At 39.9% G+C, this 144,179-nt stretch overlaps 4 protein-coding genes across 10 annotated transcripts; 1 reads left to right on the top strand and 3 right to left on the bottom strand.

Annotated features, from left to right (window-relative positions):
• Positions 1-59,925: 59,925 nt before the first annotated feature.
• On the bottom strand, positions 59,926-75,904 carry C1D (C1D nuclear receptor corepressor). 7 transcript variants are annotated; one of them, XM_082302574.1, is made up of 7 exons: positions 75,851-75,902; positions 67,528-67,593; positions 67,160-67,244; positions 65,145-65,291; positions 63,776-63,842; positions 63,258-63,313; positions 59,926-60,458 (listed from the first exon to the last, which is right to left on the bottom strand). In XM_082302574.1, the coding sequence occupies exons 4-7, from the start codon at positions 65,289-65,291 to the stop codon at positions 60,282-60,284; spliced, it is 447 nt and encodes a 148-aa protein (XP_082158700.1). In that variant the 5' UTR covers positions 67,160-67,244; positions 67,528-67,593; positions 75,851-75,902; the 3' UTR covers positions 59,926-60,281. The 7 variants fall into 7 exon arrangements, with proteins under 7 accessions (XP_082158700.1, XP_082158702.1, XP_082158697.1 ...); XM_082302576.1 differs by having other exon boundaries at positions 65,145-65,310; positions 67,168-67,244; XM_082302571.1 differs by having other exon boundaries at positions 67,168-67,244.
• Positions 75,905-85,530: 9,626 nt separating this feature from the next.
• On the bottom strand, positions 85,531-93,103 carry DNAAF10 (dynein axonemal assembly factor 10). Its single transcript, XM_082276875.1, has 8 exons — positions 92,811-93,103; positions 91,764-91,864; positions 90,578-90,708; positions 90,015-90,116; positions 88,473-88,588; positions 87,993-88,127; positions 87,154-87,251; positions 85,531-86,423 (listed from the first exon to the last, which is right to left on the bottom strand). The coding sequence occupies exons 1-8, from the start codon at positions 93,000-93,002 to the stop codon at positions 86,216-86,218; spliced, it is 1,083 nt and encodes a 360-aa protein (XP_082133001.1). The 5' UTR covers positions 93,003-93,103; the 3' UTR covers positions 85,531-86,215.
• PNO1 (partner of NOB1 homolog) lies at positions 93,054-98,950 on the top strand. Its single transcript, XM_082276876.1, has 7 exons — positions 93,054-93,265; positions 93,351-93,500; positions 95,076-95,159; positions 96,693-96,753; positions 97,233-97,350; positions 97,866-97,936; positions 98,389-98,950. The coding sequence occupies exons 1-7, from the start codon at positions 93,092-93,094 to the stop codon at positions 98,454-98,456; spliced, it is 726 nt and encodes a 241-aa protein (XP_082133002.1). The 5' UTR covers positions 93,054-93,091; the 3' UTR covers positions 98,457-98,950.
• Positions 98,951-100,111: 1,161 nt separating this feature from the next.
• Positions 100,112-139,232, bottom strand: PPP3R1 (protein phosphatase 3 regulatory subunit B, alpha). Its single transcript, XM_082300334.1, has 6 exons — positions 138,996-139,232; positions 115,002-115,041; positions 106,226-106,402; positions 104,579-104,638; positions 103,672-103,856; positions 100,112-102,287 (listed from the first exon to the last, which is right to left on the bottom strand). The coding sequence occupies exons 1-6, from the start codon at positions 138,996-138,998 to the stop codon at positions 102,240-102,242; spliced, it is 513 nt and encodes a 170-aa protein (XP_082156460.1). The 5' UTR covers positions 138,999-139,232; the 3' UTR covers positions 100,112-102,239.
• Positions 139,233-144,179: the final 4,947 nt, after the last annotated feature.

Raw genomic sequence — 144,179 nt, 5'->3', positions numbered from 1 at the left:
GGTGTTTTCTTCACGTGCCTTCACCTTTCCTCTTCCTCTCACTCGGGAGAATATTGATGTCTGCAGGCTTCATCTGTTCTGGAGGAATCTTATAGCACTAAAAGGGTTAATCTCACCCGGGCCTTGCAGCTGGAATTTGTCTTTTGCTGTTGGTCACCTAATTTCTGCTGGGTGGTGGCCAGAGCTCATTTCGGTGTAGAATTTTATTTCAGCAGCCGTACTGGGAAGGGCTGGCCAAGCCACGGGGCCACCTGCACAGAGCAGGGCCGTGGGTGGAACAGGGCTGTGCTGCTCCAGGGTGGCTGTCTCCTGGCTGGCCCGGCCTGCACTGAGGGGGCTGCGCCAGGTGTCCAGCAAGCAGAAGCGGCTGAGATCTTCAGCCAAGCTGCACTGCGGCCGACCCAGCAGGGCTGCACCGAGCAGGGCCCAGCCCGGCCCCAGTGGCCTGCGCCACAGGCCCCCAAGTTACCTGTCCAAAAGCTGGAAGCAAGAGAGCGTTCCCAGGGTTTGTTCATTCTTAAATGTGGACCACAGAGGTGTGTCAAGCTTCTTAAGTGGCTTTAAAAAGTTGCCAGTATTCAAACTAGCCAGTTGATTGGTTCTGTCAGGTCTAGAGGAATCTGTAAGCACGTCTTGGCAAAAGAATCACTTCCATGGCTGATGGAGCCCTCCTTAACTAAAAACCCAAACTATGCTAAACCATGACAGTATGTAAAAAAAATTCTGAACATGGAGGAAAAAAAGCAATTCGAAATGTGGGAGCAGCCTCTATCATTCCCCATGTGAATCTTCAAGTTTAGAAGAGGAATGTTTCCATCCTTCTGAAAAAGCCCTGGGCTCATAACTCTTTGGATTCCCTGGATCTTCATTAATCTTCAGTAAGCATATGAAGAATCCTTGCATCCCTACACCATTCCTTCTCATGCCCTCCTTTAACTTCCCACTGACAGCCCAGTATAACTCCATTCCTCAGGACTCACCTGACACCCAGGCCAAGTATTTGGTTTGCCCTGAAGAGATTCAACAGATACTCATAAGGATTGTGTGCCTTATCACCACAGTCCCATTCTTCTGGGGCTACAGAAAGAGTCCTTCTTAGGAAAAAAAGGAATGAAAGTATTGAAAGAAGAGAAAACCCCCTCACTTCCTCAAGGACTCCTCTTCATCTGCTCAGACTTCAGGCATACAATTCAGTCTCTTAACAAAACGAAAGATGGGGGAAAAAAAAAACCAAGAAGAAAGCAGAGGAGAACAGTGGATACCAGATACTTTACAGATTTTTCCCACTACGCTCCCATATTTATTCAAAATTGGTGTGCAACACCTGAATGTAATTCTTCAGCCTGAGGACGATATATGCAGCACATTTTCATGCCTGATCCTACCCAGATGGGCTGGCTCCCTGACAGCAGAAGCATTTCATCTTACAGCATAACCCTACTACATCTGCAAAGACAAAGGAGCTGCCATAAAGGGGTTCCCAACCATAGCAGAAGGGGAGTGGGGGGCGGGGGGTGAAGAAGAGGGGGAAAACAATAAAAGTAGATCTGCTGCTCTCATGCTTGATGTGAACACACATGCACACAAAAAAACATCCATCAAGAAGATGAAGTGCTTCTCAGATAGGGAATCTTGCTGCTAACATTACACAGCCTGAACTGCTACCTGACTGAAAGGGAGCCTGGCAAGGGAGCTCAGAGGGACTGAATCTGGACTGCCAGTGAAAGTATGGGTCTGGCAAGCCAGCTTGGGCTCTGTGTCATGAAGCCTATTTTCAAGATTAGTGGGACCAAAAATAGGCTTGAAATCACACTACATTTCATGAAAGAGTCTTACCCAACTGCAGAGCAAAAGGGGTCATAAAAGCAGGCAATAGATTTTGAGTCCTAAAATGAGTGGGGAAAAAGGGTTCTGATACTTTTTGCTTACTTTTTTTGTTGTCAGGAAGAGCAAAGTTTTTCACTCTGATGCTTGTTTTGCAGCACTGAAAGTAAAGGATATCCCATTTACAATGCCTGGGCACTTATCACAAAACCTGAGGCTTTGTTTTGGTAGTTTGTAAACTTCTGTCTTATTTTCAAAATTGATTTAGCATGTGGCAAATAATAATAGTCTCAATAATTTAATCATTGCTCACAGATAGATTTTCTTTACTTAAAAAAAAATTAAAATTAAAAATTGCTATTGTCCCATCTTGCTTATTTTAGGCTGAGACTCCAAGTCCCAGAGGTCATCTAGTGAGCTCCTAGGAACCTGCTGGGGCACAAATGAGTGACCTGAGATATTAGAAAAGGTAAATACCCCAATGTTTAGAAATGAACAGATGTTCTTGAACATCCAAGTTTCCCCCTGACTTTGGAGGGAAAAAAGACAGTAGATGAAAGGTTGCACTAGCACCGACTTTCTAAATCTTCATGTGTCTGGGTCTCTGGAGTTCACTGAAGTTAATGAGAGCACTGGGTGCACAGAAAAAAGGCAAGACACATCCCTCTGCAGCTGTGGGAGGCTGTGGCCCACTCACTAGAGTTTCCTGTGTTCATTTGTTTATAGAATAAAGCTTAGGTTAGTTCAGGAAAGAGTTCCTCATTTCCTCCTCCTCCTGCCCCTCTCCCTAACCATATGTGACAATGTTACAATATTATTATCCTGTCAGCACCGTAGGGAGAAATACAAGTAAAATTCAGGGTGAAAGGATAGCCAAAAACAGATCCAGTGCAGTACCTTTCAGATTCAATAGCGCGTCTCAGGAAAACAGAAACCTTTACAGCTGGATTGTGGTTTCATTTAAAATATTCATGGGCAAAGCATTACCAACAACTTTTTGAGGTCCTGTTGTACACTATGGGTAATTCCTACTGAAAGCCATAGGTGGGGTGTAACCTTTGGGGCTGACAGGGTAAATCAGATCCCAGACTGGAAGGACCAGGCTGGGTATGTTTCACTGTACCAGTGTCCTTCAGTTTTTCAGTGCCACTGGGAAAGACATACCCAGATTGAAGTTGCACTGTACAAACCACTGGCTTATAGATTTTCCCTGTCAAGCCTCCCAAAAAAGACAAGCCACCTGAGCGGTCATACAGACATGGAAACCAAGAAAGGATGCAGAAAACAGAATGAATCAGGCAACAGAATCAGAGGAAGGAGACTGCTTATATGAAACACCATTAAACATTCACAATACAGAGAAGATTCCTTTTCACTGAAAGGCTTTCGCCTCAGTTTACCACACTGGAGAAGTCAGAGATATAGCATTTTTGGAGCAAAATTCAGAAGCGGGACACCTCTCCCTTTCCTGAAGCCTACCGGAGAGTTATAGCTGCAAAATAAACCACCACTATCTCTGCTCACTCCATGCTACAGCCACAAACATGACACAGACATTATTAATCTCCTCCAATGCTACAAAGGCAGTCTGCAGATTTTCCTTCAACAGGTAAACTGACAGACACATAGTCATTGCAGGAAAGGCTATTATCCATCTGTAGACCATTTTCTTTGGGTTTTTTTCCCCTTCATCTAAGGACAGGTAAATAGGAAATTGTGCCTAAGTAAAGATTTGACCCCCAAGATACTGCATCTTGAAAATAAAGAACTCGGAAATAGCCATCCTGCTTTACCCTTTGTCTTTTCACTCTGAAAATTCCCCAGGGTCTGCTTCTGGCCTGCTGAAGAGAAGTTTCTTCTATCAGTCCATGGGGTACCAGGATCTGCCCTCAAGTCTCTAGAAAGTATGAGAAGAGCTTTCACAAATACCGTGTGACATACTGGTGAGAAGTACAGGTTTGTCATGTGGTAAACAACAATCTTTGAAGATTTCCAGCTGAACAGGCAGGATTTGGGGGACAGCTATCCTGCTTGTGGGGTCCCTGCAAGAGCAGCATTATGTTCTTGCTCAGCAATTGTTTCTCCTGCAAATGGATCTCTACTGGGGAAGTAATTGAATTCTGAGTTCATGTTCATTCAGCTCTCTGGGACTGAACTACAGAAATAGTTTCAAGCCTGAAGGTGGTTCACATAGCACTGTGGTCCTTTCATCTGTCAGCCCCTCTAAGCCGCCGATTATGGATCTTGACAGACCCATTAATCCTCAGCAAGTCTCATGCAGGAAATCATCCTGTTTCCTCTCTGTAAAATAAAGCATTCCCATTCTAAGAGAAAGAGCATCGTTGTGCACCTCTGCAGCTAAATATGATGTAATCAGCAGAAGAGCTGTATGTACTGACTGACAGAGAGTGGTTGGAAACAAGAAAGGGATCCAGGATGACCACCTGGGCTACTGGTTAGCAGGAGTAAAATGATAGGGTCAGCTGACCTCCTGAAAAGGAGAAATTTGGTTGGACAATGTGAGAAAGGCAAACCTAAGAGGTCTTTGAAGCAGTGTCTACTTGGGCTCAGAACCACACTGACATCAGTGTTCTACCCATGACAACTGGAACCAAGTTTAAGAAGCCTAAAATTGGCAAGACCTAACTCAAAAATGCAGTATCTATAGTGGTGACAAAATAATTGGAAAACATAACTCAGGTACATGCAGAAGGCTCAACTGTTTTTCATTGTAGACAACTGCATTATAGCTGCTTTGAACATAAGCCCCCCAAAGTTAGTACGAAGCTCTCAATTGCTCTCAACAAGCAAGAGGACTGATTCCAGGATAAGAGCTAGCACTTGGAGATTCTCTGCCCAAAAGCAAATTTCTGCCAGATGTGGCATTTCTTCTCTCTTTTGCCTTAAGAAATAGGCAGTGCAGATGTATGTCATCCTTTGTTTGGGACACAGGCAAGTTGTTGCACTTTACAGCAATGCCAAGCTGCAATTTGATCACATGTCTTCTGCATCCCCTTTAGCTGATCTGCTTTCCAGTATTGTCCTACAATCCATGAAGCAAGCCTATTGGTAAGGAGGCAGACAGAGGCACAGCTACCAACAAGGCTCACTGTATTTTTGTAAGCAGCTGTCACAACCCAATGATCTTGCACAAAGTAAAGTTTATGCTAGCAACAGAGGAGGAAGAAAAGTAATTTTATCCAGTAGAAACCAGCAAAAAATAATAGAAATTAGTTTATTCCCAGAAAAAAAAAGTGTATCGACTTCGCAAGGTCTAACAACCCTGTTGGAAAAGAGTTGGTCTCTGGAACACACCCTACACAGACTTCCCTGTTTCAATCAACACAGTTATTTGTCTGGTGTTAATACAGTGGCATGCTGCTTTGCTGAAATGTCCCTGGCTGTCTTACAAGCTCTTGAAAAGACAGCAAAGACTTTTGATTTAAAACTATTTTTCAGCACCTCCATGTTGGAGTGCCCTTATAAAAGTGCCCATGGAGTCTTTTGACAAGGCTGTGTGACACAGGCACTTAAAGGAAGGGACTAATATTAGATGCTGACACTCAAGTAGGGACTTCTAGCCCTTAAAAAAGCTACTTCTTTTTATCCCACTGAATTTTCCTGACACTTCCAACTTACTATTTTTTATTTTATAAGAAGTCTGTCTTAATCTCAAATTTCAATTAATATGTCACCAAGGAATCTAATACTATGGTAAAGCAATGCAAACATCACCACACAATATGGAACTAAAAGAAGTCAATAAATTATTGATAGTATGTGTTCATAAAATGGTCAAGCTTGCAAGATAAACCAGTACAATATCACTTTTTTTTAACAAAAAAAGCAAACTCTGTTCTCCAGGGCCCATCCTTTCAAGATTAAACAAATCCTTTCCTCCCATTTCCCTTCTATTTTAGAAGTTCTATTGAAATCAGGTATTGAAAATTTGCAGTTACATGCTAAAGATATGGAATCAATGTCCCATATGGCTGGTCAAAAGTATAACCATGAACAGTCCATCATTCTGAAAATTTACTGCTTTTGTTTCACCAACAAATGTCAGACACCTTCTTAGGATGATCCTATTCCTGCCAAATTTCACAAGGTTTCCACAAAACGTTATCACTGAGCTTCCAGCAAACTGTTCATATTAAATAACTCAAAGTTGACCTGATAACACAGAAAATATGGCCGGTGGTTGAAGTAAGCCAGATCTTTTGATGTCGCAATAAATCAAATCCACTGCAAAACAGTGTTGATAAAGGCAAAGACCTTGCATAGCAAAGGACACAGTAGAACTTTCAATGCTAAATGTGTTGGGAAAGGCAGGAATTGAAAAAAATGAAAGTTGAAAAACTCATAAGAAGGAACCACATGGTGGCAGTTCAAAAGTCTAACCATCTTCCTGTAGGTAAATAAGGAAATAACTGCAGGTAACTGTTACAGCGGGGATTACTGTAACAAGCATATTTCAAACCAGGAGTCCCGTGGAAACGAAGTATATATGGACAGATTTGTGGTAGATGTTTCAGGGATGTTTATTTCTCCAGCCGCATGGCCGGGGCTCAGCTCAGGAACTCCGCAGTCACGGGACCCGAGGGTCCTTGGCCACCCGGGGAACACAAACCAACCAATGGGAAATGGGACTGACCAGGGGCAGGGAAACCCCGTGTCTCCCCCCCCAGGCCCCTCTCCCAGGGCTCCATGGCAGGGGAGGGACCCCAACATCTCACCCATTTTATTTTAATAAAAGGAGAATGAAAATGACTGGACAACAAGAACAGTTTCAAGACAAAACAAGCCACCCTCCTGAGTCTTTAAATGTCCAAACAGATTCTGTGGAACATCTTAGGGCTGACAGAAGGGAGACAGAACTCTCTGGGCATGCTTTGTGGGGAAACTGAGGCAGGAGAGGGTTTAATTTCTTCCCTCCCTCTTTTCATCCCCCCCTCGGCATCGGAGAGGAATTGTAGGGAAATGGAATTGTATAGGGAAGCCATGGGGTGAAAAACGGATTAGGAATAAACTGGGGATTGGGTAAACTTAGGAAAGGGTTCATATTGGGTATAGGATAAAAGGGGAAAGTAGGCTGTGAGTAGGGAAATTGCTGGGATGGATAGTGTTTATAATTTTGTGCATAACGGCTGCCTTGACTGGAATACCTCCAGGCCCAGTAACATTCGCTGCTTGTAAACCCTTCTTTCCTTGCACTATATCAAACTGTACAACTTCCCCATCTCCTACACTTTGCAGGTAATTTTTAGGATTATTCCTTTTAATGGCAATTCTGTGGATGAACAGATCTTCCCCTGTATCATCTCGTGTTATAAACCCATAGTTGTTTTTGACATTGTACCATTTCACAGTTCCTGTAACTTTCGTGGGTACAACTCCTCCTATCACATGCTTGCGTGTTCGTCGTGGCTGCTGGTCCCGCGTGGCCGCCGCCTCGTCGACTCCGATGTCTTGGCCGGGCCCCCGCGTTGCAGCTGCTCCGCGCTCTCCGAGCGGCGCTGCTCCGGTGCCTGTCTGGGCTCTGCGCGGCCCCGCGTTGCCATCGCCGCTGGCTCCGTGCCCTGTGAGTGGTTCCGCTCCACAAACTCCATGCTGCTTTGGGTGCGGCCCCGTTTCTGCTCAGCGCTGCGCTGCGCGGCTTCTCGTGTCGCTGTGGAAACCGCCGCTTCTCCCTCTGCAGGGCTCTCCGAGCCGTGTGCTCAGAGCGGGCTGCCACGCTGATGCCCGGTTCCTGGCTGCTCGTGGCCCACGGCACCCGCGGCGCCTGCGGCATCGCTCCCTCACTTGCGGTCGCGTGGCCGGGGACCCCGAGACAGGGATGGGGTCCGCGATAAGGCGCACGCTCCCGAGGGGGCCGGGCGCATCCAGCACAGGCACCTCCGCTGGCACGGCTGCAGTCATGTGCTCCCGGGATGGTGGCCGCGCGGCCTCAGCCGCAGGAGAAGTATGATCCTCTGCTTTAGGGGTAATGGGACCGTTCAAATGCTCTTCAAGAGCTTCCCTGATTATAAGGTATGCACGGAAAGCTTCTCTTTGATCCCATACTTATCCCAGATCTCGTCCCAGAAACACCCCTCACAAGATACAGGAGGTTCGATATTAAAAAGTAAGTCTCGAGAAATATAGGAGAACCTTTTGAAAAGCCAGATGAAAAAATGTTCTAGATCTCACAGTTGCATTACTTTTTTGTTTTGTTGTTCAAGGATTCCTTTTACTTCTAGATACATTTTTTTCTGTGGCTCAGAGAGCCCCATTTCCCACAATTCTTCCATAGTCCAGAGAGAATATACAAACCAAGATGAGAAGAGAGAGGTCTAGAGTGGTTATTTTACTCACGAATCTTCTTCAGGGATCGGTATCTTGCCCGCATTCCTCCACCAGTTTGTCGCAGCGGGGATTACTGTAACAAGCATATTTCAAACCAGGAGTCCCGTGGAAACGAAGTATATATGGACAGATTTGTGGTAGATGTTTCAGGGATGTTTATTTCTCCAGCCGCATGGCCGGGGCTCAGCTCAGGAACTCCGCAGTCACGGGACCCCAGGGTCCTTGGCCACCCCGGGGAACACAAACCAACCAATGGGAAATGAGGCTGAGCAGGGGTAGGGAAACCCCGTGTCTCCCCCCCAGGGCCCCTCTCCCAGGGCTCCATGGCAGGGGAGGGACCCCAACAGGTAACTGTTGACTTTGCTAATGGCATTCACTGAGGGTTTTCTGAGGTTTGCTTTGCAGATGAGGAAACTGAGTCAGAGGGACTAAGGGCCCAAAGCCACAGGCGAACTTCACTGCCAGGGCCAAGTGTATCGAAAGTCCCCTGCAGACCTGACTTCCAGTCATACCATGAGGCCTCTGTAGGCTGTTAGATCTACAATGATTTCACCCGCTCTTATAAAGAAGGAGGATTAGATCTGTCTGTTTTTTCAAAGTATGTTTGTTTTGAAGCATTCACATGCTTGCAGTAAGAAAGGCTATGAAACCATCACAGGGAAATGTTTTTCATGCAGTCTAATATAATTTCTCCACTTTGAAAACAGATATCTTAAAATATGTATCTGTGTCATCTTTCAGCATCCAAACCCCTGCAAAACGGGACAGAGTCAGAGTTTTGGCAGAAGAATCATGTTTCACCTTGCAGCTTAACAACAGCTTAGAACTGCTGGTACCCTGCAGGGAGCTCAAAATCTTGTACAAGCAAAACACCACAGACAAGAGGGTCAAGAGATGTCACCTTACCTATCTTCTGGCTTCTCCCCAGAACCTAGCCCTTTTCTTCACCACTCCTTCCACCAAAATTCTTCTCCAGACTCCTGACACAAGAAGCAAATCAAATACCAGCTTCCCTTCCAAAATAGCTGTAATGCAGCCCTTGAAGACCTGTACTGAAAAGTTCACAGCTCAGCTGTAACAGAGGAAAGAGAGCTTACGGACTCCAAATGCTTAGGTAAATGTAGGCCAAATTCATAGATTTCTATTTACACAGAGTCTGAAATCTAGTCACTTTCTCCAGTTAGCTGAATAGCCTTTTTATGAAGAGAAGATAAAACTCTTTATCAAAATAGTGAGGACCAATGCAGTTCACTATATTTCAATGGTAGATTTCTGTTCCATGAAGAATGGGTCTGCCTCAGTTTATAATTTATCATTTTAACACTTCCTGCTAATTGCATCTGATTTTCTTGAGTTCTCCAGATGCAGTGAGGCCTTCCAAATGCAATATGCCACCTTTTTCCAAATGGAGCACAAAGGCGTTAACAGCATCAGTCACAGGATATTAATAAGGTTTTGTGGTGATAGAATAAAATGACACAAGTTCTTATGGAGGTTTCCAGTGGATACACTACAAAATCAAGGTTGAAGTTTTCAACACACTCTGTGCCATCATATAAAAGTAATGCAGTCAAGTATCCAGTTATCTTTACTGAATCAGGAAAAATAACCAGTCAAAAGAAAGATTACCCAGATAGGCACATTCATTTCCACCATGCGGAGCACAATCCAGCACATTTTCTATTTATGCAAGTACAAGTATTGTATTGCCTCAACTCTTCCATAATTGTTTGCCTAACCTAGACCAAATGGACTATGTAGCTCTTTCCGTGTATTACAATCATCTAAACCCAAATCTGGATAGACCTGCTTAACTAATAGTCTTCCTGCACATCCAATAAATCCAGTCTCAATGGCTGCTCCAGTTCTCCTCAACTCCTTGTTTTCTGCTCATAATGCTCATTTTCTTTACTGTAGGAGCAGTTTATTTTGTCATTTCTTAGCACAAGAATGATCACACCAAGTCAGAGCAAATAACCAATTCCCACCACCTTCAGCAGTGACCAACGGAGAAATCCTACTGGAGAATATGCATATGAGACCAGCACATAACTGGCTCCTTACCACATTCTCCCAGCTTCAAGAATTTCAGCTTACAGAGGACCCAGATCTTTCCTGCTTCCCACAGTTTGCCAGAGTAGTACTGATTAATGAAGCCAGCTGAGTAATCTTCTCCCCTGCATTGCAACTGAACATGACAGATGAACTTGAGTAGACTTTCAATGCCACCCAGCATAGCTGATAGCAGCATAGCCACATCAGTCATGCCCCATGCCAACTCTCTCCTCACTCCTCATGCTACCTCTCAGCCACATCAAGGAATGTCTCTTGGATAGACTGAGGCTAGGGAAACTTGCATTCAAACCTCTCTTCTGTAGCTGGTTTCCTGTGCAAATATCAGCAAGGCAATTTGGGATCCTTTTGTTGGCAACATAAAGATAGAGGCTCCTACACAGGTTGAATGAGAGCAGTTTGGTTCCTGCTGGAATCTCTCTAGAAGAGCATGTTTCTCTCCAATGAATTACAGCTGAAATCCCCTTCGAGTCCTCAGCCTGCAAAACAGCACAAGGCACTGTACTGACTCCCCAAAGCTGCTGAGGAGGAGAGATATTAAAGCCTTCTAAAGTTCAATTACGGTGGTGCAGGGGTGTGTAACTAGGTAGCCTTTGTCACCCTTACAAAGGCAGATGTGTAGAAAGCAAAGTGAGGTAGTGCGTGGCATCTTTGTCCTGTGAAAAAGCCAGTTCTTTTTCATGCTGTCTCTTTGTCACATGGTGAGCAAACGGGCTCTCCCCTTGTACTCTTGGGCCTATAAACATGCAACTGAACTACATCTGTACCTGACCATGGCTGGGCTGACTCATGCTGACTCCACACAACACAAAGCCCTGATTTTGTCACGCTTCCACCTGTGTGTTTGCTCGTTCCTAGCTATGTACAAAGTCACAGCAGATAAGCCATTTGCCATGCTGGGGTAGGAGTAGAACCAGAGGGTGCCAAGGGAACAGGGGAGAAGGACTTGCTTTAAGCTCATTTCTCCTCGTCCCTAGCCCCGATGGAATTGTATTCTGCACACACACTGAAACATTAGCATCGGCTGATTTGGAAGGAATATTGGAAATGAAGTGATAGCAGAGTAAATGTCAATGCATTCAGTGTGACACAGTGAGCACCAGATCTTAAACAGCTTCATCATTGTGGCATTTACTGTATCCTGAAATAATATTAATCCCACTGTTGTCCTTCTTGATGGAATCATCCATGAATATGGTTTATGGGACTGGCCAAAGTGCTAATAGGTTAAAAGAACAACCTATCCAGTGTTCCACTAAATTAAGGTCGCTTCATGGGATTTAATGAAACAAGTACTATGTGGGATTTCAAAGGACGTTCCTGTAATTCATGTCTATTTAGGGCTCCTGCTAACCAGAAACCTAATTTCTTTGAGTAAAATAGGTTTTTGTGAAGCCTGGCCATGTGAAAAAAGCTTAAAAGGGCAATAATCAGAAGACCTCATCTGTAACACTTTGTTATTTCAGATGAGCGTTTTGAAAGTTTGGGGGATGGAATTATTAAAAAAAGAAAAGGGAAAACGAAAAAAAAACCATTCTGCATATTAATGAGAGCAAATGTATTACTGCTATTTGTCTCTCAAAGATGCATGAACAGTTAAAGTGAGACCCAGACACCATTACATTGCAAATGGTGTAGACACTTAATAAGCCAGATACCCTGTCTCACAAAATAAATAGGTAAATTGGTTCCCATATGCCCAATGAGGAATTGATGCTCAAAAATTGTGGGCAAATGGCATCATCTAAGGCCACTGCCTCAGAAATAGACCTGTATTTCCTTCCCCAGTTCTGTATGCAAATGCTGAATTAAATGATGAATGATCAATGAAATGAAGAATAGATACACCAGTAGAGACAGCAAAGGGAATAAGAGATGGGTGAGCTTTGTTTACTGTAACTAGAATTTGGTCAAAACACCAGAGGTGTTACCTGCTCCTGTAAAGTTGGATTTCTAATGACCACCACAGACCAAAATTTTGATCAAAGACAAAAATTCACAATTGTCTCAAGGAAACATGAAGCATTTCCATACTTTGGACTGCTACAGTCAGCTCAATATTCCCCAGAAGTCCAAAACAAGCTAAGAATCAATAGTCAGACTAAATCATGGACTCTTAGATTCAGATCTTGTGTCATGATTTCAAGATTCTGGAAATAGACTGCCAATATCTGTACTCAAGCCAAGGACTAATCCTGAAAGGTACTTGACATTAATATGTGCTGTCAGAAAAAGAGAAGGAGGCAGACTGCTTGCGTTTCATACCTTGGTGACTCATTCCTAAGACTTGAAAACGTGTACTGCTAGTGCAGGTTCTTTGCAGAAGTAAAATCAGCAACTTCAACTACATCAGACTTCTGCAAGCTGCAAAATAGCCATAGCTCTGCAGCCCAGGAACTCAGGGGCCCATCTGGACCCCACTACAGAAGATGCTGCAGGGATAGCAGTTACTTATCAAAGAATCATAGAATGTTTTGGACTGGAAGGGACCTTAAAGGTCTTATTAATTTCAACCCTCCTGCCACAGGCAGGGACACCTTTTGCTAGACCAAGTTGCTATGGGGTCCATCCAACCTGGCCTTGAACACTCTCAGGGAAGGGAAATGCTACTGCTTTCCAACCTCCCACCTGCAGCAGGGAGGAGATGACTTCTCTTTGACACTCCAAATATTTTATTTCCTGTTTCACCCCATGCCAAACCTGGTCCTTCAGTCCTGATAAAACAAAATTCTCACACTGCCAAGAAATTCTGTCTCTGACTTGCCCATAGAATGTAAGAGAACACCTTCTGCAACTTCCTGAAATCTAACATACATAACTTTTAAATCAGCAGTTCAGTGTTACCAAAAGCAAAATGTACCTTTAATATCTTGGTAGCAGAAATCAGTGACCATATCTGAAAAAAGTCTCTAGATTAGCTACAGATACAGTGTGCTCTGCTTGCTAGCCACCACTGACTGTCCACACACCTGCCTTGGAGGTAAGCTCAGTCCTGACTTGTCAGGTTTACCCAGCATGGCACATGGAAATTTAAAGCAGCTGATTGTTTCCTGCCAAAAGGAAGTTTTTCCATGTGTGCCAAAGGGACAGCCTGCATGCATGTGCGTTATTCAGATTTCTCACCTTTGGAAGGAACATGGTTGCCCAGTCTGCTGCCTTCACATGGACTCAACTGTAACAATAGTCAGGCTTAAGGGTTAAGGGTTAAGGAAATTAAGTTCAGAGACAGAACAGATGGCAATGAAGGTTGTAACTTGAAAGAAGGTTACCAAAAAAAATGTCATTCCAAATTTTACTTTGCCATAGGTTATCTTCTTAGTAGCTCTAGTATCCACTTTGCAGAATCCTCAAGACACACTTTAACCTTTAGAGACATGACCTAGACCTTGGGTTCATATCCTATGAGGCAGAAACTGACTGGAAATGAGACCACCATACATCATGTCTGCCTGACAGAGTGAAACACACAGCCATCACAAGAAGAATAAAACCCTCTCTTGAATGTGTCTGCATTGTAGAAGAGAGAGGGAAAAGATTGATTTATTTAAACAGTACTTAACTAACAATAAACACTATGAAACGAAAACAAACTAATGCTCAGCCATTAAAGCATCCATTCAATAGCCCATCTGTCATATTGTTAAGACCTTTAGAAGTTGTTTAACAAAATGTTAAATAAGATGACATTCAGCAGCACAAAATGCTTGACTGGCTAATGCAACAAAAAGGGGTTGGCCTGCTGGTATTTGATATACTGCTCTGTGCTACAGGCTGAAAGCACTGGAGCACATGAGGGGGCTCCCAGGCTGTCACTTTTTGTCTCAGTGAGCAGTGCCAGAGAAGCCCAGAATCACCACAAGCCAGTCTCAGCAGCATCATGCTGGACAGAAGGAAGAGGAAGAAAATCCCAATGTAGATAGGAAAAAAAAAAAAAAAAAAAAAGAAAGAAAATAAAAGTACTATATAAGAAATAAAATAGGAAGCAGAAGCAACAAATTGGCTAATGACAGGGAAAAGGAAGAAAGCCCCGAATGATCATATTCTTGGTGACCCATGCCTGTTCCAAATGTAGTAGTTTGTGGGTTTTTTCTCAACCACCTCATAACTTCTACATTCAGCAGTAAGGTTTGATGGATGTGGTATGAAAATACTCCAGATTGGGCATGATAGACTATTTGGTAAATATCTAACAATTTCAAAGGTGGGTGCAGTCAATTCAAAGACACATGTAAGTTTGTTTGTTTCTTGTATTGGAACAGATTTTTCTCTTTTGAAAATACTGATTCTCATACAATATCACTTTTTAGGAACTGACTGCATTTAGAAACTGATGCCAGAGGCTTGGACAGCTCCAAATCTATCATTAGGCTTAAGACAATACAACTAGGCAAGGGAGGCAGTTAGTTGGCTTCGTGCAGTAGTTGAAGAATAGATATTATTTTGCCCTGATAAAAAAGCCTGTTTCCTAAGGAAAAAAAAAAAACTTTCTTTCCGATCTGCAGAAGGAAGAAAAGGGATAAAATATTCAAGTTTAGACATGTAACAGTTTTCACAAGGCACTACTGGACATCTGTACTGTCACAGATGATGCTCCCCAGCCCCAAATGTCACTAACAAAACCAGGAATCTGTGAAAAGAAATAGCAACATGCGAATGACCGATAAAAATAAGAGTGCAATTTTCTTTTATAATTTAAATCCTTCCCCTGGGATTACAAGTATGAAACTTTTATGCTGGTATCCACACAAGAACACCCCTACTAGTCACATCAGTACAGGAGCACTGTGTCGAACTATAGGGCAAAATGCCATAGCCTAGCGAGCTTACATATATTTTCAGTGACCTTCAGTGGTAGTCCAATCCATGTCAGGACGAATTATGATTAAAAGTAACCAATGTTCCCAGGTAGCTTATTGATTTAGAAAGTACTCCCTCTGAAAATATACTTTTAATCAACTGTTATTTAATACATCATAACTGAGATACAATAGAAAACAGGAATTCAGTACATGTTAGCAAGTCTAGATTAATGTTGGGGTCCCTCCCCTGCCATGTAGCCCTGGGAGAGGGGCCCTGGGGGGGGAAACACAGGGTTTCCCTGCCCCTGCTCAGATTCATTTCCCATTGGTTGGTTTGTGTTCCCTGATAACGCGAAGGACCCTCGGGTCCCGTGACTGCGGAGTTCCTGAGCTGAGCCCCGGCCATGCGGCTGGAGAAATAAAGACCTCTGAAACATCTACCACGAATCTGTCCATATATACTTCGGTTTCCACGGGACTCCTGGTTTGAAATATAATTGTTGCAGTAATCCCCGCTGCGACAGATTAACACTGACTGACAAATGCAGAGAGTGTACCATGGCTGATAACAGATATTAAAATTGCAAGCCCTGTTCCTGCTGTGATTGATAAACAGATTTCTTACCTGCTATGAATACATAACTAAGAATACATTTTAAAAAACCAAAAAACACTGTTTTCCCAGCCTTAAGTACATTCTTAGAAAGAGGGGAGAAAAAAGGAAGAAAAAACCCAACGTGCTGTGCAACACTGGCTCTAGAACCAAAGCACGTGCCATAAAGGCACATTAAGTACAAAGCAGATGCAAACACAGCTTCAGCTTAACAGCAAGAGTGACAAGGAAACCACACAACCCTTTTTCCTCTCAAATGTCCTCCCACAGCCTATTGCTTCAGCAAGACCTATTCCAGATGAACAAGGGAAAAACAAGCAAGACCACAGCAGTGTTCTGTTGATGACATGAGTGAAATAACAGGGTGTATGTGTATGTATATATATATGTGTGTATATATGTACGTGTATGTGTATATATATATATATACTTACTCCTTTCTCACTGCAATGATCTTGGCTGTCAGTAAAGAATATTTACAGTAACATCCCAGAATGATCATTTTCCAAACTAAGAGCTCTAAAGGTCAGCCTTCAGTTATACCAAATTCAACACAACTCTGTCACCACTTGGGAAAGGGGGAGGGGTTCTTCAGCAAAACATATGGCAACAGCAATTTATTTTATCACATTGCTGTATTGTTTTGAAGTGAAAGAAGGCTTGTAGAGTGAGACAGTATCTTTTATTAGACCATCTATTATCATTTTTTCCCTGCCCTTTTAAAAGTAGTTTATTTTATGGGTTTAGGGTGACTAGAGCAGAGAAAAGAGCTCTGCTGTCATACTCACAGACAGGAGCAGAGAAACAGAGATAAAAGGGGAAAATAAAAAAGAAATAAAGACAGGCTGATCTGTTCAAAAGCTAGCATATGAGGGTTTTACTAGAAACATACTGGCAGAGTTAGAGGAAAGAAAACAAGGGGGAAAATGACTTATCCTATACAATGAGTATCTGACTCTACGGGTTGAGTCTAAGAGCTAACCCAAAACTCCAGCCAGGTCAGCAGAAGAATTCTCACAGATGCCAGTCCAGCCTCTCCTGTATGCAGTTTTCGGTTACATGAACACGTCTGTGAACGTTCAAGTGAGAAAGAGGATATATGCCCTGTTTTAGACTTTATAGCCTTTCCAGTGCAAATTATGTAGAGGAAAGCCAGCTAGCTGCTTGGCAAATATGCCAGCTTTTGACACAAAGGAGAAAAGAGCATTGTATTCACCTTTTTGGTTTTTCCTCCATTTGGGGAACTATCTTTGCACTGCCCTGACCCCCAAGATATATACTAGCAATTAAAGCTTTCTAACTCCAAGCTCACTTGAATAACACCACGTAAGGTAATGGGAGAGTGCCAACACATGGAAGCTGTGCTGCTACAGCACCAGGGAGATCATGGCTCCCACTGCAGATTCCCTGCTTGTGTGATCATAAGTTAACTTCAAAGAAGCAGCTGACAACCTTCCACAGTGAGTAAAGAAAGCTGAAAAGATCAATTAGAAAAATGATTACTATGCAAACTACACCCAGGTTCTGTAAGGATATCAGAGACCAAACAAAAGGATAAATAAACAATCCTAGCCTCTGTTTTCAGCAGAAACAGCAGGCAAAAATAAATCTTTAGGGATAATAACTCTGTTGGAAACACACTCCTCTTTTTCTATCAAATATATTGCACTGAAACGTAAATGAAGCTCTAAAACCTGAAAATAAGAAAACCCATCCCATAAATGGACAAATTTGCTTCCTTGGCAAATTAGTCATCCGGCTAACCTATCTCTTTCTCTTTAAAGCATTCTTGCTCTCATCCAAAGTCATCATGAACTGTACCTGTGGTTTCTGTTTCAGGGATGAAGTAATACGTTGTGATAATGTGTATTCCTGCACAGCACTAGTATGATGGTTTTGCTGTTCTGGAAGTAGGTGGTATCAGCATCTTTACTGTAAATGCTGTTCTCAGAGCCCTACAACATGGATATTAAAAAAACCCACCAACTTCTTTATAATGGCCAGTTTCCTGAGCCCCTCTAAACATGCTCAGCAGTTTGTCAACAGGATTGTGCCCTTTGTAGCAATATGTGGGTTTTCACATTTAGATATTGCCTTGGGGTACAATGTAAGATGTAACCAAAAGTATGTGTTCTATTACCATCTACACAAGCTGCTAAGTGGGGCAGTGTTCTTTATCTTCTGCATGCCTCAGCCCTGATAACTCCCTCTAGGGAAGCAGCAGCCACCCTGAGGGGGTCATCAAGGTTTCCCAGCATGACTCACAAAATTACATCATCCCATTGTGAGATGCCCTGCCCTGGGGGGAGGAACCAAACATTCCTACCTGTATATAATCTGAGGCTTGGGACACCATGAGGGCACTACTACTGGATTCCCAGAGTACAAGAGCTCTCAACCACCTCCACTGGACCTCCACAGAAGGACCAGACCTTTTTCTGCAGGCTCACTGCTTTGACAAAACCACATCCATCACTCCAACAGGACTGCAGCCACCACTTAATCGGACTGCTACCATTACCCTGACCAACAGGGTATCAGGTTGTATTCTGGCGTTCTCAGTTTAAGCCAGTGTTTCTGTATTATTGCCTTTATTGTAATTTTCCTTAAATTTTATAATTGTAGTTCTGACTTGGAATCTCCCACTAGTTTACTTTCAAACTTAGAGAGATAGACTAAATGGTTCTCAGGCTTAGCTCTCCTCTAAAGACAGGAGGAAATCTGGTTTATAAATTTATCAGGCAACTATATTCCTTACTAATATGAACTAGTGCAGCTACACTAATAACCATGGAGCTGCACCTCTTAATAAAAGCAGAGGGTCTGGCTATAATACCATGCTGTTAGGGGCCAGTAGGTCTCATTAGTCCTTCCTTTAAAATAAAAAAGAAAAAAAAGACGAGAGATTGAAATGTAAAAATCTAAACCCCAACTACTATGAGTATATCATCAAGTTCATCTTTCAGGCAATTTATGTGTAGAGCTTTAACCTGAAGTGGGCTTGGATTAGTATGAGAGACATCTGCAAACCACACAACAGGGAAATTCATCTATGAGACTATTTGATTCACACCATTTCAGAGTTAGCAGGACACATGCTGACTTGGTATACACCCCCACCCTAAAGACTTTAAACCAGATGTACAGCAACTGATCAAGAGTGTCTTTTCCCAAGCATGTTTTTTCTTCCTGTTGAACTACTTGTTATAGAGATAGGTCTGCTGAAAGGCTACTGAACTACACAGCTAAGAAAATGCAGAGAGCAGAGCTGCATCTTTGACTGAAGGAGAATCCCTTGGATCCATGTCAGCCACAGAGAAGCTGTGCTGCTGTTAAACAGCTGATTAGTTTATTCTGCCAAACATCTGAGAGCATCATTAGTCACACAAATGGCTTGAATTATGATCAAATGAGCTAAGTAACCTGCTGCCATGAAACTCCATGAGTCCTGTTTTCTCAGGTCTCAACATGTGTTACTCAGTGCGAAGCCATGTCTCCTGGCCTCTATCTGATGGTTCATGCAGGCCAGGGTTTAAAAGTGCCCTCCTCATCCTGAGGACAGCCCTTCCTACTGAATTCTTTTACCTGAAGATTGCCACAGTATATATTTCCACTGGACAAGGAGAATTAATGCAACATTTTCAGGCATCTTTTGTCACTGCACTATCACACACTCTTTTTGATGGCAAGTATGGAGATGTGTTGCTGTCTATTTTTTGAAAACAAAATTAAAACCAGAAACCAAACCACATTTCCCTGATGATTTGACACTCAGTGGTGAGGAAAAGGAATTAATAAAACCAGTTTGTCATTTTGCTAAGATAGGACCAGGCTATCTCTACCACAGAAAGGGTACCAGCACACCAGCCATGAGATTTACCTCCCTCCTTTACATTTTGCTCAACACAACCATTTATAGCAAAGAGGCTCTGACATAGATCAAAATACATCAGCTCAACCTAATTCCAAGAGAAAAAATACTAAATGCCAATATTTTGAAGCATCGGTCCTCCAGTCCTCTCTCACTTTTTGTGAGAAATGAGACAACTCTTAAAAAGATTAATTTATTGAAAACAGAAAAATTGAAAAATTACAGAAATTTAAAAAAATATAAAAATTTGGGATCCTATGGCTCGGTAGATGGTATGCCCCAGGAGCGCAGGGATATGAGATCTTCTGGCTGAGACAGCACTAGACCTCAGGTAGAAAAAAAAACTTGCAGTGCTGGGTTGACTTAAAAAAATTACTAAAAGCCCCTTAAAAGGGGTAAGGCTTTTAATGCCCAGCACCGATGTCTCCCACAGCTAGTCTGGAGAGAGCAAGAGGGGAAAAGAAAAGAGAGCCCGCCTCTCGGCTTCGTCCTTTTTATAGTTTTTGCTCCGCCCCCAGTCCGCCCACAGCCCGCCCCTTCGGTCCAAGGTGATTGGTGCTTTCCCTTTGATGGATCATCTCCGTCCACCAATGGCTCATCGTTGTCAAGGGGGGTGGTATCAGTTTGCGATAAGGGGAATACAATACCTTCATTAAAATTCAGGTATTCAGGTTGCCATGGAACTTGCCTGCAGAGTAATGGCTCTGTAGCTAAAAATAGCTGCTGGCTATTAAGACTGGGTGGGGGGTTTGGCCTTGGAATCAAAATGCAAGTGAAACACCTACAAAAAGTATTAAAATACATCCAACACACCTCAAAACACTTGTAAAAGTATACAGTAAACACAGGAAAAGTAACTCTTATGGCGTACCAGTGGTTTGTAGCTTGAAAAGGGGCAAGTTTGTGATTTTTAACTGGGAAAATTTTAACTGGGAAGGGTGCAACTCTATTAATAAACTTTAAACAAATGGAAACACTGATAATGGAACTGGATTTTTGTACCTGGGCTGATGGGTTAATTGTAACATTCAATTTAAAAATAATTAACTCAAAATTAATTACTTAAAGCACTTAATATGCAAAGACCAAGCACAAATAGGGATTTCATGTATAACACTTTTGAAGGCTGACACTGGCTGTGCTAATTCCCAAGGGTGAATAAATCCCTGTAGTCCAGCAGATGAGAGATTCTTCTTCTTGGGGTTTAAAGAGTTCTCCTTCTGGTTTTTTTGTCTCTTAAAGAATTTTCCCCATACATGTTGCCAGGGGGACTAATTACTGGGTGCTTAAGAAAAACAAAAGACCTGGCCATAGGGGGAGGGGTCCATCTGGCTAGTCTGTTTCACCTGGGTTTGTGGGCTGTTCTTTCCGGGCTTTTTTGGACATAGAGGGAGGCTGGAAAGAATTAATCAGCATTGGAGACTTCTGCTTTTTTTCAGCTGCCTTCCTTCTGCTGGAGAAACCCTGCGATTCCCAAGCCGGCCTTTCCCTGCCCCACTGGGAGCTGGGCTGCGGCCGCCCTGCCCCTGCCATTGCTTTGAGCCTTCGCTACTCTGTAGCCCTGCACACCCTGCCCTGCCTGTCCAGACCTCCAGGAGTTTTCCACTGCAGCTCCGGAGTTCGATACATCTCCTCTGCCGCCCGGTATTTGTGCTCGTCCCTGCTGTTCCGAGGGTCTGGCCGGACACTGGGATCGGCTGCCCAGGGGTTTGTGAAGCCTTTGTTCCATCCCTTCCCGGGATCCCAGGCCGCCAGTGCCGCGTGCTCCCCGAGCTCGCTCCGGAGCGCCCCCTGCAGCCGCGGGGGAACCATCGCACCTGCCCTGCTCACCGGGAGCCGCCAGCGCCCCTGCCGGCTGCGAGCGGAACTGCACCCGAGGGGAAAGGGCCTGACAGCCGAGAAGGCTGGGACTGGGTTTGTGTGTGCTGTTACTGCCATAGTTATTGTTGTTTGTTTGACTGGTTATACACATATAGATATATAACAGTAAAGAACTGTTATTCCTATTTCCCACATCTTTGCCTAAAAGCCCCTTGATTTCAAAATTATAATAATTTGCAGGGAAAGAGGTTGCAATTTTTTTTTCTTCCATTTCAAAGGAGACTCCTGCCTTCCTTGGCAGACACCTGTCTTTCAAGACATTTGTATAAGCAAAAACATCAGTTTCCAATTATATTTCCTCTACTAGGTCTCTCAACTCTTTGGTCAGAAGCAAAAGTACCCAGGTAGATTCATGCAGAAATATGGGAATCTCCCATATGTATTTCCATTTGTCCTGTGAAATACTTTACTAAATAGGAGTTATTCTGTACACAATCAACACAGTGGAAAAAATTCCTGCTGTTCTCAATTTAGTGACACTGAAACATTTTATCCTGAAATACAGAAGAGTGTTTCTGTGCACAATCTTCCCCAGAATTATTGCATGGAAAGGTATCAAGAAATATACAGGCATACTAATGAAAGATTTGTAAGGATAGCCACAAATCAGTGTGTTCTTTCTTAGTTTCACAAGTTCTGAAATTAGGAGTTTTGTTCTCACCTCTAGGAATAAATTGGTCTCTAAAATCTGAAGGAGAGAAATTACAGAAATGCACTGCTGTGACCAGGAACAGTTACACTCATTTAGCCATGACTCATCCATCAGAAGCTCCACATGCAACTGCCAGACAAGAAACAAGCATCCAGGTTTATTTCAATTAGTGACCTGTGATTTTTTTTCATTCCTGTTTTCAAGCATTTCCTGCAGAGCACCTGAACTAGAGTATAGCTGATCTAGAACTACAGCAAGCACCTGGCAAAATGCTACAGATGTTATTTTGTGTCATCTGATAAAATCACAACAAACCCTACTGGCTTTAATAGCAGTGAGGCCAAGATTTAATAATATTTGCACTTATGGGTTGGAATTTTCTAAGTGAGGAAGGTCTTTGAGTGAAACAAGTAGTTTCAGGAAAAACATTGCCATTCAAAAAATTCTCATTTCTTCCTTTTAGGAGAATAAAAACAAAACTATCCAGTTTCAAGGGAGATATACTTATTTGAGTTCATATGAAGTACTGCAGTGCCTCATGACATTCCGGTTTTCAACTATGACACCACTGACAGATCACATGTGTACTGGCTTGGAAAATACATTAATTAGTATACTGATAATAATTAACATAATACAAAAATACCACTTTTCTTCTGCCAGGAATTCTTTTGTTCAAAAATATGTTTACAGATCATGTTTAATTATTACAGCCTGACATAATGTATGGGGGAAGAAGTATATCACAAATAAATAGTGTATTTATCACTTCCAACAACTCTTACTGTATGAAGACAAGACAGAATCTTGGTGGGGCTAACACCTGTAGGCTCCCAGCCCACAGCAGCAAACCTGCACCAGTCAGTGAAATCAGTTGACTCATTCTCTGCTATAATGCCTTTTCCTATTGTTGATGAGGAGACGCTTCACAAAAAATAAAACCACTGATCTTCATGTTCCAGATTACCATAGAAAAATAATGGTTTTCCCCACTGAGAGACAGGTAGCATTAGTCAGTAACTCTCTTTTGCACAAACTCACCCTCTCAGATTTCTAAGACTTTCATTACCCAGCTCATACAGTTCACTGCAATTGAGATACGATTGTTTTCATTAATTAGAAGAGATTAGCAATGCTAAAGTCCTCTCCTGACAGAAATAAAGGCATGATCAACAAAATTATGCCCACTTAAATGTGGTGTTAAAGAGCAACAACTGCCTTACAAATTTGCCACTAATGCATTTTCTGCTCTTGATGAGTGTTATCATATTCATGGATTTACTATGGCTTCCAAGTTGATAACTGCAACTCTTGTTTTTAGGAAAGGAAATCTGGATCAGGCACATATCCAGAATTAGTATTCTTCTTGCAGCAGAACTCCAGCATCTGTTCCATATGCTCTTGTATCTTGTATATTGACTAACTTCCAATAGAACTGGATTTTGCAGAGTTTACTACAGTGCTGTTAGAGTGCTCATCAATATGTTTCTCCACTTAGAATTCAAAACCCTACTCAGCATTAAGAAATACAAGCTTACAGCTTTTTTTCTCCCAAGAAACCTCGCACGATGCAGTTCTGTACACTGTCACAGGGTTTGCATTGCTGTGGTTATAGACAGCAGACGTCAGTTTTGTCTGCAATGGTCTTAAAGAAGGCTTTGTTCCAAAGTTTCTTAATGGAGTCCTAAAATATGGGGGCATTTTACCATCAATAATCTGTAATTCCTTAAGGGCTTATTTTCCCTGCATAACATTGTTCCGTTTTCCTTTTGATGTGTCTGAATGACCTGGAGCAAACAGCCAGTTCTAAGCAGACTGATAAATTAGCAGTGTCTAGATAGAGAATACAATGCTGGGGAGAGTTTGCCAACAGAACCTCAAACTAAATCATTTTTAGAACTTCCCTTAAGTTTTTTTCTGACCTTATAGGAAAGTATCATTACATTTCCCAAACTTCATATGTTCCTTTCCAAGTATCTCTTTTTAATCTGGCAAATAACCAGAGTATTCCTTGCTTTGTATCTTCCATTTTCTTCAGCCTTTCTGGCTTGCCAGCAGAATTTCTTTCACTCAAAAAGTTTCAAGGAGTAGAGTTGTAAGTTTTATATCAAGAACACCTTTCAATGTGCAATAGTTCTACACATTAAGATTCTCTGCAGACAGGTAAATGTACACATGCTCTCCTTTGTACCATCTTCTCTTTCACATTTTTCCTGTCTAGTAAAGTTACTCCTCAGTTTTGTTTTCTGCCTTGCATGTAAAAAAAAATTATTTTGGCTTTTGGGAACTTAGGGATGGTATCATGTTCTAAGAGTTAATGTTGTTTTTCTCACAACATCTATTATTCCACCACATATCTACGTTCATCCAACACTCACCAGTCTGTCCTAAATGTGGTCTGAAACACTTTGCTCTATGAACTGTTCATCAACAGTTCGTCAGACTTCTTATCTTGATCTCACACTCTGTTACACAAAACTTACAAGTAAGCACTTGTGGGTGTATTGAGGAATTCAAATTGATCACTGTCACTCCTACATCTTGTCTCTCCTGCTTGAAGGCAAGTGTAAGAAAAATATTTCATTTACTCCCCTTTTTTTTTTTCCCTCCTAGAAAGGCTCAACACTGAAGGAAATTTTTAAAGGTATTTTCAGCTCCACCGGGGATTTTGCTGAGCAGTGAATCATAAGACATTTACCTTCTCACCCACGTAGTGCAGTCGAAGTGCAGCTTGTCTTTTGTTCACCAATTTCAAACTGCTCCCAAAAGATTTCTGAACTAGCTTGTCCACCACTGCATCACTGTAAACCAGAGCTCCCACCACCCCTCTAACCATGCTGTGTTGTGACCGTACACAAGGAAAACCTTGTACTTCATTTGGGCTTTCCATCCAGTTTCTCCCACATGCCACTTTTATGTATTTTTCTTCTTACCAGATCTTTATCAAATTTATTTCCATTTGCCTCCCCCAAGTGTTTTATGCAGCCTGCCAAAGGCGTGCTTTATGACTTCCTCCCCTTTTCACTGTACACTTCTCTGCCCTCTTGACAGACAGTCTATGAGTGGAGCTTGTATCAAAACACAACCACTAATTTTTTGCTACTTTCTTTTGTCCACAGTAAAAGATACGCACTACACATCCCATACACTGATTCTTCTTACATCAAAACCTCCTAGTTATTGTGGGAGTATCATTACAACTCCACTTTGGGTTCTACACATAAATAGTCTATCAGCAGCCAAAAACCCAAAATCTGTTGAAAATGTGCGTTCATACTTACACACTATCATAGCATCTATGGAGACCAGCCAAAATTGCCAAACCAGCAATTAACTTCAACAGCAATTCCCACCAGCAGTGGTTGTGTTTCACTCTTACGTCGTCAGGCAAAACTGAGGGTGCATGATGTGTCTCTTCAGATTGCAGGACCACACCCAATGACCTTCTGCGTGCTGGTTTTGCTGAGGTTTGTGGCTGCATTTTTTTTAATGTCTTTTTCAAACAATTTGATCTTTTACTTGCTATTCTTTTTTTTTATATTTATTATAATTATCACTACAGGAGGAGTAACCCAGTTAATTGAAACCTAGTGTTCCTTCTTTCACTGCCTTCCAGTGCACATTCAAAAAGCCAATGTTTAAATATTGCTTGTCAAGGCATGGGATGGTTTTGTGGAGTTCACCACGCCTTTTTGACCTTTTTTTTTTTTTTTTTGCTCTGCACCTGCTGAGGTAAAAAGGCCTGCAATGGAAGTGTTTTCACCTCAATAGGGTGGGTGGAAGGATTATGTAAACAACTGTCTGGAAAGAGGGTCTTTGACAGGTTCCCTGCTGTCAAACAACAATTGTGACTTCTTGCATTTCGAAAGTCACGCTCAGATGGTTTCAGCTGAAACCCTCTGGGTAATAGTAGCCTTTTGAGGTTATGATATCTCTGGATGGAATTCAATAAAAGAAATTCACTTTCAATTGAAGCCCTGGAATACTGCCAGACAGCCCCAACAATGCAATACCTCTCCATAGAAAATTGGACTGATCCCCCATCCTCCTTTTTTCTCCTCCCCTTTCCATTTCTCTCTTCATCTTTATTTGTGCTTTTAACCTTGTTAGTGGGTTCCTTTTTTATATATATTTCCTCTCCCAATAAGTTTGGGATCCTGAAGCCCTAAAAAAAAAAAAATAAACACTTGGGACTGAAACAGTAGTAGCCAGTAATAGAGAGACATAGACTCTGAGAGTAGCAAAGACAAGTCACTCTCAATAGCTGACCTTTGCCACATACGTGAAAGGAAAGAGAATAGAACCTCTGCTCTGGGTGAAGGAGGGATATTATTACAACCACCAGCTTCCTAGACCTTGTTAAGAAGGCTCATTAATGTACTTATTTATTTGTTTAGTTTAAGGAAGGGGGAAAGCTCACAAAACCCGTCTCATTTCCAGAGGCAAAAGTGTTGGCTTTTTGCTTGCATTGCCATTCATGATGACTTGGAATTTTTATTTCTTTTTGCATTTCACCCCTTTTTCCCCTGAATTTAGCTGGAGTTGCAATAGTCTGTCTTCTCTTAGTTTTAATCATTTAAGTCAGTTAAAGAATGTGCATAGTTGGGAGGCAGAATGAGGATGGAGAAGATGCATAAATTTTGTGAAAGCAATAATTTTCTCCAATATTTTCTTCATCAGTGATCTACCTCTTGAGCTGTTACTACTACATGTGATTTTCATTTGATTTCCCATCAAGTCAAATGGACATAGGAACTGCATTTAAAAAAATAAATCTCCCATGCCTTGGAAACAGACTACAGAGCTCTTTGGCAGATTTTGTGCAGAAGTTCCTTGTGGTTTGCATTTGATTCACATTGAGCTGTAAATCCTTTCTTTTGCCTTGGTTCTACAATGATTTACTTGTCTTAAGTACATTAGATTAAGCTTTCAAAACCAGTAAAGTAACAGCAATATTAGAGTTAAAGAAAACTGACCTGCTTCCTCTCCCTACAGAATTATTTGTCCTTTTGTCTCTCCAAAGCTCACAATCTGCACAGGTTCAGGTCTGGTCAAGTGTCAGCTAAGAAAACAGGCATGGGGTTGTTGGGGGAAGAGGGTCATTTGTTCTGTACATGGTATTTTCTTCTGATCAGCCACATCAAAAAAATGGCAGGAGATGCTCAAACACCATCTTTTACAACAGAGTCCAAACCAAATTCCTGACTCACAGAGATCCTTGGGATCCACTTGCACTTTCAAGAGACCTGCCTGACTGTTGACATCAAAGCTAAATCTAGAACACAAGCTTCTGGGTTAATGAGTTTAAATCCCACTCTCATTTCAGATTACTATACTTTTAAATGTCTTCCCTAAACTGTTCTATACATACTATTAAATAGATGTGATAGGACTCATTTATTTCATAAGAGCAGTTCCAGCTAAAGTTCCTTGCAAAGACTTATACAAATTCAGAGTTGTCAGCATTAAACACACCCAAACCCAGTTTCCTGCAGAAAACTCTAGGTACTGAACAAGCAAGCAGATGACAGCTCTGGGTAAATTTGCATCCATATATATTAAGTAGGGATTACACGTCTCTAACATACAAGATTTTCCACTAAGTTTCTCACAAGTACAAGAAAATTAAACAACTGCTCTAAGTTCACCAAACAGCTCAGTGACAGAGTGAAGAACAGAAAGCAGGTCTTCTCACTTTCCCTCTCACACCCAGTCCTGAAAATATGCTCACTCCTTAGAGTGAAGGCTTGGTGTAAGAGACAGTCCCAGGGACTAAGGTATCAAGCAGGTACTGAAATATTTAGGTGCATCTCATGATGTTAGATTAAAAAAAGTCCTTCTAGCTAGCAGTCTATATATACTCTCCTTTTCTCACTATAAATAAATAAATAAATAAATAAATAAATAAATAAATCTATCTCACGCATGTTCATCTGAGTGCAGTGGAAGTTCATGGAAGTATATGTTGCTGCCCATATGTTTGTCCTCTGCCTTTATTCTCTTCAGTGCTAGTCTTGGCTATAGAATCTATTTGGACTAGATTTTCTTCTTGTCATTGTATTTAGGTCAGAGGAGAACATCAATTCTCTTCTCAAAAGACTTACAAAACCCACTCACTTGTTTATCTTTTATGGACCAACTGTTGCTCTCCAGAAGATTTTTTCCTCTTTTTCCTCTTTGCAGGAAATACTGTTTATTCACACCAAAAATATATTCTTACTACCTGTAAAATGCGTAGGAGTTTTCAAGGACCAACATTAGAAAATTATTAAAAACAAAAATACCAAGTTTAAAATCACTGCAGAGTTACTTTTTTAGCCTCTCCAGTATTTGAAAGCCCTTTACTTTGTTATGAAGCAACAAAGTAAATTCAAAGCTCTCCAGGCAGAGCACTTCATATTCCATTAGCATTCTTCCTATTATTTACCCGCCTTCATCTGAAATTTTTTTCCAAGAAAAAACAAAACCCAAACAGTTGTAAAAGACTTAAACATACAAGGCAACAAATGGATTTGTGCTTTTGAGGCAATTCACACATCTGTAGTCTAATAATATACTTTTTCCTGTAGCAATAATAGTAAAATATTCCTTGAAGAGTACAACAGAAGGTCTAATCTGCAAAAATTACAGAAATTCTTCATTTTATTCTTGAAAAAGCATTTTTGCTACAAAAACAACCAGAATTTTCCATTGCTTCTGTAGATAAACAGACCAGCTTCACAGCTAGTAAAATTTAGATAGTGCTTATGCATGTACATACACTGGTAATCTTTGGAAGTAGATATAGGATAAATCCTGAAGTTTGACATCACAAAATTAATAGGTGCGGTCCTACTTACCAAGATGAGCATACTCTCTTCTCTTGCCAGCATGGACTTTATTTGATTTGTTAATCATAGTTTGATATTAACAGCTCTAACATGGATACTGCTATGTGAGGATCAAGGTACTTTCCTCCTATATAATTTATTTTTTAATTTCAGCGTATCTTATTCTAATTGACAATCCAGCATACGCTATAAATCAAGATAAACACTTATTTACATGAAATAGCATCCGCAGTGCGACAATAAAAATCACAATAGCTTGTGAAGTCATAAACAAAGACCTCGAAGCCAGACCAAGAATTAAATTTTTACATCCTTCTTCCTTCCATAATCCGGGTTCTTAATGAACAAGTTCTTTTCATAGGTAGGAATAATATAAAGTCTTGCTTGGAATGTATAACCTTTACTTTATTCTCATGAACAAAGACAAATTCCTTAGGAAAGCAGAGAAAGTGAGTTCTAAGCTATTCAGAAGCAGAGGAGTCCAGAAACAAATAACTTTTCTCTAGCAAAGAAAGAGAGTCCACACTGACCCAGAATCCTGGATAGCAGTGAAATTTAGTTATACCATACAATACTAGTCCTAAAATTAAGGAATCTGAAAATTTTGCAGTGAATAGAACTTAATGGGATACTAATCTAGGTGTTTTACCTGTAGTCATGAGTCATTTAATGAGAAGAATTCCAATCCATCCCCCAAATGTCATGATTTTTTTTTTAGAGGATTTTGTTCTAATAGACTGGATTATCACTTTGTGTTCCACTAAGTTCTCTCATATTTTTTAAGACAGTCACTCCAGCATAGCACTAAGAAAGTAATTTATTATTTTAAGGTAGTGCAGAGAGTGCCCCAGGTGACCAATACTGACACCAGAATAGCAGGTCTGACTCTCATCAGCCTGAGGCGTGGGTGTTCTTGGGACTATTTCTAACCCAGACCTCCTTCTCACAGTGTGAGCATGAGAGCTGACACTGTTACAAAGTCTAACCTGAAAAGGAGTTTTTAAAACCCTATAATTATACTTGTTCAGCCTTGCAAAGTCATTGGGAAAAGTAACCAGGATAGGCAGAGTCATATGACATTCATGATAAAGAATAGTGTTAAAAAAAGGCTAGATGTGGAAAGAAAGATGTGTGTCCCTCCAAAAAAACCTCAAAACAACATCTAAAAGCCCAAACAAAACACCCATGTACCATAAGTATGTAAGACTTCTGTGAGAGAATGGTTGTTTTTCCTTCAGATTTTGACAAGAGTAGGATATGCCTTTAATGTCCACTTCTTGATCCATGTTTATCAGCCTCCCTTTCTTCACATGAAAACATTGTGCCTCAAAAATATTAAATTCAAGGATAAAGTGCATTTCAGTTGTCATTCCCACACTACAAAGCTTATCGTCTACTGGGAAGATATCACAAGACAGCAAAGAAACTTCCTGGAAAGAAACATCCAGGAAGTAAAACAAAGAACAATCAAAAAATCATGTTTTACAGGCAGAAAATACTCAAAACTCAGGAAATTTTCATTTTGTTCTAGAAAGACAATCTGAAAAGAAAGACTGCAAAAGAAAGTCTATCCTCTTTTATGAACTAATTCTACACGGAAGAGTTTTCTGTCTGGTACTTGTGGGCTTCCCCCCTCTTTTTAAATTAATTGGTCCTTCCCTATCAGGTCTCCAGTGCTGTAGGGCATAAGAGATTTCAGCTACACCTGCCCACATCGCCCCACTGTGCTTTTCAGCCACAGACAAACATTTGTTTCTTATCCAGCTGTTCTACAGGAGTCTGTCTCTAGACCCTAATTTTCCCCCTGAGCTTCCACTACCATCCCCCGTTCAGAGAACAAAGTGGCCACCAACCAGAAATTCCAGGAGGGCACATTATCGTCTCCAAGGCAAAGACTACTCAGCTAACAGCTCCCATGGATCACTCAAGGACTGGTGAAAGTACTCACTGCTTCTACCACCATCTTCTGCTTCTGGAAACAGATCTCATCACAGCCTGGAGTGCTCTGGGACCGGAAGACTGAAATTACAAGTTAAAACTTCTTATAATAAGATAGAAGTAGAGCAACTTTCATTGGAAATTGTGCTTCAAAATCCCATGGCACTTTTTAATTATAGCTCCCATATGATGATTCATCTCATATAAAAACTCCATCTTCATTTTTTAAATTTATTAATCAATCCTCCCACTTAAATATAGCAGAAAGTTTCCCATACAAAAAGTATTTTATATAATAATATTCTCTGCAAAGAAGGGTTTTCATTTTGTTGCAAAAGACAAGCATACAGGCAAAAGCAAACAAGTACAACCCACTGGGATTAAATCCCACTGAATCAGAAAACAAAACCAGCAAGCTAACAAGTAACAGTGGTTTCACATCCTGTAGCCACTCCACTGTTGAACTCAGTCCCAATCCTCTAGGATGATCAGTCTACAAGTGACCTTCAAAATTTCAGCTTGAAAACTAAAATTTCCCAACACAGGGGTTGCTAAAGACTTAAAAGGTGTTCTTATGTCACTAAATTTCCTATTGTGCCTCATACAGCAAACCTGCCTAGTGACCTATCAGACTTTCACCAAAAACCTAACAACCTCAACCATTCTTCCTACTTCACATATCTGTCACTACATCAAACATCTGTCTCTGATTCACTAAATCATTAAAAACAAGAGGTAAACAGAAATTGTCTCAGAACTGTGCAAGCAGCTACAATGAACTATACATCGATCCCATTCCCAGGATATTCACAAAGTCTGCTCTCTATCTGCTAGCTAAAGAGTTCCAGACTGGAGGAGATAAGGGTTGTCATTAACACCACTGACAAGAATTTACCTTAAGCAACAGCCCTTCATGGTCTCAGTTCTAGGTATCTCTGGCTTAAATACTTCTGCCAGAAATAGGTCTGCTGGTCACCTAGCTAACAGTGCAACTTTCACATCCTCTCTTCCATGCACTGGGGCAGGTAGTTCAATAAGTCAAGATTAATTAATTTATGCTTCCAAGAACACTTACTATTTCATTATTTTGCCTTCAGCACTTAGCATGGAGGTCCCAACATACCTTGTATGCAAAGGACAGCCTTCCCTTGTCTTGTTTATTGAGAGTGTGTTAGGCAATCACAAAGAAGCAAGCAGGAAAACTGCTGGTGGGTTTTGGTTTGTTTTCCTCTTTCTTCCACCACCACAAAATCTGAACCACAGGCATGGTGCATCTGGAAGGGCAACTGTGGGCTATAGTTCATATGGGTGTCTTCAAACCAGGGCTCACGTAGGTATATGGGGGGGAAGGAGGAGAGAAGTTTGAGGAAAGAAAATTTAAAAAAAAATAATAAAAACTGCATGGATTAGAAATGTAAGCTGAAGATTAAAGGTTATCCTTCCCTATGTATTTTATTTTATCCTTCCCTATTTGTTTTATTTTGTTCCTTCAAGGGACCCTGGTTTCAACTCTGGGTTTTGGCTGGAAAATCCTCCAAGCTTAATTTTAGTGAACTCATAGAACAGGACCCTAGGGATTATATTATATTCTGTGCATGAATGACTCTCTAAACAGCATGAATGACTAACACAAAATTACAAATGAAAGGAAATTCCACCTAAACTGTCTACTTGTGAACAAATATTCTGCCTTAGAGATTAAGTAATATCCCAAGTGGACCTGAACTCTGGGTAAACATTGTGACAAAGACCTTGTTTTCTTTCTGATTTTATTTGGGGTTTTTTATCTCTTTCCTTTAAAACAGAAGTTAGGTGAAGAAAGGGATCTGTATTTAATTTGACTGAGGTAGCTCAGTTATATGAATATGAACTGGGCTCAATTCAGATACAAACTGAAAAGTATCATTTGGATTCAAACTCATCATTTGCTTTACAATCAACCAAGTCTGAAAAAGAAACTGTCCAAGATACTCTTGTAATATCTCTACTTCAGGGAAAAAAAGTCCCCAAAATAACCTTTAAAGGCATAGCTCTTTTTACAAGCAAACCCAGCCATAAATACTACACTTGAACCAAGAACCAAAAGCAGAGATCTGTTGAAGTCTTGCCATGAATCATGACAGAGCAGAATGCAGGAAGAATCTGCTACATATCCCTGGGATATGCTGGGGCTGCTGTGAGAAAAACCAGGTTCAGAGAGTCCTAGGGTTAGTGCTCTGATTTCCCAGCTCAAAACACAAGAAGCCAGCAAAAGATTGTCTTCCTATCCTCTCCTCCATACCATATTAAAACCCATACCAAATTACTCCTGACCACAAACTTGGGATTGCCTGCACTTGTCTGTTTTTCCTCTATTTACAACAGGCCAATGGAAAAGAGAAAAAATCTGGAGAAGCAGCCCACACAGTTGAGAGCTCATCAAGAGTTAAATGATGCTGGAGATGGACAACTACAGATGTTCTCCTAAACTCTGGGGTGAGGAATGGGAAGGAAGGCTGGATATAGTTTTGCTATATCCACTGGTATATGATGTAGTCTGTGGAAAGTCTGCTCTCTGCCAGACCTACAGGGAAAGTGGGTGCATCAGGGTTCTCTATCCAAGGGCCTGTAGCACAGGCATCAGTTTCCTGCTTTTCCTTTCTGGGTGTTTGCAGGATGACAGCCAGCACAGAGAACTTCTATGCCACAGCATCATGCAGGGCATCTCTGTTAGACATTACTTCTGTGATTCTGGGGAAGCTGAAGCAGTGAGAGTCACTTTGCCACTTTGTTCCAAGCCACTGGGAAGGATTTAACTTTCTTTGACCTGCCATTTGTACAGAGCAGGTATAAGGATCCAGCTACACCTTCAACAGGAAAGGAAGGGCAGTATTTTCTGGAGGTTAGCTCCTATTTAAGTACCTCAGAAAAGGGGAAAAACCTCCACAACTTTCAGCATCCAGGCATTCTAGCTAGTACTGGCTTTTTGAGCATGGGAATCCTTGGCCTTTGCCTGCTTGAAAAACACTGCTTCAAATGACACACAGCAAACATATAGAGCCAACAATTCCTTGGAAACTGCTGCCTCTTGAACACTGATGAAAATCCAGCTGCCTGGATCCTGTATGGCACTGCCACCTACTTTTTCAATCCTGAACAAGCAGTTCTCATTTTGCTAGAGAATGCGAATGGTGTGAAGGATGCCCTTTCTTCCAAGCTTTTCTCTGTGTGCTTGGCCAAACCATAAACAGACTTATTAAAAAAGATCAAATAGAAGCGATGCATCATCTGCAGCTCGCACAGGCTAACAGCCAAATTACTCTGTTTACTGCAACTTCTATGCCCAGAGAAGTTTCTTTTGTTCTTAAAATAGCATCAGTCACTGCAGAGTGGAGACAAGGAAACTGAAGACTATATATATATATATATATATAAATACATTTTGTCACAAGTCCGTGACAAAATGCTTATATCTATATATATAGATATAAGCTTATATCTATAATATAATATTAATTATAGTTTTAATTGATTTGCATATTACAAAACTGCAGCTCCTGTAGATTGATAAATATACCAATATTGGGTTAAATAAGAATATTAAAAGGCTCCTCTAATGCATAATTTACTTCATGGCAAACAATCACTTCCTCTCAGATCATCAGTATTGCAAATTTGGAACCTTACCTGAAAGGCTTTTCCCTAATGTGTTTCCTAGGAATTAAACAATTAATAAAAATACTATTTACATTATGATGTTTTAATTCAAGTTGAGTAGCAGTGTGGGAATGTGCTATTTTCTTAATTGAATGAGTATTAAAACTTGGAGGGGAACATAGCAAGCTCTGAGTTAGAACGTATTTATTTTGGTTTTGTTACTTATATCTCAGTAACCATCTCAAATTCCCAGCCCAGGTCAAGAACTCACAGGCCAGAAACTCTGCGAAGTTATCATAAGGAAAATGTCCCCGGCATAAAACAGCTTGCAAAAAAACACATGATGGAAAACAGGAAGACAAAACTCTGAGTATCATTATCTACACCTTGAAAAGCAGGGATGGAGATGCAGACTGTTGGAAGTCACAGTGACTTAAGCCAGGGAGTCTGAACTATGGTAAGAAAATGGAACTGGATTCTATTAAATGTACCAGAAGATATGATCAATGCTTACAAGGGGAGTATTTCTGGTACTAAAGGTCTCATTAATCTAGTGGAAAAGGCATGACAAGATCTCATGGCCAGGAGCCAAAGCCAGGCAAGTTCAGAGACATGAAGGGTGACCATTTCTAAAAAGGGAAAGTAGGCCATTAGAGTTCCGACACTGGTACATAGAGACACAGTGACTTCTCCAGCTCCTGAAGGCACTGAAATAGACTGAAATGTCTGCCTAAAAAGGCAGAGATTCTGTATACCAAAAGTCATAGGCCACTTGCAAGAATCATGACTCATATTTCACAGTCTGGTCATACTCAATGTCAAACTCTTCCGATTTTGACTGAGTCAAGAGCAAACTCCCTAATGCCAACCTTTTATCTCAGCTACTTTATCTCAGAGATCACATAATGACTGAGAACACATCACAAGCTAGACAAGAGAAAGGTACCATCAACAGCTGCTGCTCTGAAACCACACAGTGGAAGAGAAAGCAGGGAACAGTGGAGAATGCAGGGGTCTATTTGTCAAAAATACCATGCTAGTAGAACTTGACGTTTCTAATATGGACAGCAGCTGACAAAAAACCCCGCATGTACCCCACACTCCCTTCCTATCAGCTGGGGAGAAAGGATTTCCCTATGTCATTCCCTGAATTTACACAGTGAAGAAGGAGACGGTCAGCAATACCATCACCTTTGAGAAGCAGCCCAGCACAGGTCTGGGAATCCATCACTGAGGTACAAACCAGGAATTAGCAGATGCAACCCACATGTGCCTGCCTTATGGAAGGAATGGGAAAGCACTCAACAGGTCCCAAAACAAAGCCATCTTGCTCAGGCAGTTTAATAAGCAAAACAATCTCTGGGTCTAGAGGAAAAATCCTGGCTTCAAGAAATTAAAGAAATTCAACAGGGGAGCTACCATAGCAGCAGAGTTTCCCCTCCAAATTCTACTGCCAGCTAAACTACCAACCTGTTGTGTGACCTTGAACAGTCCTTCACTTCCCCAGGACTCTCCATAAGCCTTTGCACGCCTTGGGGAGCCTTGCATGACTCTTGCTTCACATATGTGCCATGCCTAGCATAGCAGGGCAAGAGGCCCTTGGCACTTCCACGGTACAAATGCTATTACTAGTACCATTCACAGACCAGTCCTACTCCAGCAGTCATCGTCTGGCTGGCTGTCACTGCACTGGGCTGCACAAGTTCTGCTTTTGGAAACAAAAGTCATAGCAGTGCCATATCAGGAAGGATTGCTCACATGCTGGGGACAGGTGTTGAATTCTTCTTTGCACCAAACATGGAACAATATTGCACCCCATTCACTGTTCCATAATGTCACTGAAATCACAGGCACTGCCTTGACAGAGATTGGCCTCAAAACTTACCAGTCTCCTGTCCTATACGTGGCCGTCTTTTGAAGTAGCTGTATGGACACTAGGGAAAGGAAGAAGAAACATAATACCTTAATATGGAAGAAATCAATGCTGGAGATCAATTTGAGATCCAGGTGCACATTCTATTATGGGACAAGACGGAGGTTATATAGTGCCATTGCAATAATGTGACCAGCTCAAAGAAATTTTAAAGGACAAGTTTGGGAGTCTGGTGGTGCTTTTTAGGTGGTTTGGTTTGGGGTTGTTTGTTTCTTTGGGATTTTTTTTGTTCAATTGTTTTGGGTTTTTTCCAGATGCCTGTCTTATAACTGACCTTATGAGCAGAGGAAAATTTCCTGCAAACAGCTTCATGATCTGCCATTTGTGCAGCCCACAAGAAAAAGAGTATGTGGTTTCTTTCAGTATAAGGTTTTGGAAAGAGCTAGTCTTAAAATATTGAGTTAACTTTCCGCTCCAGTGCCTTGCTGCTCAGTTCTAAATAATGGCCACTGAATGAGAACAGGCAGAGAAGAAACAAGTTTTAATTAGCTGTACAGTGAGTGTCTTTGTCCCACAGATCGATTTGATTATATCACTGGTAACCTTCACAGTGTTTGTTACCACATTACACTATGCCATTCTTCGGAGCTGAAGACATTTTCCACACGCCCCAAAGAGCCTTAGCAGCAGTGAAAAAAATGTCAAAAGTCCCTTCCAGATGTTTCAGTGGGATTCTGTTGTTTGACTGAGTTCCCTCAACTGGGATGGAGCCAGGAGAACTCAGTGGTGGTGCTGCAAGTAGTGAGTGATCCGAAGACAGATCTCTGCCAATTGGGTGTTTACAGGGCTACTTTGTAAACCTGTTTATGCAGTTGTGTACTAGTTTAAAAACAAACCAGTGGGAGATCGCAAGTCAGAATTATAATTTAATAGGAAAATTAAAATAAATGCAATAGTACAAGAACACTGACAGGGTCAGGATACAACCCTGTTAGTCAAGGTGGTGGTAGCAGTCCAGATGAAGTGATCCTGTTGAAGTGGTGATCCTGTAGAAGGGTCTAGTCTTCACCTGAAGGTGCAGTGGTAGCTCTTGTCCTCTGGGAATCCAGTAGGTAAGGGCTGACTGTGGTGTTCCAAACTTAAGATCATATCCAGGTAGGAATGCTTGGTTCCTCCCCCTGGCCAGAGCATCTCACAATGGGGTGATGTAATTTTATGAATCATGCAGCGAGGCTCGATGGCCCATTAATAGAAGATATCTATCCAGAGGGAGTATTCAGGGATGTGTCATGGAAGAGATAAAGAACTCTGCCCCACCTGGTTTTAACAGGAAATAGAATACATACTTTTGGTTACATCTTACATTGTAACCAAAGACAAGTCGTGTGTGGTACATGAAGTGCTTTACATTAGTTCCTGAGAATACCATCTGGTAGCTATAGGCCAATGTATTCTGTATAAACACAGACAAGAAATACCAGCACTGATACTACCTGACATGTTGTGACCTTCAGGCATCACCCACTATAATTTTACATACCCTAAGCTGTCACAGAATTGGGCAAGCCATGGGAAAAAAAGCTTCAAAAATAGAGCAAGTCTTTTTGGCCATGACTTCAGCCCTTCTACTGAATTGTTGTGCACTTGTGAGAAGTACACCTAGTACAGAGCTTCACTCCCCTTGCTAGTGGCCTGCATACAGCAGCCGGTAACGAGAAAATCAGAATCTGTTCTACAGTAATACTGGAAAGAAAAAGGGTTTGGATCCAGCAGAACACTTTTTATATGAAGGTAAGTGATCTTGCAAATAAGCATAGGCAATTCATTTCCAGTTATTGCACCAGCCAAGAATGAAGTCTTCCTACTGTACTTAGATAAGTAGCTCTAATTTAGTAGGGCTCAGACAGCAGTCATTAACCACAGGATTCCTTCTCCCCTTCCAAATCAGGGACAACACAACAGATCGGAACCTCACAGCCCATGCACAGCTTATACTGCAGGTATAACTTCACTAGGGGATTAGCTCTACTTCACAGCAGGACAGTTGAGGGCAAAATCATGCATTGCCATCTCATCCTTTCACTGCTGCTGGGATACCGCTGCTGCAGGCACCTTCACTGTGCTTCTGAGGAAGCTGGATCCAGTCATGTGTTATCTGCTGTAAAACTGATAGGTGAAAGGCTGCAAAACTGGTATGTCTGGTGATGAGCAGAGAATGAGCTCAAATGTAATAATTAACAAAAAATAAATTGGTAATAATACAGACTGAATCAGATCTGAGTCACATTTTGTTTGTACTCATGACTCCATCACTCCATCAGCATTGTGACATCCCTGGGGGAAGAAGAAAAAAATGGCCAGTAAAATCCCTGGTCAAAACACAGATTTCCTGCACTGTCAGGTGCATATTCCTTTATGGGACTCAGGGAAAAAGGTTTTCTCTTCTGTTCCCTGTATGTCCAAATACAGACATACAAAGCAAGGAATAAAAATATTACTCCTTTGACTTTTTACTTCCAAGTCTGTCCTGAGTTTTGGCTGCTGTTTATTCTCATGTCAATACATCATTGTACTTCTTCACATGCCCTTCATAAGGCCGGATTACTGTTGTTTTACATATATTCACAGGAAGACTGGGCAGAAGTTTCCCCTCCTTGTATTGCCACCCTGCTAGGGCACCCATTTCTCCATGTTTTCCACCTGAGATTCTCCAAATGCCTTTTTTCTGGAATTCAGTGGGGCACTAGCTCTCATAAGGGGGGACCAGGGCTTCTGAAACAGTGGGAGTAGCACATGTGTACTAGTTTGAAAACAAACCAGTGGGAGGCACCAAGTCAGAATAACAATTTAATGGAAATTAAAGAAAAGGAAGAAAAAAGTAAAAGAAAAACACTGTCAAACTGACAGAGTCAAGGTACAACCTGACACCCTGTTAGGTAGGGTGGTGGTAGCAGTCTGGTAGAATGGTGGCTGCAGTCCTCTGAAGCAGTGATCCTGTAGTAAAAGAATCTGCTCTTCCTCAGAAAGTCCAGTGGTGGCTGTGTAGCTCCTGTCCTCTGGAAATCCAGTGGGAAGGGTTGTCTCTGGTGGTCAAAGTCCCAGGTTATATCCACGATGGGATGCTTGGTTCCTCCCTCTGAGTGGAGCATCTCACAATGGGGTAATGAGTCATGAGGCCAAGTGTTGATTAGACTCGTTAACAGAAGATAGTCCGGAAGGAGTTATCTCTGAGTCATGAGGCAGGACAATGATGGGCCATTAACAGAAAGATAGTCTGGGGGGAGGAGGCAAGGAAACACTGCCCCACCTGGTTTCAACAGCTCCTGAGGATGGTAATAGAATACACTGCAACCCAGGACAACATGCTTGTAAGAGACAGCCAGGACAGCTATTCTGAGGACAAGGGCAACATCCTGCTCCTGTCAGCCAGACTTGCTCTTTCTCAGAGAATGTAAGGACACAGCATCTCTACTGGATGCCTGGTAGGTACACACACACTCCTGACTGAACCCTGCTATTGTAGATAGTACAGGGTGGTCCAGCCTCAACAGCTACAGAGGGTGGATATCATTTACAATTTCCCCTCCTGTCTTCCTCACCATGGGTTGCATCCTGTTTCTCCCTCCCCAGCAGTAGCCAGCCCTCTCCCCAACCCGCTACAACGGTGCCTCAAGACCTTCCATACAACACCAGCAATGAGGTACTGCCACAGACACAATGGATGCTGGGTAGAATCCATTGGACGTCAGCCCCTCAGCAGCAACTAATTCTGCCCCAAAAACACACACCTCCTGTCAACAGCAGCAGCATTTTGGCTCTATATTGGAAGACAAGTTTACCTGCTGGAATGTACAGTTGTAGCTCAAAACAGCTGTTCCCCATCTCCTCCAGGGAAGAAGCTGGTGGGCCAGAGGGATCAGAGCAGAAGCCTGGAGCTGGCCTTCAGGCCACCAGTTGGACCACACGGAACACTTGCAGCTCACATCTCCAATGGTGCCAAGGCAGTGCAAGGCTACCTCTTCGACCAGGGGCTTGTAACCATGTATGTACTCACATCTGTAACACACAAACAGCATCTAGTCAGACTTTATAAATTAAGCTTTTATGACAAAGCTCTGTTTATGAAGCTATTCTGAATCATGATCCTTTTTTTCTAGGCAGAGGTTTTAAAGTTCTGCATTTCCACACAGTGAAGAAAGGAATTATTTTCCCCTCTCCCCCTTCTTCCTGCCACTGCTTTTCCATTAACTCTTCTGCACAGCTGTGTCTGTATGTTTGCATTAACTATTCTCTCAATCTTTCTGTCTTCCTGAAGAATCAAAAAACATGTTCTGGAGAAAACCAGATTTGAACTGAAGTCAACAGAAAAACACCAGTTCTGGGATCATTCAGCTCTCGAAGCATCAGTTTGAAGCTGTCTGCCTAAGACTCATTTTAACTCCTTGGAGCAGACCTACTGATCACAAGACCAAATACCCATTTTCATCCCAGTGCTATGCATTTTTATTACTCTTTTTTTTAAACTAGGAGTTACTGTGATGAAGCATACAGCTAAGATCACAATAACAACAAATAATTAACCACTCGGGATTTAATACACCTCTCTGCAAGTATTTCTCATATAAAGCCCTTTGGCATACGGACAAGTGAGGTAAATCAAATAGCAAAATAGTTTGGTCATTGTAAGGTAGGGGAAGAGGACTCAGCTGAGAAGTAAATTCCAACTTCAAACCGAGGAACACTTTCTCTCAGCCTTGTAACATCACATAGCATATTTTAATAATCTGAAATCCCCTAAAAGGCATGATTTTGCAACATCATCTGTTGAGTGGATCTTCAGGTACTAACAAAAACAAGATATCTTCAGGCAGTCTGATTTTGCCAGCAAAAGTCATCACATGCTTTAGTCATTTTCACAAACAGCATTTATTCAAATCCTGAAAAAGCTTTTCATTCCAATACCAGAATTATTGTTATTACAAGAAATGTTTTGCTGAAAAAATAGGCAGAACCACCAACTGCTATATTACACGTTGAGCTGAAGCATGAGCCCTCACTTACAGGAAAAGTTACCAGGAATTTTCAGACTTCTAGCAAGGTGATACTCTGAAACTCTTTTCAGCTTTAACTCCCTTCCATTATTGCAGAATAGTTCCAATATATTCTTTTGTTAGACACTGGACATTTTAAAACTGCTCCTTAACTATATAAAGAAATTTTTAATAACTATTTCTCTCCTTTTTGCCCCCATTACATTGCTTGTATTGCTGACTGAGCCTTTGTAAGCAGCACTTTGACCACACATTTGGCTCTTTACCTGATCTCTCCCACATCAGGACACACTACTTTGGCCTTCAAAAACAATTTGCTAGAAACTAAAATTACTTAAAAATATATATGGCTGTAAAGCATTAGATTAATACTGGAGTACAGGAAATCAGAATGTTATATGCTAATGAGTTGGCAGATGGTTCATGATCATGATAAATTTCGTACTCTAGTTGACACATTTTCAAATGTTAATGTCCTCTAGAGGAATAAACTGGGTTGTAATGACTGGAATAATGGCTTCAAAGGTGAGCATTTGCCTTATTATGGTTTCAAACCCTGGCACTCAATATACATAGGTTTTAGGCTACGCACTCTACAGAAAAGAAATAATTATCATCATATAATGAAAAAAGACGAGGTTTACAGAAAAGAGGTTGTGAAGATCTCAATCATGGAGAGAACAACCTCCTTCATCAGTGTGAAACAATAGCTAATCAAGTACTTTACATAACATAGCAGACAAGTACTTGCAGGCAACCCAAGAGCCACAATGTTCTGGATAATTGCAGCCAGTGTCTTGGTGGTTGTATGGTTTCAGCAGAAGTAAAACTCTTGTATTCTGATTCTTCTCTCCCACCCTTTCCTCTCCAGACTCACTGAGTTTGGTTTGAGCTGGTTTACTCAGGGGAAGGAACACAGTCAGATTGCACAAAAGAAACAAGTAAGCAGACAGTTGTGCTGTACATTCAGTCTCATAGCAGCCAGTAACCGATGCAAGAAAGGCATGCACAGAGAAACAGTTTTAAGAGGACAGTTTTAAGAATTTCCATTTTTGGACTGTAACAGGCCAGGGCTGTAAATCCACACTTTCCTTTTCCCCATATGCTCCCACAGTCTCTGCTCACAAACATGGACACACATAAACACTAAAGCCTAAGCCAGCCCGAACACTTGCACAACACTAACACCACCACTACTCCTGCAGAACCGGCATCATGCCCTAGGCTTATTTTTGTGGGTATACAGTTCCCCTCCAGGTACTTTCTTAATACCCAAAAGTTCCCATGCACAGTCATGCAGTAGCATTCTCCTCTAACAAGGAGATGATTCCACTTGTCAACCCAAGTGGAATTAAGCTAGTTTGCATCTAGTGTTGATCCCCATGGCCACGAATATATCCTTCTGTCCTCTTTACAATGTCTTGTGTTTCAATGTCAAGGATACCGTAATAATTTATGCCTTCCCAAGAAGGGTAGAATCATCTGTTGAACAGCAGTCATGGCCTTATTTGCTCAGCTATTGCATAATCCTACCTTTGCCCCCATAACATTTCTTTAAAAGTGTCCTCTGTCAAGAGTCACTCTGCAATCAAGATTGCTGACCATGTGTTATTAATTAAGTAATTTTACAAAATTAGAAATACAAATCACATTGTTTTCAACCAAAATAATGATCTACCAATTATTCTGCCAGCAGAAATGACTTGTAGCTTTTGGCAGGTCTTTTCCCTTTAGCCATTGTTTTCATAGTTATTAACAAGGTTACAGTTGGTCCTTTTGATTAAAAAGCTTTTTGGCCAGAATCACTGCTATGGGAAAATAAAACCTGAAATTCAATATGCTTCTAGAATTCTTTTGAAATTTGATCTCAGAACCAATGATGGAGGAAGGTGAGGGGCCACAGGGGATATATTTTGTAAGAAAAAAAAAAAAAAAAAAAAAAAAAGAGTATTTTGTGTTCACTAGGCTTCCTGTAAGGTACACACCATATTACTTAGGAGCTGACTGTAACAGCTTCAAACTTCTAAAAAATATAAATTAGGTTCATGGAACTTACAAGCTGGGATAAGGCTACATAATGACTCATTCAAGTCATGTTATCCACATAGACCTAGAAGATTCTTTCAAGTCCTCTAAAGGTAAATAAAATTCAGAACAACAGAATCCATGGCCTTCTTGAACCAGAAAAGAATTTATAAACATATACAAAGAACTATCATTAAAAAATTATTATTTTTAATATGACCAAAACAACAATATAATTTAAGAACTAAATTTCAACACAACACTTGATTCTGCTAAACATACCTACAAAACCTCTCCTTGTCCTTTTGCATTTAGCACTAAGGGTGCTATGCAAGTTGTTTCATCTTAGAAAGATTACTTAGAAGGTAAAGTGTGTGCAACATGGTGGTGCTGTGCTCACACAGGTAAAGCTTAGTCTCTGGGCCTTCAGCAAAATTAAACTTCTCTGCATATTAGAGCCTACAGAAGTAAGGATGGGCTTCACCTTATGTGTAATACTGAAATAAATAATACCAAAAAAAAAAATGGGGGTGCAGTAGAAGACCTGTACTTTGCCTACCCCTTTCAAAAGGGGTTATTAAAGCAATACTTATTTGTGAGGGTCAGCATCATAGAGAGGGACAGAAATGTGCAGTAGCAAAAACGCAAAAGCATAAAGAGCATTTCCAGGTTTCTCTACGGCTTGTTCCAGGTACCTCAGATTGGATGTTTAAGCAAGTGTGTTAGGCACTTCAAGCTTGGAAGATTTTAAGGCTTGTGTATAATTGACTAAACAATTCAGAAAATGGTGCACAGGGGTATCAGCCCTGCATTATCAGCAAAGAATCAAGCCTACCCTTCTCCATTGTTCTTTCTTGCGCTGAGAGAGCAAGTACCGATAAAATATCCAAACAGTGACCATGTGAAAATGTAATTTTCAAGAAATAACAGACTAAATCTTTAACAAGATAAACTGAAGGGGGTTGGGTATTTTTTTCCCCTTTTGAATTTCTCCAATATTTACAGTCAGTGATTTGTCCCAACTAAACATCTGGCACTGAAAAGGAAAATAGCACTATTTGTTGTAATTAGAGTTCTAGCAAACAGCACATTCCTGTATGCAAATTACTTCAGCAGCTTTCGTATCTCAACCTTTGCCACTAATAGTCCTGGTAAAGCTACTGTTAGCCAGCTGAGAATTTTTCCCATCCTCAGTCATGTAGTTAGAATAAATGCCATCTCTTCTGCTCTGACATGGTGCAAAGGCCTGGGAGTGAACGAAAAAATTCCTTACAAAACACTCTTCCAGAGCCAGTTCACTCATGCCATTCTTGGCTGGGGGCAGGGGGGAGACAGAGGGGAGGGAAACAAGAGTGAAAAAATAAAATAAAATAAAATAAAATATAAAATAATTAAGCCCTACAAAATTAACCCTTCAGAGGAAGACACTGGAAAACCAGTGTTGAATGTTACCATTCTGACTGCAGAGACAGCAAGGCTAAAATTAAGTTGTGGAGTAGTCTTGCTTGACCTTAGAAGAGTAAGATCATGCATTTCAAGACTTCTCACTATTAGTAAGATTTATGCAATTTTGCACTAGTGACACTCGCAGAATGTGCATTATGCTTGGCAACAGGCCTGCAATCCAGCTATTACTCCATCACATATTATAACATAGAGTCACACCTGCAAAGCCTGTGACAAATGACATTTCATTAACTTTGAAGACTGCTGGATCATTTTCCCAGGTTACATGTCAGCCAGGCCATAATAGTCCTTTTAACAGTCTATCATGAAAAGAAAGTCACTAAAATGTCCCAAATATTTTAGGGAGTAAATACTTCTCAACTTGTTAATGATGAAGTTCTATGTCAATTAGATGTAATGGGATAAAAGCCTATCATTAGAGATCCTAGGCCACACAAATTTAGAATGGTATTTCCCAATGCTTGTTTTGTCGTTTCCCCACCACTCTTTCTCTCTCATATTTATTTAATTTTTTACTGTTTCAAGTGACTAGCAGAGTGGTCCAGTACATTTCACACTATCTGCTTTCATGGCAAACAGTCTTTCAAGGTATTTAAGACCCTTGATGATTTTGTGGGATCAACAAATCAAACTGTGAGGTTTTACAAACATAAAAATGTCAACAGAAGAACATAGGTTATAACACCTCAGCTGGTTTCTTTCCAAATAAAAATTTTTTTCTCCCCAATCTACCTTACCTTAGTTACAACAACCAAGTTCCATTTGAATCATACATATTACAGGTATATGAGGACAGCAGTCTATGCTGCCAATAGAGAAGGGATTATAAAACAGCTCTCTGTAGAACACATGTCCATGTTTTGTTCACTATGACTTCTGTTGTCCTGAGTAATTGCTCTTCTCACTGCTCTTGTGGAAGGAGAGGTAGGGATTACTCAAACATATAAAGCTAAGCACATCTTTAATAGCTCTGCTACACCAAGGCTCGAGACTTTGACCCAGACTTCCTTGTGAAACTTAATACACCTTAGACCAAGGCCTGCAATTGGATCCCACAAGCGTGCGAGGTTCTGCAGGCAGCAGATCCATGGTGAAATTCAGCTCCTGAGGGCATTAACTGCACCCCACTGGCCTCACAGAAACCTAGGGAGGAAGACAGCATTCATGCCAATCCTACAAGTACTTCTCCAGCACCTGAGGATCACAGAGTGAAAGTCTTAGGGCACTCCTGGTGTGGGAAAACACTTGTAATAAACAGGCAGGTCCCTCTTTTGTTTAGCCAGAAGCAGAACCTGCCTGGAGCAAGAGAAAGGAGTCTGGCTCTTAATGTGGATGCGCTAGTCCATCAGTCTCCGCTCAAGCTTATCCTGAAGAAGTTATCAGGAACACCACAACCCTTCACAGTTTAACTGTCCCTTCTGAATGATATCTGGATGCACACCAGATCACAGCTTATACAGAACACTGTCAGAAAGCACCTGTAGATTCTCCCTCAATGCGGGCTGGCCTTCTATGCCATCTCATTATACATTTAGATATAAGAGCCTTCCCCTTGCTCTGGGCCTTGCTCAGCCACAGAGGAATTCAATCAGCATTAAGCTGCATGAGCTGCAAAGTCAGAGAGCTGCCAGGTCTCTGTTGGTGTCTGTTGGCTTCTCAAGGAACCATGCTGGCAACATTTATAAGTGTAATGAAAAGCTATTTGCATCTTGAAAGCAAGAAGCTAACAAAATTTTAATATTCCTCAGCCTCTGGGGTCAACTGGGGACATATTTTTCTTACAAGCACTCTAATTTTGAAGACACAAGTGAATTTGACAAAATATAAACAACCCATTTCTAGGGTATAGAAACAAAAAAATGCAGGTGATAATGTGTCAACATCATGTTGCTCTTCCCTAAGGAAAGCAAACTCCACGGGCAAAAGCACAGCTTTGAAATTGTAAATACACCTACACCTAAGACTCATACTGCCTACACTGCTCTGTGAGCTGCAAGTTACATCTCATAGCATTTGGAAAAAATATCTGAAAGCAGCCTGTTATGTACAGATGGCACATAAAAATTAGTCTTATGTATTGTGCTAATTTACTTAAAACAGGCTGTACTATTTTGGATTGGCTCAGAAGGTTCTGCATCAAACACCATCACAATGATCTAAACTAGGTATTGATTGATTTATGTCCTTTTACCTTAAAACATACTCTGTCAAGCTTCATCCATTAATTTTGTTCTGTTTAGGAGTTTAGGTTTGTGTGTGCCTGCATTACTATTGTATTTCAGCTACATACTCTACAGTAAATAATCTTAATGATCAAATGACAGGCTTCATATCTCTCTGAGCAGAGTTCATCTGATTTATTAAAGTGACACCAGACATTTACTCAAGCAGTAAACAGAGCTGACATTATAGGATGATCTCTGAGGGGAACACTCCAAGGTAAATACTGAGGAAAAAGAGGGTTATGTATTCCATTTCTTCATATTTCTTGCCTAATTTTTTACTTTCTTATTTTTAATGTTCTTACTAGTATCTTTTGTGATCTTCAAGCAATAATCTGCAAAAGGGAGCCCTTTTAAACAGTTTTAAAGGTCAGTTTTAAACAGAAAAGGAGCAACTGCTTGAATCTGGAGAAGAATCTGGACAAACATCTGGAGAAGCCCAATGACGCTGTCTGAAATCATAGTGTCGGTAAAACTGTGACTACTTGCTCTGCAGTGGGATCCTGCCTTTACAAGGGAGTCACTGAGGAGCTCTAGATGAACCTCTTCATCTCATCTCTAGTGACTACTTAAGAACAGGATTGTTGCCTTTCATCCCCCCAAAACATCAGCCAGATTTTCTTGTTAGGATGTTGTGTTTGTTAATAGGAACAAAGGGAAACAAAAGGAAAGAGGGGAACAATATATATTAAAAGTGATAAATCTTCCAGTCAAACCACAAGTGCAAAATTTTCTCTTATGACATACAGACAAAATGACATGTGGATTGGAATGACCTGACCCAGCAATCCTGCCCCTTCTGTGAAAGACAGTAAGAAGCTCTGTCGCTCATTTTGAGCAGCCAGTTAAATTAAAAGTTAAGATAGCTACTCTGTTATTTGTATACAAAATAAGCCTTACCCTCTTGAAATCTGGGACAAATTCACTGACCAAAGCCAACAGAAAAGGAAATGGATTACTGTTGGTTTTTAAATCACAACTGAGAGCACAACAGAGTAAGATGCCTTTGAAGAAGAGAAACAAAATGTCAGGGCCAGGAGGGCCACAAAGAACTTCTTTATAGCTTTCAGTTTTACAGAGATGATGGTCTGATAACAGCAGGGAGAAGATATATCCTCAGACAATGAAACAATACCCACAAGCAATACAAAAGGCCAGGTCTGGCATGAGGCACGGAGCAGGAGAGGCAAGAGCACCCAGAAGGCAATTCTAGGTGGTCTAGCAGCATGCAAGCATTACCTTCTCTCACTCTTTTCTGACACGTCTTGACAGTCCTTGAACAAAGCTGAAGCAGTGCCAAACAGCTCTCTGTCAAAAAGAAAATGCTTCACAATTCTACACAGGGAAGGGGAGAAGCCCTTAAAAGTGCTTTATCTTTTCAGCTGAAATTTGGCTAAAATGCTGCTGAAAACCATAACCTTGCCATTCAATATTGTTCCATCTGCAACATGGCCCCACACATGAAGGTCCACATCTGCAGATGGCATAATTCAAAATAATGCTCCTTCAACCAGTAGTGATGTGAAGAGCACTTACAGCTTCAAACTTAAAGGCCTCACTGCCATAAACACTAAAGACAACTAGAAAATTATATTTCACCACAACCAGCAAGTTAACCTGATTCTGTCATGAAAAATATCTGTTTCCTTGACTCATCCATCATCAAGGCATAATAAACTTATAATCAAAATTATATCAATTCAAATTATACTGCCAATCTTTCCTTAATGGATTTAATTTAATAAAATTTTTTAAATTTTCCATGCCTGTCTATAGTAGACAACAATAGTAACAATGGACTCATGGGGACTGTGGGAAAAAAACCCAACCTCTTCCCCCATGGCAAAATGCTCTGTGTACCAGCTGCTACTGGGGAACCATGGAGGGACTCACCCTCACAAGGCAGAACTGAGCTTACCTGCCCTTTCAGGGAAATGCAGTGAGAAGAGTTGACATGTTCTTTTCCCAGTTCTATTTTCTCTGCCACTGGCTGGAATACAAGCCTGGGAGGTTTATTTGCTGCTGTTTGAGGAAAGTTTGAGGGGTTAAAGGTCTCTGTACCTGTAGATAACATTGTAAAGTCTTGAGATGGCAAACTGCTGTTCCCCTTTGGCAATTAGCCTCATTACAAAAAAAAAAGAAAAATTTACTCTTTAATATCCCCCTTTCTTCCAATCACTCATGATGATGGGCACAACCCAATGTTGACTGAAGTTTTGGGCCTCTCTGCTGAGCTTGAAAAGACCAATTACTTCTTTCACTAGAAAATAGCACCCAAGATTAGAAGCACTCACTAGCAGAAAGGTAAACTAAGTTCTGCATTCAGGGGAGAGATTCACCTCCAGATCCAGAAGACAGAAGGGCTTTGAAACTTATGATGGCAAAGCCTAAGCCAAAGTCACTGGGAATTTTGCTTGGGACTTGAGATCAGAGCGTTAGTATGGTATTTTCAGCAACTAAAGACAGGTTTCTACCAGTTATAGTCCTACTCCCTCCATCACAAAGCAAACCTAGGAATAACAAAGATTGTAATGGATCCAAACCAGGAAAAAATCACTTCAGTTGGAGCAAAACTGGGTTTTCTATTTAAACTAAAGCAGTACTTAGACACAGGAACAAATAGTTTGCAAGTTGCACGTGGACACATTTTGGTTTGAAATAAGAAAGCTATCACTAAACCAACAGCTAAAATACAGGAATACAGTTATGGAACAACTTTTTGGAGGCCAATAAACCTAATTAGTTAGGGATGTTGACAGGATTTTTTAACAGAACTAGGCAACTCTAATGAACTGCAGAAACCATGGTTGCCTAATGGAGGACTTCATGTCCCTGTCCTAAAATCCTTCTTGTTACACTGATGCCCTTTATGGTGTTACTCAGGAGTGTTATAAGAAGCAGAACAGGTCTAGATACATCGTTAAGAAGAAAAGGGAAGAGGAGAAAGGGTAAAAGTTCTTTCTTTCTCAATGGATATGCATAAAAGTGTTTTCCCCCTAAAAAGAAATTAGAAAGACAACAAAAAAAGTGCTAAAGGGTTTGGAAACCAGATTCATTCTTTACGGGCTTTCTTCTGGAAGCTGAGTATTTTGCATTCACACTCCAAGATACAAACAGGGAATTCATCTTGGGATTCAGCCAGAGTAGTATTATACCAATGGGTTGATTCAGGACCAAAATCTTCAAAGACACTCCAACTGCTGAAATTCTAGACAGAAAAAAAGAACAACCAATATGCAAGTAACTACATGTGTCAGTGGGCTGTGACTGAAGCCAAAGGACTTGATTTTGCATTCCTCCTAAATTCACTGGGCAAACTGAGGCAGGAGAGGTGAATCACCAGAAGGTTTGCTCATGGAATGTAAGAACTCAAGCTTCATTGCCCCCATCAGGATTTCACAGCCACATAACACCAGTGATTTCATTAGAGTCAAACCTGATTAATTAAAAAATGGAATCAGATTTTAGGTCCAAAGAAACCCTTAAAAAAAGTCTTTACTAATATATTGATATTTTTTATGGTGGAAATCTATAGGAATCAGTTAGGCTACCCAGGATTTACAGTGGTATAAGTTAAAGCAAGATTCAAGACTTAACATACAAGCTTCTTGGACCTGTGATGTGCTTATTTGCTAGTTTAGGCACAGACATGAAAATAATTAGTGACCAAATGCTAAGCAGAGCAAAAGTTAGACTTGCCTAAAAAAAACTTTCCCAGACAAAGTCATAAAAAAAAAAATGGGGGCTACTATCCTGTGCTCGTGAAACTCAACATCATTCCATTAACAGGAGAACATCTATTTTTGCTGGCCAAGGATGCAGCCCTTGATCATCTTTTCCCACACAGTGAGAAGGACACAACTCTGGATAGGGCACTGCACAGATGTGCTCACCTCAGACAACATGCCCAGTGTGACATGTCAGGCCAGCAGTAACCATGGAACACAAGGCAACATGTGCTTAGCCCTTCTGGTAAAATCATTCATTCCCAAAGAAATGTAAAGCCTTTGGAGCCCACAGAGCACCAGCTGGGGTCCTGTTCTCCAGTCTGCAGTGGAGAAATGCTGCCCTTTTCCACTCAGTATTTGCCACCTATAGGGATCCTGAGGGGAAGAATAAAGGACCTAATCTACTTCTTGCTTACACCACTGTAAATCAGGAGCAAAGCTATCCACATTAGCAGCCTTCCATGAGTATAAAACAGGTGTAAGTGAGAGTAGAAACAGGTCTATAAACTCAGCTGAATTTAGAAGTCAGTGTATTACTTTCTAATTTTGCAGAGATTACATTACATTATGTGTATACATAAACACACACATATACACACACCATTTTTAAAACCTCTCCAGGAAATCAGACAGAAACTAAGCAGAACATATGGAAATTTAACTGGTTGCTCATAAAAAGCTGCTAAAATCTGCCAAAGTCAAAAGACATGGTGCAGTCTGCTACACAGGCTTGTTAAAAAGAAGGTTAAAAAAGCAGCATTTTTAACTAGACTACCTGATGGGTGGAGCAGAAGTTTCACTTGTCTCAAACATGCAGTATTTTTGCATTTTTTAAAAACTCTGAGAGCTTGTGTTCTTTCCTTTTTTTTTTTTTTTCTGTATGGATTTTCTTTTCCCCCACAGAACCTCGGGAGCAGATTTCTGAGACTAAAGCGCTTCTCGCCGCTGCCTCTTTGATGCTCCTCTGCTGCCACCATGTGGAAAAGAAACAGGGAAGCAAAAATGTGCCGAAAGTGCCTGGAGCTGACGCCAAAGGCCTCGTCTCAATCTGCTTTCCCGCTTTCCCAGTTATCCCCTCAGCCACTGCCTCCTCCGGGGTTGCCTGCAGGGATGGGGAGGTGACCGTGTTAACCACGGGGTCACCCACAGCAGTGCCACCCAGAGCAGCCTCCACAGCACTCCATTCATAGGAGAAATTGGGGAAATATAAAAAGAGACTGTCGAGATAATAAATACACAGCACCACTACACAGCACATCTGACAGACGCTGTAAGGAAGGGGCTCCTCAGGCATTAAATGCCTCTCCTCAGTAACATGTCCCCACTTTTCCTCCCTGCCAGGCTGCTGCTCCTCCACTAAGTGACACATGTGTGCTTAATATAGATATAATTGCATGGAAAAGTAGATCTTTTACTTCCAGCTTTTCTTGTAGAGGAAGTGAAGTACAGGTCAACATATGCTGGGAAGCAAATACAGCATCTGACAGGCCTGCTCAGGTGAGGTGAGGTGAGGTGAGGTGAGGTCAGGTCAGGTGCCCCCTTAAGGCAGCACCACTAACCACTTTTGCTGATGAGGTGTATGAAGTGGTTGAAGGAACAAACATCTGTTTCACTGTATTGTGAATGGATGGTTTTCAGGCAGGAATGCTGCCCACACCATAGGGTGCTGTGGAGAATACTGAGGGAGACACATGGGTAAAGTTACTCCCAAGGAGCCCAGCAGTTCATACTGGTTTCCAGGGATGTACATGCTGTTCACTTTCACTTTTAATTTAAACTAATTTAACATATTGTAAAATGTTCTCCCCATTTTAATACATCTTGGTTTTTTAGCAATTACTGTCTTTTAGGTAATGTCACACAGATGTGCTCAAGGAGCACAGAGTTGTGAGGAGCCCTGAAGAATTTCTGGCAGTATTTCTTTCATTCAACCAAATTTCAGAGGCAGATGTAGAGACACACAGTTGAACTATGTTGAACATAGGAAAGGCAGCTGAAAGACTGAAAAAGAGATGAAATGGCCTTTAAGCACTAACATAATTAAACATGAGAATTTACCCACCTTCTCTGTTGTGCTGTAAACAAACTGAAAAAAAAAAGCTTAAGACTTACACAAGTAAGCTAAACTACTAAAATAAAGATGTACAAGACACACTAAATAGAGAAAAATTACAAACTTCTAAGCTCATGGATGACTGGTTCATTTTACAGATGCTTTTCAAAACCTAAGCTTTGTTATCTGCAGTTACATCAAAGAGATATTTTAGCAACATGGGGGCCACAAATATGTTAACACACATGCACTGCCAGCAAAGTCACTGCAGTTAACACCAGCTGAGAATCAGCTTTCAGATTTTTTTGTTTTTTTTTTTCCCTGTTGTTGGTGGGATGTTTGAGTAGAGTAAATCATTATTAATCTTTGCCAGCTGAGGTACTGACTACTGAGGTTCCTGAGGCCAGCCAGCTACCCAGCGCAGGCTTTGTCTTAAATGACTTAGAACCTCAAATTCTCTTTGGACCAGATGAACTTACCATTATGCATTAACTGAAGGCTTGGCTCAATTATATCTTGCCTTTTTGCCATGGGAATATAAGCACCATGGCATCAGATAATTCTGCAAGTCAGAAGTCACTGTAGCTAACATCAGAATCTGGCCTTTTTGCATTCTGAAAACCTGTGCAAGAAAATCCATGGGCAAAATCTGGCCCTTAATTTTTCTGATAGTACAACCTCACTCAGGTGGCAAAAGACAAACAAAACAAAACAAGAAGTTTTTTTCAAGCTTATTTTGTTCCTGTTAAATTTTATAAGTGAGCCAAGTCTCAGTCTGGGAAGTTTGCCCTGGTTTTGGCAAAAAGTCCAGGTAATCTAGAAATACTAACCTATGCCCAGAAATTACTCATTTACCTACCAAAAATCTTCTGTGTAATTATATATATAAGGAATGAGGTCGAATTAGTAGTCTTTAATGATCTGAGTATCTTCCAAAAAAATAGGATACTTTATTCTACATATCACAAGAACACCTATTAAAAAGAACATGTGAAATGGACCAGACTTCATTTTACCAGCTCAAGCAAGAAGCAGCTCCACAGCTTAAAAAAATAAATGCACTTCCTTTTACAAAACAAACAAACAAACTCAGTATGACAACTGTAACCCTTCTTTATGTTTTGAATTGAGACAAAATCAAAATTTCAGATTTTTAATACATTCAAGATAGTTAAACAATGAAAAGAGGTACCCTTACACTGGAGTTACCATTTAGGGAGATGTCACATGTGAGTTAATTCCATTTTAGTTAAACTGGTACAAAACTAAATCCCATTGTGATCATACTGTAAATGAATCAGATACATATAAGAGCACCCTTTGTCTACATTAAGTATTTAAAAATCTGAAATTAATATAAAGCTACATTAAAACAACACTCTTAAAAATGGCAAAGTTGTACTAGATCTGCAATTCTGCAAATATAGTATGTCACAGAATCCTGTCATCATCCAAGATAAATTGGACCTTAATTTTCAAGCCTATATTCCTCCCTAAGCAATTTGTGGCCTCAGAGCTGTGCTGGGAGCAATTTGTGGCCTCAGAACTGTGCTGGGAGCTTCCCATGCATGGGAAAACCAGAACATGAGCAGAGTAAGGGCCAGTACCTACCAAGCAGTTTATGAGGTTTCCCCAGAGCCCTTATCTGGATAAATTTTCACTGGGATAACTTTTCTTTTTAATCTCTTAACAATGCATTTCAAATTTTTACCTCAGTGAAGGAGAGTTACAACCTTTAGAAAAACATGGTTGGAAGTTTTAAGCTGACATTCCAATGTGGCCTATACTTTACACACCATGTTCTTCAACAACTGTAAGAACTACTCAGCCTTTCCGGTTTTTGGGGAACTCATTCATGGTAGAGACCAAACATGAAAAAATCCAATACAAGTAGTTAAAAGCTGGCAAAATTACAAACATCTGGGAACACATTACTATAAGAAGTTGAGGCACTGTGTGGAAGTATGAAGAGTAAACCCTGTATATAATAAAAGGTAAACAAAGCTTAACAAATACTGTCAAAGCAGGGAGGAAGTAGCCCTTAACAGACAATTTCGCTGGAAGTAAATATTTTAGTGCTGGTTTTATTACATGAAGACATTCGTACCCACATAAAGCCAAATTCTCAGTTCTTTTGTACTGGATTTTTGCTACTGTGACCTTAATGAAATCAAGAGTTAAACTGACTTAAAGCAAAGAGAATTAAGCTTGTGGTGTTATACACTCTCCAACAATAGCATTTCAGCAATATGCACTTTGTATTCTGTTACACACTGAGAGAACTTCCTGATAACCAGGAGATCTATAACATGCAGGTGGATGTGTAATGTGTACATCCACAGACAGCACCCCATGTGATTAATTGCCTTGAGGAATCGCTCTCTCCATGGAAACTTCACAGGAGAAAACGTGTTTTGTCTTGTGTGTGGGTTGGGGAGCAGGTCTGTCAGCCCAGGGCAACAAATTTAAAAGACTGTTTATGCTATCCAACTTGTCAGTGTTTGTTACTAGGCATTTCTCCTTCTCACCTTTCAATAATGGGGACAGGAACTTCGTTACTTTAAACAATGACTCATTTGTTCCCATGGGGGCAAAATACACTCAGGTGACAATGAAAAAAAAGCATTCTAGAAAACAATTCCTCTGCTATATTCATGGAAATTAATATCCATATCAAATGAGAGACTATCGAAGACTACTTTTTCACTTGTAGAACTCAGCAGCTGCTCATTTGCTTTAACAGACTCTGCTGGTAAACAGTAGCTAAGAATTTACCCCTAGAATTAGTACTTAAAAAAAATACATTTGCAACCACATTTGAGTTTCACTTCTTTTCTGTCTATTCTGAATCATTGTTATGCAAGATATACCACCATAAATTGAAGTGATCCTTCACTTGAAAATTAGTTTGTTGTTCATGTACTCTTTGGATATGCTTTCTAGGTACCTTTGATACCAAGACTGTCTTGATGTAAAGTTGGAACAATATAGAGCTGAATTAAATCCATTTTCTATCACTTAGACTTTAAATTTGTCCATGGAACATGTCCACTCTAGATTCAGAAGAAGCCTCTTGGCAATACCAAATTATCATACTGAATTGCTTCCATCAATTTGCTGGGGCTGCCAAATTGAAATGATGCATGTCAAGGCAACCCTACACTGAAAAGCAAAAGATAGCCTCTTAAATGTTCCATTTATAAAGCTTTTTATTCACAGTCAAATTTAGTATCCCCTCCGAAATATATCACTTTACAAATTGATACCTTGCCATTACAAGATTTCTATGCCGTATTCACTGAGCTTAGTAGTAAAAACAAGCTTTTGCTCTTTCCCCTTTGGTACAGCTGATGAAAACTGAGCAGTTCAAGGTCTGCTTCTTAGATCACCAGCACTAAATATTCCATAGATCTGTAATCTTCTCCTACAGGGAAGGTTAAAAATCAGCAAAAATATAAACTTTTGGTTTTATCAATAAAATATCACAAGTGTATCCCACTGAAAAGCAGAAATTGAAGAAAAACAACCAAACTACCACTAATGCTAAGATTCTAATAGTGCTCTGCAAAACAAAAGCATTCATGTGGACTTTCTGAAACTTTGTGCAAGAAATACTACTCAAAGTAGATTAGGAAAGAGAAAATTCCACTGTCCCACTGCAGAACTTAAATGCATTTTTTTAACTTATGTGTATCATGTGTGATTCTAAAATGACAAATTGTATTTACTTTCTGTAACTGATGTAACCTAACACTTTTTTTTTTTTTGATCACTGGCAAGTGAATGTCTAAGAAACATAAGTAATGACATAAACTAATAATGCCCTGTTTTGACATCATTACATCTCAGTTTACGAGAAACTAACAACCTGTATACATTTGGGATGCAACCACTTTCAATTATTTTGGCACTTTTAAGTTGGAAACCCTATGCCACAGATGCCACTTCCACCAATGTAACTCCACCCGTGTTTCCAGTTAGAGATTGGAGTTTGCTGTTCATGGCTCCCAAAAGCCTTCCGTGGCTGACAGCTGATACAAGTCTTCATCTAGGTAACCAAGGTCTCTCCTTCTAGAGCTGCAGAAACAGGTCACCATCACTTCCTGGGTAATGTATGTCATTTACTATGAAAACTAGGATTTTCCTTTACATTTGTAATGGTCCCAGACCCACAGTTAAAAACTATCCGTCTACCCTCTTAAACCAAATAAAACTCTTAATCCTAAGAGAATTTTGTTTGTTTAGTTTTTATTATTCCAGATAAATATGCTTGAGGATATTTTCAATAAAACTGCAACACCGACAGTTTTTGACAAAGCTCTATGCTAGCACTGATTTTCAAGGCCAGGAAAAATAGGATGACTTAATAAAAAAAAAAAAAAACCTCTTAGGAATGCAGTTCTCCAGTAATAAAAATACTGAAGGAGTAGAAATGCACCATTGATGTGTTGACTTCCCAAGTCATATGGCTAGCATTTTTAAGGCTGGGAATTTAAGCCCTAGTAAAATTCCCCCTTTGTTTACAGTCACAGTAAACTCTCTGTCAGAGGAATGTTTTCTGGGAGTAGATCTGTGGAAGCTTCACACAGCTCAAAGAATACCTAGTTTCTTACATCAAAGATAGTAATTTTGTTACAGTAAAAATCTCCCTATATGGCTAGGACAGTTAATGCCAAATTGCTATTTTTATGTAGTTATTTGCCACTAACACGAGTGGCATTTAACATCCTGAGCTGAGTTTTCATTTCTCTTCTGAAATACATTTTTTTGAACTTGGAAAATTCCCCATGCAACCTCATACCAAATTATAGTCCCAGCTGTTAATTTCACATGCTCTCACCAATCTCACCGCTTCCTTGGTGCAAAGAGTGGAAAGCAAGAGAAGTTCCAAGAACTCATTAACTGCCTGAATCAAAACAAAATCTTTAACAGAATAATCACTTCAATGATGTAAAAACCACTTAGCATTCATAATCATTATTTCAAACTTCTTTCTATTAGGGCTGTTAGTGAATAACAAGCACATGGTGAGGATTCTTAGTTTGTGGGGTATTTGTCTGGGTTGTGTTGTGTCAGAAAAGCAAAGCCACAATCCACATTATTAACAGTCATACTGAATGATGCAAGCCTTAAAAAAAAAGTTCACAAAATTGCATATGCTATATCTATTTAAACTGCTCTATTACAAATGTCAAATACCTGCATATAATTAATTATGCCAGAAGGACTTCTACCTCAGTAAGTCTTAGCTAATAGCCTTGCATTACTCTTGTTTAAACATTTACCAATGAAACCTGCGTACTTTACCGGACAATGAATTATGATCCTTTTCAGAAATTATCCTTTTAAAACAAAACCCATAATTGAAGCTTAAGAGGAAAATCATGTAATGGAAATGTCCTCCAATCCCCTTTTAATTAACAGCACTGTGCATAAGTACAAGCTGAGCTACTCATTTCCTCAAGACAATGCCTCTCAAAGCAGATGTTATCTCCCAGAAAATTTCTATATTAAAGTGCTCTGGTTTGTGCTGCTTCTAGACCACTTCTATCCAACTTGTCTTCCCCACTAGTCTAAAGAACACCTGACCTTTTTTCTTTTCTTTAGATCACTGGGTTTGAGATTAACATTTTGAACCTCGTGTTTTGTGCATGCAGACCTCAACATTCACACCAAGTCCAGAAGTCTATTTATAACAGTCTAATACTGCCATCTGCAGTATCAGGCTGAAAGGGGTATGAGACAGGGCACACAGGCTTCTGAACAAACACCATCCAAACCTATCTAGAAGAACCGCTTTACACAAATGTGTTACTTCTGGTCAAGAACACACTTTGGGTCTTCTGAATTTTTTACCTTAATTAAACAAAAAAAACCCTCCCAAGTCCAACAGCTCCTTCATTTGATACAACCATGACATTAACCTGAAGAAATAAAGCACTGTCATTTTAGCTTTTTATGGGCCTTGGCCATGTACACTCACATAAGCAGTCCTGTGGATTTGAGGCAGCAAGGTTAGGTATCCACATCTAAATAGTTCTTGTTAGTTGGATTGAGGGCATTGCTATTTACTTGAAGATTTTACTGTAAACAAAAACATGTAAATTCACACCAGTCACTAAAAATGTTTCTAAACATGTAACGAGTTTAATAAACTTGTCAATGCATTGAATTTTTACTTTCAAATACGTATTTCTAGATAATAATGAAAAACCTTCATTTTAGTACATAATTCAATTTAGTCACACTCTGCATTGCCTGCTGCAGTATGCCTAGGACAGTAACCATCCACTGAACATCATTCAGCGTGCAGTACTAGAACTATACTGGATTCCTTTGTTCTTATCATTTAGTCTTTCCTCTAAGATTTCCCAAACACCTGTATGGACTGCTACCCAAACTGCATTTTTGTAAGCTAAATAATCTGTTTTTCCTTCATAATTGTTAATTCCTTGCTAATTGTTAAATAGCTTTTGGGCAGATAATTGAGCTTTGCATTGCAGCATATTGAAAACTGAACCCACCTAATACACATCCTTTCCTAAATGACTAAGCTTCACATTTTGAGGAAAAATACAGTATTTGCAAGATGGAGCAGTAGTTTTTATTGCATCAGAGGATGCTTTCTCAAATGAAGAGTTGAGAAACACCAATAGATGGCCACACTCTTACCACGTCAGAGCACATTTCTCTAAGCATCAGCACGAAGGGATGAGCACTGCAGCAAAAATTCCATCAAGTTCCTGCACATGCTGTTTCTTAATAGCCATCCCCAGCCTGCTCCTTTTTTTTGGACCCTACAAACTGCCCCTAGGGGATATCTAACCTTTCCATTGACTAGACAGAGGAGCTTAGAGTGGAATCCAGGGTGTTTGCTTGTGGCCCTTGAAGGTCTGGTTTCTCAGAGGCAACAGAAGTAAGGGAATATTGCACATATACAAGTTGAAAGGCTGAAAAGAGTTTAACACAGTGAATAAACCCTACGAAACTCTACAAATAAGGCATTTCACACAATGCTCTTTCATAAACACCACAGACTGGATAGCACTGTTTGAAACTTTTTAATATTAAGGAGATTGAGGACATATAAAAAAATATTTTAAAAATTTGAATTCATAGGCATTATAAACAAAACATTACTAGTATTTATTACCAGCAAGTATATGTCACGTCATTATCATTTGAGTAATGAAATGTCAAATGTGCATCAAATGGCACTTTTAGATACACATTAAACGTGATCACCTCAGTGACAAGCGTTCTAGACAAAATACAATCCTATAAAATTTTTAAGTATAAATTAATCTGTTATACAGCACTTCTGTGAGATGCATGCAGTATACAAAACATTTCCAAGTAAGTTCTAGGTGTCTGCAATTTGTATGAGGGGAAACAAAGATTTAGTCCTTCTGCCTCTTTTTCCCTTTAGTAGGAGTTTTGGAAGTATGTTCGTTTTCTGTGTTTGGTTCCCAGAGTGCATTTTTTACAAATCTAGAAGCAGCTCCTTTATCAAGTTTGGATGCCTTCTTCTTGTCTGTTATTTCTTTGACCTTGTTCATGTATGTTCTTATTCTCTCCTAGGGAGAAAAAAAAAAAAGGAGAAGTATTTCAAACCATTCTCCCAAGATTACTGCTAAAATGAATCAATGAGTAGAAGTTCTCCACACTGTACACTTCTAGAACTGTAATACCTGGAATAGCATTACTTAAATAAATACACCAGGCCCTTTGCAAACTTGAGACTTCCCTTTAGCATATTTTCCATCACAGGTACCTACCATACCATCTGCATGACACCCACTATAACAGGAACACAAAGTCTTACAGAGATGCAGACTCTGCATCTAATTTACAGAGAGATGGGAACTGTTCTTGCAAGCACAGTTAGAAAATAAAGTACTGAACTCAGTTTGGAGTTTGACCTACATAAAGATGAAAAAATAGTATTTAGGTATTTGACAAATCTGTGGATGAATTATACAGCCTGACTACTGTCGACAAAAAAAAAAAAAAATTCAGCAAGTCCAAGCAAAGCTAAAAAAGCATCTTACACAAAATCAAAGATGGTACAAGCATTACACATGCAACTACCCAGAAGTCTAGGGGTTAAGTTCCTGAAATGGTCAAGGGGGCTTATCAAAGAATTTATTTAGGGCAGCCTGATGAATTTGCAGCCATATCAGAAGTTCCTTGTATGGCCATAAATAACATACAGGGGATGTTTTCTCGGCATATCTTAGCCTACCAAGGTTATTTGGTGTTTATGGGGGTTTTTTTGACCAAACCATGACATGGATTCAGCCCCACAGAAGTATACCCTCCCAGCTTAACAATCTCATTTATACGCCTACTCATCCTCACCTGCTCCTGCAACAAAAAAAGAAAATTACTTTGAGAGGGTACTAAAAGCAGCTTTAAGATGGGAATTCCCCTCTGGTAAGTGCCTGCTTCTCTTCACTGACTAGAGAGTACACTTACAGTAACTCTGCAAAATATTTAACAATTTAGTTTACAGATTTCATGTCTACATATTTAGCCTAATATGGCCTTTAACTGTAGGGCCTTTGGGTGTTACTGTAATACAAACAACAGTGATATGTATATACACATATATGTAGTGCTCTACCTGATACTTGAATTATAAATGTGGATTAAAAGAACACATGTGGATACTACTAAAATAAATTTTGATATGCAACCCACACATTTCTCACACAGCCATTGCCACCTCTTTGAATATGGAACAAAAGTTACAAGACCTACACTACAGAACTGATTTTCAATTCCTCAGTGATCATTATAAGCAACTGTCAAAAACTTGGCCACTCTTTCTGTATCAAAAACACAGCTTTAACAAGGAGGGCTTTACAGGGTCTGAAATCATGATCGGCCATAGTATTTCTTTTGTGACTGAGATGGCTAATGAGAACAGATGGCAAACCTACATGTATTAACACGGGAAAAAGGAGCTGGAAAATGTCAAGGTGACAAAAGAAATGAATTCTGATAGCTTGAGTGTGTTTTATTAATACAGCTTGAATACCTGTATGTACACAAGGAGAGCAATTCTAAAAACAAAACAATCATGACAGAACAGTCTTATTTTAAGTCCCTTTCCACATGAATGAGAACATTACAGTGCCTTTGGAAGGAAGGAATGTGCATTCATTCAACCTTGATACTTGCAAAAGGAAAAGAGATCTGAGTAACAATATAGGCTATGAAAATATTCACTCTTTCTTCAGAGTTAAAATGGCAATTGTGAAGTAAAATACCAACACAAAATATCCACAGCATAGAGATAAAATTTTTTAGTATCACTAAATTAACACAATACTCAGACAATATATAATATTAGGAGGAACAAAAAACTGACAGAAAGCTCATGAAATATTAACAGATGCATTTTTTAATATGATGCAGTCTAGACTACTGAAAACCTCACAAAATTAAAAATAGAAGTATTCTTGTTATTCAGGCTAGCTTTCCACATTTTTTAGTCCTATCCTCCATTCCACTGGTCATATAAGGATTACAATTAAGCCACCTATTTTACAATTGCCAAGTTAATATTTTCATTTATTCAGGAATTAAAATGGGTAGTGAGAAGTTTTGATTTCTGTTTCCTCTTCAGGCTAAATGATTCGGTTTTTTAAGCCAGAAGAATTTTCAAGATAACTGGCCTTCTATACTGTAGTTATGCATCTAAATGGAATATAAAGACAAAACTAAAGATTTATTATAGGTCGTAAATATGTCACTAATGCAGAATTACTGGACAATACACATACAACTGGTGCCAAAAAAGCTTTTAGCTTTGTTGCTGAACTGGATTCTTTACTGCTGAGAAAATGAATTAATGGAGGGCTTGGAAGGGGGAGGGGGGCTCTTTCCCGTCTTCGCTAGTAAATCAACCACACTGTACTTTTAGAGTCATACAAAAGTAAGAAAAGGCAGCCTCAGAGATTAACATGATTCCAAGTATTTATAAGAAAAAAATTACATACTGGAAGTTATAAATTATTATCAGGCATGTAACATTTTTCCATTTAACAGATACAAGTGAAAAGCTGCTCTGTACAGAATCCAATTCTCAACCAAAGGTGGAAAAAAAAGAAAAGAGGATATCATTCATCATCCTCTTCTAATTTCAGCAGACTCTACAACTTTACTTAAAACAGTACTGTTTAAAAGTAAAAAAAAATACTTTCTTAATTTAGAGAGCCCAGCAAGGCATACAGTTATATAACAGCATGTAGCATATGCATGCTATTATGGCAATGTATCAATTTTAAATGTAGATATAAGCATTTTTTAAATTCACTTTGGGCTAACCATCCTGAACAAGTAGGATGCATGCAGCATAAGCAACTCACCAGTTCTTGTTTCACTGGATGTTCCTTTGGATTGATTCCCTGGGTAGCCAAGTATACTACAAGAAAAAAACATTTCTTTGAAACTGAAGGCTATCTGTGACTGAGGACCCTATCAAACAGTCACATAGGAAAACCCCAGTTTCCACAAAAAATCATTAATAAGAATTGTTAACTGCGTCGTTAAGTATCTGACAAACTACTATTATCAAATATTGCAGCTAAAACACCCCCAAACAACTAAAATGGTTAAACTTTCTGTCCTTTAAAGGACAGAAAAGGCTGCCACAAAGAAACCAGAAAGATCTTCGTGCATGTACAAAATTAGCTTTTCTAAATACAGATTTTTGATTTGGAGTTTCAACGTCATTTACCCTAGGGATGGCAATAAAGTGAGTCCTCAGGGTAATTACAAGTTTCTAATTATTTGGCTTTGAAATATGATTATTTAATGTTTGCAGCTGTCTAGGTGTTCAAATGGTAATCATAAATACTACATTTTCCTTCTACCACATACTTACCCCAGAACATTGAATTTAATGTGTACACTGAAACCAAATCCAGCTTTGCTTGCTCAAGAGGATCTAACTAGAATGAAAAAAAAACCACCACATTTGAAGATTTTTAAGCAAAATATGCATAGATTGTAGTAATGTGCATATTTTATAACTGTGAATTTATTAATAAAAAAATACATACTGAAGGAGCACATTTTTGCATCACAAATTCACTGAGACTATGTTTATGCCTTATTTCCATGCCATCACAGAACCATTCATTCTCTCCTCTCTGAGTACTCATGTAATTCTCCCAGTTTGAAGTTAAATGCCCCAGTCCCATACAACCAAAAAAGCACAATCCCTTAGCATGTAGCACTTGGACTACTGTTCCCATAGTCAGAAATAAGCCCCTGTTTTTCCACAGAAACTTAATTCAAAATAGTTGTTGCTATCAATGGAAAGAAAAAAAAAAGTTTAAAGTTGCTGAAACTCAAATGTCAATATACAATCAATGAATGTTAACACTGCACACGACAGACTGTGTGTTCAATGCATACTGGAATACTTAGGGATGTAAAGCAAAGGAAGAATAAAGGTAATGAAGGGTTGGGTTTTTTTCCCTTGACTGTCAAAGTCAATTTATTATTTTAGTCCTACACGACTTCCAGAAACTCTGATAACATCATTGTACAGCTCACTAGTTCTAACATGGATACTGTCAAAAGATCTGTGTTGTCAAGACTGTTTTCTTTATAATTTATTTGTGTAAGAAATCCTCACAGGATAAAGAAGCTCCCTCATGTGCTGGCTTTTTCTTGCCCTACAGAAAGAAACTACACATTATGCTTTAAATGTTACAAGACAGAAATGCTTACATTAAATTCTCAGGTACTACCTTGCTCTGCTAAAAAGTTACATTTTGCAGACTTATGCTTATAACACAGCTAGAGGAGACAGCTCAGGTTCTGCAAGTCTAGACTTCTGGAACCACATCAATTCTCACTTCTGCCAGTTCACCTTCACATCCTGCTGGGTACACCATTCCATTCAGTTTGTTGTGAAGCAGCCTCAGTCAAAAACATGAATGACCTCTCTATTATGGAAAAGCATGCTAAAGAAGGTCAGGAATAAGACAGAATATCCTCGACCTAAATGACTCACTGGTAAGATTATCACTTATCAGCTTGGAAGAGCATCTGTTTCATTGTTTAGCTTGTAAGACCATCTGGGTATCTTAGAAATGTAAGAATTTAACAGTAGGTATCAAGTGTAGGAAGTGTCGTATTTGTTATTTCTCAGTGCAGTGGTTGGCCTAACAGACCCTTTTATTTCAGTTCAGGCTCTCAAGTATTTTAATAACAAAAAGGTTTTTAAAAGGAAGATAACTTACCTTTTGCAAAAGCTCGCTCCTAGAAACCGACATCATTGTCTTCAGCATCTCATCTACAGAACCAAGAGACTTTTCAAATGCTGCGAGATAATCATGAATTTCAGTGGGGTATTCTTCCATGTTATTATCATCTTCTGACATTTCCATCTGGAAAGTGGAAACAAAACTAATAATCCTTTTCATTAAGTACCTACAGAGTCAAAAGACTGTAATTTACAACACAAAGCATTAGCATTCATTCATTAAACGTTGCAAGGAATGCCTACATGTGAAGAGTTCTAGCAGGTAATGTCAGCAGCAACACAGTTAAAGGTCCTGTAATTCCAGGGATATCTCCTGTGCAAAATGGCATGAAGGAGCATTACAATTTACATGACTGTAGTGCCTATTCTTGCAACAGTCCCAAAGCAGTACTTAGCTTTCATGATCTGTGATAGAAAGAAATTATTTGCATGTTTAAAAGAAGTGCTCTATAAATCACACTATATTAAAGAGCTACACCAAGCAGCAGGAGGGACATCAGGAAAAACAAAAACAAAACTAACTAACCAAAAAAACCAAACCACAAACCAAACCAATGGGGATATGGCTTCAGTCTGTCCTAGGAAGTCATTACTTCAACACCAGCTACGTCATGGTCAGTTCATTTAGGAGTAGGTCCAAAAAATTCTTCTTGTGAACCCTGTATCCAGTTTTCTGAAGTCCCTATGGGGTATTATAATCCCCGATATAACTCTACCTGTAACAAAGCTGAGTTGATTTGGGGATTTCAGAATACTCTGGCAATCTTGTCAACACATCAGTGCACAGTAATTGGGAAATAAGATGTGAAAAATCCCAAAGCACCCCTTTTTTCTTCCCAGAATTTATAGTACCATGGTATGGCTACTGCCAAGCCATCTGGCTGCTGGTTTATAATCGATATCTTTAATTCCTCTCAAATCATAAATCATGTATTATCTTGGAGAGTTAATGTTACTTTGAGCTATGTTATTTTCTACAACTTCTACTTAGCAACAACTTTTCAAATGTTTTAAGGTAAGAAGAGAAGAAATATGTAATTTTCCTGCCTATTTGTTGAGCTGATCAAGAACAGTGGGAGCACCTGGATCACTGCAAACTTTTCTTCTTAGAATCACTGTGATAATCCCACTCTCCAGATGCTGAGTACAGAGGGAGGGAACAGAAACTGGAGAGACTGCACTTTATCTATGAACATTAAGCCACACAGTCAGTGCAAACAGCAAACAGCTGTCACATCACTGAAGTTTGTTTTAGATAACGATTTGATCTTTCCCTTACCCTGGCAAGAGCATGGCGTGTGTGAGAGAGGTTTCTTTTTATTTATATTGTCTCTTGGAGGTCAAAAAGGAAGAAGATTGGGAGGAAAAACTGTGTGGAGCTACTCAAGCTTGTTTGCAACTCCAGTTTTAACTGCACCAGTGTGATTCCAGAAATATGATCACCCAGTTAACAAGCCCAGTTTCACTGCTATTGTTTGCATAGTTAAGAATTATAATCCTACTCAGCTGCATGACTGCTCATCCTTGTCAGAGCTGGTTTTCACACTGAGTACAGAATCACAATGCCAACCATGCTAAAGGTCCCCTCCCTACCCCAGCATGTAACCCACACACCACACACGTAAGTATTACTTCCATCAGCTACAGCAGACCCAAGCAAGAAAGCTGAGCTGGATCTACAAGATGCTGCCCACAGAAAGGCAAAATACTGATTCAATTATTTCTGCTGCTCACAATAACACTGTTTGTGTTTCGTTCTATCCTCCTAGCCACCTGCTTTATAATCTGCCATGTTAGGTTGACTAAAAGGGTTCAGAAACAATGTTTGTTGTTAACTTTTAGTCATATAATACAGCATTAAAAACCCTTCAAAGCTACAAAAGATTTTCCCAATCGTTAATACAGTTAAGTTTGGTTAGAAGGTGTCTGTCAATACTTGTTCCCTACACTTACACATTGTAGTGGTTTTGGTCCAAAATACTCATTACTTACTTATTTACCTTCTGTGAGATAAGAATTAGGAGAAAGCAAAACAGGCACAAAACTTAAAAGAATATAAAGAAGTTCATTAACAGACCTAAAAGAAAGGGAAAAAAAAATCAGACCACACCTTCCAAACACTTCTCCTCCCCCCACCTTTCCCCCTCCTCCCACTGACAATGTAAAAAGACAACCCTTGAGATTTTCAGTCTGTTTACCACTTCCATAATAACCTTTTTCAGTTCACTTAGGGAGAGGAGTCTCTCCTGCTCATGCTATGGAGACATCTCCACAAGAAGTTCTCTCATGGCTTCAGTATCGCAAGACAGCCACCCGGGTTGGTTCTCTGCTCATATGTGAGAGCCTCTTCCCCAACTTACAGCTGTTCCCACAACTGCTTTCAAGGGTCCAATCTTGAGCTACTGGGGTACCATTTTAAGGTTGACCTGTTCAAAAACAAAAGTTCTCTTCACCCATCTCTGGGAGCATCTAGATCTCTAGAAATAGAGGCCCTCCCCCTTCCCTGGGAGAAAAAGGGTCCTCATCATCTTCATCTCTAGGACTATCTCTGGGAGCATCTCTAGGAACAGAGGTCTGTCTCCTTCCAATTTGGAGGAAGAGTCCTCATCAATTCCATCTCTCCCTGCTCAAACTTCTCATCAAATTACAGCTGCTTCAGCATTTGCTTATTCCAGCACAGGTGCCTTTGCTCATAATTGCAGATTGAACGCTCCACCCCCCATGCTTTCATGAAATTACAACGGGTACTCTGCTATATCATAGTCCATCACCACCATAGCTTTACAACAGAGTTTCATCTCCTTAGCATCTCCTCTTTCTCCTCCCTCAGGGTTTCAGCTCTTCTTTCTTTACTTAATGTCTGCAAGCTTCATCTGTTCTGGTGATGCCTTTTCCTGGTCTTAAAATCAAGAGGCATACACGGTTAGAAGGGGAAAAGGGATTTTACCTTGGTATTTATTTTAAGGATCCTTAGGTGTACACGTCCAGGTCACATGCATCGAGATGCACCCCGCCGAATCTATCTCTGTGTCCGTGTCTCTCTTCTCCTCCCCCCCCAACATTGGATATAACATTATAGGCTTTACTAATTAGCAGATCTATCAAAGATTCCCCAATGAGAGGCTCAAGTGAGCCCCCCCTCCCCAAGGAACCTTCCCCTGGATGGTTCTATCTTGGTTTACAGAATGTGTTCTGGAGAGGACCTTGGGGTCTGGGGCACACTGATCCCTAGCTACGAAGCTTCTAAAATGTTTAGTCTCTTAGCTTGACAAACAAGTCCAAGAATGTAGGCAAAAAGCACTAGGAATACAGAAGCTGTAAAAAGGTATAACAGGGGTATAAAAGAAAAGGCAAAAAATCTTCATGGCATCACTGGAGGAAACTTACAGTACTAAAAGGGTTAATCTCACCCGGCCCCGCAGCTGGAATTCACTTATCGCTGTTGGTCACATGATCTTTGCTGGGCAGCAGGGCAGCTTCAGCTGAATCTTGGCCGCACTGGAGGGGGGGGGGGTGCGGAGCCGGGCTGGGTCGGCTACACGACTCCACAATGGCTGTGTCCTGGCCAGGCCCGGCCGAGCAGGCCCCGGGCTGAATGGGCCCAGCCCAGTTACCTGTCCCAAGGCCGGAAGCAAGAGAGGCAAGAGAGTTTTCCTGGGGTTTGTCCATTCTTAAATGTGGACCACAGAGGCGGTCAAAATTTTTAAGTGGCTTAAAAAATTGTCCATATTCAAACTAGCCAGTTGATAGGTTCTGTCAGGTCATAAAGGAGCTGTAAGCACCTCTTTGCAAGAAAATCACTTCTGGAGCTATGCTAACCCATGACACACATACAAGGAGAGAGGTAATCCAATTCAACAATCACCTACAGATCTTACCATCACTGCAATACTAAAATTACTATGGTCTTGATTTGACAGGCAGGCACGAACATACTGATAAATTCCAACTTTTCTCTCTCCCTTAATCAGTGTATTCAGCACCAGCAAGAATAAAAAAAAAGAACTAACAAAAGCCTGTAGCAAGTATCTGTTACCAAAATTAACTGGAGCTGTTTTACAACTGTTGCAAGGATAAACAGTCACATATTTGATATTCTTTTCAGTATACCAAGCTAGACTTAAGGAATAAAACAGAAGAAGAATAGGAATAAAGAAGGAAAAGAACAAGTACAGTACGAAATACATTTTGCTATGATTGCTGTCTCATAAACCAGAAAAAATGATGTCTGACCTCATATCACAGAGTATTTACTAGACACTGTTAGCATGGAAAGGGAAAAATGTGCATCAGTGTCTTGGTTTGAAAGACAGGTGTCTGCCAAGGAAGGTGGGAGCCTTCCTTGGAATGGAAAAATATTACCCCCTTCCCTCTGAATTATTATAACTTTGAAATTATGGGGCTTTCAGGCAAAGATATGGGAAAAGGAATAACAGTTCTCTACTAGTATGCGTACGTATAACAAGGCAACCAAACACCGGCAGCAGCAGCAGCAAACAGAGCAGAAGCCCAGCACCAGCCTCTCTCGGCTGTCAGGCCCTTTCCCCTTGGGTGCAGTTCCGCTCACAGCCGGCAGGGGCGCTGGGGGCTCCCGGCCAGGCAGGGCGGCAGCGATGGTTCCCCGCGCCTGCAGGGGGCGCTGTGGCGCGAGCTCGGCCGCATCTCCCTCACGGGGTAATGGTGGACGGGGTGAATGGCGAAATGGGCTGTGGCAGGAACCTCGGAGCAGCGGCTGGGATGGCAGAGGCAAGCAGCCCCTGGGGTGGCAAACAAAATGTAACAGAAAATTCTGCAGCCTTAGCAAGAGCTGCAGGGGTCGGCGGACATGGGGTGTTGGGTTAGGGTGTAGCGAAAAAAGCCCGAGGCAGCAGCAGAAAGCAGCAGAGCTCGATAGCGGCAGCCAGGCTTCTCCCTAGCAGCTGCTGCAGCAGCCGGGGAGATAGGCCCTCCGGAAGGGCGAGGGGATCAGGGTCCCACGTTTTCCCCTGAGGCACCCGAGTAGATGGTGAGGGTCCTTTCCAGTACAATCAGGTGTTGATAAGGTCCCAGTTCAATGGGTGCTCTTACAAGCAAAGGCTCACCCACGGTAGGAGAAACAGTGGGAGGACAACAGCTCTGTAGAGGCAGTGAATCCTCCGGGCAGTGACCGCAGACCAGCTGTCCCTCCTCCGATCCCGAGAGCAAGACAGAGCTACGGGCTAAGGCCCAGTACCTCACCCCCCAGCCAAAATCTCGAGGTATCTCTGCCCTTCCCAAGAGAAAGCCTCTCAGGTAAGAGAGTAGCCATCTGCACCCTTCCCTCACTGTGGCCATTTCTTTTGTCTCTCGTAAGTACCAGTTGTTACTGTCTCTTAGCAACAAATGGGACAAAATTCCATGAGAGAAAGAAAAAAAATAAAACAAAATATCTTAACCTCCAACACTCGGACTTCAATGGAACAAGGCTGCCCTTTAACCTGTGTACAGAACCTTCACTGGTAAGTCTGCTGCTTCTGCCTGGGGAGCAGGAAATTATTAAACTTGTGCTTTCTGTTCACTTCAACAGGAACTAGCAAGTTCCTACTCCTGCTGTGTAGGGACCTCTCTCTTTTCATTACACTGTTGTCAGCATAATTAATCTCCAAGCAGGATATGTCACAGTGTTGGCACATGCCAACAATGAGGCAGCAGTCAACAGCCTAAAATAATTTTGGTAACATTAACAACAAGGGCAAACTACATTAGAAAACGTGTACTACAGAAACTCCACAAAATTGTTTCTGCGAAAATCAACACATGGGTTATGTACTCACACCTGCAGAATGACAAAGCCAAAGATAGGAGGAATTCCATGACACTGTAAACATACCCAAAAACTATAGTGCCCTCAATAGTTATGTTTCAGTTATTAAACAATAAACAAAATTTTTCTCAAAGTTCTTCAAGTGTTTCTTATTGTATTTTGAACAAGCAAAAACTTAAGTCAGTCCCTGAAGACAATGTTTATTAGACAGGTTTTCTGATTTGAATTTACTGACTTTCAACCAGATTTTATTTGGCACTGAGTTCTCACTTTAAAAATTAATGATAGTAGAAATATTAAGATAAGAGAAGTAATGAAAAATTCTTGCTAGGTAAGTATGTGAACAATGAGAAATTCTAAAGGAAATTAGACAGAATTTTCATTATCAAGAAATAACACCTATGATGCACAACACATAACCTGTGGTTGTATTGCGATGGTAACACTTTAAAAGATCTTTAATTTTGAAAATGCAAAGAAAAGTTCATAACCCATAAACATAAAATACAAAAGAAATGGACTACTCTGATTAAGGACACTGAGGCAAAAAAACTGTGATGAAAAATGTTTTATGACTTCATAACACCAACTTACCAGAAACAATGTCCCTTTTAACCGTGAGCTGCCATGTAGTTTTTGGAAAAAACATAAGAATATGTATTTGAGGAAGAAAAGGACTTCAGATTGCAAAAGTAAACCATTTCCATGAGAAAATTTATGCATTGCATTTAGGTCTATTTAAAAAATGTTTATGAATTTCCACAGGTGGAAAATCTCTGAATATTCTGAAATTTCTGAAAAAATTCTGAATAAATTGTCATTTATTCAGAAAGATGGCTATATTTATGAAAACTTCTGCTTAGAAAACAAGAAACACCTTGTTTTCTTTGCAGTCAACATATCAATATACTATAAAGCAGAGTATGTAATACAAAGTGCAAAAAGGGAGGGAACTATCAGACATTATTAATGAACAAGACACAAATATGAAAAGGAGAAAGAGAAAATATGTAATCTTCTGCAGATTCTATAAAAACAACTACACAGGTGACAATCAAAACAGTTTGCTGTAGTGTTAACAGGGCTATTGATCTAAGATACAAACAAGTTAAATGCCATATTAAGGTATTTTAAATAATAACAAAATACAGATGGTTGTGCACAATACTACTGGCAAAATTATCTATATTTATCTTCCAGGAGAATGAAGAGAAGAACTACAGACCCCTTTTAAGAAAGGCACACCCAGGAGAAAGAGAAACTGCAGTCAATTTGCAGGTGGCTTTTATGGATAATCTTTTAATATATCCAGAGTTGCTAGAAAGCAACTGCCAGCTGTCTTAAAAAGCAAAACCAAACTTCCTTTCCTGCTCAACCCCCTCCCCACCCCCAGCAAAACCCTGACATACTGAAAACTCTAATTTGGCCATAAGTACCTCTATGAGAGATTCTGCTGAAGATACATTGTGGAAGTAGTGGAAACTACATTATCTGTCAGCCTGGCAATAGGAAACCACTAAAGACAGAAATGAAAATGTTCAGCGTTAGCATCATGCACATGGTTTTCAACTGGAATTAAAACTGCAAGTTCAGGATAAAAACGGTGTATTTAAAATATTTTGTAATGTGCAAACAAAAGACAAAAAGTAATTTAGCATTCTGCTAAATACTGCAATTCATGCTTCATGTTAATTCTTATGTATTCCTTAAGCACTAAAAGGCCTTTTCTTCATACTTAGGTCAGATCTTTTATTTTTTCAGATTATTCACCTAACAAAAATCAGATTAGGTGGTTAGATTATTTCTTCTTTTCATGGATATTTACAGACTGCATAGAGAAAAAAACAAACTAGAGAAAACCAAAACAAACCCAAAACCTTCTGGTCAGGACACATAAAACTGCTCTCAAATTCAAAATAAACACATGAACAACATCAATATGACAAACCATCTCTGTCAGCTCCTGAAAACTGGCACTGTCCTCCCTCTTCTGAGTTCTGACTCACAACCTGCAGTGAACATAGTTGATATGCAACTGCAGCAAAGTGTCCCTTCTGCTCTAACACTGTAGTTCACTACTGTGGCTGTAGGGCAATAGAACAACCAGCATCCTAAGTTTAAAGCTACCCATGATCACGATTAAGTTCTTTGGCCACAAACCTCTTTAGGGCAGAGAAGTCCATGTTTGCAAAGTTCTGAGTAAAAAAGGCTCTAATCTGTGACAGACACGCATTACTGCTGATAATAAATAATTACTTGCCCACTAGTCATCACTGTGTCCACAGGCCTGCTTTGCTCCTAATGCCTTTCAAACCTGCTTAGGGCAGCTGGAGAGCAAATCTAGTACAATTAGAGCACTCTTGCAATGCCAACTCACAATCTTGTTTGCAAGAAAGATTTCCACTGCAAAAGTAAAAAAGCCTACAATTAAATATCAAGTATACACCAGCAGGCTTATCTTGATCCCCTTAAAAATACCCCAACTCAACCCATGGTAGTTAAGCATGGCATAATTTGCATGGCATAATATATTACAAGTGGGAAACAGCCTAGAAATCCCTGCCTTCAAAGCCAGACTCCAGCCACCACAAAAGCCTGCACAGAGCCATCCTACAAAACAGCTCACAGCCATCAGTCCCTTGCTGATGCCACTGAGTCACCTGAGCTTCAAAGGACTTGCAAAGTTTATTCTCATCTGTCTTAAAAGGAGATTAAAATTTAAAGGGAGAGAAAATATTATAGGCTCATTTACACTTCAGCCAGTGGTGGATATCACATGAGAAAAGTTATCTCAGCTTGGATTAAACAACTCTCATTCACCACAGCCTCATCTATATCCACTGATGTAAACCTTCAACTCCATCTGCACAATTCATAAAACACTTTTACTCTCTGTAATCAACTGTCCCAAATTCCACATCTTTGATGATGCAGTGGTTTCCTCTTCTGAACAAATCCAATATAAGCGGGCTCTTGTTCAGCTCCAACCCATCAGTACACCCAGCATAAGTACAATAATAAAAACAGCTTTCTTCAGGTATGTGCAGAACACTTCTTCACGAGAGGTTTTCATAAAAGCTCCCACACTCAGATATGCTGCCACACTTCAGTTCAAGTTCACTCTAAAGTGATACTAAATGTGTGTCTTTAAACTGGTCTTTAAAACATATTCTTTTGTTTGCACTGAACTTACCAGGAACTTCTTGTACAGCAAAAGACTGTCTCCTTGGACAAACCAGTTTACACACAGTGGGGAAAAAAATCAGTACTGAATACTTCTGTCTCACCAAATTTGCAGCAAATAGGAAATTACCTGCCTGCAGTCTGCACCTCCTGTATACTGTAAACTATGTAGTTTACTACTAAAACCTGCTGCCACTCTCCACTGGTATCAGCACCATGAATATCCAGAATAACCAGCCAAGAGGTTTTTTCAATCCTTTTAAACTGCTGACCTCGTTTCCTTTAGCCACTAGTTCCATAATACATGAAAAAGCACTTCCTATTTTACCAGAATGCAATTTTCTGTATTTGCAATTAATGCAGTGCCTTTCTGTACCATTTTGAACAACTCAAATGTATTTTTGGCTGTTTTTTTATTTGGCTGTGCTAGCTGTTATTTTTATTTGGCTGTACACTATTAGAAGAATGTTTACCCATTTTTTGGTTGAATATAATGCAGTAACTGTGGGATGTTTGTGTTCTTAGCATCAATTTTACTGATGTGGGAAAAAACATCTACCTGGAGCTATGGTGGCCAATCCATTCCAGTGTACTGTTTATTTATTTAGAGGAAAAGCAGACCCCAGATGAAAAAACAATGCTAAAGGTCTTAAGCCACTTCAAAGAGAAAGACACTTATCAGAAAGGTTTGTCTGACTTGTGCACTGCTTTTCTGATATGAAGCCTGACAATTCTACCAATTGCTTTCAAGTTTCTCACACTCTGGAGAAGAACCTTGAGTGTTTTCTCATTTCTTTAGCAAGGGTCATACTGCCACAGGATTAGCAATATCCAGGTATTTTAGATTTGAAGTGTTCTTTTATACTTTTACAACCAAGAAATACGCCAGGCACCTTTCAATGTTGGTTTTAAAATCCAGTTCTTCCATTTTTGTTTGTCTCAAAAATGAGGCCTTTTAACTGGCATAATTTAAAGTCTAATTTGCAAGTCAAAGTCCATTCCACTTTGCTGGCAGCAACTAAGCTTGCGGTCAGAAAGCTGTGACAAAGCATAAGGAAGGGGGGCATTTTTACCTTTGCAGCAACATGAGAGATACACAAGTTTCATTACAAGGTACTCATAACTTTAAGTACCACCTGCCTTTCTATTAGGTTCTGTGGAACTGTTTTATCCATGGCCTGTATATGCACACTGTACCCTCTCTTTGAAAAACTTTGCCAGGTTCTCAAGGCTCCTCAAGCTGCAACACTATTTTGCTAATTTTAAGCAGGGATGTAATCGCTTACTGCCTACCGAACATCCATCCTCAAAAAAAAAAGCCAAGAAAAGCCTAAAGCCCATGGTCTCTTTTTCACAGATACGTAAGCAAGCTGTAAACATGTCATACATTAAACATCCAAGGCCAGGCTGGATGGAGCTCTAAGCAACCTCTAAGGAAGCTCTAAGCAACCTAAGCCTAGTGGAAGGCGTCCCTGTCCATGGGGGGGGGGGGGGGGGGGCTGGAACGACATGATCTCTAAAATCCCTTCCAACCCAAACCACGCTGTGATTCCATAAACCGCGTTTATTATGCTCACTAACAACACCAGCAGCGCGCACAACTCGTGCACAGCGGCCCTGCCTCCCGAGAACGCACTTCCCCGTTTCCCAAGGCCTCGGGAAAGCCCTAAAGCCACAGGAAACTCCCGGGGGGACACACGGGGGGTGGCCGCTCTTACCTGCGGGCAGGCGGTGGAACCCCGCGTGCGGCTCCCGGGCACAGCGACAACGGGGCGGGACCTGCGCCCGCGACCGGCGGTGACGTCACGGGCGGGCCGGAGCGGGATGCGGAAGCGGGGCCCTGGCGAACCGGCCTCGAGGGGAAGCGATTCTTCCGATCTCGTAAACGCGCTTGGTGGGAAAGGAGCCAGTCAATAGGGTCCGCAAACAACCAGAAGATTTGATTAGGAAATCATACACTTGACATAGAAGCTGGTGTAAGTTAGTCCCTGACACGCACTATAAGCACGCGGCAGTGGGTTTTGCTTAAAGGGGGAGAGGGAAAGGGAGAAGAGAAAGGAAGAGATTAATTAAAGGGAGGAAGAGAGAGAAAAAGAGAGAGAGAGAGAAAAAGAAAGAGAAAAAAAAAAGAAGAAAGGAAAGAAAGGAAGAAGAAAGAGAGGAAAGAAAAAAAGAAATCCAGCTGATGTGATGTCCAGGGCAGGGATACCTTTTTATGGAGAGGTTTCCCTGCCCTGAAGACTCATTTTCTCTCTTCCTGTGCAGATTAGTTCTCATGCTATGTTCTTTCAAGAGTCTTGAGTGGTCTTGATCCCCCCTACAGCCCATGCCCACTTCTTGGCCTCATTCCTGCACTTGCACTGTGGTGCATTGTGCCTGTCTCCAAGAACTTAGCAAGGATGCTTGTCTGAGAAAAGCCGTGCCTTGCCTCTTCATGGCCCCTTGCTCCAGTCGCAACTTGATCTTTCTCACAGCATGTTAATACCAACAGTCCGTTGTTATTACTAAGAATTCTTGTCTGATGGGATTCTTATCTGATTAGTTGGGTCCACAGCCATCCAGTTATCAGTGTTTGAGACACACATTGGACCCTTACCTTCTGGGATTCTGCAGTGGGGAGGGAGATGCTCTTTTGAGGCAGGGACACACTTTCCAGCCACTGGCTCCTCTGAGTGGAGAAGGTAAACAGCTGGCATGACATATCTCCAGCTGTTCCCAAGCTCTTGCAGTTGCTTCCTGGAAAAAGAGAGGCACAAACTGTGTGTAGAGATGGTCTCCTAAAGCCAGAGATTGCATGGAGTCATCCCAGGAGATCGGCACTGGTTCCTGCCTGACGCTGCACATCTTTGCCTCACCCTCAGCTGAGAGTTGGTTTCTAATTGTGTTATTGGCTGTGTTTTCCACTGTGCTTCTCCACAAGTCCAGAAGAGGCTACCACAATGATTGGAGACACAGCACACCTCTTCTACGAGGGAATTGGGATTGTTCAGCCTGGAAAAGAAGTGATAGAGAAAGATAGAGAGGGACTTTTTACAAGGGCATGTGATGACAAGGAGGAATGGATCCAAGCTGAGAGTAGTTTCAGATTAGGTATTAGGAAAAAATTCTTGACTGTGAGAGTGGTGAGGCACTGGATCAGGTTGTCCAGAGAAGTGAATGCCCCATCCCTAGAAGTGTTCAAGGCCAGGCTGGATGAGGCTCTGAGCAACCTGGTCTAGTGGAAGGTGTCCCTGCCCATGGCAGGGGGTTAGAACTACAGGATCTTTAAGGTCCCTTCCAACCCAAGTAATTCCAGGATTCTGTAAGATTTCAGCAAATAAATCAGGGTTCAAAATGCAGTGGATTAGTATTTCTCCACTGCAAGAGCTCACTGATCAGAAGATTGTACCAACACATCTGTGGCTCCCAAAGATAAGATCCGCATTGTACGGGACACATACAGGTGGTAGAATCACTGGGGTAGGGAATGGTATCCCTACTGTGTGCTAATATTTTAGTGTAATAATACAATTTTTCACTGCATTTTCATAGCCATTTCTTATTTTCAAAGAACACAGTATTAATTATTTTCTCATGTTCATTTTTAATCGTAAAACTACAGAATTATAAATAAATAAATGTAAATAAAAGGGAATTTAGGAGAGTTTTCAAAATATTCAGAAATGCAACAGTCTGAAGGGTAGCAGAGAATTAGCAAGAGCTGCACTCCTAAATAGAACACTTTGCAGTTCGAGTATGCCAAATGTCTACAAGGAAGTTAGAACACTTAACGTATGGTTTGTTCATTTTTACCTCAGTATTCACATGTCACAGACTGGGAAATACAGTGAGGGGATTTGATTGATAGACTAATTGATTTACCAAATGTTAGGTAGAAATTGTTGCCAGTCCTATTTCCTAAACCCAATATTTTGTTTAAATTACAAGATCAAAGGAAAATGCAACACGTGCTGATCAATGTTCAGATTCAGCCAACTCTGTAGAAGATTGTAACCGTGTAGAGCATTAATGCAGTACAGATTGTGCTCCGTATTCCCTGGTCATACAGTGTGGCTCTGTCTCCTTCTACTGGTTTGCACTTGTTATAGATTTGCTCCTACAGATTTATACTTCTGTTCAGTTAAATGTAGTTCCTACACTGAGCGCCACAAACCTTGGAATTTCTTGAGCCAATTCACTCAGGAAATTATTAGGTATAAAAGTATTCATTTTCTACTTAAAATGGCTGCACTGCCTGTTTGGTCTTCAAGAGCAGTGAGTTAGGAGTTAAGAATTCACATTTATCCCAGCCAAAATCTGATTAAGATATACCTCATATAATTCAAATAGTTTGTGCTGGTGCTACTTTGAAAATATATTGTTTATATATGGATATCTATAGAAAAATCCACAAAAAGCTATACTGGCGTTTGGAACTTAATGTAAACCATTTCATTTGAGAGGCCTACGAATGATTATTGATTTTTCTCTATCATTCCTGAAACAAGAGAAAACAATCCTCAGTATTTTTGCCAAAGTAGTCAAAGTGACAGGCATCTTCAACGTAATTACTGCATTATTATGATGCATCTCATCCACTGTACATACTACACAATGATTCCCGCAAAGTCAGTGTTCTTTGTGGAGCAAATGTGGAGGCCAAATCTTGTAGTCTTGGCCTCACTGGAATCATTACACAGCCTGGGTCATGCAAAGCACCACAGCCTGACATACAAACCAGCTGTGGCAACTCCATCTCCCTGAAACAACGCCACTGAAAAAGCTTTGGGAGATGTCATGCAGAAGACAAGGTAAATGAAAAAATATAGCGTAGATTCTTCTGCTGTGAATCTAGTGTGAATATAACAAAGTTTACTAGAAGCTACTTGTGACAAAAGGGTTAATAAATCATTGGCAGGATAAAAATACAGACTCTAAAATCAGACTAAAAATCTGGCAAGCAGACCAGTTTGGGAGATGTTCGTGCGTGTAGTACACGTGTGTCTGAAGGGCACCTTGGGCCTTTTGGAATAGGCATTTTGTTTTTGTGAGGCCCACTTCTTGGCAGTGTAATCTAATGAATCTGCAATCCCATGTGTGGGCAGACCAGCAAGTTACCAGAAGAGGGTGTAGCAGGAATAAACTGAAGCACAAACATCCGTTTGCCAGTTATCACCCGATGTGCACTCACTCCTTGATGGAAGAAGGGCAAGTACCTGATGTTTCCTCTGGTAAATCAGAAGACAGACATTCCTAAAAGGACAGTGACAGACAGCTGCCTGACTTGATGCCCTGTTTATGGGAATTTATGCCTCTGCCTGAATTCTGCTGAGACCAGATGTATGCAGGGAGGGAGGGCAGGGACAGAGATTTTACAGTGATTTATTACGATGCATATGGTGAGTCCAGAAACAGAGACCAAGGTATCTATCTGGCTGCCAGGTTTGTTTTTCTTACTTGCTAGATGGGGTAAGAAGGGAAGAGAGTCTTGAGGTTAATCCATATTTTCAGCAACTAAAAATCCTATAGTAGTGACATTAGCACTGTGGAAAAGAAATGTAACCTCCAAAAATTTCCATGTTCTGTTACACTTTGCAGAACTTAGGGGCAGTGTATGTGGCAGCCTAACCCCAAGTGAATTTAGACTCACCTTTCAGTTAAAATGCTCTGGAAATGCCTTTTTTTCTGCTCTCAGATTAAATTAGAATGGCTTTAAACCTATTAAACACAGACTCTTTTTCCTTTTGAAAATGTAAGGTTTCTAATCAAAATACAGATGCAAAAGTACATGGAAAGAGGGAAACTGAGATTGATGTATCTTTGTTTTAGGGAGGAAAAATAATATAATTCAATAAGACTAGCTCAAACCCTCTAATTAAAGCTTTTTTAACATAACAGATAGGGAGGATGAGATCAACACTGAGATAGGGATAGTTGGTACAGATCAAAAGAGCTTGTATTCACGCCAGCTAGATTAAATGACAGGATGTGGTGAAGTACTGGGTTACTTTACATACAAAGCCTTATTTACTGAATGTATATATATTTATTAGGTTAAATGCATTTATATATGGAAACTGTAGAAATAAATTGAAAGCAATCTATCATGTGTAGAGCATTTGTTCTGATACTATTCTAAGATTGCATTTCTTCCGATTAGTATGTAAAGCTGTAATTTTTTTTACAGCTGTTTTACTAAGATTGTGGAAGAAATTGTGTTAGAAATTGAGGTTTATTTTTAAATGCATTAGCATTCCACCTGTCTCACTTGTTAGCTTCTGTGCCTAAATTCAATAGAATCATATATTTCATACTCTGTTTTAGCAAAAAGCCTAGGACAACTTTAGGAGTAAATTAAACTTAGCGCCCAATTTGTAGTCGTCATTTAAAAGTGTTTTTTAATATTTATTTATTTGCACATGCCCCCTGAAGAAGCAGGATAGAAGTCTTTGGCTGCTGTTATGTTCCTTATTCACTCTGCAACAGCAGGATGTGGGAGAAAGGGAATGTGAATGTCAGGAAGGGAAGACACTGCCAGATAAGAAAATGCCACAGGCCTGTGCTTCACGCACTTCTGCAAGGCAGTAGTGTCTGTCCCTCACATCTGCTCAACAGGCCACAAAGTCCTGCCTGGTTGGGCTGTGCCAGAAAGAAACAAGAAGGGTGTCTGTCCTCTCTGCAGGAAGACTGATGACCTAAAAATGACAGGTTTAGCATGGCAGGCAACTGAACTGATTTCATTTAGCTGCATCTACCTGAATTTTGCCAGTGGTGGGTTTAGTAAAACTTACTTAGAGTAGTAAGTAGACTCTCCTGAAGTAGCTGGGCCTTAGGGACTTAACTAGGAATTTACCTAAAGGAAAGAGTAATTTCAGCTGCAAAGCTGTAAGTCAGTCTAATAGTGGGCAACTATACAATGTAATCTGGTAAACAGGCTGAGCTACTATTTCTGATCCACTGTCATACGAAAAGGTTCCATCAGGTCTCAGTTGCTGTGCAGTTCTGTGGGCTTTACTGCTCTTCTGCAACCCACACTTCCTCTGGCTTCAGAGAATGTTTTCAATGTTTCATAATCTTAAAATCCCAAGCAACCTAGGAGAGCTTGTCTGTGCTTGTTTTATTTATGCTGCTGATGGACTTTTCATAGTGAATAAAAAAAATTCATTTGCACTGCCATGCTTAAGAACCATATAATCTTACCACTGTTTAGAAAGGAATCCTTAGGAAAGATCATCAAGTTAACCCAGCACTGCCAAGCCCACCACTAAACCATGTCCTTTTAAATACCACCACGGATGGTGACTTCACCACTTCCCTGGGCAGCCTGTTCCAAAGCTTGACCACCATGTCTTCACCACAGGGAAGAAATTAGAAATTTTTTAAAATATCTAATCTTAACCTTCCCTGGCACAAGTTGAGGCCATTTCTTCTTGTCCTGTTGCTTGTTACCTAGAAGAGGCCAACCCTCATCTGGCTACAACCTCCTTTCAGAGCAAAAAGGTCTCCCTTGGGCCTTTTTTTCTCCAGGCTAAACAACTAGGGCTCCCTCAGCTGCTCCTCGTAAGACTTGTGGTCTTCTACTAAAGACTGAGGCAAAGAAGGCAATAAGCACCTCGGCCTTTACCTTCATCCTTTGTCACTGTGTTTCCTCTGGCATCCAATAAAGGCTGGAGATTCTCCTTAGCCCTCCATTTGTTGCTAATGTACTTAAGAAGGATTTTTTTATTGTCTGGCAGTAGCCAAGTTAAGTTCTAGCTGGGCTTTGGCCCTTCTAATTTTCTCCCTCCCAAACTTCATGACATTCTGTCCTCCTGAGTTCCCTGCCCCTTCTTCCAGAGGTCATAAACACTCTTTTTTTCCCCAAGTTTCAGCCAACACTCTCTATTCAGCTGCACACTTCAAGAACCTTCTCAACTGTTTCCTCTCTGCTATATTTCCAGCAGACATCTGGTAAGTTGAAGTCCCCCACAAGAACAAGGACTAGCAATTGTGAAATTCCCATAGAGTCTTTCATCTGCCTCTTCACCCTGGATGGATGATCTCTAACAGATTCCCACCAGGATATCTGACTTGTTGGCCTGCCCCCCTGATTTTTACCCATAAAGACTCAACCCTTCTGTCACTATCATTAAGCTCTAGAAAATCAAAACACTCCTTAACACACATGGCTACCCCAGAAGGAGGTCAGGGTGTTAAGTAGAAACTGTCAGCCTGGGGTGGCCTCTTGCACATTGACAAGAGTGGAAAGACCCATTGGTCTGGGAAGGGAACCCCAATCCATACATTCTGCACAGGCTATTTTTACTGCCAGGCATAATAGAAGAGGGAACTTAGAGGTGCCTTCACATGGTTCTGCACCTCAGCTCCCTCTGCACATCCCCAGACATGGAGATGGTGACAGAAGATTTAACTAAGATTGCGGAGGCAGGGGAGTACAGGCAGGAGAGGGGGAGATCTCTTGGAAAGAGAGAAAAGTACTCTTTGAAGAAGATAAATCTGTCCCAGAGGCTGTAGTTGTACTAAGCTAAACAGCAATAGCCTCATTCTTATGCTCATTCTTTGGCTCAGAGACCGATTGCAAGATTCCACAAAACTTCGTGACAATTGCCTTAAGGAGGAGACAGACCAGAGTGTGGGGCAGCTACTCACTGCCCTTCAGACCCTGGATACTCTTGCAGCCATCACTAATCCACTTCCAGTGTCCTCTGTGGGACAATGTTGTGCAACTCCAAAGGCAGGCTGTGCTGTGGGAAGCAGGTCTTCCCAAAAAGGCCAGCAAGTAATAGAAATGTTCCACAGCCAAGGCTAGAACTGGTCACATCACCAAGTCACCAAATAGCTCTGGCCCAAATCCACAGAAATCCCATCTGGTCATTCCTCTGGGCTGAACCTGCACTGCCAGAGGGAGTCCCACAGCCGTGCTTTGCATTGCACTCCAGGGGATACAGCTCTTGGCTCCTGCCTGAGTCAACAGCTGCCCTTGCCCAAAGTTCTGGGACTTGGGTTTGCTACTGCAAAATATTCTGCATGTATAAAGGCTTTAAATGCATGCTGGACATATAGACTGTGGTCTGAACATTTTTTGAGGAGTGGCCAGTTCTGTTTAGAGTGCATGCTACTGAAAACTCAACAGTAACAGCATCACAAGCAAGAAAATGTGGGATTAATAATGGGGGGGAAAAAAGTAGTAAATCAATGTATTTCCTGGCACTTTTCAATACCAACTTTAGACAACTTCATTACAGAGATGAATATGCAGGCCACAAGCCTCTTACTTACAAATCAGTCAGTTTAACCAAACAATCCCTCTTAGCTATCAAATCTATTTGAGAGAATAATTTGGGGAGGATGAGCTGAACTGTATTGACAAGCTGTGTCTGCTGTCTCTGAAGGAATCACTGGAGAACAGATGTCTTTCTTTTTCTGTGCAATTCCCCATCTTCCATGTACCAATTCCATTATGTCCCTAACAGAATCAGTGGTTGTGAAGAGGTGAGAGCACGGCATTGTAGCTTCCCACACAGAGTTACAACTTGCTTTATATTGCTTAAAATTCAGTCCAAGTAATGCCTAAACTGTAAATTACCTTTTTTTTTTTTCTGTGATGAAAACTATATATTGTATGCAAATACTGACTACATGCACAGAAACCTTGGAGGGCTGTAATCTCCAAGAACCTGTACAAATGACGAATTTCAAAATAACTATACTGGTGTGAAACAGAAAACCCAAACCTGATAGTTGGGGATTTGGGCAGCACCTGGTTAAAAAAAAAAGCACAAACCCAACAAACCTGTAACATGTCCCTGTATTCTGGCTGCAGTCATGCCTGTAAACAGACTTTTTTCTTCCATGAGCACACAGGGATGGTTTGCACAGGAAACAAGCAATAGCTGCCAGGCAGATATACTTGTTAAATGTAGTCGCTCCAAATTCGTAGCACATTCCATTTCCTGGATCTGGGTGAGGCAGGGGTTTTCCAGAGCACTCCTCGGCACTGCGTCAGAGAGCATTTGCTCTGTGCATTACATCTCAGATGCATTAGGATTTTATTTAGCACACACTTCAGCTCTGCAGGCTGCAGAGGCAAGGTGCCAGTCTTCCGCAAGAGGGGGAAGGACTATAAATAGAGCAGGCTGGGCTGCCACAGGCAGCTTTTGGTCTGCTTAAGTTTCTGGTTTAGCCTCGAAGCAGTAGAAATCCAATCTGCTGAGGAGATAATGCACAGGCACAAGCAACAGCTCTTCTCTCCAGCCAGTTAACTGTTTTTTATTTTGTAGGTACACAGCTACAGCCACTTACCTTTAATGAACAAGGACACACCACCTTCCGTCTGTGCTTTCCTCCGGCTCTCAGTTTTTTGCAAGCTCCTGATATGCAAAGTGTCATGTTTTCATGAAACCAGCTACTCAAGAGGGGAACACATTCCTTCATTTTCAAAACAAGAAATAAAATGAATCCCAAAATTAAGTGCACAGAGGTAACACACATTTCATATTTTTGAGGCCCATAGGGCTTTAAGAATTGTTTAATAGTTCTTGCTCTAAGTTGTATCCCACTAGGAGACCTCCCTGGAGTTGTTTGAATAAAGAAGGGACATTTTTGCTGCAGGACAAGTACATAAAAATAGCACCAAGAGCCAAGGCCTGTGCTCAGGAGATTTTTGTTTTCCCTTGCAGCTACCTACACTGAGAGCTTTTTCTTCCCTTACTCTGTGCGTGACTCAGAGTTAAAGACAGAAACCATATTTCCACCAATTTCCACTGCCTTTCACACCTTTCAGTGTGTGTATTTTATTTACAGCACAAAGCTAATGGAAGCCATCTTTGAACAGTGCATTTTAGATTCAAAGCACTTGAATTCTTTGAACACCATACCCCCAACACAAGCTGCAGCCAAGAGTGCAGAGTAATGGTTCCCCCTATTCCCTCCTGCTGGAATGCATCCTAAGAGGGACAACAGTTAAAATAATTCCAGGATATGCTCTCAACATTACACCATGCACAAAAGCAGATGGGATTACTTGGGTCAAAAAAATCATATACTAAATATTACACTTGAAAGCAAACCATCAAGTCTTAGGGAAGACAGCTGAATCTCATAAATCTTTGTCACCCACAAAATATTTAGCCTACATTGCCTGTGTTTTCATCCCTGCTGGCCCTTGCTAAACCTGAGATACAAGAACCTAAGTTTGTAGACAAGCTAGAGGAGAGTATCAGTGACCTACTAAAACCAAGGACTTCCACAGACACGCTGCATTTATGGTCTACTGTAATGTTCCTCCTGCCCACCCTCTGCTACACAAGCATGAAGGATTTCTTCATTCCACAAAGTTTAGGGTTTAATAGCCTGTGAGGCTTTTCTATACATTACTTCTCTAAATCTCTGGATATTTGAATAATATACTTCGTTCATATTAAGAAAACACTACATATAATTTTATTTGTAGAATATCAAGTTGAAAACAGATATAAAAACAACTGAACATATAAACTTTACAGGAAACCCAACTAAAACAATAAAACAGTGCATTTTGCTCGATAGTTTAATTTCAGTATGATCTTCAATAAAAACCTTACTCCAATAAACCTGAATATTTCAGCCTTTGTTATAATTTCTCTACTGCATTAAAGAATCCTAAGTCACTTTAACAACCATTCTAATTAATACATCCCATAACACAACAAGGTGCTGCAGTAATTCCCATTGCATGAATGCACATGAACAGTGCTATATATAAGAAAGCCAAACCATTTAAAAAGTGTGAAGAGATTTACACTATGAATAAACTGAACACAAACCCAAGTGAACTCTGAAATTATAGAGCTGCGCTAACAAAAAGGCACATTTTATTTTAAGTGTGAATTCACATTTCTAGAAGGTTAAATTTTGTGCCCAGGCAACTTCAAGTCATCACAGCACAATCAGCCAAACAACTCTAACTGCACATATCTGAACTTTCAATAGAAAGATCTGGCTTCTATTTTTTTAATCCAGTTTTATTAAGGAAGAAATTAAATTAGAAACAGAAGGGCTCCCCCCTCCCATATTTACAGACTGCAAACTATACTGCTTTCTCATCAGAAATTGTAGTTTTCTTGTCAAATCTTGTTAAGCTTCGTAACTATCAGCACCCTCACAGTTTGGTCAAAGGCCCCACAGACACACAGTCCCTTTTTGTCAGGGCTCCAGTCCAGGCTAGAGATGGGCTGTGTTGACAGTGTCACATTCTGCAGGAGACTAACAGACCCTGCCACCCCCATCTCAGATCCTTCTGAATCCTTCTTTGAGCGCTGGGCTGGGTACTCACTGCCAATGAGAAAAGTAAACCAAAAACAAATACTTAGAAATTTATTGATACAAACACATCATCGTCCTCTTTATGTCCTGCTCTATAGATAAGGCAAATAAATGTCTTAAAAGTAATGAATAATCATATCCAGCTATATCTACACTGCATCCTTTAGTAGGTATTTAATGAAAGAAAAAAGGAGGTACGAAATTTTAAATCCTGACACCTCTGCCCTATACCCCTTCATTTTTTAACTGGTTGGCTTTTGCCACAAGCAGAAGAATTTCATCACAACTATGCTTCTGAAGCTTAACGCACCAGCTTCATTGCATTTAGAACAATTAAAGTATTTTTCCATGTAATGTAAGAAGATGTAGACATAAGACTCATTAAAAGCCAAGCCTTTCCATTTTCTTCTCAGATGGAACTGTTACCATATGAGAATTTTAAGAAACCAGGTTTTTTCCATTTTTCACCTTGTTAACCAAGGATATAATTAGATCTTCCTTATGTTAAGACAACAAGGACAAGATTCACCTGTGGTGTCACATTCTCTTAGGGATTAATTCAAGATTCCAGATCAAGTACTGACACTAAAATCACGTTTCTACTGCATTTGTAAGCAATAATTTTAACCAGATATTCTGAGGGTGGAAGCAGGACCCCACTCATCATTTTCAGAAAGATTCTTTCTTAAAACATTAAATGGTTGATTTCTTACTCCTGGCTGGACAAGTGATCACTTACTATTTCCACAGATGAAGGCTCCCAGATCCTCCACTTGTCATAAATATATCTCTGTTCTGTGGCAGGTGCCGAACCTGCCAAATGGTAGATTTTTGTGCCTAATAAAAAGAAATCAGCATTATACAGAAGTCATTTGGGGATGAACCTCATAGGAAAGGACACAGAATCTTAAAACACAGATCACTTGTACGAAAAGAGCCCAGCCTTCTCATGGTGGATGGTTAATTCACTGTATTGTATCTCTTAAAATCATTACTGGAAGGGAATATACTACAAACACAGTGCAAACACAACAAATAGTCAACAAGTCAAACCTCATCCAGGGCACAGCAAGATCATACAGCAACAGAAATCACTTAGGGAAAACCCCAACACATGTCCTGTGACTTAATGCATATCTGTCTGCAAATGTCCACAAGGAAAAGCTTAAATGCACTAAATGACCAACAAATGCTATTTTCACATTTTATTACAAAATTATTTATAAATAAATAAAATTTATTATTTTATTCAGTAAAAAAAGTCTTTGATTCAGAGTAAAGTACCTCCAATACCTTATCTGCTTTGAATGATAGTATGGAAAATACTAAGAGATACTAAGTTGAAACTCAGCCTTTTCTAAAAAACGGCAGTCCTAAAGAACTTCACCACAAAAGTGTCTTTTCTTGAATTATCACCAGATTTTGTTCACTAAACAAAAAAACAAAACAAAACCAGAAGAAAAGTTTTATAAAGTAACCTGGGCATTTCTTACCTATTTGTACTACATCTGTAGTAATTTGACAGCATGAATTTAGGAGGTTTGTCTCTTGTTAAGAAATTCTCAGTCCCCCCCATACCTTCTCTGAAACAGAAGCAAAACCTTTGGTTGGATGCTGAGTTCTCATATCAAAAACATGGAATTTTCCCTCAAGCGATGTGGCCACCAGCTTATTCATATTTATATCTTTTCTGTCAAACTCCACACTGCAAACCTGGAAATAGAAAAAGGTAAATTCAGTCTTGTAATTTAGCAACTGTTAAAACAATGGGTGTTTTGTGATTTGTAAATATGTATTAATCATTGGTTATTTCCACAATGACATCATCACCAATTTGGAAATAAACAAGTTCATCTGATAACATAAATCCACTGAAAAATACCCATCCTGTCCTGATCAAGAGTGTGAGGGGTACAACTTTTAAATAATTTTAAAAAAAATTATTCCTTGGTACAATCTCAGCAGAAATATCTTCTGGGTAAGTTTCACACAGAGTCCTTTTAATTTTTCCATCCTACAAAGGAGCTGGGATTAAAAATACTTTTATGGTTTTCTTACCCCATTCTTAATGTTGGTCTCCCATCGTAGTGACATGGTCTTTAAGTCAAACAATTTAATGTCCCCATTGTCATATCCAGCACATACGACACGTTCCTCTTGATTGTATGCATTGCCTGGACACAGAGAGAGAATTAATCAGAAAAATAAAACCTCTTTAAGTCTGTAAATTTCAGAAGTCCCAGGCCTGCAGTTTCAACTTACATTTATACAACAAAAAGTTACTGTTGGGATACTAAGATTTGGTGAACCAGATGGTTTTCAAACCTGAAGGGTCTAGAAAAATCTTGTGTAGGACACAAGCAGCTTGTTCTTTCCAAAGAAAAATGCAGATCTCACATCAAGCATGGCTGTTTTCTTTAATTAGCTCTTAAGCTTCAAGGGTCTTCTCTTAAATTAAAACCTTAATGCTTGGTAGTTGGAACTACACTATAACACTGATGTGTTCCCTGTACATGACAACATTTACACTCCTTCAGGACCACACAGCTGGATATACTGTTTTTACATTCCCAGGCACAAAAATAAAGCTTACACAGCTTATCTGTGAAACCACAGAATCATCAAATCATTTAGGTTGGAAAAGACCTTCAAGATGATCGAGTCCAACTACAAATGGTGACCAAAAGTGATCAGAGATTGAAAGATAAATTTAGAAGAAACATAAAGTTTCTAGTTATAGGCTAGCTGTGTTGAGATTAGGAAAGAACTTGGGCCCAGTGAGAGTTAATTAAAATAGTTAAGAGAGCTGGACCTGAAATGGGTTTTAAGATGTTAGTAACTGATTGCCAAATAACTGATGATCTGTCATTTGTATGTTTGCTTAGCTGTGCTTAGAACGAGGAATAGAAACTTTGATAAGTTGGTGTAGGGAACAAGGACAATTACCAATTTCCTCCCTTGGTGGGAACCCATTCAAAAGTCACGCAAGAGGAAACTTAGAGGTCACTAAAGTAATTAGGATTGTTAAAGTTCAAAAAGGCAAAAAGGTCAAAACGAGGAAGATGAGTTACTTCATCTTTCTTGGGACCACTGACCCAATTCAAGACCACCGACTCCATTCAGGACACACACTATGCATGCTTAATGACATTTAAGCTCATTTCCATATGAAGCGGAGAATGGGAGCTGTTAATGTTATGAATATGCATTTGTATTTTGGATATTCATAATATGTGGAAATAAAAAGTGTCGTATTTGCTTGGATCGGGGCCCTGCGTCTTAGGGAGCTATCCCACGCAGCGCCTGGCACCAAATAAAACATACACTTTCTAACTAAACTGTTAGAGAGTTTTTGTCCGTCTCAGTTGGATATCGATATTAGATCGATATTCATATTTTGGTAAATCAAGATTGAGTCCAAAACCTGTCTTATTTTGAAGAAAAAAAACCCCACACATAAATTTAACAGTGTAGAAAAGCAAAACCTGCTAATTATGCATCCATACAAAACAAAGTATTCCATAACATCCTGAAATACATTGATAATCATCAAAGCACAATCATATTAGATGGAGGAATGGTCATAATCTGATCAATTACCAAATGCCACAGTCCAGCAGTCTCTTTTGCTCTCCCCCTGTACAGGTTCCATATTAGCCACAGGAGTGTCATTCTGCCTAGGGTCCCACACCTTCACAGTTCCTGGGAAAGAAAGACAATAGATTTTGTGTTAGGAACACGCTGTCATATTTTGTTCATCTTCCCAGAAAGACCCTTTGCTTTTCATTCTAACCATTCAAAAGACAGGAGCAACTCTTTCAATTCTAGAAAGCCTCACTCTGTTTTGTGGATATAAGAACCACAAAAGCAAACAGAAATAGAGTGAAAGCATTTGTCAATGATGTATTTTCTCTAGCTGATATTTTGCATTTATTCTGCTTTGTATTCCTTCTGTCTCATGCCCAGTGACAAACAGTACCTTTTGCTTATCTGTGGCTTCTAGAAGAATTAGAGAAAATCGGTCCCAAGCAAGGTTCAAAAGACAGTGTACAAAGAACTAGTTGCAACAGCTTGTAACTAGTTCGGATGGCAGACTGTACCCTGCCATCAAGAGCTTGCAGGCTCAGAGGAACTGGAAAGACTTGCAGAGTTCACTAACTCACCATCTCGACTGCCAGTCACAATTTCTGGTGCACCTTCCCCAATTCCTAAGCCACCTACACCATCTATACTGTTTATGATTTCCTTATGACCTTTCACAGAATACACTGGTATTTCAGGAGCTTCTAAATTCCTAGGCAAGAAAACAAAAGAACAGAAAACATGGCATTTTTCCGTGACACTCAGGATTTGTATAAAAATGAAAGGAAACTTGAGCACAAATCATAAAAGCTCAGATTAACGGGGAGAACAAATATGGATGTCACCACTAAGAACCATGAGTCTTTGTTGGATTCCTTCTTTGGCTACTGCTTTGGACTGTTCTGAAAGGTTTTGCTCTGTTCTGGCCCTCCCTGTTTGTAAACGCAGTTGTGGGATTCACCACAGCAACAGCTCAGACCCAGTTTTTATGCTGGGCTCAAAAATTAATCACACCACAGATCAAAATACTCCAATTAGCTTTACTTTCAGTAAGTCTATAAGTTATTATAAAATAACTTGATTCATTGATCCCCACCTAGCTCTGACTACTGCTCTTTAACTTCAGGTGAATATTGTATTCAGCCATGAGTTTCATGGTTCTTTCCCACTGATTCCCATTCTTCAAGAATCCTTCAGAATTTTATTTTACATTTCAACTAGCAACTGTTCCATCTCATTCTTGCTATTCCAACAAGAACCTGTAGTTCCTTGACACAGGTTCCTTGACATATAATAATAATGATAATAAACAGTCCCTTTTTGACACTACTACTTTATTTGATAATCAATTTACCTAGAAATTAATTACACAAATAATTCAGGGACCTAAAGGAAACATTTGACACTTCAAGATTAAAAATATGTATTTAATCTAGACATGAAATTTAGGTTGCACACAACCTCTTGTTTGCATCCATTCAAAAGCTTATTTTCAGAGGACAACTTCACAGAACTTTTAACAGTTTTTTGTAGCTGCACACAGAAGATGAGAGTGAAGCAGCACTGAATTAAACACTGTGCAGAAATTTTGTGTTGTTTCTAGAAAACAGGCATGGTCCAAATACAGTAGCCAGCAAAGCTTGCACTGGGTCTCAACCACAGGCAGCATGGAGAGCATCTCATGCAAAAGCCACATACAGAAGCCTCTGTTCAGACAGACACGGACAACATTAGGTGAAAAAGCTCCCAGAGAATATCTGTGCTTACCATATGTTAAGGTTTCCATCAAAATCTCCCGTAGCTAAGTATCTTTGCTGCAGAGATGTAGCACCAAAAGTTCCACATTTTATAGGTTTGGGCTTTTCGATCTTTGAAATAAAGGAAATGTCTGTGTCAGCACATGGAAAAGGCAAAAACACCCACAGACCACGTAGTTCTTAGGAGTGTACAGGAGCAGGTGTCAGCAAAACAGACGTGGGATATTTGGTGCAAAATACTATCAAAATGCTATCAAAAGCAAGCTATGCTTTGAATTTAGTCCTTGTGCATAGAAAAGCAGAGGGTCCAGTTTACTGGTCTTAAAGGTTTGTAGCCTAGTGGGGCCTTACGAACCTGAGGAACTGCTGCGCCTCAGAACAAGCAAACACTCAAAGGTCAGTCTGAGAGAAAAAACCAACCAAACAAAAAAGCAAATAACCAACCAACCAAAAAAAAACCCCCGAAACCCAATCAAAAACCAACCAACAAAAAAACCCCAAACAAACAAATGAAAAAACACCCAAAAAACCCAAACACAGGCAGAAACCAGATACCCATAACGCAACCCACGAACAACGCAGGAAACACGGCAGTAAACAATCACAGAATCACAGACTCAATTAGGTTGAAAAAGACCTCCGAGATCATTGAGTCCAAGCTATGACCAGACACCACCATGTCAAGCAGACCATGGCACTGAGAGCCACATCCAGTCTTTCCTTAAACATCTACAGGGACGGCGACTCCACCACATCCCTGGGCAGCCCATTCCAATGCCTAATAAACCCTTTTGTGAGGAAATTCTTCCTAATGTCGAATCTAAACCTCCCCTGGTGTAGCTTAAGTCTGTGCAGCTTAAGTCTTGCCTGGGAAAAGAGACAGACTCCTACCTGGCTACAACCTTTCAGGGAGTTGTGGAAAGCGATAAGGTCACCAGTTATCAAAAACCGACAGGGTACTGAATCAGCACATTTAACATGCAAATCAGCCCCTGTTTTTTATGCCCGGGTTCTGGACAAGCGCCCTGGCAGCCGTTCCCGAGGGGACCGCGCTCACCTCCCGCAGCAGCTCCAGACGGGCTCCGTGCAGCTCGTACAGCTGGACGAGGCCGGTACCGCGGGCGGCGCTGCCCAGGCACAGCAGGCGGGCGCTCCGGGGCACCCACTTGCAATCGAACACGGTGTAGCTCAGCGCCTGCTGGACGTGCGACACCACCTGCGGCCGCTCCGGACCCGCCGCCACCGACATCCCGCCCCGCTCCGGCCCCGGCGGATGCGGAGGAAGCGCTCGCCAGCCCCTTCCGGCGGCAGCGGCACCACGTGTGTTCCGCGGCGGACATGGAGACCGAGGCGGCAGCAGACGGCGGCTTCACCAGCGTCGCGTCCCGGCGGAGCCGGAGGAAGCGGCGGGCGGGCGGCGAGGAGCCGGCGGCGGGAGCTGCCATGGACACGACGGAGCCGCGGCCCAGCAAGCGGCCGGCGTTCCCGCCCCTGACCGCCGAGGCGCTCGGGGTACGCGGGGCGCCGGGGAAATGCCGCTCCCCCGGTTCTCCGCCGTCCCCCGCCTCACGGCCTGCCCGTCTCTCGCCCCCGGCAGGTTGGGAAAGGCGAGCTGAGGAAGATCCCTGTGCCGGCCAACAGGTACACGCCGCTTAAGGAGAACTGGATGAAGATATTCACGCCCATCGTGGAGCATCTGCAGCTTCAAATCAGGTTCAACTTGAAAACGAGAAATGTTGAGATCAAGGTAAGGGGAGCAACTCCCATTGCCTTCCCCGTTAACTGGAAGAGAAGGTTGTGTGCAGACCTTATAGCACCTTCCAGTATCTGAAGGGGCCTCCAAGGAAGCCGGAGAGGGGCTCTTTGTCAGGAACTGTAGAGGCAGGATAAGGAGTAATGTGTACAACGTGAAAGAGAAGTTTAGTTTGGATGTTAGGAAGAATTTTTTACTGTGACAGTGGTGAGACACTGGTTGCCCAGGGATGCCCCAACCCTGGTAGTGTTCAAAGCCAAGCTGGATAAGGCCTTGAGCAGCCTGGTTTAGTGAGAGGTGTTCCTGCCCGTGGCAGGGGGGTTGGGACTAGATGATCTTACAGTCCACTCCAACCCCTTACCATTCTATGATTCTACCTCCTGAAAAGCAGGGCCTCCTCATGGGTGTTCTTGGTCCACAGATTAAAAACTAGAGAAGTCATAAATCTTATATAATGCTTGGAAAAATGGAAACTGTGTGGTGTAATCTAGCAATTATTGCTTAGAACAAGTAGTTACTGCAAGTAAAACCCAAAAATACAAATCTGTTCCAGAAGGAGCCAGCAGAAGCTGGGGCGGTGTTCAATTTTTGTAGGAAAAAATTATGTACTGTAGCATTAACGAAGAATTTTTATCCATGTCTTAGATATGATTTTGTAATTCAGTATTTTCCAGCTATTTAAGGCTACCACATACTTACCTGACAGAGAACAGTATCTTTTAAGGGGGCACTGAATCTTCTAATGTCATTGTTTGTGGCAGATGATAAGGGCTCATAGTTTAATAGCATGTGATTTTTCTTCAGTGGGTTGCACTGGAATACCTTAGGGCACAGACACCAGTATAAACCTGTAAATCTTGTAGATGCTCATTCTTTATCCTTATTCCTCCTGAGGAGTGTTCACACTAGGAGTTTTTAAGAGCATATCCAAAGTTTTGACATAAAACTTACTGTATTAGCAACGTTGACATGAAATCTTCCAATGTAATAGTGAAAATACAGACAACAACAGGAATTCTGCTTCCTAACCATGAAATGTTATCACAAGTTTGATGGCAGGAACTGGAGGAAAGGTGACAGAATTATCCCTTATTTACACTTCCTAAAAATAACTTCAGGGGAAAGGTACGGAGGAGCAGAAACTCCTGCAGTTTCACTCAATAACTGTGCAGGAGAAAACCCTGGGATTTTAAAACCACTTTTTGATATGAAATGATGTCTGGTGAAAAGCAAGGTAGTTTTTTTCTTCATCAAGCTGATTTCATTTTGCCCATATCCATCATGAATCTAAAACTTTGAAATGAGTTTCATTCACCTGTTAAGGTATCTATCTGTCATTAGAATAACTCTCCTGCCATCATCATCCTTCTCTTTTTTCTGCTTTTTGCTGTTGCAGTTTAGTTTGTGTTGGTTTTGGGTTTTCTCCACCAAAAGGGTTTTCCTCAGTCAGTGGTGGTGTGGATTTTCAGCAGCTTCTCTCTTCTCTCCCCTCCAAGCAAAGGCTGATCTTTAAGTCCTGCTCCTAACTTGCCTGGTCTTAATTTGCAAACATAACTTCTTGTCTTGCAGACTTGTCAAGAGACAAAGGATCTCAGTGCTCTGACGAAAGCAGCTGATTTTGTGAAAGCCTTTATACTTGGGTTTCAAGTAGAGGTGAGTCTCCCAACAACCAGATGGTGAGATTGCTCCAGTTTGCTGACCTGTCCCTGACCTTTCTGCAAATTACAGTAAGAAATAAATAAAGAAAAATCCTGAGGTGGTTTTCTAGAAATTAATGTTTGAAATTGTGACTGGAGTAGACATCCAATTTCTTAGGATAATGCTGGATAAAAAAGCACATAATTAAAATTATGAAACAGAGGACATAGGTTGTGTGAGACAAGCATAAAGCAATAATCTCTCTGTGAGGTACTCTGCACAGGTGGAGACTGTTCATTTTGCTTAAGCTCAAGCCAATAACCTCCAGTCTGTGCAAAACTCATGGAATCACAGAATTAACTAGGTTGGAAAAGACCTTTGAGATCAAGTCCAACCTATGACTTCATCAACTAAACCATGGTACTGAATGCCACATCCAGTCCTTTCTTAAAAAAACACCTCCAGGGACGGTGACTCCACCGCCTCCCTGGGTAGCCCATTCCAGTGCCCAATCACTCTTTCTGTGAAGAACTTCTTCCTAATATCCAGCCTAAACTTTGCTTGGCGCAGCTTAAGACTGCGTCCTCTTATCCTGTCAGTGGTTGCCTGGGAGAAGAGACTGACCCCCACCTGGCTACACCCTCCTTTCAGCCAGTTGTAGTGAGTGATAAGGTCTCCCCTGAGCCTCCTTTTCTTCAGGCTGAGCCCCTCCACTCTCATAGGACTTTTGTTCCAGACCCTTCATCAGCCTTGTTGCCCTTCTCTGGATGCATTTGAGCATCTGAAAGTCTTTCTTAAATTGGGGTTCCCAAAACAGTACTGGACACAGTATTCAAGGTGTGGCTAACCAGTGCCAAGTACAGAAGAATGACTTCCCCAGTCCTGCTGGCCACACTGTTCCTGATGCAGGCCAGAATGCCATTGGCTTTCTTGGCCAAGTGGGCACACTGCTGGTTGGTGTTCAGTCAGCTGTCGACCAGCACCCTCAGATCCTTTCTGTTTGGCCTCTGTCCAGCTATTCTGTCCCCAGCCTGTAGAGCTGCAGGGGGTTATTGCAGCCGAAGTGTAGGACCCAGCAACTGGACTTACTAAACCTCCTATCATTGGATTTGATCCATCTATCGAGCCTGTCCCAGTCCCTCTGCAGAGCCCTCCTACCCTCCAGCAAATCAACACTTGCACCCAGCTTGGTGTCAGCCACAAATTTGCTAAAGGTGGACTCAATCCCCTCATCCGCATCATCAGTAGATACTAAGTAGGACTGGGCCTATTGGAGAAAACAAACCCACTTTTTGCAGTGTTGTAGGGGCTGCTCCTTGCTCTAGACCTGTACTGGATTCACTAGCACTGGGGAGGCAGGGCTGAATGCAGGGGCATCCAAGCTGTGTAGGGTTTTCTAGATGGAAATACTTATACTGCTGCTGAAAAATGTGGATTTAACTTCAGCTATTATTTGATAGGTTATATGTATAAAGAGAACAGCAGCTTTCAACTGTGTGGTACTGGAACAAAATAACTTTGCTGATAACAGATCTCCTGCTCTTTTAGGATGCTCTTGCTCTCATCAGATTAGACGATCTTTTTCTAGAGTCATTTGAAGTTACAGATGGTGAGTATTTTCTGCTGCAGCATTCAAGAAGTCACATGTGCATCATGCAAGTGTGGGGTTTTTCTTCTTTCCCCCTGCTCCACTTGTATCACTTGCCCTCAAGGATCAGGAAAGCCAGAAACATCTAATTTTATGTAGTACTGGCACTCCTTGTAGTCCCCTGTAGAGCAGGATCTAAACCTGATCTACTTTATTTCTACCAGTGTTAACTTTGTGCACTTTGACTCCATCAACATGAAGTGCAGTGCCTTCCTCTGCAGTTCTGAAGGAGACTTTCGCATGCCAGAAGCCCTAGGTCAGCACTGGATGCAGTGTGCACTACTAGTTAAAAAAAGCTGAAATCCAGACGGGTCTGTGTTGACCAGTGAAGTTGCTTTCGAAATACTTGGCATGAGTTGTTTCCAGCAACTTGACCAAGGGAAGCACTAACGGGGATACACATCACTGCTGTTACCCTGGACATGCTATTCTCATTTCAGTCAAACCTTTGAAAGGAGATCACCTGTCAAGAGCAATAGGGAGAATAGCAGGGAAAGGCGGAAAAACCAAATTCACCATAGAAAATGTAACCAGGACACGCATCGTTCTTGCTGACGCGTAAGTACAGACTGACTTCCTCCTAGGCAAAGCACAACCCCTCAGCTAATCCATGCCCTCTGCCAGGAACAAAGATAACTTGAATTTTATGAAACTGTTGTAGAGTAGTAGTAAGAAAAGATATTTAGGAGAATATTTTAGTGAACACAAGTTATTTGACCTTCAGTTATGAGAATGACAGTGTCACCAGCACATGTAGAATTCAGTCATTCCCCGTAGCATAAGAATTCTTCTTACGAAGAATCGAAGTTGAACTCACCAACCCATCAATATTTTCCTCCTGAAGCTGCTACACTGTTAAATTTGCAAATGGTAACATCTATTTTAAAAGGATTTAGAAGAGCACAGGTCTTACATTGTAGGTTTTGTGGGTTTCGGTTGGGTTTTGTTTACAAGTGTAGAAAAGAAACTAGTACACTGATATGAAATTCCACATTCATCTCTAACCTCCAACTCTATTAACTGTAATCTCCTAAATTGCTTTCCGTTAACTACTGCTACTTTGCTTTTTACAGAAAAGTTCATATTTTGGGATCTTTTCAGAACATTAAAATGGCACGAACAGCAATTTGCAATCTAATTTTAGGTAAGTCCTTTTATCTAATCTTAACTACATACAGATCTTGCAGTTTGAGAAACTGCTTTGTGGCTCTCACCATCTTCCCTGGCCTGTCCACACCTACATTTGGAGCAAGTAGCTTGCTGGCAGTTGGCTTGTTGCTCTTAAGATAAAAATTTAGAGAAGCACAGAATCCAGGACTTGCTTTCTGGCTCCGAAACTCGCCACATTGCAGAAAGATGTTCTGCTTTTTTATTTAGTTACAGCATTCCCTAAGGGGTCTTGAAAGCCAAGAGGGCAATCCACTCTGAAAGCAGAAGTTCAACTCTGCACTTGCAGTAAGACAGGGTGACTGACCTTGACTATCCTTCTCATCCTTTGGCTCAGTCCTCCACTTTTAACATAGGTGTGAGTGCAACACATCCGTTTTTGTGACAAATTATCTCATTTGCTGACTGGATTTGTGCCTTCTTCTGCAGGAAGTCCTCCATCCAAAGTTTATGGCAATATTAGGGCAGTGGCCAGCAGAGCAGCTGAGAGGTTCTGAGCTGCACCACCAAGGACTAGGGCTGGAAGTCCAGGTTCCTGGACACACAAGAAGCCCAGAGCTACAGAAGCCATCAGTTTTCTGGTGGATCTGGAAGCCCAGAAGAAAACCAGGACTGTTTGTGCAGTCTGACTGCCTTTGGACATGTGGTCTGATCTGAACATACCTAATGTTTCTGTCTAGTCATTAAAAGGTATTTTAAATTGTGTCTATATCAAAAGTACATGATTTTACTTGAACAGTCTCAAGCAAAAACCTGCTTTGTTACGGATTTTCTGAACATCAGACTTAAGAGGCTGCTTCTTCAGAAAGACTTGGCATTTAATGCTTTGAGTCTAAAGGAAGTGGCAGAGCTAAGCATTTGTAACCACACATCATGGTTTAGTATCTTCCCGAAGAAAGGAGGATTCAACTGGAATACAGAGTTCAATAGCAGGTTGTCCACTGAGTCTCTGCTGCTGCTGGAACAATGCATCACATGAAAAAAGGAAGCTGAAGAGGTAAATAACGTATTTGCACTGAATCCTGAATCTGCACATGTATAGATTCCTTAATTCCTAAAAATGATCTGTAAGGACAGCCTAGCAAAGCCAAGAGCCACCAGATTAAGTACTTTCCAGTGTACCAGAGTACCAACAACTGTAAGGACCTGTGTGTCCTCCTTAAAATGCTACGTAAGTAGCATAATGCAACAAAAGTAGGGGGAGAAATTGCAAAGACCAGTTCCCAGTATGATTTAAAAATGGGCCCTCCTAAACCTGCCAGCCAACCTTCTGTGAAGTGTCTTGCAAAATAATTAAGTTCAGGCTTGGGAATGAAAAGAAAAATTGAAATGAGATTATCAAACACATGGAAATTGAGTAAGCATTTAGGTCAGTGTCCAAGTTTCCAGAGCAGTATTTCACAGTATGGGATTATCTCTGCAGCCAAATTGATTGAAGCCTTCAGTTGTCAACAGATTTTAAGACTTGCTGAGTTACCTAAACAGACATTGTTTTGCAGTGTGAGCTATCCAGGGGTCAGCATGCCCATTCTGAGCAGCTCCAGGTGCACGCACCTGATCACTTATGTTTTCTGTTCATTGGCTGCTTATGTCATTTATTTCAATTAGCTTGAAAGATACGGGAGAGTGAGGCAAGAGCACACAAAATTAATGTTTATCCAAAATCAGGTGCATACCAACACTGACCCAAAGCAGCATAAGGGAGAGGGCAGCACCCAGAAGGTCCAAACACCTGCACCCCCAAAGAGCACAGCACAGAGCTGCTGTGAAGGGCATACCTGTGGCACAGAGGGCTGGTGTCATCAGCACAAGCCTCAGACCTTTTCCTGAGAAAGGAACTGCCTTTCATTCTCCACCTACATTAATGTTAAGGTGTGTTGGTTTGTTTTGTTTTTTAAACCACTTTCCACAGGGATTTCAAAGTAAGTATGTTATCCACTTTGAACATCTGGCAAAGAGAACCAGATGTGCCTTTGAAGAACCTCAACACGTCTTGAAACACTGAAATAAATCCCGAAGTTTTCAGCAGACTGCACCCTGCAGTTTTTCAGTACATCTTAATAATCGAGGAGTGGACAAAGAAATATGAACAAGTTTTCTTCAGAGCAAGGTGCAGAGCTACTTTAAGGTGAACAGGAAAGGTACTGAGCACCCCAGTCAAGGTTCAAATATTTTATTTTGTATTCATACAGTATGAAGATTCTTATAGTTCCCACAACATATGATGTAGCATGCAGAGGAGAAACTAAACATTCAACATAAATCATTTTTCCCCACACAAACTAAAAAAACACAAACCTCATCCCTCCCCTTCCAGTCCCCCTAAGGAAATAACATTAGCACTAATTTCTATAATGCCAGCCAAGATATGCACAAGCAAGAAAAACTGAAAGCATTTGCTAAAATGTTTGTAACAAATACTTATGTACAAAAAATTCACAAAAGACTAATTCCCCCTTGAAGCAGAGCACATGGCAGTTGACACTGGAACAGATGCAACCACTGGCTGGGATTATAAACCACGTACTGATCCAGAGGAAGAAAAAAGTTACATGTAGTGGAGATTTTTGTTTTGAACATTAACATTTACCAAAGTTTGGCAACATTATCTTTTTAATTATGCAAATTATGTAAACAAGAGGAACATTTCAAATTGATCTACATGCAAAACTTCATGTCATGCAAGGACACTAAGCACCTGGATTTCTCTCTCACAGACAGAGCCCATGATGTGCAGCACTCAGTTGAAGGAACAGCTATGGCAGACAGGTGCTCAATTGAAGAGGTTCAGACAACCTGCACTTTCCACTGCTCATTATAAAACAATTTTTTTTAAATAGAAAAACTACTATACAGGAAAGATGTACTGTCCTAAAAAATCTAGCAAATGTTTTTCTTCCAGCCAATAGTACCACTGCAGAAAAGGGAAGGGATGATATAAAGTTGTAAAACATGGCTCACTACTTTTATATCACACAAATATATCAAGTTACCTTCCATTACAAATTATGATATGGACAAATCTAGAAAAGAAAAAAAAATTCTCCAGGAAAAGGACTGGAGAACCACAAGAGGTATAAATTTAGATAGTGTGAAGTTTTCCTCCTCTATGGCATAGGTTAACAAGATTTCCCCCCTGTATGAATCATATATACATATATATATATATAAAATATTACCAGTTATTTAGCTACCTGTAGTATTTTTTAAATGCAGGGGGGAAAACTATCATGGTTGAAACAACAGAATTTAAGTGGCAAGAACATTTTATAATCTTAAGTACTGTATAAAATAAGTAGATGGGAATTCTGCACAGTTATGTTGATCCTAATTTCATTAAGCTAAGCACAAGAGAAAATCATGAATGCGTCTACCACCTTAAGCAGCTGTATCTAAACTGAACCCAGAACAGCAGAGTTGTCTTGGCTTCAGGACAGCTGTAAATGCTCCCAGTTCCTGGGTGACAGAATCTAACAGCCATCAAAGCATTCCGCAGTCACTATATGCACAGGAGGACTAGTTCTTGGCAGTAGCATTAAACTATATTCTCCTATCAAGTAGAACTGTACTAAGTTATTTAGCAAAGAGACACAGTCCCTGGTAATATATTAACAGGTATAAATAAATTTAGTCTCCTGTGTTACAAAAAAAAAGTAATTAAGGTGATTTAATAAGAAGCAATGCTTTGTCAGCCATTCAATATATAGAAACATCTGAACAGTCACAGGAAAGGAAAAGAGTTGACCTAAGACCCAGTTAAAATTTTACATTCTTCTACTATATATATAAAACTGTGTGAAATAAAAGTAAGGATGTATATCCATATATTGAACTGTTAATATTCTGCTTGGCACTTTGTACTCTAGTTTTGTTTCTGAATCAAGTATATTAAATTAAAGCCCACCTAGCTACTACATATAGAAAGCTACATATATATCTATATATAAATACACACACACATATATATATATAGATAGATATTTCCTTGTTATAAAAGATGAAGAAAAATAAATTAAAAAGCCAACCCCTTCCCTTTCTCCGCCACACTGATATGCTCTTTCCATCTTTGCTGTCCTTCAGACTTTAAAGTGCTACACTGAGTTATTGAGAGAATAAAAGTTCAATAACACTTAGTTGGCTTCATGAGGCTCATGTTGGAAAATGTGGCTTCACAGAGAAAAATACTTCCATTTAAATACACAGAGAGCATTGCTGGACGTCTGGAGCAGATCTTCAGAGATGGAGAAGAAAGCAAAAGTGTTGGGTGGTGCCCTACAGAGTCACACATCTACGACCATCTTTTTGTGGATATCTAGGCCTCCTACAACCTGGGAGAAAAATAAGGTTCAGAAAGATGAGAACTGAAAGTTAGCAAGGTACAAAGAACACATTCAATAGATGCATTGAGGTCAACCATAAAATAAAGGCAGTACCTTCCCTCCAAACTGATTTACGTGTTACAAGTACTGTGAGAGATAAATATGTACAAACCAAGGTAGTTCAATATTAGTACAATTACACACTCAAGGGCCTGAAAAACAGTGCAAGTAACACAATTTTGGCATTCCTCTCCATCTCTTATTATGGCCTTGCAGTATGTTTGCATGTTAAATAAAATGGTGACTTCAAAACCACCCTGTAAAACTGTGAACCTTCCCAGGAGAAGGAAAGGGCCTTAGGAACAGCAGCAGGATTTCATACAGAACTGCACACACCCAGAAAAGAATTACCAGTGTTCACAGGTGTGTGATCCATGCAGAACAGAAGGCAAAGGAAAGCTGCCATGTACAGAGGAGCGTTTGATAATGCAGGAACAAAATTCAGTGGCCAAATGGTATTTGCCAAAGACAACAAATGAAAAAGCATTTTTGTAGATGCACAGGACAAGATTCAGAGAGGGTAAAATGCAAGAAAAAGGGTAAAAGGTTTTAGAACTGGAAAGTGTCCTGTCAGGAGGTCAACAAAAACTTAAGAAATTAAAAGAAAGGAAAAGGAAAATCCATCAGTAGCACATGACAGGAAACCTGGGCAGAAGCCCAAGGACAAAAGAAGATGCAACATCACATTTGATGGATGGCAAAGATGACAGCCCAGTGCAAGAAATAAACAAGTAATGCACTAAATCCAGGCGTTTGCAGGCTGTAGCTCTGACTCCTTTGCAGATGAAGTTCTTTTTACATGATGTCACAAAAATAATTAAACTTAAAAAAAAAAATCCCCAAAATGCAAAAAATAGAACCTTTTCACTTTAGTAGTTGGCAGGATGGCAGATTTCCACCCCCCGCCTTCTTTTTTTTAGAATTCACATATTTTTTTGAGTATGAACAAGTTATGTTTGAACTGAACTTGTAAATTCAAAGATTAGGGAAAAAAAAGCAATGCCCAAACCATGCTATCAAGTGTATCTTCCTTAATATACTGTTTAAAAGTCGATGCGTAAACACTCATTATTTCAATTTTCAAAGTTTCAAGATTCAATGTGTCATTTACTTTTTTTGAGAAAAGAATTTAAAACTTGCTGTCAACTAATTAAATAAATATACCACATGGGTTGAAATCAACCCCTTCAAGCATTAAATGCAACATTTAAGCATTCTGTTCTAAGTTCTTAAAACGTGCCTTTTAACTGTTTACTCTTTTTCCAGAGCAGCACTTGAGAGGCTATTTTTTTCTCTCTGTAAATGACAAAAGTTTTCTTTAGAAGTTACTTACAGCACAGAATTCTTCAAAGGATATTCTTCCATCACCATCCTTATCTGCATTAATTATGGTTTTATCTACAATTTGCTGTAACTGAGTGTCTTTGAGATTGTTCCCAACCATCATCTTCAGCACCTGGAAGAGCTCTCCATTTGAGATATAGCCATCTTTGTCCATATCATAAATGCGAAAAGCAACTGCAGAAGTAAAAAAAAAATAAAAAAAAAAAATAATAATAAAAAAAATCAAAGATAAATAAACCAACCATTTAGTAGCAACTGTGGTTGGAAAAGAATATATACTCACTTTAGAAAATGTCTTAGCACCAGCAGTAAGAGAATTCTATAAACACCAAAAAAGAAAGTCTTCCCCACCACAAGTAAAGCACCCAGGCAGCAAACAAATTACAAGCTTCCAGGAAACAGATGACTCAAAATCTGGTTACTCTGCTGCAAACAACTTGGCATCAAGACTGAATTTACTTTTAAACATTTGAATCTTAGTTATTGGAAGCTACATCCATAACCAAACCTGTTTCTTTTCTACTCCAAAAGCCTGAGTCTGGAGATGCAGTTCTGAAACTAGAATTTAATGCTTTTCCACTGTAATAAGGCCCTGTAAGTTCACAGAACTAGGCAGCAAGCTGTTCTTAAATGAATTTACTTTTTTAAAAAGCAGAAAGCAACTGAAATTCTTCAGAAAGCTACCAACCTCCTCCAACCTTCCCAGCAGAAAAGAGTGCTGACAAATTTTCACACAAATAAATGACAAAATGTGCAAAAAGCTTACAATCTACTTTCATTATTTTCCACTTTACATTCCATTTTACAACAATATGGATTTGTCAATTTCTTAACTTACAAAAGTATATTTTTGAGGATTAGAAAATTTTTGTTAAGGAAAAAATCAAAATACTTACACCTCAACTTCTGTTCTTTATCTCCTTTGACACTGAACTGGGAGACTCCTTCTATGAATTCTAATTAATGCAAGGAAAACATGTACAAGAAAGTGTATTTTTTAATAAACGAAGTAAACATTCAGAAAATTTTAGAAATTGTAAAAAGAATCTAAATTACCCTCAAATTTTTAAAATATTGCCCACCTTGTGACACGTAAATGTCTGCGTACTTTGATATTTTAACGTTCTTCAGTGGGAGGAACCCCAAATCCAATGCAGCACTCACTAAACAGACCTGGTCACACCAGGATTTAAGTGATTTTGTTGCTGGACCTTCACAAGAACCTGACAGAAAACTCTAAGATCTTTACTAAAGCTGCTCCAGTTGGGACTCTAATCGTACAACTCCTCTCAATGTTACAAATGTTCTCAATTTAAAGAATTACATTGAAACTGAAAACTGCTTTTAAAGAAATACCAAAATAGTATTTTTCTGTAAAAGAAAATTGATTTTGCCAACTTCCTGTTCCCTCCCAAGAGGAACAGCCCTCGATAACTGTATTAATCACAGCTCAACATCACAGACAACATGATCCTCATTGTTCATGACTACCTATTTTTTACAAGGGAATTTTGAATAGTTTCATGCAACCATTACTGCTTTCGATCAAAACTCAACATTCTGGTTATACTGTAGCTATCCCTACAGAAATTTAAGGGGTTTTGCAAAGGTTAGCAGCTCTTGTATATTAATACCTTATATAAAATGTCAGCCTGTCAGTATACATAAAATTCAAGTACTTTCTCCAGTTTAAAAAAAATGCAAGAAAAATCAGTGTTTCTTAGCTCTATTTAGTAGTGTATTTGCTCCAATAGTAACAGAAATTGTATCTTAACTTCCACAAGGCACACACATCCACCTGATCCATTTCATGTCACCTTCTCTAGTCATAAGCAACAAGAAATACTAAGTATTTTGTATTTGAACAGAACTTGTACAAGTACAGTACTTGAAGAGAAGTTACAAACATTATCACTTCTAAGGGTCAGAGACTGTTTAAAGATGAACTAGTAATGAAGATAATAACCTGCTCGCCCTTTTAATCATGAATATTTAAAATCAGTCTAAAATTTTCAGAAATGTACTAAATCAAATCTTCTAGGTTGTTTGGGTTTTTTTTCTTCAAGTGTCAATCTAAGATCTACCTAAAAAGAATCCCATAAAAGAAGTACCAACAGAAAAACCTGAGCTCCTTTCTATTTTCTAAATACTCCAACAAAGGACAGATTTTATTTGGGTATTTGGATAAATACAACTTATGCAGAAACACACCACTTAGCCTACCCCGCTTTCTTCAGTCTCTCCTCAGCATCAAAATGAAGTCTAAATTGGTGTACTTTAAGAGATACTCAGTGAGTAGTCCTCAGTCACATGACCTTAAAAGCTATTACTAAACAATTTGCTCTTTTAAACATTTCACTCAGAAGTGCCTTAATGCACCAGAGAAACTAGTTTTACTGGTATTTAGTTTCACTAGGAATTAGCGCCTTATTTTCATTAACAAATCTTCTTCAACTTTCCTCTTTCTGATGAAGAAAAATATGAATTCTAAAGCTCCAGGAATTCTGAAGTACCACCACCTGTCACAAAACACTGTGCCTTACCTTTGAAATCCACTTCTCCATTGCCATCTGTGTCAAATATATCTATTACTCGCTGTACTAACGGGTTCTGTTGCAATTCAGGTAAAGACATGAACTCTTCCACGCTCAGAGAACCAGAGTTGTCCAAATCAAGCTTCTTAAATCTCTTTCCTAGTCGTTTTATCTCATCAGCATCAACTGAAATGAAAAACAACCCCATACTTATTCTCAGACAGGCTTCAGTAAACCCTTTGCCGTTAAACACAAGGCACATTTAATTGCTTTCCTACAAGATTTTCTCCTACTTTATTATAACTATTAAATTCCTACAAAGATAACATGAAATTCTGATGACAAACACAATTTTATTTTAAATAAGACTTACCTTTTTTCCTCCCTGCACCTGCCATGATACAGTTAGCCTTGTGACTCACTGAATATCACATGCTGACACAACATTTTGAAGGATTGAGGATGCTTAGCTAGTTAGTTCTTAGTCAGATGGCTCTTACAAATACCAGGTAGAAATTAAGGAAGAGACCAAGTGTTCTTTGAAGGAGCTAGCATTATGTTTACACTAGACTAACACAGTATGTTAGAAAGACAATTATATCCAAGTCGTTAGCAAAACTAGTGCTCTTCAGCACAGCAAACATGAGACCTCCTGGGATATGTGTCAAGTTAAGCAGGTTAAGAGTCCTACTGTTTACCAGTTATCTCTCACCTACTCAAAACATCCCTCTGACTGACCTAAGATCATTTTTCCTCTTCATCACAAACAGGAAATAGGCACACCTGTAGCCTCGACCTGCATACAGCTTTTTTTTTTGTCCCAGAAATTAAAGTAGATTTAGGTTCTGCAGCAGCACCTCTTCATCTAATCTCTTCAAATTTATAGAGAATCTCAATTAAACATCTGATTATGCCAGGAATAGACTAAATCTGTTAATCCATAAAAACAATTACAAGAAATCTTGTACTTTGCTACTGCTGAAAAGCTTGAAAAAATTTCCCCATAATAACCTGAAAATACCCTGTCAGCAACTTCATTTACAAGACCCAAGTTTGTTCACATGTTGCTCACCATTTTTGGCTGTGAAGGAGGAACTGAGGTTCTTAGGAAGCCTAGAAGGAGCCCAGCACAGAGCAAACCACAGCAAACATACCTTGCAGAACCTGACGCTGGCAAATTCCCCCTACCAACCTTAACATGAGCAGCTTCTTCAATGTTTCTTAGCTCCATTTAGTAGTGTATTTGCTCCAATAGTAACAGAAATTGTATCAACTTCCACAAGGCACACACATCCACCTGATCCATTTCACATCACATTAATACCTTCTTAGGTTTTTGTAAAAGTGCAGCATAAAACCACACAGCTCTGAGTCTTTTGATGTTTTGAAATTGCAGCCAACTCAAGGACCTGATCCTCTACCAACAGTAATGAACTTCCACTTCAATTCCTTGATATCCTTGTCTAAAATCCAATGAGACACAGAGTCCTCAGAACTGTACTATTTCAGAACGAAAGACAGAGCCTGCCAGAACTCCAAAGGCACAAGACGATTTTCTGTCAAGACTTATTTTTTCTGAATGGTAAATTCTGACATTCTGCAGTTAGTCTGTCTCGGTTAGTCAGTTACGGCTTGCAACCGCAGAGGCAAAGGGCAAAAAACAGTCTCCAGTCCCAGAATAATCTTCTCTTTGCTGTGCCAGAAAGTGATGGACCCGATTCTCCCTCTAGGACCATAAAAGTAAGACTAAACATAATCTGCTTTCCTCAGTTTCTAGTAAGCAGTGTGGTATTTCACGTAATTAATCTCTCGATTGCAGTGAAATATTCCTTTTACCCCCAGTTTCTGCAGAAGCCTTGAACAAGACTGGAGATGTGCCCTGAACAGTATGACACCACAGCAATGGCAGGAGCACATTGCACAGCTACCCAAGAACCCCTCCAGATGACACAGCAGGAGATGTAGATGTAGAACATCATCATGTGACTAAATGAAGACAGTATTAAAAAGGAATGGCAAAACAGAGCTCCTTGGGCAATTTTATGAGTCCATCAGCACAAAATGCTGCTTCTCACCAACACACTGAAGGTATTTGCCAACTTTTGCTTCTGCACACAGAAACTCTTTTGCTTCCATTCTTCCTCACTTCCAGTCCTGCCAGTGGACAATTACTGGGCCCACCCCAGTTTAATGTAAAGATAGCACGTTGGCAAGCTGCAAATGTGGAAAATTCATTTTTAGTGCAAGCTCTACTTGCAACTCACATAGAAAGAGTTGATACCCACAAAGAATTCTCACCGTACAAGCATTTGAAAAAGCATAAAAATATTAAGGGTGGCTTATTGCACTACCTACATAAGCACATTTTCCCTTGTAAAATAAGTGTATGAATAGACATAATTTATACCCATATTACTTCACTTTAAAACAACTAAACAGCAAATTGAAAGTAGTATCTATGGTGTATATAATGCACTGCCAGTTTCTTACAGATCAGTGGAATCTCACTTCCAATATTAATAGAAAGACTAATCTTTCCATTTTGGTGAGTTCTCAGGCCTCCTAAGCAACCTGAAATACTTCCTAGTTCTGCAGTTTCACAAAATCAAAATGGAGAAAAATGATAGCAGCATTAACACAGCTGGATCTCGTCTCCCTTGCCACAAAAATGAATGAGTTAAGGAACTGCAAGTTCTATAACATTTCTAAGTAACATGTAAAAAACTGCTAAGTACCAAAACACAGCGATGACATTTTCACAAATTAGGATGTAAACACAGAGCTGCCTGAAGCAGGACTACAGACCTCTGATCATTAGGTAACATCATTTTCTCAACAACCCAGAGGTCGCATTAAAGAAAGTCTTATTTCATTACTTCAGTTCCATTTCCTGGTTTGGGAGCTCAAGTCCATGCTATTTTTTCCTCATAAATATATGAGCGAAGACTGAAAAGTGACACCCAGAGTTCTGTTAGTGTTCTGCTACAAAGTGGAGCTAATTACCACATATACGAGTCACACACACACTGCTACACAGCTTAAATTGGCACAAGCTGGCACAAAAGACAGACAAGACCAACTCTGCCATTGCAGAGAGACAAGACCTCCCACACAAGATGTGCTAAGAAAACAAACTTTGTCACAAAGGTGTTTTATCTCGAGTTAATGTATCTCTAGCAGGAACTACCAATACGAACTATAAAAAGAACATTTTCTTGAGGCACTCAGAAATTGATCCACCGGACACAGTATTAACAAGCAATGCTGCTCTGCCATCATCTGCTCGGCACAAGAACCACTGCCGGGTTAGCCAGCCTCGCATTTATAGTTAACAAGATCCTGAAATTTACAAACTAGCAAGTGTAAGAGAAGAAATTTGTTTTGTTTTCAAGATTGTACAAGGAGGTCAAGATTATGGATGATAAAGATAAGAATCAGATCACAGGAAGGGGAGGAGGTTGCAGAGGCATGTAAGAATATTTCTCAAGAATGTTAGCGTTTTGCTGAACTGTAACAAAGCAACAGCTGCCTCAATTATGAAATTAAGGAGTCCTGATACTTTAAAAATGTTAATTACTCTTTCTCCACATACACACACATCCCATTTCATAGCTCATACCAGCTCAACTCCAATGCACAGTCTAGGTAAAAGTATCTAGCAGCAGTTTCTACTAGAAATAGGATTACAAATTTCTCATTCCAAACTGTGAAACATTCAGGCAGAGGGTTTGCCTGCACTGGAGATCTGAGAGAGGTTCTTTCCTTGAGGGGAGAAAAAAAAAACAAGTCAAAGAACAGTACTGAAAAAAATCAGTATCTCTGCCAAAAGCTGACCAAATAGCAAACTCTTCCAATGTTTTGTTTCTGGCAATTGATAATCCATGAATGACAGTACCTGGAGGAGAAAATAATGAAAAAGCAAAGTAGATGCAGGACTAAGAAAATTTCCTTTAATAGTTCCTGAGCATAAAAACCTCTGTTCCTAATGAACATAACTGGATAAACATCTGGAGACCACTGTGTTCACAACTGACTGTATGAGATTTCATATCAGAATCTCATTATTTTTCCTTAAATATATTGCCATGAAATCCCTTCCACAAGCTGAATTTTAAAAAGCTTATACACTTGAAAAAAATTTGTATTTGAGTAGCATCTCTGTCTTCATAGAACAGCCTGAAGAAGTAAGAATATAAATATAAAATAAGGGATGAATACATTACAGTATAAAATGGCTTCAATTTGCATACCTTCTATCTATTCTTTCTTCAGTTCGCAGTCTTCATTTCTGGTGACTCTCCCGCCTAAGCTGAATTAACCTAAAAACTGTGTAGGTCTTCTGGGGTTTAATGTTTGTTTCTTCGTTCTCCTTTGGATTTTTTTAAAGGAAAACATCATACATTTATGTGTAACAGCAATTTCAATAATATCTTATCCATTTTTTGTTGACATTATCTCCAAGAACGCACACATACAACAGTTCCCATCCAAGATGGATGTTCCCATTTTTTACAAGACCTTTATTTTCCTTGTCCTTATTAACAGACTTTCTTAAAATTCCACATAGCTCTCACTGAAGAACAGAGCACTAAATTAAATTTTTAGTGTCTGAACAAAATATGACTTTGTGCCCACGCAAACTTTCTTAAGTACTGCTGGAAATGCAAGGCACAAGATAGTTCAGATCAAGGGAAAGCTTCTGAGCTGAAAGGACTGATGGTGGCAGTAGCAGACAGAATTTTAGAAGACCAGCTCAGGAGACCAGGACAAATAAAAACATTAGGAAATCTAGGAAGTCCAAGTTCACAGTAGTGTAAAAAGGGTGATACCACCACTGAGGAAAATCAGGAGGACTGAGCTTTGTTTACACTGTTTGAGGCACAGTTTGCCTGTGACTCATCACCACATTCTGAGCAACCCTGAGCATTCCTCTACCTCAGATCCGAATTAGCCTTTTTAGTGCTGTGCTCCCCAGATGACAGGGGGCTCTGCTCAGTGCTTCCTATGCTTTTCAGCAGAATCGGACAGTATTCCATCAGCTTGGCACTGATGCCTGAGCTCACAAACTTACCAAGTGGCTGGAAATAATAACTGCTAAGTGCTCTTCTTTAAAACGCTTTGTTGGCAGTCCTGTACCAACATCAAGTTCTGCACTGTTCTAAAACACATGGAATTATTTATGTTTATTTCATAATCCATTTTGAGTTTTGTTCCCCTTGTAATTAACATAAGGGGGGGTGCTAAGTAGTTCTGGTAGTAAGGAGTTTTTTGTTAAAGAACTATCAGTACTTTCAAAAGATTCCTCTTCCATCCAAGTATTAAAATTCTTAGGGCCAACACCTGCTTCATCTCTTCAATTCCTTTGCATACATCTAAAAATACGATGAATCATGTTAAAATGCTTCCAAGAAACTACATGCAAATACTTTGCCTCACTCCCATTTTAGTGCAGGAGTCTTATCTCCCAGTTGTTCACTAATATGCTGATCCACACGACTGAGTTCCTCACTCCTTCCCACCAACACAGCAGTAGGGGATGATCCATCATACTTTAAACAATTCTGTTTCTAATTGTTATGCTTGTAACTGATGCTCAGATAAGACTGTAAAAACTATTCAAGTGGCAACTCGAAAAGCTTTATTAAAAGCCTATTTCAGTGTGCTCTATGTTAAAAACAGTAATTTCTGAAAAAAATTAGTATTTTTTCCAGTTAACATAAAGGTACATAGCTAACTTTTTATTAATGTGAGAGCCAAAAGTAAAGAATGCCCTAAAACTACAGATTTCTGAAATCCACTACATTCACTGATGCTTTAACAGGATAATTGTTTACATATTAAGAAGCATTGGGCATCCATTGCTGCAAAGTACACGATATACACACAGGCATCTGCAAAGGGTACAGACCTTGGAAAAGCTGCACATCTCTCACCAATTAGGTGCTAAGCACTTCTGAAATCTAAATGTTTACCTAAATGTTTAAAACTGTATTTAAAAGGTTGGCTTTTCAGCTACTCTTAGAATACTGGCTCAAAGGTTTAACTAACAAAAACCAGACCAGAGTGTGGTCACAGAGAGCCCTATTTCCACTTATTTTTTAAACATGAAATCATTATAGACAAGAGTATTTCTAAGGTATTAGGAAAAATATTGTCTAAATCAAACATGTTCTGAAATGAATTTTAAATGTTTCCAGACTAATTCCCCCAAAAGAATTGGGATTGCAGAGATCTCAAAATAAAACAGACCTTCAGCAAAACTCTCACCTCTACCTACAGTCTCATCTGATTCACAAATATAACGTTTCAGAGTAGCAACCAAGTCAGCCATTTCAGTCTTGGGAGATCCGGTTTCAAAAAGATGACGCCCTTGAGAACACTTCAACCACTTGTCTTGTCTATGCTTACACACAGCTGGCCTAATCCTCTTCATGACTTCAGATGTGTCAATTACAATTTCCTAAGTTAGAAAAACTAGTCTCCTTGTCCTAAAATCCAAACACTCTACAGAAGAGTGTTTATATTAAAAATACTACACTATAAACTATTCTTTACTCTATTACAAAATAGTTTTCTCCACATCTTTTTGCTATGATAAAATTTTACAGATTTTGGCTGACATCGAATTTTCACCATGGAAAGCAGTGCTAGGTTTTCAGCAACTTCTGGCACAGCACAGTTGAGAAACAAAACCAAACCACTTTAAGGAATCCAACAACACTAATTCACCCACTGAGAAGAACTAATGTTCTAAAATGAAAGGTTAAAAGCATATGCTTGACTGTTTAATGGTGTGCATCCTCTCCAAGGTATCCTGAATTTACTTCACATAACTGCCAACTTTAACACAAAAATATTCTTATGAGACACCAAAGTAGCAACTGCAGCACCAAGCAGAGGTTATGACCCAATGCCTCCATGCAAATAGCATTAATACACTATTACTAACTGGCAGTCTCCAAAAAGTATAACCATTCAAAATCCGTATCTGACAATCTTCAAAGACATTGCCTGGCCTTGCCTTGAAAGCTTTAAACCTGTCAGTGACAATTTCTGGGAAGCAGCAGGAACATTTAACATTTGAAGAACATTGTGAACGTCTACTTAGTGGACTTGCTTCCATACATGCAGCAGTGCACATCCACGCCCCAAATCCCTGGCTTTCAGAATATTGAGGCATGCAGGATCTTTAAGCACAGCACTATCATTGCAGTGACTGGGCTCATCCAAGCAAAGGGACAGTGAAAACTCCATTTTCCCCGTGTGTATAGTTATGTTGCCCAGGGACACAGCTGACCTTCTGTGAGAAAGGCCATCAGAGCAGAAAAAGCTCTAATCATGCGAAACTTCACATTTAAACAACAGCTCCAACATACAGTTTAACTATAGAATATAGTGTGGAAATCCTCACCTTCTCTGCAATAAAAATGGGCAAAAAGCTCAGTAACAAACCTTTAGGCTTCCCGTTGCTACCAATGAATATAGCTTGTCCTAGAATCAGAAGTTAAGGATGGCAACAAACTGCTTACAACTCTGACATGAACACGACTAGCTACAAAAATAACTCTTCAGAAACCAATTTGTCCCTAACTAAACACTGACCAATGGAGCAGTAATGTAAGATTGAGATATATATATATATGATTCAGGAAAACACTACTGAAGTCTTCACTGAATACAAAACTCCAACCATATATTTGCATTTAACAAAATGTACTGAGAGCATTACGTAGCTATGCACTGCTGTGGATAAGATTCTCAAGTGTTTGCAAACTTATGACTCAAATTAGAATCCATGTAGATGTTCCTATTAGGCACAGAGCACTTTCAAATTACCAGCTAAAGCCTCATTTCTCTGAAAAAAAAAAAAAAATTTAGATCAAGATTTCTCCATGATTATCTATTTTCTGTTACAGTTTGAGTTACAAGACCCAGAGGCCAGTTATGACAAGCACTGTGAAAGAAATCTAGAAAACATTCCCTCTCTTGAAGAGTTACTCTGTTTAAAAACAAGATCCGATTCACCCAAGATAAGGAATTTTATCAAGTGGTTCAGAAGACACACACACACGTCTACACACACTTTAGGGCTGAAAAAAAATCATTCCATGGAAAAAGTAGCTAAGAATAGGTACACTTAGCACAACACCACAAGGACATTTCAAAAGACAACCCCTTCTTTGGTCAGCTTTAAGCAAAAAATCCTTCATTTTTACAGGGTAGATTAACCCCATGAGATGGAGCACTGAATTTTATTCTCACGTGACCAAAAGCAAGTAACACCAAGTGAGTTCTCACCTAACTGCTTGGCTGCAAGCATACACAGGGGAAAAAAAAGCTCATTTAGTCTCAACCTCTCCTTCCTCTGAGGGCACAAAGCCAGTTTAAGCAATATACTTCACTCCTAACACAGCACAGACTGCACCATGAGCTGCTCCACATCTCTGAGGAACTGGCACCAGGACTGAGGGAAAAGCTCCACCAGTCGAACTACACTTCACTCTACAAACATCAAGACTATCGTAAGGTTTTTTTATATTCTAATGGAAGATTCAAAGAAAACCCTCAAAACTTTAACTGATTTTTATTTTAAAGATGGACTGATTTTTGATTTTACAGTTAACAGCAAAAGCTGTATTGTTTCCAAAGGTAATTTTTAACCCTTTTAATTTTGCTCTTTTGGTTAGTATATAAACTGCATAACCTACATGGAAACTGTACATATCAATCCCCAAGTAAAATTCACTTCTGTAACAATATAACATAGCAATTAAAAAAAACTTACAGTGTGAGCACATTTCCAAAGGGTAGCTTGCCTCATTTCCCTGAAACACAAGAAAAAAAACCAAAGTTTCAATTACTCCCAAAATAGCTCTAAGGAACTATTTAGATTTCATCACTGCAAAAATCTCAGGCAATCAAGTTACACTGCAATTTAAAAATATGTATTTCAGACCCAACAATCAGAAAGAGTGCTTTATTTGGATAGATCTATGTTACCAACACATACAAAGAAATATAAAACCATTAAGAGGTCTGTTCCCATGAGAATTCCCATGACAATGTCAGTTCACATGATTATGGCAATCCCATATTCTAAACTCAGAAAAACAAACTCACTACTTCGATATTGAGCAAATGCTGCTTTTCAAGTTAAAAATATTTAATTACAGAACTTCACAAAGCCTGTGTTACCATTTTATTTCACACACAGAAAAAGACGTCCTTATGAACTCCGATGACAAATCTTACTCAATTTGCACAAAAAAATTTTATCAAGTTTTCTTCCCTGAACCACCTGCCCATTCCCCCCCAAAAAGGATTCACACACCAAGAATGATACAAAAGAAGAGTTTTATATGACCAGAAACTCATACATAACAGCTTTACATTTAAATATTTTTGTAATGTTAATTTTGTACTATGTTAATATGTTCCTGCTTTGTAACTGAATGCAAAGTCAAACTAAGATTTTAAATCCTTGCTATACTACAACACAGTAATAGCACAAAAAGCTTAAAACTTTGAGCGTGTGAACACTTTAAATTTGCATATACAGAAATCAACATGAACTACTACAACATGAACACCAAAAGACACTAAAACTTGGTATTTTCCCCCAAATGCCTCACTTTGCGCCAGAGATCACAATACACACATGCTTAATGACTTTTCTGAATCCATTAGCAAAGGACCAACCAGATAACAGAAGAGATTCATAACCATTTTCAAAACAAATGTTTTTAACGGAATGTGTTACACAAGAAAACAAAACATATTTCAGATGAGTCTAAGACACTATTCAGCAGCAATTCTCTTATGGTGTGGAGCATAAGGGTTTCCACAGCTGAGCACTTACAAAGAAAGGCTCATCAAAATTATACAAAATTGAATAGAAAGAGATATTACTTGACAGAAGGGGGGGAAAAAAAAGGAAGAACTCCATTTAGCCTAGAAGCTAAAATGCAACTGCATTTCCTAATTAGAGCAGAAAGGGGCAGAACAAACATCTCACAAATCTAAACATGTTCAAGAGGAGATTGTGGTGGTGGTGGTGTTGAGGGGAGTTGTTTGCACTTCTTTATCTAGGGAACACTTTCACTTTGCTTATCCCCCACAATCCACAAGGTCTCTTGCTTCTTTAAAAAATGTTCTAAATAGGGCAGCAAAAGGTATATACAGCCTTAATGTCTTCTCCAATGTCTACTTAGAGCAAGACAAAGCAGCAGAACAGAAATGTAGTTGAGGACCATCAGGTCACTAAAACCTCAAAAGCACATCAGGCCTGTTCGACAAACTAATTGCAGGGACTAAACTGTGGCACGGAATCCAGCAGAGCCAACACCACATAGAAAATATTGGATGGAACCCAACCAAAGTTTTAGGATAAACAGCAAAGACCAAAACAGGTAGCAAAAAGCTAGTATATGCATATGAATATAAAAGGGTAGGGAATCTAAAACGGGAGAAAGCAGAATTTTGAAACAAGAAGAAACAGGAACCAGGGGATCCAGCTAGGCTGCTCAAGACACGAGGTCATGAAGAGGCAAGAAAAACACCAGACTGGAAGGCTGCAAATTAAAGGAGAAAGTTGAATTAAAACCAGTGCATTTATGCACATGCACACAAATATACAATATTAACTACTACTGTTCTGGCATTTACATCCCTGTTCAGGTCTTGGGAGAAAACTTCTAGTACAGGTTACCAAAATCAATCTGCCCAAAGACACATAAAATGCTTCTGAAAACTGAGCAAGACAAAATGAAAAAATGGGAGTAACTTTTTTCAGTTCATGAATAAGTGTAATGTTTATAAGGAGCCTTACTGTGCATTTAGACACACATGCTAAGTCATAAGCAAGTTATCTAAGGAGTAGCCTAAAAAATATATTTTGAGATCAGAGAAAAAAAGTGAATAAACTTCACCTTAGCTTTTATTTGAAACAGTTACTGCAAGAAAAAAGTGTTCAGAATACTTACCTATCCAGGACTGGATCTTGGATATCTAAAAAGGTAGAAAAATCTAGTAAATGACAATGTACAAATTACATGATTATTCAACATTTTCCACACAGTATTTAAATAAAGTATTTAAAAAAGTAGTTACCTGCTACTGATGTGTTGAATATTCATCTTCACAGGAGAATTCAAAATTCTTGTAAGATTTAAAAGGATGTTGGTTGGGGGGGTTTTTTGGTACAAATAAACATTTGAACTACTCATGCCAAAATTCCTGTTTGCACAGCTGTGACCTGGACAAACACAAAGATGGTGCTCTACACCAAAGCCTTGATCTTCAGAGATTAAGACGAATGATTTGGTCTCAGGAGCAGGCATTTTTTATCATATTCCGAGCAGCAGTACAAGAAGGTTGCTTACTTGTCCCCAAATACAACCAGTATGTGTAGACACTCTATGAGACAGGAGATAAACCCTGAAACACAAGCATTAAGTACAGGCTGAATACTCCTCTTGCTCAACATGCAAGAATTGTTTAAAAATAGGCAGGCAGTAAGTAAAATGGACAGTCTAGAGTTATATCCATATTCATGTGTTGAGAAAAAAAGCAGGGAGGTAAGCACAGCTATAAGACATCATTAAGTATCAAATAAACCCTCTAAGAAAAGGGAAAGAAACTGGGTACATTTTCATCTGTACTGTTTTAATGCAAAGAACTATCTAATTTTAACACCAGGATAAGGAAGCATTCTGAAGAATGCTGAAAAATATTCTTTGTGATTGAGTGCACTAAAAGAAAATTTGAGTTGCTGCAAAAGGTGACTATCATTATACATCACATTCATTAAAATAACACTGCATTTACACTTTATTTTGAAGTTTTAAATTATACTAATTTATAAAGACAAAAGCCAGTGTAAAACTCCAAAGATGTAATTTCACCTCTGACAGAGAAGTTCATTTATACAAATACTGTAGAGTAACAAGGTTCTGACACAGCATAAAATTGTCAATTTTAAAATCTCATTACAATATTAGTGTTTCCCGCCAGATACATATTCAACATACCTCACAGAAAGTGAGAGTATCTGCTCATATACACTATATCAGCACACCTAGAATCCAGTGACACATTGTTTGTAGAAGAAATACAGTTTTTACAGAGTCAATGCTCCACAGGAGATTTACTTGGCACCTACGCCCAGTGTAAAACACACCTTCCTCAGGTGTATTTGGGTTATTGCTACCAGACTGCTGGAACTCCACTCTCTCTCAAGCTGCACCAGTAGAAAAAGCAGCTGAAATACTACAGGTACCTTGAATAGCCTTATAATTTTAGAATAGTCTTGAAATTTTCTTGAATGCTGTTAGAAGCCTACGAGTTAATTCCCAGTTAAGCAGCTGCAAAACCATGACTTGTTGACAGAAATAATTACAGATGAAGGAAAAGTCCAAAATCTACTAACAGAAAGTTGACCTAATTCTGAATACTGCAGAAATACCAGTTTCCTAGAGAGAAGACAAAACACATCACTAAAGGAGTTGACATGACACATAATGTGTTCCTTTAAGAACAAAAGTGGTTTTTGCAATTTTCTACTAAGTATTTTCTCCTTTCAGCAGCTGTGCCTTTTTACTAGGTCAGAATAACTTCTTAATGGACTTTAGCCATTATATCTTCTATAGATTATTTTAAAAAAGTGTTTCTTGATTTTTTTTTTTCCCCCAGCAGTTATTTCAAATACTAATCGCTCTCTCTTCTTAAGATCAGTTTTGTACATGCTGCTCCAAGGTACAATAGTTAAGGCAACTATCTTGACAAGTTTCCTCTTAGTAAAAGACATGACGATCTGTGGATAGAAAATGAAAAAGGAAATTAGCGATTAGCACAATCAGAAACAGAATCTCAATTCTTAGCTGCAGTTGTTTATACAAAACAGCCTATACACAGTAAGACATCACACTGCAAAGCAGTTCTTCACCATATATTACTAGAACACTGTTTCTAGGTCTGATTATATGTTACTTTTCTGCATGATGTGCAACTTTTTGTAAGTAGTTCAGAGAGCTAAACTACAGCATCAGCCTTCAATTAGTTTTCTGTTTTTATAAAAGCAGAAAATGTGTATAAATGTCAGCAAGCCACAATTTCACTTTAGGACTAATCTCAGATTTAATCCTCCAAAGGGGATGTGAGAGTCACTACAAATGAAAATTACTTCCTGGACAGTTTAAAACATTAGGTTCTTTCAAAGATTCTGATTTGTTTCCACAGCCAGGCAATTAATTCAACAAGGGCAAGAGTGGTCTCCTGATCTGTTTAGTACATGTACAGGAGTAGCTGTCCAAGATTTACTACTTTCTGCAGCAGCATACAAAATCAGTGTAAGAAGTTCGTATTTGTAAATTGCCTTAAATATACGAACTGCCTTGTCACAGCACTGGCTGTTCTCTGCACTAGATGTTCCTGCATTTGTGTTTCTGGTGCAAGGGCACCTCCTGGCGTGTTGGCAACACACTGTATGTTGTGCTTCTTGCATCTGCTCCTATACCTTCAGCACTACTAACTACCACTGTTAGCACAACCAAGAAACTTCAGCGGGCAAGTGAAACAGTCCAAGCCGTGCAAGCTGAGGGCCAGAACTAGGCATTATCAAGATAGTCAACTTCAATTCTTAAGTTATACAAAAAGCTGTTTTCCATCATCCCCTACTACAACTCAAAAGAATGGGAGTATTAAGAAGAAAGATGGAAGCAGCTGGCAGCTTGCATTTAAGAAGAGCCCACACATAAGACCCTTCTCCATGTTCCACAAACACACAAAATGCTTCTCTGTCTTTTCTCATTCTTCTCCATACCACCAGAATAAATGATTGATGACAATTACCTGCTGCAGAGAATTCTTCCTCCTCCTTCGAGCTCATTTTCCATGTATTGTCATTTTCATAAAGCTTTAACAGTGAAGAACTGCTTGGTGAAAAGGAGCTTGATTTGGATTTTTTTGGTTTGGGGTTTTTTTTTAATGATCATTGTTTAACAGATTACTAGAGCTCTGGCTGTCAGAGGTTGGCACTGTATTCCTCATCAAAAAACAGCAGGCAAGTAGGCAAACTAAAAACGATGGTATATGTTTTCAAGGCTCTATAAACTTCCGTATGAATAGAACACACCACATAGACACATCTACAGTGGTTTAAAATGAATTTCACACAAGGCCCAGGAAGCTTTAAGCCACTTTATTATTTGAATTTCTGAATTAAATGTTGGTCACAAAAATATGCAAGATCTTATCTATTGTAATTTATACATTTTATATGGAACTTACCAGAGAATTAAAGACTGAAAGAAGTTTACCAGAGCACAAATGAGACATACCCAAAGTTTCTGCAGACACCACAAAAAACAGAGCTTAAAACAAGAAAAGCAGGAACAAGATTTCAATGCAAAAAAGCAGTAAGAAAAATACTTTTATCTACCCTGTTCAGAAAGAGTATGAATATACTTATACTTGGCCTTTTCTGTTAAATTCAATTAGAAGAAGAAAAAAACCCAAAAACCCTTGAACAAACTACTCAACACAAAAGAGTTGTGTCAGCCCAAGAGGAGTCTATGAATCAAAAAAAACATGTCAATGATTATCTTCTATTTAACAGGAATATCTAATTTATACACTGCAAAAGGAAACTTTCGAAGGAAATGCTATAGATAAGATCACTAGGGAATTTGGCATTTGTGTTTTGACTTGGAGTAATTAAGTCACCTCTTAGGCTTTTTACTCCAGACAGTAAATAAATCTCCCTAAAATTTGGATATCCAAACATAGTTACCTGAAAACAACACTTAAGTTAAGAACTGGTAATAGTGCGGACTAACTGCCAAAATTTAGAAAGCAACATTTAAAACAACTTGTTGACTCCTGTATTGTTTTATACAAAGCAACTACTAAGTAGCTGCTTTGCATAAAAGTATTCCAGGCAGAGAGAGTGCAACTCCCCCAAATACATCCTCCTTGAATTAGCAGTTTTCCAACACAAGACTTCTACTCAAAGAAAATAAATCTACCTCTGAGGTTCTTCCATTCGTACCAATGTTGAGTTAGATTTTGCAAAGCAAAAATTAAGTGAAGCCAAGAAATTAGAAGACATTGAGGAAGAAGGCTTGTGGAAGTTCAAGCAACTAAAGAGCAGTGACAGTTTCACCCCAAATTCTCAGCCTGTTTTCTAAGATCATGTCCTAAAGAAGGAATTAAAGAAATACATAAAAATTCATGGGAGGTGACACCCACCTCACATTCAGTAAGTTCAAAAACTACGTATCTCCTGGCAATAAGCTAGACTACACTTGCCAATCTTGCATTATGTTTTCAGGTCACCAACAAATCCAGTCTATCCTGAAGCTAGGACAGTATGACAGCAGTTTAAGATCCAAGACTTCCAAGCTGAATCCAGCTCAAATGACAATTTATTGAGCCTTCATGACTACACTACAATTTTCACAACCTCAGCTCTGCTTATTGTAATTGTTGTAATCAAAGCCCATGACATTTCATAGCCATTACCTTGGCTATCCAAAAGTTCAATATATTTTCTGGCATTGTGACTGTCAAACCTGGGCATCTTGCTACCCTTTGGTGTGAGCATTCAGTCATCCACATGTGCAACAGAAGGAATTAAACAGGATACAAACGAGCAACAAATTCTTACAGGTTATACAGAAAAGTCAAGGATTAAAGTAAAGTAAATAAATAAGGAAAGGAAACAGAGAAGCAGCAATAATGGTACCAGGCAAGTAGCACAGACCACAAGTGTGAAAGTAAAGGATCTGAGCATTCCACTGGAATGTAAGAGTTGTACTTCTCTGCACTTCTTTGAGTAAAACTTGCCATTATAATCAGTAACTCTTTATTATGAGCACAACTCTAACAGCTAGAGCTAGCAACATATATTGAATTCACAGAATAGCACAAGTCACGAAAGAAATCCGTTTTGGTATTTCTTTACCAAATAAATCTTTCAATGGTCTATATACAAAAGAATGAACAGTACTTTTATGGAAGAGTATCCACCACTTGTTTCTTCAATTCTTTAGTCAACCAGCAACAAGACAAATATTGCAGCAATATATTATAGTTATTTTCTCCTGGACCCCTGAAGATATAGCTACAAAAGCAAACTATGAAATTTATGAACTGACCTTAAATGTTAGTATTTAGATTATCTTGGTGCAATCACACAGTGCATGCAGGACAACGAGGGCAGTAAGTGTCTCTATCAATCCCAGTCAGCCTGGATTCAGCAAGGCAGGCTCTGCTTGACCAACTTCATCTCCTTCTATGACAAGGTGTTCCACTTAGTGGATGAAGGAAAGATTGTGGATGTGATTTACCTGCACTTTAGGAAATCCTTTGACACTTGTGTCTCACAGCATTCTCTTGGAGGAACTGTTTGTGCATGACTCAGATAGGCCATGGGCTCACTGGGTAAAAAAACTGCCTGGATGGCCAAGCCGAGAGTGGTGGTGAATTGAGTTGCATTCAGCTGGAGGCCTGTCACCAGCTCCCCAGGGATCAGTTTTGGGGCAGGTCATGTTTACTATTTTTCTCGAAGATCTGGACAAGAGGATCAAGGGTACTCTAAGTCAGTTTGCAGATGACACTATGGGAGTTTTCTTCTGCTGGAGGGTAGGAAGGCTCTGCAGAGGGATCTGGACAGGCTGGATGATGGGCTGAGGCCAACGGTATGAGGTTCAACAAGGTGAAGTGCCAGGTCCTGCCCTTGGATCACAACCCCAGGCAGCATCACAGGCTGGGGGAAGAATAGCTGGAAAGTGGCCCAGCGGAAAAGGACAAAGTGGTGTTGACTGACAGCAGCTGAACACAAGCCAATATGTGCCCAAGTGGCCCAGAAGGCCAATGACATCCTGACCTGTATCAGGACTAGTGTGGTCAGCAGGACCAGGAAAGTCATTTTTCCCCTGTACTCAGCACTGGTGACACTTCAAAACCTATATCCAGTTCTGGGCTCCTCACTTCAAAAAGGGCATTGAGCTGCTGAAGCAAGTCCAGAGAAGGGTTTGGAACATAAGTCCCATGAGGACCAGCTGAGAGAGCTGGGGAAGTTCAGGATTGACTTTATCTCTCTACAGTTCCCTGAAAGGAGGCTGTAGCCAGGTGGGGTTCAGGCTCTGCTCCCAGGCAACTAGGAAAAGGACAAGGGGAAACTGCCTCAAGTTGCACCAGGGAGGTTCATGTAGGAAAAATTCTTCACTGAAAGAGTGGTTGAATATTGGAACAGGCTGCCCAGGGGTGTGATGGAGTCACCAACCCAGGAAGTGTTCAAAAAATCAAGTGGACATGCCACTGTTCTGGTTTACTGGGCATGACAGCATTCACTCAAAGGTTGGACTTGATGATCTTGGAGTTCTTTTCCAACCTTAATAATTCTGTGATTATTTTGTACCTTCCTTTGAGCTGTTAAGAGTTCCCTAGGTATACAGAGATAAACACAAGCATTATTCCAAAGTTGGTTCTATGGAAGTTGAAAAACCAAGAAGCAAATTTTTAATGGCCCAGAAAATGTAAAAAATGAAGTGTCAAATGCTTTAGAAGTCTAATAATCTTTTATCTTTGAAAAAAAGAAATCTAGAAGAGCTCGGAAAACATAGACGTTTCATCTGGGATTAAAAAGAAATCTTACAATTATATGTAGTTAACACATTGCTGCCCAACCAATTTAAGGTTTCCTTTAAATAGGTAGAGGCATTTTCCATTTTCTGGCAGGCACAACTTCCAAGAGGCTACATACATCCACAACTCCTTAGCATCTCCATTACAATTCCACCCAGGAGTTTAAAACCAGTGACACAAGCCAGCCAACATACTCTTACATTCCACTTTCATGTTTGGATACAACCTCCGTTTAGACACTACAGCATAAACTATGTTCTTCCCTGCATCTGCCAATGAGTGTAATCATCATCCCTTGAAACTTTATAGTAACTTTTTGTGCACACTTTCAGTTACATTTCTTGTAAAGTTTACCAGAAATCTGATAAACAACTGAACTTGTATCAGTGCTCAGTTTATGTGTATGATCTTAAAGGTGAAACACATAAAGGTACAACAGGCAGGTCTTACAGTTGTTAATATTCTAACTCAACACCTCACCTGAATACTAATCAACAGCAAACATCAAAGAAGGCTGTAAGTATTTTATAGATAAAAGAGGGCACTTCAGCGGAAAAAAAAAACCAACACAACAAAACAAAAACAAAACCACAAAACCAAACACTGCTGGTTTTAACTTACCTTTCAAAGAAGATTTCAAGTTTTAAATGTGTTACCCCCAAGGCAGTCTAAACTTTTAGTCCTGCTTCTAAAGAAAACACTCTGTGACCTTCAGTACTGAAGGAACTCAAAAAAAGATTAATACCTAATTCTTCAATATATTTAAATTGCAGACATTAGAGATAATGAACCAACGCAAAGGGGATTGGTGGATTTGGGATTACAGTAGAGATCAAGTCAGGTTAAAGCTGTTACAGCATTCTGGCATTGCTTCTTTTCAAGTATGCCGAGTGTTATAATTCCCTTTGTCACATTAAAAAAAAAAAGGAAAGTCTTATTAAAAGAAAAACAAACAAACTTCTTTTGAATACATTTACTATTTGCTCCTAACAAAGTAAGTGATGATTCCTTAGAAGATTCTTCCCTGTTGCACATATGTCAGGTTCTACCACATCACTTTTCTGGATATAGGAGGCAAGAAAGACTGTCCAAGTCTTAGGAAAAGCCTGCAGTTTACTCCTCAGTCACCATCTAATCCAGTCATGTCTCTGCCCAGCCTTCATCAGTCATTTTAAGCGAAGCCATTTGTCCCCTAGCTGGCAGTTGGCCAGTCACTTCTGCTATGCTTTATTTAAACCCTTCACTGTCCATGGGTCTCCTCCAATGTGAGATATTAATGGCTTAAGGCCATCACAGTCAAGTAACTATTCTAGGTATCACAGGGAAGCCCTAAACCAATGAAGCACAAAGCAAATCCAAAATTAGAGATGGCTACTGTTGCCAAAGCCTCTACCAGACAGGAAACCGAAGGAATCAAGAGTGTAATTTATAAGAGGATTCGGCATTTAATACACCATTTGGCTCTATTAAGGGAAACAGTAAAAACAAAAAGTGCATTTATTCAAATAGGATAAAAACACACATTTTAAATTTCAATGTTTTGAATTTCAAGTGTTCAGGACTGAAAAGCAATCTTAAAGTCTATCCATTTACAGCAGGGATTATATGATATATATTCATATACATTCATCCCACAGCATTTCCTATCTAAACTCAGTTACAATTGCTGAGCTTCCAGCAAAAATCTAGACTTGCATGATCCCGAAGGTATGATAAAGCACTTGGTTTAATCACAGATCTGTACATGCAGACATAAACACTAAGAACTCACCTGCAGTGTCTCCCAGAAAAAAAAAGTCACCCAAGACAGAATAAGACATACAAACCCAGCACAAACAACAAAGAGCAGTTTGTTAAACTGCTCAAGAAGAAAGAATGAGCAAAGATAAAAGCAGTTTTACTGAAAAGTACTTTTCCTGAATTTGGAGGACAAAAGAAGCCATGAGGTCAGGGCGTACACTGATAATATGATTTACTAGGTATGTATGTATTCCCCAAAATCATCTCACACAAGTTTGTAGACATAATAAAAACCTTAAGGATAACTAGGTTACTTTAAGCTTTACCCAACTGTTCCATCTGTAATATGTGAGACTATCCAAATTTTCTCTTCCATTTTATAATCTCCCTAACATACCTTGCAGTATGTCAGACAGATAATAAACAGTGCTAGAAACAAACACAGTGAGTTTTTAAAACAAGGTAAGGCAGAGAATAGATTGTGCCACATTTAGAAAACTAACAAATTAATCTTGTTAATTGAAGGAGAAAAGCAAAACCTCGTATGTATGAGAAACCATAGAAAACAATAAAAGATCTCGTTGTAAAAACTTGCAAAAACAATGTAATCTGTAAATAAAACTTGAGAGAAAGGCAGTGACAGGAACTAGAGTGTTCACTTCATGAGCCAAGGTACAATTCACAATTTCATTTTTGCCAGTTCCCAGCTGCTACTCTTTAGAGGCAACAACCCAATCTGCTTATCCAATCACTTCAAAGCTCACATTTCTAAAGCTTGCATCACTCTCAAAAATTCTCAGAACCCTGTAATTTTAAGTGCATAAATGAATAATGAACTCTCGAAAAGCCAAGGAAAGGGATTTCCCAGAAAGATTCTGACACAACACAACTTTTAGCAGGAGAATAATAAAATTCTGCCACCACTAAAACAAAGTTCTGATGCAATTAAGAGTTCACACTGGGAAGTCTTTGCGAGTAACAGGTTGCTCCTCCACTGCTTCTGGAAGAGTCACAAAAAATTTACAAGATACTGATTTATTTGTTCTACTTAGGTTAATATACCGGTTTCACCTACAAAACCTCTTTCTAGGTTTACAAACTGAAGTTTATTCTATTCCCTTAGCTACAGAGGAGACCATGACAGCTGTCCTTTTCAGCTTTAAAGATAATTGTAGTAAAGTTTCTCAATCAATCCACTCCATGACTGTACTGTTATATGGACTAACCTCACACTAGTAAAAATTAAACCAAGACCATGTCCAGAAAATTTGTAATCCAAGTACGAAACAAGGTAGAAAATATAAACAACTGCAAGAGAATAGACACATCAATGACAAGTTACAAAAAAAACCCCACAAACCTGAAACAAACCACAGATCTTTATGCATAACAAAAGTAGAATTGAAGAGCTTCAGAGAGCATTTCAAAGAAGGCAGATTTGGAAGTATATAGTGCAAAAGCTTATCTAAAGAGTATGGGAGAAAGCATAAAATGCAACTGAAGACTTTATCAAGTGACTGAGGTGCCCTGGGATTTTCAGAGTCAAGAGTCAACATCTCAACAAAGAAATTACATGACCTTACATTTAACAAAATATTAAAGAGAAAGAAAAAGCCAAAGCATATCACACTGATCTTGTTTTTTGGGACACTGATTGATAAAAACTGGATATCAGACACTTAAGAGCTCCAATTTAATCACTTCATTAATAGGAAGGATTTTTCTTCCCCTTTGTTGGTGAATATGAACACAGAAAATCCAAGCAACTGCAAACAGTTAAATTGTGTCACGTTCATGTGAAAAAAAACCAACTTCAGATTTGGAAAAGTAAAGGAACACGGAGAACAAAGGAACAAAACTTCACTCAAAACATCAGGCCAAAGTGTGCAAGCATCACTGGAATCTGGAGAACTACAGAGTTCCACAGTTTTCACAAGAAATTAAGAAGATTATACTCAAGCTGTTCTTTAGCATATCATACTCTGTCAAATGAAGAAAGACAAAACTATCCAAGAGTCAAAACACTCATTTTTTGCATGTAAAATACTTAGTAGGTAATTAAAGCTCTTTCAGCTTCTCTCTTTCTCCACAACAATTTGAAGATAAAACAAAATTTTCTCAGAAAACAGACAATGCTCCAACCTTCCACTCCAAAACAAAGCAGTAACAACTTCATCACTGGCTGACCTACATATAAATAGGAACAGAACAATTACTTTACAAGAAGATATTAATTTGACCTAAAGCCATATTGAAATGTAATTTGCTATCTATATTCTCATGAGGCTGCTTTTAATTAGGCCAATTTAATTTTCACCACTTCGAGCTACTATAAAACAAAACAAAAAAAAAAAAAAAATAGGGAGCTTCAGCAAACAGCTCTATAGAATTATCCCTGTAAAAACTCTGCCAAGTTAACTCCTATTTCAATATCCATCCAAAATTAACAGTATTAATCAAATAATTATATTCTCTGTAATACTTCCAAGTCAAGCACTCTCTCCACTGGATTGACAAGGACTGTGAAATACAGGCTTTCTTTTCTCTGAATTTTCACCCACGTTTAGTAGATTGTGGAAATCACAGTCACTTAAGCTATAGTACTTGTTACCATGCTCGCAAATTTAAACTTCTTTTTGAGTAATCTTCAAAAACCCAGAGGCTATCTGTAGAATCAAAAATTACTTCTTAAAAATATGAATTATGATACTCCAAATACTAGAAATGAGTAAATATAAGGATGGCTCAGTCTTCCAAAGTTTCTGAACTTCTGAATTGGCTTGTACCAAGACGACATTTAATTCCAAAAGCCCAGACTCTATAGGCAGGGAAAAAAACCAATAACCATTAAATCAGTTTCCTACTAGTACACTTCAGTACTGCCATGAGCATTAGAAAGGAATAAGAATACTTCTCTTTGCAGAGGGTTTTTCCAAAAAGCAGAAAAGGAGCTACAGATGTCACAGAACCCCAAGCAAAGACGACAAATCTCCTTCCTAATTTCTGCAAGAAATGGCTACAGATCCTTGTGCCTGATTAGGCTGAGACAAATATGAAACAAAAAAATTTAGCTAGAAATGAAATGTAGCATGCTATCCTGTGACAGCAAGCAATGAATGTATAAATTAATATATTTGTTAATATATAATTATATAACTAATTATCTACATTCATTAATGTTATAGACAATTAATGTATTTCTTCCTCATGTAGCTAGAAAACGTCCCCTGCCACAAACTGTTAACAAACTTGAGCAAGCAAAGAATGGAAGATCACTATCAGTTAGAAAATAAATTTAGGTGGCTTCTTTTTTTAGGGGGGTTTACACAGCAAATTCACTGCAAATGGTATTTGTAGAGGGCAAAGAAAATAGTAAAGATATATTAACAGATTATACTGTATCATATAACAGTATTAGGCTACTTAGTGTAAAAGACTCTACTGCAGTTCAATATAATTCCCTATTCACAGAAGTAGGTTAGAAACAGTCAAGAACAACATGACCTGAACATCTTTCTCTACCAATTGACTGTCCTAAGTTTTTAGATTTCAACAGTGTACCCAGTCATGTGTTAACTGCAAAGGCTAAGGCTTTAGGAACAGCTGCACAGGTATTATAAATTAATCTGAAAAGGCCTGGAGCAAAAAAAAAGGCGATGCAGCTCTATTGCATACAACAGTTTACTACCAGTTTTAATGGAAGTCCTTGGGCAGGGAAGTGTAAGTACCAATTCAGAAAGAATCAGTAACTCACACAGGTTCTACCACAAGGGCTTAGAACAGTCAGGAAAGTCACACAGCTCAGCATACAGCCCCGCATAGAAACAGGGTGCATAAACAGGTGCTGTCACCAGCCCTTCTTCCCATGAAAGAAACATAAATAGTTTGATACCACTTAAGAAATAAAAAAGGGAAATCCGAGTTTGAAAGGAGATAAACGTCTTATGGCTGCCCAAGAAGAAAGGGGAAACAGTACAATTTAAAAAAAGATCACAAAGTAGGCAAAATGTCATTCAGGATCCATCACAAAAGAGGCTGAAGAACATCGTGAAGAGTTGTGAAAATGACACATACCTCAAAACAGAAAAGACAGTTCAAAAATGGGATTTGATTTCACAAACTGACATGAACAAAAAACAATCAAGGAGGCAAAGATGCAGAACTGGGCAAGATGTGCAAATCAAAGGAAGAAGCAGGCTATGCGGAAGAGGAATTGTTGGATAGATACAGAATCTGAAATACAGAGATTGTTCATATTCTGGTATTCTCAACCAGTTAACACTATTCTTAGTTCTTGTCTTTTTCTTTTTTACTAAAGGAAAATAACTTTATCAGAACTTGCAGGTGTCAGCTAATAAATGGAGACATTTTAACGAGTCCTGGTTTAGTTTATGCTATTCAAGTATTCACAAAGAATAAAAATGAATCATATGGTTTGAAAACAGGCCCTACAAACACTATGATCCAATACAGAAGAATGAAGAATTTTACAAAACATTAAACAGGTCTTCTTGGCATTACCAGCTTCCATTCTAAGTGAACACTTAATTTCTAGCACTCAAGAATTTTCCACAGATTAGAAATTGGTTTTCTGAAGATGCATTACAAATTTCCAAAGTCTTCCAATTATCACAGATTTCCCAGTGAAAGGAAAGCAAAATGAAACATAATAAAACATAAAAAAAAACCCCAACCCAAATGTTTTCAACTAAGGTTTTCACTGCTATGGAACATTTCAAGCCCTCCAAACAGTTTTCTTTATATGACATGTGTCATGGAGAATGTACTGACTTTTTTTAATCATAACACTGAGGTGATGTCCATTCAGGAGTGGTTATATTAGGTAATACTCAGATGCTATTTAAAAGAAAATGCTATTTAAAAGAATATTTTAGGTTAAGTTCTTCAGGGCAGGAATTGGCTTGTTTCTTACATAGAGGAATGCAAACATTAAGTATCAAATAAAGACATTTGTCACTTTTGCTACAAGCTAATAAAAGGGTACTCAAAGGATTAAATTAGAAGTACAAACCAATTTCAGTAGCTTATAACATTCATGTCAAATGTTTAAAGAATTATTCAAAATCTCATTACCAAAATAGTTCTAACATCTCTAAATAGAAGATCCCCTACACTTTCTAAGATTGCTTAATCTTGACAGAAATCAAAGCTTATTAATTGCTGTAATTGACAATACATCCAGAAATAGCTGTCCTGAAGAACTGTGAATTTTTTTAAGTAGTAAATGTACATAAAATTGTAAGTGTAGATAAAAGCATGCATAAGAGTACACACAATGCAGCATTACAAAAATTACTGCTATTTATAGCGTCTACAGTCCAGTAGATGCACCCCAGCAGAGCCCCAGGGACTTCCAGTAATAATTACCAGTTGCTCACAATCAAGAATCCAGTCCAAGGAACTGTATAAAGACTGACACAATTGTGTCATGTGCATGTAATCACAACCTGCCCACAGAACCACATGCCACCATCTTTCTGCTATTCACCATCTAACCTCTTCATATGCCATACTTTCAAAAATGTACAGTTTGCAAGCATTAAAGGCAGTATACAATGGATATACATTTGCACACCAGTCTGTAATATGAACTGCAAATCACAGAACACTTGTGATTTTAAACAAAGTGTTTTAACAGCTCTTTGTGTAACACTGGATTACAAGGATTGACTTGACACAACATTTATGGCACTGCACAGATGCTACACAATACCTCTGAGAAAGCAGCCAAGATAAAACTACTAGTAAAACCCATCCTTTCTCTAAAACAAATTTTTCTGGAATCTTTAGTTTTTCTACCCCTGATATAGAGCAGTACACTATTACTACATCATTACATAAAAATGCCTAAATCTAAACCCACTGTCTTCTCATACTGCTCCATTTTAGTCCCCCTTACTCACATGACTTTTTGTTTTCTCACCACAAAAGGGCATTTGGCCACCTTTTAACTAACCATTCCATTTTTTCAAGGCCTCCCAAGAGAATTTTTCAGAATTGACTTTTAGCAAAACACAGCTGCACCAACACTAGAGTTGCACTATAAGATTCAAGAGTATGCAAGATTCAAACTTGCTAACCTTTCATATTTTACAAATTACGTTTATATGATTTTTCAATGCCTGTCTGAAAACAAAAAAAAACCCCTAACACCAGTGGTACCTACTGCAAATGCTTTAGTTTTTAATAAGATAAAGTGTTTTGAACAAAATATTTCAGGAAAATGCTTTTATAAGAATCACTGGAAAATTTAAGAATAAGTAGCAAACAGGTATTTTACTTGATATCACTAAGAAGCAAAGTTATTAGAGTGCCAAGATAGTCTACTTAAGTCAAATATAAAAATCAAGTCTATTTATTCATCTGACATTTTTATTATTGCTGCTTAGAAGTTCTCCTATTTATCATAGGTTTTTTCCTAGACTTGTTAGCAGATCTACATGCAATCAAGCTTTAATCTAAAAAAAATCTGTCAAGTGCCACTTTAGCATTATCAACAGAACTGACCCATGACTGCTCAGATACCACGGTGCTAAGCCTGTTAGCAGTGGCTCAATACTAAATTAAACTTTCCCAAGGGAACATCTTACATACACAAGACTGAAAAGCTGTTCAGTCATCATGCCTACAAAGTACATGAGTTCTCCTTCACAAACTCAGGCCTGAAGTACAGCCACGGAGTTTATTGAAAAAGAAATCCAAAACCAAACCAAACCACTCCTTTTAAAGTCCTCTCTGCTAGCCATAGTGTCATTCAGCAGAGGGAATTCAAGTTACTTCTTTCAACTTCAGTGATGCTATTCAGAACCTACACAGTCAGCAGTGAAACAACAGTTGGTTTTGTCTTTACAAAAAAACCCTGAAACATCTGATAAATGCACATAGAGAAGATACTCATAGGGTAACAACAGAGAAGAGGTAGAAAAAGAGTCCTGTAGTTTCCAGCTGAGGAAAACAAGGGGTAAAAAACCTCCGTATTTGTCACAAATATACCAGAGGAAGAAAAAGTTCCACAGCATTTAAAGATGACCCTAGGATTGTATTCTTCTGAGAATCACAGCTGAATCCACTTTTCCAGTAGCTTGGTTCTTCCCAGAAACATATCAACCCTGGGCTTTATATCAGCTTCCTATCTGTTGTCCCATTCCTTCCTCTCCTACCCCTCCCAAATTCTGACTGTATTTCTTCCATAAATGTCTTACTACATTTTTTAAATTCCTACCTTACCAAACTTAGGCAATGTTATAAACTGTTGTGAACTTCAAGCTGACTCAAGCTTCAGTTCTTCGCCTTAAGTTTGCTAAAAAAATTCATTACCACAGACTTTGCAAATATTCACTAACTGACACAACCTGTTAATGGCTTGGAAGCCAAGGTTTTTATTGGCAGTTCATGAGAAATGCTGTCCTTTAATCCAAAGCATTTAATGGGTTTCCAAAACTTCTTTAATGCAGTTAAGGATTATATCACTAGGATTTCTTCCTTAATTGTGGAAGGGAGTATCAATAGCAGGGCCAAATGACTGTCAAATTACAAGCAAGTCAGATATAGTCTCCAGCCTGTTTTGTACCACCAACACAGTTTTGCCCAAGCAGTTAAAGTGATTAGTAGTATATAAAACATGGTCCTTATGGAAAAAGCCTAATAAAGTGTAACTACCAAAATTAAAATTTTCAAGCTACACAAAATGTCAAAATTAAGAAGAACTGACACTCCAAAAATTAATTTAGTGGAAAGATGGGGGTTTTATTCTTAGACATGCCTGAAACTTAAAAAAAAAAAAAAACCACAAACAATTCTCCACAGACTTTTGTGACTCAAATTATATATATAGGACCTGAATAGAAAGACAAGCCATAGTTTAAGCTTAGCCCTGGTTAAACTAATCTCATTATTACTAAAAACAGTATTTCATGCAGTAACCAAAATAATCTAGCTACATCATAGACCAAGTAGAATATATTGCTTCTAGTCCTGAACTTTCTCAGAATACTTGAACTGGTATACCGAAAGATTTATCTGTTACAGATTAAAAGATGTTGGTGCACATCCAAGACTTTCCCACTTCCATTCGGCACACAAAGGCAATCTCTGTAGCTGATTTTTCTGACACTGCTGGTGTCAAGACTACTTTAGGCCACTGCCAACTAAGAAACAGAGTAGCTCTTAAGGGATATTAAAGGCCCATCTCCAGGTCTGATCTCTAAAAGCAATCACTTTAAGCAACTAAAACACAAAGATGTTGGAAGAAGGCAGCCTGTGACCACTGAACACTATCACTTGCCCTAAGCCCAATGGACAATGCATAGCACATTTTCTAGTGGCTGCATTTTAACTCCAAGTTACAAGACCCCTAAATTTGGAATAGTTAATTTGATTTAGACATATTTTTTTTCAAAGCTACAAACACACTATCCATTTCCAGTATTACATACTAGTTCTAACTTCTAAACAATAACAAGGACCTTGAATAAGTTATTACCCTGCCATGGCCTCAACCTCTTTCATTTGCAGAACAAGGGCAATATTTACAAGCTTCACAAGAGCATAGCAAGTTAAATTCTTATGGTCTTTGGGAAAAAAAGAACATATTACGTCATTTATATAATCATGTCGGCAATTAAAATTCTAAGTGTTTCAGGAGTGCCAACTTTTCTATATTTTAATTAACATAGACCTGCAAGTCAAACAAGATGCTTATTTTCTAATGGTATCCTGCTCAGAGGTTCCAGCTGCGTAACCTTTAAGCACAAGCACTTTTCACTCCTCTTTTTATGCCAATCCATGCCTCTCATCATTCCTTCCCCACCACTTCAATTTTTACTCCCCCATCCTCACAGTGCTCACTCCTCCAGCAGCTGAAGAGTTGGATCATGACAAGGACATCACACAGTAGCACCTTCTGTTTCTGCTGATTCTGGCAAAGAAATAGCATGTAGGAAACATAGAAACAGCCAGCCCCCTTTACCCCCATGGTCCTTCTGTAGGGAACAAAGAAGAATAAATAAGCTTAGGAAAACAAAAAAACATACAGTCCAGAAGAAAACAAGGATGGAAAACTAGGAAATGTGTCACTAAATGAACTGGCTGCCAGTGAACAAAGAACAGTACAGTATAATTTTTCTCCCAATTACAACTTGACAAATACTACACAGAGAAGGGAGAACAGGCTTAGCAGGGAAGAGAAGGGGCACAGAAATCAAGAGCATGCTTTCAAGAAGTCATATATTAGCTCAAACCACAAAAAATGTTTTTCTATTAAAACAATTTTTGGTCATCGCTTCACATAGTTAAACCAAAGTCTCTAGAATCACAGAATCAGGTTGGAAAAGACCTCCAAGATCACTGAGTCCAACCTACAGAATTTTATGCTCTACTATCACTCAGATTTAAAACATTTTAGGAGAGGATAAAATTTTCTTTAGTGAAACACAGCTAAACTCAGGCAGTAAAAATGGGGAGGGAAATCAAAACAATTCTTCAAACTAAAGAAAAAAAACCAACCTGATGTTGAAAAATCTTATGCAAGTGTAAATTATGAATTACAGTAGAAGAACACTATTAAGCATACCTACAATTAAAAAAAAGCTATTTCTTCTGTAACACTGCCAGGTAAGCACCAATGCAGCACCCAGATTTAGGGAGAGGAGCACCTCTCTTACAAGGAAAGGCTGAGGGAGCCAGGACCTAATCAATGTGTATCGGTATCTGAAGAGAGGGTTCCAAGAGGATGAACCGGGCTCTGCTTGGTGGTGTCAAGCAATAGGACAAGAGGCAATGGACAGAAACTGATGTTCCACCTTAGCATGAAGAAGAACCTCCTTACTGCGCAGTGACCACACATGGAACAGATCACTGAAAGAGGGTGTGGAGTCCCCCTCCCTGGAGATATTCCAGAACCATCTGGACACAATCCTGTGCAATGTGCTCCAGGATGACCCTGCTTGAGCAGGGAGGTTGAACTGTGGTCCCTTCCAACCTGACCCATTCTGTGAGGAGGCAGAAGCAGAAAAAGAGAAATGGTTTGGCATTAAAAGGTGTATTTCTGCCTCATCTTGTTTCCTCAGAAATACCAGAATTACTCTCTTTTTTCTGGCACTGATTGACAGAAGACAGTTCCATATACTTTAAGAAATTAATAAACCCCACAGTTTAAGTGTTATTAATCTCACTCCCTTTAAGTTTCCCTTTCACTGTTAAGTCAGATGGCTTAGGTGATGAATATACTGAAGCTCTTGAGATATGCCCACCATAAACAATTTCCTCTTCAACTACTCAATTTTCATTCCTCCCTATTGTTAAATTAATCGTTTAACCAAATAAAAACAGAATTCTACTTCTACCACAGGAATGGTGAAAAAATATTACTTTTTAAAGTTTTTTTTCCTTCTCCACCAACAGAATCTATCTTCCTTTTTAGATCACAGAGTCAAGGAGACTTGCATATTCAAACTGGCCTCTAAACCATACCTGTGAGAGTTATTTCCAAAATGAAATCTTTCACTAAACTAACTGGCTTAAATAAGACTACCAAATACTTCTCAAGACCTATACATGAACTTCACAGTTTAAATCCTAGACCAGTTATTCCACTTGTGGGAAAAGCCCATCAGTACGCTGTAACCCAGACCCTGTGAGTGCCTCTCAGTTTCTGCCACCTGTTAAAAACCAAACTGATTATCCAGATAATTGTCATGATAACAGTGAGATCATGATTTGGTAATGGAGTAACTAGCTTTTTGTTCAGCTAATAACCAAAGTATTTAATATCCTCCCTGCTAAATGGAAAACAATTATTTAAGATGGTCTTCTGGGGCTATTTTTTTGTTTTATTGCAAAAAACCTGTTTAGGAGGTTCTTTACTCCAGTAATTTAGAACCAGTGTTAGATCAGTTCTGGCTGGAGAAAATGCACCAGAGGCACTAGTATTTAAGAGAAGTGAGTCAAAACAATTGAATAAGAGACAAGTTAAGATGGATGCACAATGTAACAAGCTTCGGGTGATTCCTGTAGAATTCTGGGGCTTCTGTACTACATCTATAAAGTTCAAGAACTGGATATGAACCAGAACACAGATCATCCCAAGAAGACAGAATTTATCTATCTAAAACTAAGATCATTTAATACCTTTATCTGTGCTGTATACCTTTTCCTAGAAAACACTACTCATAGGAAAAACTTGCTAAGTCAACTCTGACAAAAATAGCTTATCAACATTACTTCTAGCATTATGTAATGGACTCATCATCGTATGCTCTGACAGATTATTTTAGAACTGGCTATACCTAAACATCCAGAAGAACATTCTTTGACTCACTAGATGTTTTTGTTTTATCTTAAGCTACCTACTACAAACACAACAATACATTCACCTCTTTTTTCACCGTAACTGTCAGCTCTCTCATCCTGTAAGAACATGAAAGAAATGTTGTTCTAAACTGGGAAAAAAGAATTGCTCTAATACCATAAGGGTTGAAACAAGATGTACTCCTTCAGTAAAACTGAACTCCTTTAAGGAAAACATCCCCTGATTAATGACAATAAAGTGCATAGGAACTTAAATGAAATGCTGGCAGGATATTTTTGTTAATGTATAGTTTTAGATTGGTTTTCAGACTAAAAGGCACCTAAGATCAGGTATTACCAGAACCAGTGTAATGATATAACTACAGTGGTGCTACACTTATTTGAGAAAACAAGCACCTTTACTGGTAGAGATAACATCCAGCACACCTTTTTTCCTCAGTATATGCATTTCCACATTGCAATGCATCATAGATAAATACTATTCAGGAAGCAATAAAGTAATGATCAACATGATTATACCATCAAAAGATGATAGGAAAGCTTTAGTTATAAATGAATGGAGGAAAAAATAATATATGAAAGTTAAGTTCATTAAAGGTCACTGACAGACACATGGGCATCACAGTTCAGTAACATTTATTTCCTTTTATGCATGTTAGTCTATCTCACCTGGCAGGTTTTTAGAACACAATTTTCACAAAAGACCCAACTACTGGCAGGATGAGCACACCTGTTGTGTGGAAGATGATCACTGTTCAAGATGATCTATACATCCAAAATAATTAGCAGTATTGTAACTATGGCATGAGTGACAATAACTTTTTTAAGTCTCAAATTCATTAATACCTTGTTCTCAAAATACGAGCTTTTTTTTCCCCTCACAGTCTTGATGTGCTCCCAACCAAAACCAAAGCTTTATACATTTCAAAACATTTCTCCAAATGCACATCTATTGAAGTGTACACACAAAACCAGCCTGAGAATGGCACATTAGTTTCTGCTTCAACTCTATTTTTTTAAAGGAAAGACTGCAATACCTTGCTTAAAAAACAAAAGGAAACCCATTTTTGACTTCCAGGCCCTGTGAGGTCTAACACGGAATTTAAACTACTTCTATTTCTCCAGCTGTAAAACCAAAATATTGCTAGGTCTTCCTGCAGCCAGGGTACTGGATAATTTAGGCTAAAATAAATGTTTATTAAAAAAAGGGCGTTGATTTCTTGGCAGCAGTGAAGAGCAGGAGACACCCCTAGTGTCGACGTAAAATACTACAGGACTCCATACTGTATCTCCGGGTTAATTTTACGGCAGAAAAAGGGAAATTTAAACCCGTCATGATTGAAAAAACAGAGCGACTCTCGCACACACACGCACGCCTGGACACACCGCACTCCCGCAGCCTCAAACCTCGAACACCCATCGTACGTGAAGTGTCAGCCTTCCGCCCCAGCCCAGTACAGCGCACATTATCCAGCCCATTGGGCTACGTACATTACAGCTTTCCGGTCCGCACACGAACAGCACAGCGCTACTGCTGCTGCACCGGGGGCGGGGGGAGAACCCCGCGGAGCTGCGAAACAACCCCCGCACGGCGGCTCTGCCGAAATTGCCGGAGTTTCGTTTCGAAACGGCTCCGGGGGCCGATGGTGCCTCTGGGGAACAGACGAGGCGCAGCCCGGGGCACGCGAATCCCCGGACGGCAGGGAGGGCCGGGTGGGGGTGAGGTGAGAGGGTGCCGGGGAAGGGAAAGGCCGAGCCCGACGAGCGCTGCCAAGGCGGCGGAGGGAGGAGGCGGAGAGCCAGCGGGGCTCCGTAGGCGGCAGAGGAGAGAGGGGGGGGATACCGCCGGGGAGAGCCGGGAGGGAAGCCTAAAGAGGCGCTCGCCCGCGGGAGGACGTGGACGGCCCGGGGGCAGGAGGAGCCGGGTCAGGGGCAGGGCAGCGCCGAGGCGGAGCGGTGGTGGGGCCGCGGGGGTGGGGGGCCCGGCCCGGTCTGGAATATTCCGGCGGGGCGGGAGCGGGGAGGTGGGAAGAGTTAGGGAGGGGAAGGGAGGGAGGGTCCTCACCATGGCGGCGGGTGGGCGTCAGGCGTCTCCCCCGCAGATGAATCCGCCGACCCCGGCCTCGCTGTGCGTTGTCCGGCGTCGCCGCCGCCGTTGCCACTCCCAGTCCGCTTCCGATCCTGCTCCCGATCCCGCTCCCGTCACTGCGGCAGAAGCTCCGCTGACCCGCGCACGGAGCGAGCGAAGGAGGGAGGGGGCGCAAGCAGCGCTGGCGCGGGGCGGAGCGGGCGGGGGCTCTCACATCCGGGTCCTCCGCCGCGCCGGGGGGGTGGGGCGAGGCCGTGACGTCATCTGGGGAGGTGGAAGCGCAAAATGGCCGTGAGGCGATTGTCGAGTCGAGAGGGGCTGAAGAGATTTTGAGCCCAGTCGTCAACCCGGCATTGCCACTGTAACCTCTAAACTCCTAAACCACTAAATTACATCGCTCAGCGCCAAATCCAGGCGCCTCTTGACACACCTCCAGGGATGGTGATTCCACCACCTCCCTCGGCAGCCCACTCCAATGTCTGACCACCAGACCAGTGAAAAAACTTTTTGTTCTAATATCTAATCCCAATCTCCCCTGTCTCATCTTGAAATCATTTTCTGAGGTCCTCTCACTGCAGGCAGGGTAGAAGAGGCCGGACTCCAGCTAGTTGGAGAGAGAGATAAGGTCCTCCCTGAGCTTCCTCCAGGCTACATTTACCCCAGGTCCTTCAGCCGCTCCTCATAGGCGCGAGGGGAAAAGACGATTTTTGGGGCTGCTGTGCTGCCAGCAGGTCCCTTTTAGTAGGCCTTTTGTGTTGAATGTTACTACAAAACACAACTTTTTTCTTTTTGCTACTAAACCAGGACTGATTCAGGATGATGGCATACACTTTCTTCCTCCCTTTATGTATGATTTGACAGATCAACATGTGATTGTTTGCAGTGCTGGGCCTGGCCAAATGTGGTTGTGTGGCGGCAGTCAATGGCCTGAAAAGTCTTGAAAAGGGCTCCAAGGTTGTGGATTTCCTGACCTGTGCAGCAGATGTAAGTACAAAAATACCTCAATAAACCCGAGGTTTATTGCTACTACAGCTACTGGTGCTAACAAGTTATCTTTGCTCCTTCAGGTCTCTGCCCAGGGAAAGGTTCCCTCAGGGAAACTGCCAGAGCTGCTGGTCGTCCTTGTTCTCCCAAACGCCCTCTGCTAAGGCTGGTCTCTCTCAGCTATAACGTCTATATATGCTATTATTACATAATTCTTTTATATATATTTATGTGTGTGTATGTATGTATTTTTATAAGCTGTGCTGCTGGAGCCCTTGCTGCTCAAGCTTCCTCGTGTGACTTCTGCTTTCTGCAAAAGGGGAAAAAAAAATCCATGCAGGGAGAAAGCTCTGTGCAAGGAGGCCTTTGGAAGCGCGGCTTTGAGAGGTGCCTGCTCTCCCTGTGTTCTGGCTGTTATTTTCCTCAGGTTTTTAATGTTGTATTGCAAGAGTCTATCCAGACTTGAAGCTGCTTGGTAAAGAGTCACAGAGTATTTAGTGTTTGTTGGAAGGGACCTCTGGAGATCGTCTAGTCCAACCCCCATATTTAACAGATTCTTAGAGTATGGTATTTCAGTACTGTTAATCGTTAATTATGCAAAACTAAAGGAATTGTGCAGTGATGAGATAATCCTTAAAAGTGTATGCATGTATCTTTGTGGTTTCATGCCAGCTTTGTACCCTGCATAGTCTACAAAATAAAATGACTGAGCTGAATGCAAACTCAGATGAAAGATGTAGTCTCAGTAACCCCTTTGAGACAAGATTTAGGGCAATGCAACTGCTTGCATAAGTAAGGCTGACCCTCGGGGAGTGATCTCTATATATTGTGAAGTTTTAAGTAGGCCAGATGACACCTTTAAAAACCTCTGTAAAGGGTAAAATAAAATAGGTAATAAAGAGGGTGTGATTTCACATTTCCTTTGCTGTTTTTGCCTTTCTGTCCTCTCTTTGATAAATGGGTTTATTTTGGAGCGCCATGACACAGCGCATAACACTGTAACAAATTAGGTGATGCTGTGAAAATAATAATTATGTATTGTTGTGTTAATACTGCCAAAGAGAAGACTCGGTACCATGTTGATGTTGTTTTTCAGGTGTTTGTTACTTGGCTCACAATAGCTAGACACTTTGCCAGGGAAATGCAAATTAATTCTGCCAAGTTCAAGGTGAACGGTGAGCTAATTCGTGGGGGAAGGGAAGACTGGATTAATGCTTTAAAACCAGGTTAATTTTTTAGGACCGTAGCTGAGAGCCTGAGCTTTCCAGTCGAAAATGGTAATTTCCTCTCCCTTCAGCTCCTTCTGGAAAAGGTACTGCCTCTTCACTATTTGTGGGAGCCTAAGCTGATCAAAGATTAGCAAAGGTTACCTTAAGAGTTCATAGAGAAACCTGGAATCTTGAAATTAAATGCACAAATGCTAAGAGGAATGGGAATCTCCCATAGGGAAGCCTGCTTAGGGACCTAAATAAATGAAGGGTGACTGTGCAGTTCAAGAACACATCAAAAAGTTGTTCTGTTCTAGAAGACTGAAGCAAAGCAGAACAATAAACGTGCAGTTCTTAGAAACTGTTAATGACTGACGAATGTTCTGTTGCCAAACTGATATGCAGCAAGGGGGAAGCTTGAACAGGAAGAACCAAGAGTGGATCAGGGAGATGGCACAGAAAAGTCTGGCAAAAGCAACTAAATAAAGGTGGTGGTGATAAGTGAAACTGAATAGTGGCAATTTGCACCAGAAGAAAACAAAACAAGCACTAGAACATAAGTGTAAGCTTTGAGTTAATAACAAATCAGCAAAACAGGCCGGTGAGAACCTGAGCCTGGCCACAGTGGGAGGTTATATATCAGAATATGATCTAGTCCAGGGAAGGAATTTTCTGCCTGTTTTTATTAACAGATACAGATGGTTAGGATGTCTCTTCTTTTGAGGGGAAAAAACCCTAATTGATAGGATGTCTAGGAATAAAATATTCCCAGATTTCACTCAAAGTTAGCATTAAAACTGACTGGCCTCTAGCCAAAAAATAATAACTTGAGATCTCCAAAAGAAAAAGGAATTCTTATGTAAAACAGTCCTGCTCCTTGCATCTCTGTCATTGCAGCTGTATCTAGCAGATGCAAATCTGGAGTAAAATCAGCTAAATTAAATTGAAGGAGGCTAGAATTTCTATTGCATAATGTAATGAGACTAAAATAAACAGAAATAAGGAACATAATACCTTATTTGTTACCTTTTTAAGTTCCAAGTAGAGAGAGCCAAGAACTTAGGAAAATACAATTTTAATCTTGTAATGCAGTTATGTCACTGATAATAGTTTTGAACCTCTAGATGCAGTACAAAGAAGAACTAGTGCAGTTTTAATTCCCTTTTCTTTTGTTTGAATCTGTCCAAGTTGCTTTTTTTTTATATCTAACTTCTAAAAGAAGTTAAAAATGAAACATGGCATTTATTAGTGTGTAGGTGAGAGTCTGTAGAAAACCATGACTTGCATTCAACACTTTGCATTATGTTACCTATATTTCTGACTTTTTTTGCAAATATTGATGTGATTTTTTTTTTAGAGTAAGTTTCAGACAATGCTTTGTCATTTTCTGCTGTTAGTAAGGCTCATAATTGCAGCATAATTGCAGCCATTCAAACTAGGATCATAGCATCATGGAATCATTTGGATTGGAAGGGTCCTTTAAGGGCCACTTAGTCCAGCCATGGGCCATCTATGTCCACTGTAAGCAGGGACGTCTTCAACTAGACCAGGTTGTTCAGGGCCTGGTCCAATCTGACTTTGAATATTCCCAGGGATGGGCCCTCCACCACCCCTCTGGGCCACCTACTCCAGGGTTTTACCATCCTCACTGTAAAAAACATCTGTGTCTCCATGTAAATGGAAACTGATTAAGCTACAGGTAAATAAATATGTAAACTCTGTACCTGTTTGGGATCTTCAGTGTTACTAACCATTATGATGTGGCTTGCACAGTGCTTGACCTAATGCCTGGAAAAACAGTTTCTGTGCTCCTGCTTATGTGTCTGGACTCTAGCTCATTTCACAGCATGTTTCTTTGAAAGTGCTATTTGTGATGCATTAACTGTCTCAAAGTTTTGAGGGTTTTTTAATACAGCATGTGTCTTTGATGTCCTGAGCATATTCTTCTTTGTCTTGCCTTGCACTAGTCTTCATATTAACAATCCTGACTCACAAACCTTGCTGGATGCAATTTGTAAGAAGCATTCCCCTCTCTGTTAACCCAGGGTTAGGGCTGCCACCTAATTAAATAATCTTCTGTCCTGACCCTTAACAGGCTGTAAGCAGCTTTTCCCAGCAAGGCAGGTAAACTCTTGGGACAGTGCAATAAAGCTTGAAAATACGCTATTTTTAAGCATGTTTGTGTGTTCATATGTGCTCGAGTAGTGTTTTATAAAAATCAATAAACTCTTATTCTTCTGTAATTCTGTAGAAGGAAGAAAGGAAAGCAACCTTTTATGAACTGGCTTGGAGAGAAAGTGCTTTCAGTTACAGCAGGCAAGGGAGGCTGTACTTTATCTGCAAAAGAGGAAGCTTTTTCAGATAGAAATGAAAACTGTCCTTTCTCAGCATGTTTGAATTGCCCTGTTAGTGCAGGTAGGTCCTGAACTCTTAATATCTGTAAAACCAATGCACCATATTGATTCATTTTTTCAATTGTAATAAAAAACTAATAAGCAAATCTAAAGATACAATACTGACTAGAACTGACAAATGGTTGGAAAGAGAATGTGTCTCTTATTGTACCTCTCTTAGTCCTACATCTGTCTTTTCAGTTGAAAGAAATTAAAGGGAATCTGTCCTTACTTTCTCACGTATCTGTGAGACCATGTATAAATTGCCAAGACTTGGGAGGAAAGGGAGATGATACTTTTCAGATCCATTAAGGCACAGCTGAAAAAACTGATCTAATGAAAGACCAGAAGAATGCTGTGGGCCACAGGAGCCTTGTGAAGCTGTAGATAATAGGGTGAGTTTTAGTTAACCATTGGTTTATTTTGCGTCACTGTGGGATGCTGGATTTCAAACTGCTAGAAGAGGTACAGATGTGCAGTTGTCTCTTGTATATGTGCATTTACTGAAACAGTGTTTGTAAATGCTTCTGATCTGTGGATCTTGGTGCCCAAGGTGCTGTGAATTAAATGATTGT

This window comes from Coloeus monedula, assembly GCF_965178545.1.
Source record: "Coloeus monedula genome assembly, chromosome: 2".
In the NCBI taxonomy this organism is placed as follows: domain Eukaryota; kingdom Metazoa; phylum Chordata; class Aves; order Passeriformes; family Corvidae; genus Coloeus; species Coloeus monedula.
Note: the sequence above shows the minus strand (reverse complement) of the source record. Positions and strands in the feature narration are given on the sequence as shown.

Coding starts and splice junctions, on each gene's coding strand:
- C1D (XM_082302570.1), bottom strand. CDS start 65,291: ATGGAAATGTCAGAAGATGATAATAACATGGAAGAATACCCCACTGAA. Junction 63,843..65,144: donor GGAGCGAGCTTTTGCAAAAG/GTAAGTTATCTT, acceptor TTTTCATTCTAG/TTAGATCCTCTTGAGCAAGC. Junction 63,314..63,775: donor ATTAAATTCAATGTTCTGGG/GTAAGTATGTGG, acceptor TTTTTCTTGTAG/TATACTTGGCTACCCAGGGA.
- DNAAF10 (XM_082276875.1), bottom strand. CDS start 93,002: ATGTCGGTGGCGGCGGGTCCGGAGCGGCCGCAGGTGGTGTCGCACGTC. Junction 91,865..92,810: donor GTCTGGAGCTGCTGCGGGAG/GTGAGCGCGGTC, acceptor TTTATTTCAAAG/ATCGAAAAGCCCAAACCTAT. Junction 88,589..90,014: donor CTGCTGGACTGTGGCATTTG/GTAATTGATCAG, acceptor CTCTGTGTCCAG/GCAATGCATACAATCAAGAG.
- PNO1 (XM_082276876.1), top strand. CDS start 93,092: ATGGAGACCGAGGCGGCAGCAGACGGCGGCTTCACCAGCGTCGCGTCC. Junction 93,501..95,075: donor CGAGAAATGTTGAGATCAAG/GTAAGGGGAGCA, acceptor CTTGTCTTGCAG/ACTTGTCAAGAGACAAAGGA. Junction 97,351..97,865: donor CGCATCGTTCTTGCTGACGC/GTAAGTACAGAC, acceptor TGCTTTTTACAG/AAAAGTTCATATTTTGGGAT.
- PPP3R1 (XM_082300334.1), bottom strand. Junction 103,857..104,578: donor TAAAGAACAGAAGTTGAGGT/GTAAGTATTTTG, acceptor TTACTTCTGCAG/TTGCTTTTCGCATTTATGAT. Junction 102,288..103,671: donor CCTTTGAAGAATTCTGTGCT/GTAAGTAACTTC, acceptor TTTTTCTCCCAG/GTTGTAGGAGGCCTAGATAT.